General features: G+C 34.6%; 7 protein-coding genes, 2 non-coding genes and 1 pseudogene across 15 annotated transcripts; all 10 read left to right on the top strand.

The window, feature by feature from the left end:
- The first annotated feature begins 5,347 nt into the window (after positions 1 to 5,347).
- On the top strand, positions 5,348 to 9,389 carry LOC127902144 (putative disease resistance protein RGA1). Of its 2 annotated transcripts, none has more exons than XM_052440836.1 (3): positions 5,348 to 8,718; positions 8,826 to 8,875; positions 9,007 to 9,389. In XM_052440836.1, exon 1 carries the CDS (start codon positions 5,776 to 5,778, stop codon positions 8,665 to 8,667), a length of 2,892 nt encoding a protein of 963 aa, XP_052296796.1. In that variant the 5' UTR covers positions 5,348 to 5,775; the 3' UTR covers positions 8,668 to 8,718; positions 8,826 to 8,875; positions 9,007 to 9,389. The 2 variants fall into 2 exon arrangements, with proteins under 2 accessions (XP_052296796.1, XP_052296795.1); XM_052440835.1 differs by having other exon boundaries at positions 5,350 to 8,718; positions 8,809 to 8,875.
- Positions 9,390 to 26,681: 17,292 nt separating this feature from the next.
- Positions 26,682 to 78,683, top strand: LOC127902150 (disease resistance protein RGA2-like). Of its 2 annotated transcripts, none has more exons than XM_052440846.1 (2): positions 26,682 to 29,867; positions 78,542 to 78,683. In XM_052440846.1, exon 1 carries the CDS (start codon positions 26,954 to 26,956, stop codon positions 29,813 to 29,815), a length of 2,862 nt encoding a protein of 953 aa, XP_052296806.1. In that variant the 5' UTR covers positions 26,682 to 26,953; the 3' UTR covers positions 29,816 to 29,867; positions 78,542 to 78,683. The 2 variants fall into 2 exon arrangements, with proteins under 2 accessions (XP_052296806.1, XP_052296805.1); XM_052440845.1 differs by lacking the exon at positions 78,542 to 78,683 and adding an exon at positions 30,126 to 30,515.
- LOC127902152 (putative UDP-glucuronate:xylan alpha-glucuronosyltransferase 4) lies at positions 33,421 to 36,716 on the top strand. The gene is made up of 2 exons (XM_052440859.1): positions 33,421 to 34,265; positions 35,283 to 36,716. The coding sequence occupies exons 1-2, from the start codon at positions 33,422 to 33,424 to the stop codon at positions 36,221 to 36,223; spliced, it is 1,785 nt and encodes a 594-aa protein (XP_052296819.1). The 5' UTR covers position 33,421; the 3' UTR covers positions 36,224 to 36,716.
- On the top strand, positions 50,872 to 54,011 carry LOC127902141 (putative disease resistance protein RGA3). Its single transcript, XM_052440832.1, has 2 exons — positions 50,872 to 53,821; positions 53,911 to 54,011. The coding sequence occupies exon 1, from the start codon at positions 50,872 to 50,874 to the stop codon at positions 53,767 to 53,769; it is 2,898 nt and encodes a 965-aa protein (XP_052296792.1). The 3' UTR covers positions 53,770 to 53,821; positions 53,911 to 54,011.
- LOC127902411 (putative UDP-glucuronate:xylan alpha-glucuronosyltransferase 4) lies at positions 61,373 to 62,022 on the top strand. Its single transcript, XM_052441319.1, has 2 exons — positions 61,373 to 61,504; positions 61,594 to 62,022. Exons 1-2 carry the CDS (start codon positions 61,373 to 61,375, stop codon positions 62,020 to 62,022), a joined length of 561 nt encoding a protein of 186 aa, XP_052297279.1.
- LOC127902410 (putative disease resistance protein RGA3) lies at positions 75,509 to 78,400 on the top strand. The gene has a single exon (XM_052441318.1). It carries the CDS (start codon positions 75,509 to 75,511, stop codon positions 78,398 to 78,400), a length of 2,892 nt encoding a protein of 963 aa, XP_052297278.1.
- Positions 78,684 to 82,047: 3,364 nt separating the features above from the next.
- Positions 82,048 to 85,972, top strand: LOC112496143 (uncharacterized). 5 transcript variants are annotated; one of them, XR_008055158.1, is made up of 3 exons: positions 82,048 to 82,353; positions 82,854 to 82,909; positions 83,517 to 84,342. XR_008055158.1 is itself a non-coding variant. In XM_052442498.1 (3 exons), the coding sequence occupies exon 3, from the start codon at positions 83,333 to 83,335 to the stop codon at positions 84,392 to 84,394; it is 1,062 nt and encodes a 353-aa protein (XP_052298458.1). In that variant the 5' UTR covers positions 82,073 to 82,353; positions 82,857 to 82,909; positions 83,314 to 83,332; the 3' UTR covers positions 84,395 to 85,972. The 5 variants fall into 5 exon arrangements, 4 of the variants coding, with proteins under 4 accessions (XP_052298458.1, XP_052298455.1, XP_052298457.1 ...); XM_052442498.1 differs by having other exon boundaries at positions 82,073 to 82,353; positions 82,857 to 82,909; positions 83,314 to 85,972; XM_052442495.1 differs by having other exon boundaries at positions 82,073 to 82,353; positions 83,314 to 85,972.
- Positions 85,973 to 89,221: 3,249 nt separating this feature from the next.
- LOC127902680 (putative UDP-glucuronate:xylan alpha-glucuronosyltransferase 4) lies at positions 89,222 to 127,343 on the top strand (annotated as a pseudogene).
- Positions 99,330 to 99,436, top strand: LOC127902809 (small nucleolar RNA R71). Its single transcript, XR_008055447.1, has one exon. It is a non-coding gene; the product is annotated as a small nucleolar RNA R71 (small nucleolar RNA).
- LOC127902808 (small nucleolar RNA R71) lies at positions 116,767 to 116,873 on the top strand. The gene has a single exon (XR_008055446.1). It is a non-coding gene; the product is annotated as a small nucleolar RNA R71 (small nucleolar RNA).
- Positions 127,344 to 133,681: the final 6,338 nt, after the last annotated feature.

The raw sequence follows: 133,681 nt of genomic DNA, 5'->3' as shown, positions 1-133,681 counted from the left end.
AATTTAAACATATTTATTTTTTTCTTTTTAACCCAAAAAGAAACGAAAAATTTATGATTCCTTTTCCAGATCAAATATGGAACAAAGTCTATGGCCTATGTTCAGTCATCAACGGAATTATGCTAAGAATAACCAAGGGCATACTAGGCAAACAATTTTTTTTTTTTTTTTTGGAACTACATGAGACTATTGCTGCCTAAATTTTATCCTTTTAAATATTTAAGGGAGGAACATCTATCGAATTACATATATTTGAAAGAGGGATATCTACTTCAGTCACATCTTGAAAAAGAAAAAATTATCTTCACTCAATTATTTTATATAATTAAGAAAGAAATTGATCCCCACAATACTTTTATGGGAGGGTTCGAACTGCTACCCTTACAAGCCTACCAGGCAAACAATTTGAATGACCTGTTTATCTGCTGAAAATAATTAGGAATAAAAATCATAAATTGAAAAACTAAAAGTCTTTTTAACCAAAGCAAGTTAGTGAGAATGGGGAAAAAAAAATCCCGATCTCGTTAATGATCCATCCTATTTCCTTTCTGCTGTCTTCTTCCTTTATAATCAGATTTGCTGCACTTTGACAATTGAATTCAATGACGGGAGAAGATCGGACTCAATTGCTAGAATTGAATAAATTCCACAATCCCAAGAAAATAGTATTTCAATAATGGATTTGAACAGTGGGACACTGAATTGAATTATTGTGTTTGAACAATAAGAAAGAACTGAAATACTACGGTCCCATAAGTTATTTTATTTAAGGCTATTTATGTTATTAATGGAGGTAATAATTTATATTATTTTAGTATTTTAGTGGAATAAATAAAGGAAAGGAGTTTTAAGAGGTTTCTAGAGGGGTGCCCAGAGTATCACTCATTCTCAAAACGTCTGCAATTACCATCAGTCCCAGCCCATTTTTGGATTACTTGATATATACTTGATCAGTTATTTAGATATAATGTTACATACAGATGAAAGTTTCTGATAATACTTACAAATGATACTTACAAATGACTACTTTTGAAAATAAAAAAAACAATAACTACTTTTGAAAATACAAATTATTAATTACTCATAATACTTACAAATGAAAGTTTACCCAATTCCCATTATTCCTTTTTTTTTAGTAGTTATTGTTTTTATCATACAACAATTATAACTTAAAAAACCATATCTGACTACAAAATAGACCCTTAATCTCATGCATCCATAATTAATTGAATCCCATTACAATGTAGTAAGTAGCAGCTGTTCGATTCCTGCCAAATGCTGTCTTATATTTATATAATAGCTCATTATATTAGATCAGCATAAGATAATCAAATAATCACAACCAAATTAAGCTACCATCCAACGTTTGAGAATTTCGGCAGCATTTGCACCTTCTAGATTTAGCCTTCGTTTTGAATTTTATTGCTGGTATTTTTAAGCTACAAAGTTGTGAAATTAAATAGATATAATTATTAAAATAAGAATTGATAACATTCGATGGACATTACTTTTAAGTAATAATTTTAACAAAAATAATAAAATTGTGATAAATTTTTCATTAAACTATTGTAAATGGAATAAATTAAAATCTCCTTAGTAACTTTTAAACCATAATTACAAACTATATCTCCCTAAGCCAACTAAAGGCTACAGCTAGAGCTGGCAAAACAGGTTATCGGGTCATATTCGTGTCGTGTTAAATTTATGTCAACCCAACCCGACACGAAAAAATAATCGGGTTGCTCAATAACCCACTTAAGATCTATATATTAATCAAAATTTATATCAAACATTTACACACTGTCATACATACATAAATACATACAAAATTTATCGATATTATAAAATGTACATATCTACCAAAATATTACACATTTACACTATTAAAATTTTAATTATATATGTAAATAATATCATACAGTAGTTTTCTGGTCAGGGATTTTAGAGTGCGGGAAAGTCCGGGAAAGCTTTAAAACCACACGGCTTTAAAGGCTTACAGTTTTAAGCCTTTAAAACCATGCGGTTTTAAAGGCTTCCCGCACTTTCCCGCACTTTAAAATTCCTGACCGGAACATTTCTCTAATATCATATATCAATATTATAAAATATACTTGTGCACTAATATTTTACACATTTATATTATTGAAGCTCTAAATGTACATAAAATTTTATAAATAAAATATTATGTTTTTATTCATCTTTTCAAAAAATAAAAATAAAAAAGAGAATCATCTTTAATATTTGAGTTTTGATAATAAGAACCTACAAATTATTTTAAAATAGAAAATATAATCGGGTCATTGATCGGTTAAATGGGTCAAAAACTTTAACTCTAACCCGACACGAAAAAAAATCGTGTCGACCCGGACCCAACCCATTTAATAATCGTACTAAATTCGACGACCCATACTCATTTATTCGTGTTGTGTTCTTATCAGATAATTGAGTCGTGTCAAATTTTACCAGCGCTGTGCCTACAGCTTCCAAACCCCTTAACAGCTCATATGTTATATTTTCTACAATGATGGTCATAACGGTGTTCCTTTTTCAAATTTTGCCAGCTCTGTGCCTACAGCTTCCAAACCCCTTAACAGCTCATATGTTATATTTTCTACAATGATGGTCATAAGCGTGTTCCTTTTTCTCTTCATTTCCTGATGTATATCAATTACAAAGTCATCAAACCACTGTGTGATTTTTTTTTTTAATATGTCTAACTGAGGTTACTGATTTGTTAATTGGGCCCGCAACTGGGATTTTTATAACAATAATTAGAAGATATTGGCGGTTCTAAGAAAACTACAAATTAAAGTTGCACTAAATGAAAAAAAGTTTTTGGTGGGTGGGTTTTGTCCAAAAGAAAAGTAATTGAACTGCAGCTAAGGCTACTTCCGGGAATCTTCATGCGATATTGCAGTACCTGTAAGTTATCATTATGCTTTGTCAAAAAGAAATTAAAGTGTTCACATGCTGCAATCGTAAGGCAGTTTCGCAATAAAATGTTCACATGTTTCACCCGACATTCTCATATCATTTGTGGAAGAAAATTCTCTTTGTGGGGTATAAATTCCACTACCTGTGACATATTTGTATGCCGTGAAAAAGAAAAAAGAAAAAAAGGTTTTGTCTTTTTCGAGCATTACAATTTTGACTTTCCATTTTCATTTTTTAATATCTATGACACGTTATTACAAATTGATTTTTTTTAAAAAAAATTCTATTAAATTTTAAAATGATTAAAAATAGAAGAATATGTAAATATCCAGCTCTGAATAGATCAATTTATACATAATAAATAAGAAATAAGTAACAATGATTTGTTGTTTATTATTATTGCAAAACTAATAGTAAAGATTATTTGATTTTTCACAACTTCACAGTCAAATACTGTTTAAGGTATTTGTAATTTCAGTAAGTCATCTGCAAGCGATTAATAACGGGTGAAAAGAATTCTGTTACCGAATTATTTATACAATCATTAAATTTTTACACATCGTGTTCTCTTAATAAATTATTTATCAGGTCATGGGCTATTACACACATAAAACTGTAACATAATAAGGCCCGTATATTATACAACAACTTGTTCAGTAGTATATAACAACATTGTCAAGTTCATATACTGCGTGAATCGCGGATGTAGGACCTGACAATATTTTCCAGTCCACAGGACTCCACACTGGTCAAAAAAATTAAAAAGAAACAAAGAAAGATAATAATAACAATAACTTATTTTGAAATGAAATATTTGTAAATTGGAGCTTTGCTTGCAGCATAAGAATTGGAAGAATGTAGCAGCACTTTCACGACACTATTAGCTCCTTCATTTCTTTCAGAATTAATTACTTCTGCGATAAAAGTAATTAGAAAAAGACAATAGAATAATTGGAAATAAAAGCACACGCGTCAAGATTTACTTGGTGGAGTGGTCGTGTTCATCCCGTAATTGGCCACCGATGTCTGCCACTACATATATGAATAGTGAAAAGACATGGCAATGATAAAGCTTGAACTCTGAATTATGCATAGATTGTGTGATCGATCAGAGGATAACTGGAATGGTGCAAGAGAGACTAGAGAGTTAATAATCAAATTGTTTAGCTTAATTAAGCTTTCTAATTGCTCTCTACTCTTCATTAATTTCCCAATAATGTTTCAATTACAACAAAGTCGTTATAACAAAAGTTACGGTGTTGCTCGATCGTTTTTTTTAATAAATATGTTGGGCATGTTGTTATTGAGATTTTTAAAACAATATTATTTTTTGAACAGGGGAATTACCGAAGGGCAGAGCAGAGCAGAGCTTTTGAATTCGAGTCTAAAACAACTACTTGATAATAAGAATGTCAATTAATTGGTAATAAATACTGACATCTGTTATGTCATCTGCAATGATCGTCATAAAGTGTGTTATTTTTTCTCTTTATTTCCCGATGTTCAATTCCAGAGTCATCAAACAACTGTGTATTTCTCTTTTTTTTTTAAATAAATATGTCGAACTGAGACTACTGATCCGTTAATTGGGCATACAATTATTTAGATTTTTAAAACAATAATTAGAAGATATTAGCAGTTTTAAGTATCATCTAAGAAAATTACAAAGTTACACTAAATGAAAAAGTTTTTGGTGGGTTGTGGGAAAATTATAAATATCTTCTAAGTTTGGAAATTATTGACGGTTTTCGTTCAAATGAAAAATATTTGAACTGCAGGCAACTTCCAGGAATCTTCAAGTTGTTATTGTGCTCCATCAAAAAGAAAATTAAGCGTTGATTGTTAAAACGTTCACATCACTTGACAATGAATTTGAAAATCACATGTTAAACCTTAGCCTTCTACGCGGAATAATTAGAAAAACAGAGGATGCATGGGTCCATGAATTATTATAACTTTGATAGTATTCACGCGTTGCAATTATATGGTAGTTCACAATGACAATCAACCCATCATTCTCATTTTTAGATGGCATGAATAGAACAAACAAAAGGTTTTGTCTTTTTTCAGCATTGCAATTTTTACTTTTTATTTTCGTTTTTTTATATTTATGTCACTTTATTACAAATTGATTTTTTTTTTAAAGTTTATATTAAATTTTGAAATGATTAGAAATAGAAAAAATATGTGAATATCTAACTCTAGATTGATCATTTTATACGTAATGAGAAATAACTGATGATGAATTGTCGTCTATTATTGTTGAAAAACTAGTAGAAAAGATTATTTGATTTTTCACACTTCACAATCAAAGTTAGAGATTAAACTCTAAACTCCCACTATTAGAAATGACAAATCTAAATAAAGCGGTTCGATTTCGATATGAATCTTAGAATATTATGTGGCAGCGTTTTCATAGTTTAATTATATGTTCATTCTTTCCTTTCAACTAATTATGCAAACGAGTCAAATTTCGAAAAAAAAAAAAAAGAAAATCAGAAAGAGATGGTCAGGGTATTTCTAAGCTAATAAAACACGTATAATTCAGATCAAACAATCTAAAAATTATCAAGTTCATGGGTGATTGTAAAGCAAATGCTTCCAAATCTCAATATGACGACACGATCACAAATATTACTATTAAAAAAAAATAGTAATAATAATAACAGTAGCTTCTTTCACAAGGGCTGAAATGAAATATTTCTAAATTGGAATTTTGCTTGCAGTACTATAAGAATTGAAAGAATACGGCTGCATTTTCACCACATTTTTAGCTCCTTCATTTCTTTCAGCATTAATTACTGTTGCTACAACTCTTCTCTCTCTTTTTCCTCTTTCACCATGGTTGATGCGATCATTTCCCCTCTCTTGCAGCAGCTGACTACCATGGCTGCTGAAGAGACAAAGGAACAGGTGAGGCTGGTAACGGGTGTCGGAAAGGAAGTGAAGAAGCTGAGCAGGAATCTCCAAGCCATTCAAGCTGTGCTCCATGATGCAGAGAAAAGGCAAGTAAAGGAGGAAAGTGTCAGACTCTGGCTCGATCAACTCAGAGACGTATCTTACAACATGGAAGATGTGTTGGAGGAGTGGAGCACTGCAAGGCTCAAACTGAAAATCGATGGAGTGGATGATCATGAGAATGCTGCTCTCGATCCTAACAAGAAGGTATGTTCCTTCTTTCTTGCTGCCTCTTGCTTTGGTTGCAAACGACTTTTTCTACGTCGTGACATTGCTCTCAAGCTCAAAGAAATCAATGAAAGTCTTGATGATATTGCCAAACAGAAAGACCAGTTTGGTTTTGCTGTGAATGTTATTAAGAGTAATGAGAGAGCATATGAGCGAATACCAAGTGTCTCCTCAATTGATGAGTCCGAGATATTTGGTAGAAAAGATGAGAAGAACGAACTGGTTGATAGGTTAATATGTGAGAATAGTATAGAACAAAAGGGGCCCCATATCATCTCACTTGTTGGGATGGGGGGCATAGGCAAAACAACTCTTGCTCAATTTGCCTACAACAACGGTGATGTTGAAAAGAATTTTGAAAAAAGAATATGGGTCTGCGTGTCAGATCGTTTTGATGAGTTCAGAATCGCTAGAGCAATCATTGAGGCTCTAACAGGTTGTGCCCCTAATTTTGTTGAGTTTCAATCTCTCATGCAACATATTCAAAAACATGTAGCCGGGAAGAAACTTCTTCTTGTTTTAGACGACGTGTGGAATGAAAATTTCCATAAATGGGAGCAATTCAACAACTGCTTAAAGAATTGTCTCCATGGAAGTAAAATTTTAATTACCACACGTAAAGAGGCAGTTGCCCGTATTATGGGATCAACTGACATCATATCTGTCAATGTGTTGTCTGAAATGGAATGCTGGTCGGTGTTTGAGTCGTTAGCATTTGCTGGTAAGTCCATGGAGGAACGTGAGAATTTAGAAAAAATTGGTCGAGAAATTACAAGAAAGTGCAAGGGCTTACCTTTAGCTACAAAGACAATTGCTAGTCTCTTGCGGTCTAAAAACACTGAAAAAGAATGGCAAAATATCTTAAAGAGTGAGATATGGGAGATAGAACAGGTTGAGAAAAATCTTTTAGCCCCTCTATTGTTGAGTTACAATGAATTACCCTCTAAGGTAAAACAATGTTTCACTTATTGTGCCGTCTTTCCAAAAGACGTTATACTAAAGAAAGATAAGTTAATTGAACTATGGATGGCTCAAGGTTTCCTTAACAATAAAAGAAACAAAGAGATGGAGGAAATTGGTGAAGAGTATTTCAATGTCTTAGCTAGCCGTTCATTCTTTCAGGAATTTGGAAGAGGATATGATGGTGAATTATTTCTATGCAAAATGCATGACATAGTGCACGACTTTGCCGAATACTTATGTAGTAATGAATGTTTAATAGTAGAATTCCATAGTGGTGAAGAGTTAGCTATGAGTTCTTTTGCGGAGAAAAAAATCCTTCATTTGATGTTAGCTATAGGCTGCGGTCCGATGCCCATTTACGACAATGTTGAAGCATTGCGAGGATTGCGTAGCCTCTTACTTGAAAGTACTAAACGTTCTAGCGTAATCCTACCTCAATTATTTGATAAATTAACTTGTTTGAGGGCATTAAAATTAGAGGTGCATAATGAGAGGTCGCCTGAGGATTTCATCAAAGAAGTTCCAACAAATATAGAAAACTTATTACATTTGAAATACCTTAGTTTGGCCAATCAAAGGGAGATAGAAACATTACCCGAGACGTTGTGTGAGTTGTATAATTTAGAACGTTTAGATGTTAGTTGTTGTGTAAAACTTAGAGAATTACCTCAAGGGATTGGGAGGTTAAGAAAGCTGATGTATTTAGACAATGACCGGACTGAATCTTTAAGGTACTTGCCGGTAGGGATTGGGGAATTAATCAGGCTTCGGAGAGTGACAAAGTTTGTTGTGGGTGGAGGATATGGCAGAGCATGTAGCCTTGGGTCTCTTAAAAAGCTTAACCTCCTTCGAGACTGCAGGATACGTGGGCTGGGTTATGTGTCAGATGCGGGGGAGGCTAGAAGGGCTGAACTTGAGAAAAAGAAAAATCTCTTTGATTTGGGACTTACTTTTGATCATTTAAGAGATGGAGATGAAGAACAAGCTGGGAGGAGGGAGAATGAGGAGGATGAAGATGAACGGCTTCTTGAAGCCTTGGGACCACCTCCTAATTTAAAGAATTTAGAGATACATGAATACAGAGGCAGGAGGAATGTTGTTCCCAAAAATTGGGTCATGTCATTAACCAACTTAAGGGATTTATATCTCTACAATTGCAGAAATTGTGAGCATTTGCCTCCTTTGGGAAAATTGCCATCCCTTCAATCTCTTTATATTGCAGGAATGAAAAGCGTGAAAAGAGTAGGTAATGAATTTTTGGGAGTAGAAAGTGATACGGATGGCTCCTCAGTTATTGCCTTTCCCAAATTGAAACAGCTCATATTTCGTAATATGGAAGAACTGGAAGAGTGGGATTTCGGGACAGCAATAAAGGGAGAAATCATAATCATGCCACGTCTTTCTTCCTTGATTATTTGGAGTTGCCGTAAATTAAAAACACTGCCCGATCACCTTCTTCAGAAGACAACGCTCCAGAATTTGGAGATTTGGGGGGAATGTCCTATTTTAGAAGAACGTTGTAGAGAGGAGACAGGAGAGGACTGGCCTAAGATACGCCACATTCCCAACATCGAGATTTACTGAAAGCGCGCGGCTGCAATTACAAAATACAATCACCCACGGCCACCGCCACGGGTAATTTCTTTCTAGATCTCCTGCATGCATTGCGTGTCTCACTCTATTTTAATTAAAATTAATTAGTAGTTATTTTTTAATCCATTTTAGAAACGAATGGTGAACAGAGGAGGGGATTCAGCAGGGATATATATATGTAATGGTGCTAATAACTCTGGTTAGTAATTATAATTTGTATACGCTTTCCTTCTCGTTTGCTCTCTACTCCACTCTTCTTCATTAATTTAACAATGTCCATTAAAATTAGATATATTTGTCTAACTGATTCATTTGTTTTGTTGGGGAAAGCGATATTAATTTTTCAGCCAAAAAGGAATTACGAAATGGCGTCGCAAAGCAGGAATTGGGGACGGGCGGGGCGCGTGCTTTTTTAATCTGCTATGTATGTTTTCAGTAATTTGTTTTTTTTTTTTGCGAGCCTTTGTATTTGTAAAGAGAATGAATGAGGGAAAGCACAACACAGAGAGAGCTCTTGTGAGGCCAAACCGCTGGGGATTGATTGATTTTGATTTTTGAGTGTTGATCTTGGTGTTCTTTTTTTTCTTTTTTGGCTCATCTGAGAGCTTATTATTATTTGTACACTTTTTCATTATATAGTGGCTTATTGGTATCACCACCCGTGGATGTAGGCATATTAATTAATATGTCGAACCACGTAAATTTTTTTGCCTTGTGTTTGTTTATTGTGTTTATTTGATTATCATAATCAATTCCTATAAAAGATGGTAAAATTTAAATTTTGGTTTCACATGGAGTCATAATTTAAAATATAACATGCCTACAATGATCATAACATTAAAAAATGGTGAATCGGTGGGTCTATAAAATTTACATAAAAATGAGTCAAATTCAGTTATTAGCTGTTAGATAGCAAAATTTTTAACCAAAACAAAATATTAAACATACCAGTATATGTAACATTCATTGGATAAAACGAATTTCAAATCACCTTAGCAATACGTTTTTAATATGATGTCATGAAGCTTAGAATATACATGCATCACTGAAGTAAAGCTCTGGTGGCTGATCAAATTATTTCCATTTTTTTTTATAAAATGACTGACACCTGACGGTATAATTCCAAAACTAGCTAGTGTGCATCTTCTATCAAACTTTCCCTCCACAATTCCTTTCTCCATTAAAAACTTTTATTTTTTTTTTCAAAATTGTTTCCAATGCAAAATTTTTATTATTTTGAATAGTAATATGTATTTGTATAAGTAACATTTATAATACGTATTTTTAGGTTAACAAAAAAACACTCAATTATTTTCTCCTGTTTGATTTCTAGTACTTATAACCAAACAATAAATTAGTATTAGTCCTTAAAAAAAAAGAAAGTCAAAAATATCTTGACACTTCTATAAGTGGGGAAATTATGCACATTTTTAGAGAAGTAAAGAACTTGTTTTAACCAGGAATAGAATCAATTATTGACAAAACGAGGAGGAAAGAAACTAAACCGTTATTTGGAACCACTACAAAATTGAGTTTTTTTTTTTTTACAGAATAATTTTTGTCACAGACCATGTTACTGACATAATTTTATTCTATCAAAAAAGTCCTTGTAAGAATATAGTGACAGAAAAGGAAACAATTACATTTGCTCAAATTGAATCTAAGCAGCCATGCTCAATACTAAAATCTCAACAGCTCACATAATCAGCAACAATGCTTGACATATGAGCCATGACTGAGTACAATAATGGCAATTATTTAATTAAATATTATATATAAAATAGAATAAATGATATTATTCTTAATTAGGTGACATTATAATCTTTAATAGACTTCTAAGCATTCCAATTAAAATAAAAAAAAATTGTGGCGTGGCTACATGTTATATCTATTGATGAAGTCACAAAAGATTTGACCAAGACAACAGAGATAATTTGCCCTAATCTGATCTGGTTTCTTTTTTTTTTTTTAATACTGATTAGACATCAGATTACTGCATTACACAGATATTTACAACAACTGCTATTATAGCAGATATATTACACTGATATTTACAATCAGATATACATGATTGGGACTTACATTATTACATTGAATTCTGTGAAGTACATGCCCAGACAAATAAACCCTCACAGAGGAGGAATGTCCATACTCCACTCGCATTTCGCAAGGGAGAAGGATTTTTAAATATTAAGAACATATTTTAATCTGATCTGGTTTCTACTAAGAGAGGTTGCACATATTTTGATGATACCATGAGTTACATTATATTTGTTAGACTGACCAAGTTCATGACCGTGAATAAATTTACAATAAGCAAAGAATTAGGCCTTGAGCGATCTGGACCTTTGCTGAAATTATACAAAAAAAAAACAAAAAAAAAATTGTTTTAACATTATTTCAGAGAAAAGAATCTGGAGAGAAAAATAAATATCCCATTTGAATTTCAGTTGTTTGATTTTTGGAGATGATTGCCCAGGCAAGTGATAAAAGCAAACGGCTTATTTGTGAGGACTGGTGAGGTTAACATTTATGTGTGTGTGAGAGAGAGAGAGAGAGGCAAAGAGGAATGCGAAATGCGAGAAAGAGAAGGCGAGAGGTGTGAGATTCGTTCCAAGTTTTCGATTTCAGAATGTTTTTGTGTTAATTTTATATCAGCGGTTCATAAAATAAAAAGGGAATTGAAGGGAGGAATTTTGAATAATTTTGATTTGGCGCACTTTTTGGCCGCCCATTTTGCCACCATTTGATATTTTAATTGTAAAACCTCATATTTATACTTTAATTTTTTAAAACCTTTTTCATTGTATTCTATAAATTTATAATTTATAAACTTTCTTATTAGATTAGGTATTAAAAGTTCTGTTAAAGAATTAAAACTTTAAATATGTGTTCTGGATACGTTAAACATATATTAAAAAGTGTATTTTAATTAAAAATAAAATATTTATTCTTTTATTTTTTGAGCATTTATTATGTTTTATGCCTGAGCTTAGGCTGAGTCCGACCTGAAACACTCAGGCTCAGACTCGAGCCAAGCTTTTCAAAAGACCCATTGAACTTTTTAGATGGCCAATTCTTATTGGTTGAACACGCCTTTTTAATATGATGAGATGGCGAACTCGACCTACATAAGTTTTTCTTTTTTGAGCATATGAAATGTCATCGTTTTAGTTTATTGATGTGGCAATATAAAATAATTAAAATAGTAAATTTTGTTTCATAGAATTTTGTCATTGACTTATTGAAAATATATTCACATCAGTTAAATCATTGGAATCTTTTAAAACTACGTCATTTTTCAATGCCTACGTGAAATTAAAAATTTAAAAAGAAAGTTCATTGATAGAATTATGTCAAAAAAAATTAAAATATTTAAAACACATTTTTGTAAAATATTAAGATGTGAGATTTTATTTAAACCTTTTGATAGTATTCTGTCAAGAATCACTTAACTTTTACTATTTGTGGCAGAATTTTGTAACTATCCTCTTATAGAATAATCAAAATTTCAAGGCCTCTAAGATTTTGAAACGATTGTGTTTGCCACATCTGCAAAATAATATATCTGTCACAAAACTTTGACACATACATGACCATGTGAAAAGCATTCTGTCAGAGAAATCCTAAGTTCGTGCGCGAGAGTTGAACTCTATGAATTTTAATCCCAACAATTCGATGCATACAAAATATATACGAGTTTATGAGTGACGTATAAGTGCTAAAAGAGTTAAGTAATAAGTAAATAAAGTAAAACAAGTGACATGATATTGATACAATATTATTGTATCAATATTTATGAAAGAAGTTATATTAAAATTAAATTATATGTTGAGTACTGATCTTGTCATCTCATTTTGTTTAGATATCTTAATATTAAATCGATATATGTTGTATCGTTGGTTGATTAAATGTCATATCATTTAAACTTTAAAGTATATCCTTAACTAACTGAATTAATAGCATAAATAATTTATTTCAATAAGTCTTTGACTAGGTAAATGAGATTTGTAGCTTTCAGAAGAAACATAATATTTCAAACGTAAAATAGTAACTATCATATTATCATTCTTGTTTTTTTAAATCTGAATGAATGAGAATGCAATTTTAGAAGTCAACTTTAGTGAGATCGCATACCAATTCCAATATTAATTTAATCAAATCTTTACCGTCCCACAATCAATCAACGGTGCGAAACAATTAGTGGATCCACATATGAGCCATGACTGAGTACAATAATGGCAATTATTTAATTAAATATTATATTAAAATAGAATAAATGATATTATTCTTAATTAGGTGACATTATAATCTTTAATAGACTTCTAAGCATTCCAATTAAAATAAAAAAAAATTGTGGCGTGGCTACATGTTATATCTATTGATGAAGTCACAAAAGATTTGACCAAGACAACAGAGATAATTTGCCCTAATCTGATCTGGTTTCTACTAAGCGAGGTTGCACATATTTTGATGATACCATGAGTTACATTATATTTGTTAGACTGACCAAGTTCATGACAGTGACGCCCGAAGCCATGCGCTAAGTCAACATTAATTTTAGAATACTATCAAAATACTTAGGGTATTCTATTATATCTATTAAAAATCCGCAATTCCAAATCGATTAATTCCATATAGTAAAAAAGAAATTGATTTTGGGTAGAAACATTTCATTTGATAGAGACATTGTACTGGTTGTGGTTACAAAACTGTAAAGACACCATTAGATGATCATATTTTATTGGAACTTTTTAACTATCTATCAGTGTTTAAATTATGGCCTCAATGACTTAGTCAAACAATTTTCAAGTATTTTTATTTAGCTAGTTAATACATTTTGAATTTTAGGGGAGGTAAAGGCTAAAAAAATCTATTTAGATTTGATCCACTCTCTAATCTTTTAAAAAATGAACTTAAAAAAATACCTAGATTGTACGATAAAATACTCCTAAGAGAGAGAGAGAGAGACTAGTATGAGAGAGAAAGAGAGAGAGGAAGAGAGACAGAGACTAGTATATAAAAGGAACTTCTTATGTAGCATTTAGCTTAAATAAATATATTTTATTTACTTGTACTTTTTGTTATTATTCAAAAAATCTCATTCTTATGTAGCGCTTAGCTCACATGGGTAGGAGAAAATTAGGTTGTCATTCAATTATACTGTAATTAACTTTTAAAAAATCTAATTATTGACTTATGTATGATACATAATTTTCTTACCTAGTGGTTAAATGATCACATTATTGGTCACGAATTTCTTTGCTTCACTAAGGAAAGACTATGAGTTCGGATATAATTTTTTTGTCAAACTGAAGACTGATCTCAAAATTCTTACCTTACCATATACAAAGAGTAGGAATTTTTAAGAATTTATAAGATTTAGATTGTTGCGTATAATTTATTTGACTTTGTTAATTTTTACAATTATATTATTTCATTTCAATCAAGTTATGTATAATACAAATAACTTTTCTCTTACGTGCACTAAATGGCATAAATTTTTGTGTAGTGTAAAAGATTTTATTCATAATTTGACTGATTTTGTTACCTTGCATAATAAGGTAAAAGAACCTTAGAATCAAGATGCAATTACTGGATTAGCAATAGATGCTTTACTGCCAACAAGCGTAAACATATATAAGCAAAAACAAAATTACAACCAAATCATAAGGTTTTAACATTTCACAAAGTATCACACTTCAAATAACTTGTTTCTAGTAATTTTAAAATATAAATACAAAAAACAATCCAAAAACTTTTATAAGCAAAGTATCACATACAAGGTTTCATAAAGGCCGTGTCAAAAGAATTTCTTTAACTATTAATTTAATAGTGATGATGATCTAACACTATTAAATTAAATTAACTAAATTTCACGATCAAAAATTCAAAAAACGTATAGAATTGCGGATCAGGTCTAATTAACAATCAAACTTAGCAACCCGCATGCATTTATACCAAAAAAAATGTTCATAAGACTGCACAAAACCACCCAAAACAAAGAGAATAAATCAATCAAGGGCATAAACAGATTGAACAAAAAAGGGCAAGATCAGAGAAGAAACTGACCCACAACACTGGATCCTCCTGAGCCTAGCGTCATCGTTGCGGTTTTGATGATGTGTTAGCTGAGATCTGAGCAAAATTTTGACTGTGAGCTTGCGGGTGAGTGATGGTTGTTGAAGCCAACAAAAATAAATTCCTACTCTAAATAAATTGTGTATAGTGATTGAGCAGGGTCGTGTCCACAGAGATCGGTAATTATTTAAATCCTTTTAAAACGTAAAACATAAAATGGGGGTTTTGTTGACAATAATGAAAATCAAATTAAAATAACAAGAATGCAAATTAAAGTTGTAATTCAAATTAGAGAAAGCTCTGGTTGAATGAATTAACTCAGCTTGATTCGACTACTGATCATTGATTCAAATATAGATTATTATTATTTATGAATAGACCGGTTATAGCTACTGAGACCCTCTAATAGCTAATCTCTCCTTAACTAGTCGATAACCAAGGTACGTGATGGGTGTCGAAGCCAACAAAAATAAATTCCTACTCTAAATAAATTGTGTATAGTGATTGAGCAGGGTCGTGTCCACAGAGATCGGTAATTATTTAAATCCTTTTGAAACGTAAAACGTAAAATGGGGGAATTGTTGACAATAATAAAAATCAAATTAAAAATAACAAGAATGCAAATTAAAGTTGTAATTCAAAGTGGAGAAAGCTCTGGTTGAAGGAATTAACTCAGCTTGATTCGACTACTGATCATTGATTCAAATATAGATTATTATTACTCATGAATAGACCGGTTATAGCTACTGAGACCCTCTAATAGCCAATCTCTCCTTAACTAGTCGATAACCAAGGTACGACCGTTGATTATTTCCCTAATCAATAGACAACCCTAGATACGATCATAGAATTTAATCAATTGACAGCCTGAAAAACCAGAGAGACCCAAATCCTAATCAACACATATGATGATTCATTTAAATTAGATTGTTTATTCTCACAACATAACTCTCTGCTATGTTATTTGTCACAAACATTAAATTCTTCATACGATGAATCCTTTAATTGACAATAGATTAAGTTGATAATTAAATAGTGGCCGATTACCTAATTAACAAACATAATCATGAAAATAATTCAGAGAATAAACAAATACCCAAAAAGTAATAAAACAATTAAAGCACAAGAAAGATCTCACAGTAGTGATGAATCAAAGCTTCATTAACCTTCAACCAGAAAAATGGGTTTAGTTCCTCATAGAGAGAAGAGAAAAATTAGATCTAGGGTTTCTTTTTCTCCAATCCAAAAATCCTCCTTTTTCACAATAGATTCCTCTCTTAAATACTCTCTCTCTCTTCTCTTTTAGAATTCTATTTAAAATAAAATACTAATATATGAAATATTAAATTCGTAATTACAAAAATAACCAAAAATACAAAACACGTTAAACTAAAAACTGCAGGTCCGCAGTTGATAGCACGCGCCCACGCCTTATCAACAAAGTTCTTCTGACGCTCATAATTTCTCCAAGAGAACAATCCTCCTTAAACATCATCTTTTAGTTCAATTTTATCACCAATCAATAGAATTGCACCTACAAAAGTAAAACACAAGTAAAACATTATTATTAAGTGCAAAACATCGATATTAAGGGAAGTAAACAATGCAAAACTAGTGCATAAATTGCACTCTAACAGTACGACCGTTGGTTATTTCCCTAATCAAATAGACAACCCTAGATACGATCATAGGATTTAATCAATTGATAGCCTGAAAAACCAGAGAGACCCAAATCCTAATCAACACATATGATGATTCATTTAAATTAGATTGTTTATTCTCACAACACAACTCTCTGCTATGTTATTTGTCACAAACATTAAAATCTTCATACGATGAATCCTTTAATTGACAATAGATTAAGTTGATAATTAAATAGTGGCCAATTACCTAATTAACAAACATAATCATGAAACTAATTCAGAGAATAAACAAATACTCAAAAAGCAATAAGAAAGATCTCACAGTAGTGATGAATCAAAGCTTCATTATCCTTCAACCAGAAAAATAGGTTTAGTTCTTCATAGAGAGAAGAGAAAAGTTTAGATCTAGGGTTTTTTTCTTTTTCTCCCATCCAAAAATCCCATTTTTCACAATAGATTCCTCTCTTAAATACTCTCTCTCTCTTCTCCTCTAGAATTCTATTTAAAATAAAATACTAATATCTGAAATATTAAATTCGTAATTACAAAAATAACCAAAAATACAAAACACGTTAAACTAAAAACTGCAGGTCCGCAGTTGACAACACGCGCCCACGCCTTATCAACAAAGTTCTTCTGACTCTCTAAATTTCTCCAAGAGAACAATCATCTTTAAACATCATCTTATAACTCAATTTTATCACGAATCAATAGAATTGCACCTACAAAAGTAAAATACAAGTAAATCATTATTATTAAGTGCAAAACATCGATATTAAGGGAAGTAAACAATGCAAAACTAGTGCATAAATTGCACTCTAACAGTGAGTGTGAGGGGAACGAGCTTCGTGGGTAAGAGTGAGAGAGACAGAGCAGGTGAGTCAGAGAGGGGGTGACTGAGAGGAGGGATAAGAATTAGAGAGACAGAGCGGGTGAGTTAGAGAGGGGGTGAGTGAGGGGATGGATAATAATTTAGATTTTTTTATTTCTTTTCATTAGCTTTTATTATTTTTTTAATGGTAAAATTTGTTTTTAATTTTTAAATCTAAAACTTTGAAACGGCAGAGGAAACATACGTTTCTGGCTTCGTTATGTTCTCGTGGTGGCCGAATATCATTTTCCTAAAACAAAATGTCGACTCAAAACAAATCTTTCAACTTTATACAAAGACGTGAAGCAAAACTCGATCAAATGGCTGCAGTTTCATCATCATCCTCACCATTTGCTTCTAACAAAACCACAAATTTCAGTCAAAAGCTCTTCATAATCTCTCTTCTTCTCCTCTCCTTCTCGCTTTTCCTCGTCGTTTTGTCATTCAAACCTAAACAACAACCCCATTTGGCTTACGAGCCAAATAATAAATATAATACTAACCACTTATTACACAGACCCAAATGGCTCGATATTATCCAAAAACACATCAAGGGTCACAAGTTAGATATAAAGCTAAAATAACACAAATTTTCAGGTTCCTAAACTACCAAAACTTGACAAATATAAAGCTAAAATAACACAAGTTAGATAACATCATCTTATATAAGGTTGAACTTCCTCAGTGTTATGTAAAACATACAAGTGTGCTTGATCTAATGAAGTTCGATCAACTTCCACCATTTGTCCACCACTCATAGGCTTGTCAATTTCTAAATTCTGCACATGTCCAGGTGGAACCCTAATTGTGGGCATGTTTTCCAAGTATTCTGCACAAAATTCTAATGCTTCCTCGGCAATATAACTCTCCGCTATGCAACCCTCAGGACAGTTATGATTTCGAACATAGCCTTTTAGAGTTTTCATGTATCGCTCAAAAGGATACATCCACTGAAAATATACGGGGCCACATTGTCTAACTTCACTCACTAAGTGAATAGTAAGATGAACCATTATGTCAAAAAAAGAAGGGGGAAAACATTTTTCAAGCAAGCACAAAGTCTCTACGATGTTTTTCTCCAATTCATCTAGCATTGTCACGTCAATCACAATCACACACAACGAATTAAAGAAGAAACATAACCTAATGATAGCTTTTTTGACATGTTTAGGCAGCACACACCTTACGACAATTAACAAAAGTTGTTGCATAAGAACGTGACATTCATGGGACTTAAGACCCTGGAGTTTAAAGTCTTTTTTTGACACAAGATTCCTAATATTTGAAGAGTATCCAGTAGGAACCTTGATACTTTTCAAAGCTGCACAGAATCTTATTTTTTCCTCCTTAGTTAAGGTGTGGCAAGCAGGAGGAAACCATGTACGATTGTTGTTTCCTTTAACTTGTGGTGCTAATTTGGGCCTAATTTTCATTTCCAAGAGATCCATCCTCGACTTCAGTCTATCTTTGGACTTTCCAGGAATATGCAGCAGTGTACCGTAGATGTTCTCACACACATTCTTTTCAATGTGCATAACATCTAATTGATGCCGCACACAGCAAGTGCTTCTAATACTCCAAATTATAAAATATGGATTTCTTCTTCCACCACACGAGATCATCATTGTTCTCACTTTTACGCTTTTTACTATTGCTTTTCCCCTATCTATTATCAATAGAGTCGACCAGCTGGAAAATTTCCTCCATGTTTAACAGTTTTGGAGGGGTTTAATCACACACACTATTGTCAAAGGCTTTTGCTTGGAACCGAAATTTATGACCATGAGGAAGCCAAAGCCGATGCCCAATGTATACATTTTTTCCACTGTGTTTAAGTCTATATTTTTTTGTTTCTACACCACAATATGGGCAGGCATAATATCCTTTAACAGTACATCCCGCTAAATTTTCGTATGCCGAGAAGTCATTTATTGTCCATAGTAATACAACCCACAAATTAAAGTACTCACTTTTGTAGGCATCATTGCCTCCACCCCAACATCCCATAAAGTTTGCAAATCCTCAATAAGAGGTTGCAAAAACACATCAATGTCTAAATCCGGTTGTTGAGGACCAGAAATCAAGAGGGACAACATCATGAATTTTCGTTTCATGCACAACCATGGTGGAAGATTATAAGTAATAAGAATTATTGGCCAACAGCTATATGTACTACTAAGAGAGCTATGTGGATTGATTCCATCAGCTGATAGAGCTAGGCAAAGGTTTCTAGGATCGGATGCAAAGATCGGCCATTTCTCATCTACTAACTTCCAAGATGGTGAGTCAGCCGGATGTCGGAGTTTACCATCAATCATCCTCTCATTTGCATGCCAAGTCAAGTCCCTAACAGTTTCAGATGACTGAAACATGCGCTTAAACTTAGGTATATGAGGAAAATACCATAAAGTTTTTGCAGGAACCCCTTTCCTATATTAGTCTACAGTACCATCATTTTTCTTCCATCTAGATAACCCACAAGTAGGACATTCAAAAAGACTTTCATACTCTTTTCTGTAGAGTATGCAATCGTTTGGGCAAGCATGAATTTTAACATATTCTAAGCCCAAAGCTGACATTGTCTTTTTGGCCTCATACAAAGAGGTTGGAATTTCATTATTTTCAGGGAAAGCATCTGCTAAAACACTCAACAATGCAGAAACGCTACTGTTAGACCACCCAAATCTACCCTTCACATTGAACAATTTCACTGAAAATGATAACTTAGTAAATTTTGTGCATCCTAGGTACAAGGGTTTCTCAGCTTGTTCTAGCAACTCTTTGAATGCCTTAGGGTCCCCACAACAACCCTTATAAGCATCATTAACCATTTCTAACTCATTCCCATTGTCAAACTCTATATTTTGTTGCTGAAAATGGTTTTCTCTTTGAGGAGAAGGACTCTTACGAATCTCTTCCCCGTGCCAAAACCAATTGTTGTATTTCACATCAAAACCATGCATATATAAATGATCGTTTACAGTTGTAGGTGTTTCAAATGATAAATTCCCACAATCAAGGCATGGACACCTAATGACACTACTGCCTCCAGCATTTTTTATAGCAAAATTTATAAATTTCTGGACACCCTCTTCATATTATGTCGACAGTCGATTACATTGAATCCAAGATTTATCCATTTCTGGCTTAATAATTAATGTTCCTGACATATACATAAAATAAAGAAAGAATGTACATACTCAGAATATTTGTCTAATTTTACAGCACCATGTGAAATAAACAAAGTTAAACCTACGACATCGTAAATCCGCGCTATTAGAACATAAAGATATTTAAAGAATAAATGAAGCATTATAATTGAAGTGGTGGTAGAACATAAAGAATCAATCCGCGCTATTAGAACATAAAAAATTTCACTTCCTCAGGTTTTGTTATAGACATTTCAGGCTAATATTTAAAGAATCAACTATTAGAACATAAAGATATGTAAGTTGCAGATTATCACCATCTTCATACACTAACACTCATTTAACTTAACGAAGCTTCAATATCAGAAATAGCTAGAAAAAAAAAATTCACACACAAACACATGAATATAAATCAGAATTACCTAGAATAAAAAAAAAATTAACAACATTATGCAATGCACGATTACAACTCAAAACAGAACTCAAAATTAACAACATTATATCTTCCTGGAAAATTATTTAGTAAATTGATTACCGAAATATATGCAATATATGCAATACATGCAAATACATTTCATTTTTTTACAAATTATTTACTACTTTACATAAAAGTTGAATAAATAGTCAAAATTAAATACATGCAAATGCAGCAATGACTCACCAGTGGGTGTGAAGCTTCAATTCACCGTCAAGCCTAGGGTTTCAACTTCGGCAACAACGATTTGGGTCTTCTTTCACGGTAAGCGATTGTGTTTCTTTCAGTCAATAAAAGTACCCTGGATGTTGCTCTCATTCCAATTTGGGTTTCGATTAGCACTGACTTCGTCCCAGCAAAGAGAGACGGTTTAGTGACAACTGCAGCAAAGAGAGACGATTCAGTGAAACAACTAGAACGATTTTGAAACGATGGGTGTTTGGCTGTTGTTAGTTTGCTATGGCCGGCCTTTGAGGGTTTGTTGCAAATGTGCTAATCGATTTTGAGATTCCACAATAACGCTTGCAAATTTTCTGAACACTTAGAAAAAAATTTCCCTCTTTTCTCACAAAAATGTTTCCCCCCTTTACAAAACGCAACGTTTTATTAATTGTTTTTTTGTTATTTACGTTTCTGTTTTCCTCAAACACTTGCAAAACATACAACTGAGACGGCATCGTTTCACTTCTTTTTTAGTAATATAATATTTGTAAAAATTAAGTCAAACCCGCGCAATTAAAGTCAACATAAAAAATCAGTCTTTCATTCTTGATAGCCAAATAATTTATCACTAGTCTATCATAGTTTCATGATATATGATATTTATATCACCAATATATCATAATTTCTTGATAAACGATATTTCTATCACGATTCTGTTGTTGTAGGCCTCCAGACAAAAAACTGTCACACAAAGGACTGTCATAGTAGGTACTTTTTCTTGTAGTGAAACTTGCTATGAGTAAGCTATAACTAGAAGGTTACCTTAGTGAGAAAGGACACAAAGAGATAGAGGACATTGATGAAGAGTATTTCAACATTTTAGCTAGCCGTTCATTCTTTCAGGATTTTGACAGAGGTGACGATTGTGAAATCTTTAGGTGCAAAATGCATGATATAGTGCACGATTTTGCCCAATATTTATGTAGAATGTTTATCTGTAGAAATTCATAGTGGTAGTGGTGAAGAGTCAACTATGAGCTCTTTTGGGGAGAAAAAAATCCTTCATTTGATGTTAACTTCACACGGGGGGGGGGGGGGGGCTTTTTTGGTACTCATTCAGGTGGTAGCAGCTGGTGCAGATCCCATTCTATTTACCAGAGGTGGAATTGAGAAGACCACTGAGGCTTTGGTCGCCGATCAAAATTAAGTTGATGTCGGTTGAGGTTAATTAGCATATTCTTCTGCTTTGTTACTTTGGCTTTGAGTGGGGATTGCTTACTATATTCTTTAAACCATTACCCCAATCACAAGTCCTAATTCATTTGGCTTTTAAGCTGTGTGATGACTTTTCAAGGCTCACTTACTAAATCGCATTGATCAATTTTGCCTTGGATTTGGTTTGCAGGGGTGATTCGCGAATGTCCTGTCCTGTTTTAAATGAAAGTTTACAGAAAGGGAACAAGAGCAGACTGTCCTACTGTCTTAATTCATAACTTTCAAGGGATCAGGAGAAGTCTTTTAGGAGGCCTCAAACGGCTGCATATACCATCACCTCCAGGTAATCTGTTCTACTGTTCAGTTTTAGTTCCTTTTTCAACCTTGTCTGATGGATGACCAAAAAGGCATTGTGTTCACAAGGGTGTAAATGGGCCAACTCAGACCGAAAGGCTAGCATAGCATAGGGCTGTTGCCTTTACTGGAAACTGGGCTGGCTTGGTTTCGTTTGCTATAATGCTTTTGGTAATCTCAGAACAAGAACAACTGGAATCTACTTAAGAAGTACAAAATGTTTTATGTCATTGTCAAGAGTTTTAAAAATGTAGATAATTTTTTAACAACTGGAATCTACTTATTTTAAAAATGTAGATAATTTTTTGTCTAAAAAAGTGAAGACGTTGAATGAGAGTGAAAACAAATATCATAATGAAAAAAATTTAACAAACTAAGTTTTTTTAATCATTATATATTTTTTTGCTATTGTAAATTTTTTATTTTACAAACATGAGATAAAATATATATTTTTAGAGAATATCAAAGTTCTTTAAAAATTACTAAAATAATATATTACCATCATAGAAAAAAAACAAACGATTAAATAAATGAAAATTTGTATTATAAAGTAAATAGGTTTTTTATTTTCTTATTGTGCAAGTAGGATTATGGGATTCATTTGAAGAATAAAAATAAAAAAAAAATCAATTTTCTATTTTCCACTTTTCTTCAGTTGGAAAATTAGAACAAATCATTCTCTATTAGAATTAAATACAATTTAAAAACAAGTTATCCAAACAAATTTTAGATTGCTTCATTATTAAAAAATAAAAAACACCAAAACAAAAACAATACCAAACGCACCTTAAAATTCAAATATTATTAGGTAATAAAACATGAAATATTTTTATCTTTACCAACCTTTTTTAAATTTGAGTGAATTTACTTCTTTCCAAAAGAATAATTGAATATTTATATAATATCATAGGTTACGTTATATTTATTAAACTGACCAAGTTTATAACAGTTATGTCCAAACCCACGCGGTAAAGATATCATACTTTGCAAGCTACAAAATTACTAAAAGTTCAACTATATATATTCAAATTGATTAATTTCATTTAGTAAATGAATCGATTATGCATAGAAGGAAACATGACAAGACAGGACTGTGCGATCGATCAGAGGATTAACGGAACGGTGCTAGAGACTTAAGATTTAATAATCAAATTGGTTAGTTTAATTGCGGTTTCTCGTTGCTCTCTAATCTTTATTAAATTTCTAATGATGTTCAATTACAACAAAGTCATTGTACCAAAATTGCTGTGCTGGTCGATCCTTTTTTTTTTTTTTTTTTTTGAAAAGAATATTGCATGTCAAACTGATTTGTTGGGCTTGGGCATGTAGATTAATTGAGATTTTTAAAACAATGTTTTTTAAGCAGGGGAATTATCCAAGGGCAGTGCAGAGCTGCTTAATTCGAGTCCAAAACAATTACTTGATAAGAGTATTAGTTAATTAATTGCCACCAAATACTTACATCTATTATATCATCTGCAATGATCGTCATAAGTGCGTGTGTTCCTTTTTCTCTTCATTTCCTGAATGTATCAATTACAAAGTCATCAAACCACTGTGTCATTTTTTTTAAAATTTTTTTTGTGTTTTAAATATGTCGAACTGAGACTACTGATTAGTTAATTGGGCATGCAACTGAGATTTTTAAAACAATAATTAGAAGATATTCGCAGTTCTAAGTATCTTCTAAGAAAACTACGAAGTTAAAGTAAATGAAAAAAGTTTTTGGTGGGTGGGTTATGGGGGGTAAAAAAACCATGAAGATCCATCTTTTAACGAGTGTCTTCCAGGTTTGAAAATTATTGTTGGTTTTGTCCAAAAGAAAAAAGATTGCTTCCAGGAATCTTCATGCAGTGTTGCAGTACCTTAAGTTATTATTGTGCTTTTGTCAAAAAGAAAATATAGTGTTCACATGTTGCAATTGTGAGGTAGTTTCGCAATAAAGTGTTCATACGTTCAATCCGTCATTCTCGTATTATTTATGGAAGAAGCTTCCCTTTGGGGTTATAAATTCCATTACCTGTAACAACATATTCATATGCCGTGGAAAAAAAAAAAGGTTTTGTCTTTTTTTCTGCATTACAATTTTGACTTTTCATTTTCATTTTTTTTATATTTATGACACTTTAATACAAATTGATTTTTTTTTTTAAAAAAAAGTTTATATGAAATTTTGAAATGATTGGAAATAGAAAAATATGTAAATATCCAGCTCTGGATCGATCAATTTATACAAAATAAAAAATAATTAGTAATGATTTGTTATTTATTATTGTTGCAAAACAAATACTAAAGATTATTTAAATTTTAACACTTCACAGTCAAACACTGTTTAACGTAATTGTAATTTCAGTAAGTCATCTGCAACCGGTTAATAATAACGGGTGAAAAGAATCTAGTTACCAAATTGGATCATTAAATTTTTACACTCTTAATAAATTATTTGTCACGTCATGTGCTGTTAGCCTGTTACAGACACAAACTGTAACATAGCAAGACCCTATAAGCGGACCCATATATACAACTCGATCAATTATCGAATATTGAAAAGAGACAACATATGGTCCTATATCATATTATCATATAACAACTTTGTCAAGTTCATATACCGTGTGAATCGCAGACGGAGGACCTGACAATATTTCCAGTCCACACTGGTTAAAAAAAAAATTAAAAAAAGAAAAGAAAAGAAAGATAATAACAATAGCCATAACTTCTTTTGAAATGAAATATTTGTAAATTGGAATTTTGCGTGCAGTATAAGTATTGGAAGAATATGGCAGCATTTTCACCACGTTATTAGCTCCTTCATTTCCTTCAGCATTAATTGCCATTACAAAAATGTAATTAGAAAAAGCACACGTGTCAAGATTTACTCGGTGGAGTAGTAGTCTTCATCCCTTAATTGGCCACCGCTGTCTGCCACTACATATGAATAGTGAAAATTACAAAGTTACAAAGTTTTTGGTGATAATAAGAAGATATTAGCAGTCTTAAGTATCATCTAAGAAAATTACAAAGTTACACTAAATGAAAAAGTTTTTGGTGGGTTATGGGAAAAAAATAAATATCTTCTAAGTTTGAAAATTGTTGATGGTTTTCGTCTGAAGAAAAATATTTGAACTGCAGGCAACTTCTAGGAATCTTTAAGTTGTTATTGTGCTCCATCAAAAAGAAAATTAAGCGCTAATCGTTAAAACGTTCAAATCACTTGAAAATGAATTTGAGAATCACACGTTAAACTTCAACTTTCTACGCGGAATAATTAGAAATACAGATGTATGGGTCCATGAATTATTATATCTTTGATAATATTCACGCGTTGCAATTATATGGTAGTTCACAATGACAATCAAGTGATCAACCCATCGTTCTCATATTTAGATGCCATCGTTCTCATATTTAGATGCCATGAATAGAACAAACAAAAGGTTTTGTCTTTTTTCTGCATTACAATTTTTACTTTTTATTTTCGTTTTGTAATATTTATGTCACTTTATTACAAATTGATTTTTTTTAAAAAGTTTATATTAAATTTTGAAATGATTAGAAATAGAAAATTATGTGAATATTCAGCTAATGATGAATTGTAATGAGAAATAACAAGTTTATATTAAGTTTATATTCTCATTTTATACGTAATGAGAAATAACTAATGATGAATTGTTATCTATTATTGTTGAAAAACTAGTAGAAAAGATTACTTGATTTTTCACACTTCACAATCAAAGTTAGAGATTAAACTCTAAACTCCCACTATCATAAATCTGCTAAAATGACAAAATCTAAATAAAGTGGTTCGATATGAATCTTAGAATATTATGTGGCAGCGTTTTCATAGTTTAATTGTATGTTCATTCTCTCCTTCCAACTAATTATGCAAAACGAGTCAAATTTTGATGAAAAACAAAAGAAGAAAATAAGAAAGAGATGGTCAAGGTATTTCTAAGCTAATAATACACGTATAATTATCTAACAACTTGTTCAATTATTTAAAAAGAAATCATAGAAAACTTTGTCAAGTTCATATACTGCGTGAATCGCCGATGTAGGACCTAACAATATATTATTTCGTGTCCACAACAGTATGTCATTTTCACTCTTTGCTATTATTAAAAAAAAAAATAGTAATAATAATAACAGCAGCTTCTTTCAAAAGGGCTGAAATGAAATATTTCTAAATCGGAATTTTGCTTGCAGTACTATAAGAATTGAAAGAATACGGCAACATTTTCACCACATTATCAGCTCCTTCATTTCTTTCAGCATTACTTACTTTTGCAACAATTCACCATCAATTTCTTCTCTCTCTTTTTTCTTTTTCACCATGGTTGATGCGATCATTTCCCCTATCTTGGAGCAGCTGACTTCAATGGCTGTTGAAGAGGCGAAGGAACAAGTGAGGCTAGTAACGGGTGTCGGAAAGGAAGTGAAGAAGCTGACCAGCAATCTCCGCGTCATTCAAGCTGTGCTCAATGATGCTGAGAAAAGGCAAATAAAGGAGGAAAGAGTCAGACTCTGGCTCGATCAACTCAGAGACGCATGTTACGACATGGAAGATGTGTTGGGTGAGTGGAACACTCCAAGGCTCAAACTGCAGATCGATGGAGTGGATGATCATGAGAATGATGCTCTCGTTCCTAAGAAGAAGGTATGTTCCTTCTTTCCTGCTGCCTCTTGCTTTGGCTGCAAACCTATTTTTTTACGTCGTCGCATTGCTCTCAAGATGAAAGACATCAATGAAACTCTTGATGATATTGCCAAACAAAAAGCCGAGTTTGGTTTTTCTGTGAATGTTATTAAGAGTAATGAGAGAGCGGATCAACGAGTACCAAGTATCTCCTCAATTGATGAGTCCGAGATATTTGGTAGAGAAACACAGAAGAACGATCTGGTTAATAGGCTGTTATGTGAGAGTAGTGAAGAGCAGAAAGGCCCCCGTGTCATCTCACTTGTTGGGATGGGGGGCATAGGCAAAACTACTCTTACTCAATTAGCCTACAACAACGATGATGTTAAAATACATTTTGAGAAAAGAATATGGGTCTGTGTGTCAGACCCGTTTGATGAGTTCAGAATTGCTAGAGCAATCATTGAGGCTCTGAAGCCAGATTCCGCCAAAGACCTTGTAGAGTTTCAATCTCTCATGCAACATATTCAAGAATGTGTTGTACGCAAGAAATTTCTTCTTGTCTTAGACGACGTGTGGAATAAGGATTACTCCAAATGGGAACCATTCTATAATTGTTTAAAGAATGGTCTCCACGGAAGTAAAATTTTAATTACTACACGTGATGAAACAACTGCCCATATTATGAAATCAACTGACATTATCCCAATTGCTGTTTTGTTTGAAAAGGAATGCTGGTCAATATTTGAGTCAATAGCATTTTTCGGCAAGTCCATGGAGGGATGTGAGAATTTAAAAAAAATTGGTCGAGAAATTGTAGGAAAATGCAAGGGCTTACCTTTAGCTGTAAAGATCATTGGTAGTCTTTTAAGGTCTAAAAACACTGAAGAAGAATGGCAAAATATTTTAAAGAGTGAGATATGGGATCACAAAGTGGTTGAGAGAGGTCTATTGGCCCCTCTGTTGTTGAGTTACAATGAATTGCCCTCTAAGGTAAAACATTGTTTCTCATATTGTGCTGTTTTTCCGAAAGATTTCGAAATAATTAAGTATAAGTTAATTAAACTATGGATGGCTCAAGGTTATCTTAATGAGAAAGAAAACAAAGAGATGCAGGACATAGGTGAAGAGTATTTCAACATTTTAGCTAGTAGTTCATTTTTTCAAGAGTTCAAAACAGATGGTGATGGTAAAGTCTATGGGTGCAAAATGCACGATTTAGTGCACGACGTTGCCCAATTTATATGCAGGAATGAATGTTTAACAGTGAAAATTCCTGGTGGTATGAGTTCCTTTGAGCAGAAAAAAGTTCTTCATTTAATGTTAACTGTAGACGTGGGGACTTCAGTGCCGATAGCCATTTGGAATAATGTTAAGAGAATGAGACGATTGCGTAGCCTCTTGGTTGAAGGTGGTGATTATTCATGGTCTAGCAAAGTTTTACCTCAATTATTTGATAAACTAACTTGTTTAAGGGCATTAACATTAGAGACGCATTGTTGTTTTGATTTCATCCAAAAAATTCCAAAAAATATAGAAAAATTGATACATCTGAAATACCTTAATTTGTGCGGTCAAACGGAGATAGAAAAATTACCCGAGACATTGTGTGAGTTGTATAATTTAGAATGTTTAAATGTTAGTGGTTGTTGGAATCTTAGAGAATTACCTCGAGGGATTGGGAAGTTAAGAAAGCTGATGTATTTATACAATGAAGGCACTTCTTGTTTAAGATACTTGCCGGTAGGGATTGGGGAATTAATCAGTCTTCGGGAAGTGACAAAGTTTGTTGTGGGCGGAGGGTATGACAGAGCATGTAGCCTTGGGTCTCTTAAAAAGCTTAACCTCCTTCGAAAATGTAGTATACGTGGGCTGGGTGGTGTGTCAGATGCGGGGGAGGTTAGAAGGGCTGAACTTGAGAAGCAGAAATATCTCGTTGAGTTGGGACTTTATTTTGATCAAGCTGGGAGGAGGGAGAATGAGGAGGATGAAGATGAACGGCTTCTTGAAGCCTTGGGACCACCTCCTAATTTAAAGAAATTAGAGATTTATGATTACAGAGGGAGGAGGAATGTTGTTCCCATAAATTGGATCATGTCATTAACCAACTTAAGGGATTTATCTCTCAGCAAGTGGAGAAATTGCGAGCATTTGCCTCCTTTGGGAAAATTGCCATCCCTTGAATATCTTGTTATTGAACTAATGAACAGCGTGAAAAGAGTGGGTAATGAATTTCTGGGAGTAGAAAGTGATACGGATGGCTCCTCAGTTATTGCCTTTCCCAAATTGAAACTGCTGGATTTTTATATTATGAAAGAACTGGAAGAGTGGGATTTCGGGACTGCAATAAAGGGAGAAATCATAATCATGCCACGTCTTTCTTCCTTGTCAATTGATGGTTGCCCTAAATTAAAAGCACTGCCCGATCACCTTCTTCAGAAGACAACGCTCCAGAAATTGTGGATTTGGGGATGTCCTATTTTAGAAGAACGTTGCAGAAAGGAGACAGGAGAGGACTGGCCTCTGATACGCCACATTCCCAAAATCTCCATTTACTGAAAGCGCGCGGCTGCAATTAGTCAATTACAATCACCCACGGCCACCGCCACGGGTAATTTCTTTCTAGATCTCCTGAATGCATTGCGTGCTCACTCTATTTTAATTAAAATTAATTAGTAGTTATTTTTTTAATCCATTTAGCAGGGATATATATGTAATGGTGCTAATAACTCTGATTAGTAATTATAATTTGTATACGCTTTCCTTCTCGTTTGCTCTCTCTCTACTCTTCTTCATTAATTTAACAATGTCCATTAAAATTAGATATATTTGTCTAACTAATTCATTTGTTTTTTTTTTTTGGGGAAAGCGATATTAATTTTTCAGCCAAAAAGGAGTTACGAAATGGCGTCGCAAAGCAGGAATTGGGGGACGGGCGCGGCGCTTGCTTTTTTAATCTGTTATGTATGTTTTCAGTAATTCGTTTTGTTTTTTTTTTTTTGCGAGCCTTGTATTTGTAAAGAGAATGAATGAGAGAAAGCACAACACAGAGAGAGCTCTTGTGAGGCCAATCTACTGGGGATTGATTGATTTTGAGTGTTGAGATTGGTGTTTCTTTTTTTCTTTCTTTTTTTTTTTTTTTGCTCATCTGAGAGTTTATTGTTAGTTGTACACTTTTTTATTACTTAGTGGTTTATTGGTATTACCACCCGTGGATGTAGGCATATTAATTAATATGTCGAACCACGTAAATTTTTTTGCCTTGTGTTTATTTATTGTGTTATTTGATTATCATAATCAAATCCTATAAAAGATGGTGAAATTTAAATTTTGATTTCACATAGAGTCATAATTTAAAATATAACATGCCTACAATGATCATAACATAAAAATGGTGAATCGGTGGGTCTATAAAATTTACATAAAAATGAGAAAATTCAGTTATTAGCTGTTAGATAGCAAAAATTTTAACCAAAACAAAATATTAAACATATTAGTAAATGTAACATTCATTGGATAAAACGAATTTCAAATTACCTTAGCAATGCGTTTTTAATATGATGTCATGAAACTTAGAATATACAAGCATCATGATAAGCTTTTTAATATGATGTCATGAAACTTAGAATATACAAGCATCATGATAAGCTTCTGAGGACCGTACGTTGTATTGAGAAAATCACTGAACTAAAGCTATGGTGGCTGATCAAATTATTTTCTTTTTTTTATAAAATGACTGACGCCTGACGGTATAATTCCAAAACTAGCTAGTGTGCATCTTCTATCAAACTTTCCCTCCACAATTCCTTTCTCCATTTAAAACTTTTTTTTTTTTTCAAAATTGTTTCCAATGCAAAATTTTTATTATTTTGAATAGTAATATGTATTTGTATAAGTAACATTTATAAATTTTATTCTACATGTTTAATTTTATGAATGAAGTGAACTTATATTACAAATGGATTTGATTTTACTTTGAATTTTCTGTTAAATATCAAATACAGAAAATACGTATTTCTATGTTGACAAAAAAAAAACACTCAATTATTTTTTCGTGTTTCATTTCCAGTACGTATTTTTAAGTTGAACTCTATGAATTCTATTCTCAATATATACGAGTTTAATGAGTGACGTATGGGTACTAAAAGAGTTAAGTAATAAGTAAATAAAGTAAACCACGTGATATGACATTGATTCAATATTATTGTATCAATATTTATGAAAGAAATTGTATTAAAATTAAATTGTATGTTGAGTATTGATCTTGTCGTCTCATTATGTTTAGATATCTTAATATTAAATCGATATATGTTGTATCGTTGGTTGATTAAATGTCATATCATTTAAAGTATATCCTTAACTAACTGAATTAATAGCATAAATAATTTATTTCAAGAAGTCTTTCTTGTTTTTTAAATCTGAATAATTGAGAATGCAAATTTAGAAGTCAACTTTAATGAGATCGCATACCAATTCCAATATTTAATCAAATCTTGACCGTCCCTCAATCAATCAACGGTGCGAAACAATTAGTGGATCCACATATGAGCCATGACTAAGTACAATAATGGCAATAGTTTAATTAAATATTATATTAAAATAGAATAATTGATATTATTCTTAGTTAGGTTACATTATAATTTTTAATAGACTTCTAAGCATTCCAATTAAAATTAAAAATTGTGGCGTGGCTACATGTTATGTCTATTGATGAAGTCACAAAAGATTGACCAAGACAACAGAGATAATTTCCCTAATCTGATTTGGTTTCTACTGAGCAAGGTTGCACATATTTTGATGATACCATGGGTTACGTTATATTTGTTAGACTGACCAAGTTCATGACAGTGACTCCCGAAGCCACACACTAACTCAACGATAATTTTAGAATATTATCAAAATACTTGGGGTATTTATTATATCTATTAAAAATCCACAATTCCAAATCGATTAATTCCATATAAAAAAGAAATTGATTTTGGATAGAAATATTTCATTTGATAGAACCATTGTACTGGCTGTGATTACGGAACTTTAAGAACGCCATTAGATGATCATTTTTAATTGAAAATTTTTAACTATTTATCAGTGTCTAAATTTTGCCCGCAATCATTTAGTCAAATAATTTTCAAGTACTTTTATTTAACTAGCTAATATATTTTGAATTTTAAGGGAGGTAAAGGCTAAAAAAAATCGATTTAGATTTAATCCACTCTCGAATCTTTTAAAAAATGAACTTAAAAAAAAATACCTAGATTGTAGGGAGGAGAGAGAGAGAGTAGTATATAAAAGGAACTTTTTATGTAGCATTTAGTTTAGATAAGTATATTTTATTACACTTTTTGTTATTATTCAAAAAACCTCATTCTTATGTACCACTTAGCTCACATGGGCAGGAGAAAATTAAGTTACCATTCAATTATACTATAATTAACTTTAAAAAAAATCTCATTATTGACTTATGTATGATACATAATTTTCTTATTGTTGGTCACGAATAATTTGCTTATATGATCATATTGTTGGTACGAATTTCTTTGCTTCACTAAGGAAAGACTTTGAGTTTGGACATAATTTTTTTTCGAACTGAAGATGGATCTCAAATTTCTTACCTTACCATATACAAAGAGAAAGAATTTTTAAGAATTTTTAAGTCTTAGATAGTTGCGTATAATTTATTTTACTTTGTTAATTTTTACAATTATATTATTTCATTTCGATCAAGTTATGTATACCTAATCTTATACAAATAATTTTTCTCTTACGTGCACTAAATAATTTTTTTGTGTAGCGTAAAAGATTTTATTCATAATTTGACGGGTTTTGTTACCTTGCAAAATAAGGTAACAAATATAAGTAAATAACAATTGTTTGATAAAAATCTAATGGCGGCGGAAATATAAGATAAAAATAGTAAAATTTGGGGAGAGTTGGAAATGGGTAACAAGTGTATTATGTTTGTTGCCTAATTTGACAACTTAGAAGTATATTTTAATCTTAATAATAATAAAAAAGGAAATACATTTAGTAAACCTACCCACGCGCATATCAAATGCGTGTGAAAATAAAATACCTACACATAAGAAGACAATTTGACAAAGCTCAACATGCTGCAATGCAATCTTTTCATTCCAATTCGATGCGTTGGATATAACTTAAAACAAAATGTCGACTCAAAACAAATCTTTCAACTTTCTACAAAGACGTGAAGCAAAATTCAATCAAATGGCTGCAGCTTCATCGTCATCTTCACCACCTGCTTCCAACAAACCCACAAATTTCAGTCAAAAGCTCTTCATAATCTCTCTTCTTCTCCTCTCCTTCTCGCTTTCCCTTGTCGTTTTGTCATTCAGACCTAAACAACAACCCCATTTGGCTTACGAGCCAAATAATAAATATAATACTAACCACTTAATACATAGACCCAAATGGCTCGATATTGTCGAAAAACATATCAACGGTCACAAAATTAAAGTTGGTTTAGTAAATATAAACGATGATGATGATGATGATGATTATAATAGCGTACGTGGTGACATGCATGTTGAAACTGTTCACGTACGTTTCGACCATGTGGGTGAGGATAAAAAGTGGGAAGACTTTTTCCCGGAGTGGATTGATGAAGATCACAAGTGGGCCCCACCGGCGTGCCCGGAGATACCCATGCCGGCGCAGGATTACCGGTACCTCGACGTGATAGTGGCTAGGGTTCCCTGCCGAGGAGATGGAGATGCAGGTGGTGGGATGAGGGATGTGTTTAGGTTGCAAGTGAATCTCGTGGTGGCGAATCTAGCGGTGGAGAGTGGGTGGTTGAAACCTGATGTTGATCGGCCGGCGTACGTTGTCTTTGTGGGTTCTTGTGGGGCCATGGTGGAGATGTTCAGGTGTGATGATCTTGTGGAGCATGCAGGGGATTATTGGGTTTATAAGCCTGACTTGAGGAGATTGAAACATAAAGTATTGATGCCTGTTGGGTCATGCCAAATTGCTTCTGCTTATGCTCAAACTGGTGAGTTTTGCTTCTTCTTCTTTTTTTTTTCCCTGGTTTCTCGAAAACATTTTGTTTGTGTTTTAGACAGCGAGTAGTTTGGAAACTGAAGAAAATTTGGTCATCACATGAAGAAGAAAATCCCCTGTACAATTTTCTAACCAAATGCTAACTTACTGTTTGTACTCAGTTCCAAGAATTTTACAATGTTATATGCATTAAAATGTGACTTAAAATTTCGTAAAAATCTTTATGAATTTGTAGTTGTTGTTCTTGTTGCTTGTCATATTTCTTGATTATTTACGAAGTAGTATTTAAGCTCTTATTGTTATTTTTTTTTTCCTACTTTAATGGTCACTTATATAGGCGAATCTACAGTGAGAACGAAAATATTATGATTTTAATCGATATGTTTTGGAGTTTATTCTAGAGGATAGAGTCTTAAATTTCAATGAAAGCTTGTTGCATATAAAAAAATATAAAATGTTCACAAGAAATGGATGCAGGAGATTTTATTTAATTTTTCTTCGGAAATTTGAGGTGTTCCGAAGGAAAAAAAAAAAAAAAGAAGGTTAGTGGGTGATTTATCTGGTCATGGTGGGTCATTAATTTACTGCTTTCTTTAGTTTCAAATTTTAGTAAATTATTCGTTCAGCATTAATAAATGAGACAAATCCAAATTAAATATGCACAACTCGTGCACAGGTGTAATTGGTTTAAATTTGACCGGTTCTTCAATTTTGATATCCTTAAAGAGTTGTAATAATCTACAGACACAGAATGTATACAGCCAGCAGTCATGATTCTGATTGTGTGAAAATTTGGCAAGGCATCAAAATTTGGTAACTCAGCCAACATAAATCAATTTCCTAATTAAGACTTATGTGGCATTAGAGAATTGCACTTTCAATTTCCGTGAAAGTATTACCTAATCCGGACGCCACGACTTCTTCAAAACCTTCATATGTAATTCATTTTTCTTAATTTTTCAAAATTAACCTAAAATTAATATTTGAGTGTTTTTATTTTGATTTACAGGCAAAGAAATATGGAGATATTTTATGTCACAAGCGAGACTAACAAAACTGAACTACACAACGTACCATCAAAGAGAAGCTTATGTAACAGTTCTACATTCATCAGAAGCTTATGTATGTGGTGCAATAGCTTTAGCGCAAAGCATAATCCAAAAAAACTCGAGCAGAGATCTCGTTCTTCTTCATGATAAATCAATAGGTGGCAAGTCTCTCCGCGGCCTGAGAGCTGCCGGATGGAAAACCAAGTGGATTTCGCGCATACGTAGCCCCTTTGCCAAGAAAGATTCATACAATGAGTGGAATTATAGCAAGCTTAGAGTATGGCAACTCATTGAATATGATAAAATTATCTTCATTGATTCTGATCTTTTAGTACTCAAAAACATCGATGAGTTCTTCTTTTACCCTGAATTATCAGCAGCAGGTAATGACAAAGTGTTGTTCAATTCTGGGGTGATGGTGATTGAGCCATCATTGTGCAAGTTTGAAGATTTGATGCTCAAAAGCTTTAAGGTTTCGTCATACAATGGAGGTGACCAGGGATTTCTTAACGAAGTGTTCACATGGTGGCATAGGTTGCCTAAGAGAATAAACCATTTGAAGGTGTTTTCAAAGCAAGACGATAAGGAACATCAAGTGGGCGATGGTCTTTATGCAATTCATTATCTGGGGTTAAAGCCATGGATGTGTTACAAAGACTATGATTGCAATTGGGACATGGTGAGTCGCCATATATTTGCCAGTGATTCAGCTCATAAGAAATGGTGGCAAGTTTATGATGCAATGCCTAAGAAATTGCAACAGTACTGTGCATTAACAAAGCATATGGATAAAAGGATTAAGAAGTGGAGAAGAATTGCTGAGAATGCAAGTCTGGCTAATGGGCACTGGAAGATTAAGCCGAAAGATCCCAGGCATTATCATATTGTTGATAACAAATGAAGGGCGAGTGAAATTCTTTTAATTTTTTTTTTAATATAGCATCATTTATTTATGCTGTTTGTTCTGATCAAGAAAACTGAAAGCAAAGAAATACAACAATACAAGATTGAGTAGCAAAATTTCATAATTGTATGGTTAAGCAACAAATCCTGACACGTCATAACTTGAAAAGTTCATGATGTGGACAACAAAATCAGGCTATCAAATTTCTTGCAAAATGCATTACACAATAATTTGAGGACTAGTTTCGTATTTGTTTCCACTAAAAAATATTTGATTTCCCACTAGTTCTGCAACTGGTTTCTGGGGATTTAATAGATGAACTAAAAAACGCCTTGGATTTCTTCCCTTCGGCTTCAGCAGCTGGCTAGGCCTTGAAAGGCAGGAAAGTCTTTCCACCCATGAAAGGTTGTAAAAATTAGAAGAAGAATAATTCATGAAAGAATTGATTTTGTGTGTATATTTCACTATTTTCAGGTACATGTTTATAGTACAAAAATTATGATAAAAAAAGGAAGAGTACACGAGCTACGCATTTGCTTTGTAATTTTGTCAAACAAGTGATGTGCCAAATTTAAGTGCACAAGTTATGCTTCTAACGGGTAAAAGACACAAGCCTACAATATTGCCAATAATCTTGTCTGATTGCCAATGATCACGGCTGTGAGGGTCGAGTTCAACAAGTGAACGTATTGTAGCCTGCTCATTGCTCTGCAACAGTGCAAAATACAAGTCATGAATTTGATATGTATGTATGTCATAAAACCATTATAATTAGGATATATTCGTCTAACTGATTAATTTGTCGGGATTACGCATTATTGTTTGTACACTTTTTCATCATATGGTGGATTTTCGGTATCACCATCTGTGGATGTAGGCATATTAATTAATATGCCGAACCATATAAATTTTAATTTGTGCCTTGTTTGTATTTATCGTATTAATTAATTATCATAACCAAACCCTATAAAAGACCGTGAAATTGGAATTTTGGTACTTGGGGTCATAATTTAAAGATAACAAACATACAAGGATTATAAAATAAAATTGGTGAATCGGCGGGCCTATAAAATTTATATAAAAAGGAGTCAAATTTAGTTGTTAGTTTGTGAGATGGCAAAATTTTCAACCAAAAGAAAATAAACAATAACCCACAAACTATTAAACATACCAGTAAATGTACCATTCATTGAATAAAACAAATTTCCAGTTACCTTCGCAAAACATTTTGATCATGAGGTTTTTGAGGACCGTACGTCGTTTTGCTCACCAAATAATCTTTCAACGAGGTGATTTTTATTTTTATTTTATTTTTTTTAATAAAATGACTAACAGTATAATTCCACAACTAGTGTGTGCATCTTCCATCAAACTTTCCCTGCTCAATTCCATTCTCCATCAAACAGTTTTATTTTATTTTTTTAACTTTTTGCCATGAAAATTTTTATTATTTTGAATAGTAATATGTTTTTGTATTTGAAACAGTTATAAATTTTATTCTATATGTCAAATTTTAAGAATGAAATGAATTTGATTTTATTTGAATTTTCTGTAGTTATTTTAAGCATCGGACCACAGCAGTTGTTCTAGAGCAAGGTTTGAATGCTAAAGGTGTGAAAATTGGCACAAATATATGTGTCTTCGATTAATCCTAACAGTTCTGTTAAGTTTATGTTGCTTTTTCATTTGGTAGTCATTCGGCTGATCAAATTATGTTTATGTTAGCTGTGGCACATTAGCATCTTCTTCAACTCTATTTACTGGCTATCAGTGGGGATGCATACTAATTTCTTTAAAACCAATTACACCAATCACAAGTCTACATTCATTTGGCTTTTAAGCTGGGTAATGTCTTTTCAGGGCTCACTTACTCAATCGGGAAGACCAATTTTTTGGATTTGGTTAGCAGGTTGAAGACAGTGACCATAATTAATATCCAATTTTGGTATGCAAAATATGACAAGGTAGTTGGCCGTGGGTGTCTTTCTTTCCTTTTCTCAAAACTTTATCTTTTAAAGAAAAGAGTTGAAACCTAGTAACTAGCCTTCTCAATACACATAAAATAGATACATAAAGCCAAAGAAGGTTGAACAACAGAGTAGGGTAAAAGGTGTATAGAAATACATAAAGATCCATGTAAACAGATAGCAGGAGATTTATTGGCCTTCATAGACAGGAGCTTCTAAGGTGGGCTTCAACCCTCCTTTCATACGTTAATTATCTTATTTGGATTTTGTTGATGCAAAATTTTTGCTCAATGTACAGCGATTGATTTGTGTTTCGGGCTTTCTTCTAAATCGAGTTCTGTGGCTTATTTTTTCCTTGAGGTGAGTGTCTCAAATTACATGTCTCCTTGTCGTTAATTGTTCTGCAAAAAGAAACAATTATCAAAGGGTGCCGGGATTACCAGCAATAACCCTCCGACGCTCAAGTCAGCCTTTTAAATTTGATTGTAAAGAGAAAATTTAGAGAGAGAATGACAGCATTTCCTTCCCCTTTTTCCCTTACCTTCAAATGGTGAGTCTTGGTCTTTATATAGGCAATTTGATCCATGAGGTGGAGGTGCCATCATGACCCGTGGCATTGTCTTAGTGACAAGTGTCTGCAAAACTCATGCATAACGACACATGTCATTATGTGTCAAGCTTATTCATGACAAGTAATCTTTGGACATTTGTCATGTTTTTGGGCTGTTAACCTTTAATGGACTTTAACTTAAATTCGGCACTTATATTGGTTCCTTACAAAGATGATTGATTTTGCATCATTTTGCCCGTAAGTGCATTCTGCCCGTAGGCTCATTCCGTAAAATGCATATATTTGCCCATATACGCATTTCGTAGAATGTATATTTACCCATAGGCGCATTCCGTAGAATGTGTATTTGCCCGGAGGCGCATTCCGTAGAATGTGTATTTACCCGTAAGCCCATTCTGTAGAATGTGTATTTGCCCGTAGGCGCATTCCGTAGAATGTGTATTTGCCCGTAGGCCCATTCCGTAGAATGTGTATTTGCCCAGAGGCCCATTCCGTAGAATGTGTATTTGCCCGTAAGCCCATTCCGTAGAATGTGTATTTGCCCGTAGACCCATTTCATATAGCTCGTGTGCTCTTATTTAGAAATATTTTCGAAGAATGTAGGTCATTTTTTGTGATGAATGGACCTAGGTCGTTCTTTAGGAGGAATGGACCTAAGTCGTTCTTTGTTAGGAATGGACCTAGGTCGTTCTTTGTAAAGAATGGACCTAGGTCATTCTTTGTTAAATCATGTCTTTGGCACTTTGTCGAAAACTCGCCCTTTGGGCGTTTTACTTAGAAATATTTTCTGAGTGCCTATGTCGTTTTTTTGTGAGGAATGGACCTAGGTCGTTCTTTGCGAGAAATGGACCTAGGTTGTTCTTCGCGAGAAATGGACCTATGTCGTTCTTTGTAAATAATAGACCTAGGTCATTCTTTGTTAAATCATGTCTTTGACACTTTGTCGAAGACTCGTCCTTTGGGCGTTTTACTTAGAAATATTTTCTAAGTGCCTATGTCGTTTTTTGTGAGGAATGGACCTAGGTCGTTCTTTGTTACATCATGCCTTTGACATTTTGTCGAAGACTCGCCCTTTGAGCGTATTAAGAAATATTTTCTAAGTGCCTAGGTCATTCTTTGCGAGGAATGGACCTAGGTCATTCTTTGTTGAATCACGCTTTTGGTTTTTTTGTCGTGTCTTGCATTTAGACACTTTAATTAGAATTGTTAGTATCTTGGCCGTTCTTATAGAGAACATGCCTGAGTTATTTTATATAAAATAATTTCATTGGGCCTATATTTTTCATGGGTTTGGGCCTTTTATATTTTGGTCTAACAGATTTAAAGTTCTTTGGTTGGTTAATTACTTTTTCCCATTGCCCTGTACTCTTCATATTTTGATGTTCAAATATTACAAATTCATGAAACCACTGATTTGCTGATTTCCTGTGTGGTTGATAATTTTATATGTCTAACTGATTTGCTGGTCATGCATGCATATGCTACCGATATTTTAAGGCAATATTTCTTAGCAGAGGAGTTACGTACATGAGAGCAGAGCCGCAGAGCAGAGCAGGAATTGGCTCATTTTTATTTGCGCTTGTATTCTAGGGGGTTATTGTGAGGAGACAGGTGGTGTTCTTTATATATATACACTTGTTTTCATCACACGTATAGTGGATACCAGCATCACCACCTGTGGATATATCATGTAAATCTTTGTGCCTTGCGTGTGCTTTTTGTGTTGTTGATCCTTTCCTTATTGTTTGATTGATTGTATCAGCGGCTTAATTGGACATTGTTGCTTCTAGCTAGGAGTTATTGGGTTCACTTCAGTTCACCAAATTTTTTATAAAACAATTAGCAGTGGATAAATAGATAGAAGGAATAATATATCAAAGCTTGCATGAAGTGAGGTATTGAGTTATATTATTCATAGATAGTATATGAGTTAAATTTTGTGTCATTTATTTTTCTGTGATTATTTGGTGTGCTTGATTCCGCATTCCGCGCACAACAAACAACACTGCAGGATTCAGATATTAGTTCGTGTTCTGTTTTAGAATAACATCACAGAAAGGAAACATGAGAGGACTGCCCCAAGATATGCCACATTCCCAGCATCCTAATCAATCACCAATATGTCAAATTCGAACCTTGAGGATTTTTAAAACGAGTACTGCAAGTACCATCGCCATTGTTAAGTCCATTATTTATAGAGTTGGCATTTTATGGCAAGTCTAGTTAAATTGGACGTTTATTTATTGCATATCTTGTAATAGGGATTAATTTATTAATTCCCTCATTTAGTGAGATTCCAATTTATTAGGAATATTTGTTTCCTAATTTAATTAAATGTCTATTTTAGCAAGTCAATTAACGGTAGGATTCTATTATTGGCGCATGAGATTTATTTAGAGCAAGAAATTAGTTCAAATAAGAAGTCATTAAATGCTCTAGATATTTCTTAGGAGACGAGTAATGCAAGAAGATCAGATTTATTCCTATTCAGATTCATAGGAATTATAAGAGGAAAGAAACTCTTATTTGGAAAGTATCTAAGTCTTTTCAAACTTGCTATTTTGGTGAAACCCTATGCTTATATAAATAGAGGTATTTCACAATTGAAGACAGGCACAATGCAAAGCATAAAGCAGAGAAGCAAAATTCAGCCTCCTCCCCAGAGAATCCGAATTTGGCACACCATGTTGTGTTGATTTGTTTTATTATCTTCTTTTCACCTCTGTTGAGACTCTATGTGGATCTTGGATCACTAGACGTTGAAGAATTAAAGAATTGAAGAATTGCTATTGATCACTTTGCGAAGTGCCTTGAGGATCGTGGATCAAGAGGGGTAGCAATTATTTAAGAGAAGCAGATTCAGTCTAAGGTTGAGTAAACTGTATGGTGATAAACTATAAGTGAGAGTCTTAAGTTTGGTAAATCCATAGGTTGTAACATCTCAACTTAGTGAATTACTTTTCATCTTGGCGTGGCCTCGTGGATGTAGGATTGATTAATCCGAACCACGTAAAAATCTTTGTGTCATTTATTTTCTACATTTTATTGTGTTTTTGGAAAATTAATATTTTTTATGCGAATGAACAGTAACTGTAAACAGTTGTGGTGAACAAAATCGTAAACAATAACAATGAACAGTACTTCAAAAAAATTAATTAAGTAATTAATTTTTAGTTTTTAATTGCTTACATCTATTTATGATAGATCTAAATTCCTTTCAGCCATCACCTAAGGTAATTTCTTTCTCAATTACTAACCAAATAAAATTCCTACGGGTAATTTTATTTTTGGCAGTAATTTCTCAACTACTACAGGTAATTTCTTTCTCCTCCTCCATTTTACTTTCCTATTATATATTTGTAATCCAATCTTCAAGTCGAAAATATAATTTTTGTTTAACCATTTATGCGGGCTACAAGCACAAGTTTATGGGTTGAATTAAATGTCGGACTTGACTCTTGAGGAGTTTATGTCTCATGTGATACAAAAAATATGAACAAGGTGTATGTTTGTACATTATAGTGTTTTTTTATCCGCATCTTTGAATTATTGCTGATTATTAGGACATAATTTATGTAACAGATTTTCAGGGCGCATGCGTAAAAATTTATTCTCTAGCATATCCAGAGAGGTGCCAGGCGTGCAACTTGCGCTACCGTACGAGTACTTAATCGTGAAGAGGCCTAAGCATTGTAGGAGCCCAAGCTTTCTTGTTATATGCTGAAGCTGTTGAATGAAAAAGGAAAAAAATAAAATAAAAGGATTAGATAGCTAGTCTGATATATCTATGTGATGACGGAGACAGATATTGGTGAGCTTTACTGAGAGAATTCCATTTAATTCTCTATTTCCTAGTAATGGAAATAAAAATTAATCTTAATGTTGGTTATTCTTTTCGATCAATCTCATCAGTTAGAGCTAGAATTGCAAAAGAAAGAGACTTCAACATTTTGTTTAATGTTTGTTTGACCATTTCGGATAACAGAGGATCGAGCTTTTACTTTAATTGACGCGCAGGGGCTCCATATAAGGACCTGGGTTGATTTGGTTATTTCTGCTACAATACTTTTGGTAAGCTAACTCAGAAATTGAGTAAATTGTGGATCAAATTTTTATGTTATGTTAATGTCCAGAGTATGCAACATTTTAATTTGTAATATCTTAAACACTCATTAGACATCTAATTACTTCAGCTTTATATATAAGTGTATGTTAACTAATTTTGTGACAAAATAAGTATCGATGACATCGTCTACTATATACACACACGATGGTCATAAGTGGGTTAATTCCTCTGATTTCTGCACTGCACGAGACTTTCCATTTTCAAGCCAAGAACGGTATGTTTTGGGCTAGGTGAAGTGTCTTGCGATATGGAAGACGGGAAGAGGCCTACAGTACTGAGATGAAACCGATCAGAGGACAGGATTCAGGAATGGTGCAATAAGGAATCGAATTGGTTAGTTATGCTTTTGTAGTTGCTCTCTCCTCTTCAGTTGCTAATTTTCAATTGTAGATAATCATCAGCCCATTGTGTGGTTGATTATTTTTGTAATGCATCAAACTGAGAATGATTTATTGAGCATGTTCAATTACTGAGATTTTCAAAGTAAGATTTTTGAACAGAGTAATTGAGGGGTGACTCATAACTTGGGCAGGGGCAAGGTGGGAGATGTTCTATTTCAGAAGAGCGTTGCAAGAAGGATACAGGGCCTAAGATATCCCACGTTTCCAACATCGAGACCAATGGGAAGTTGATCAAAGGAAGCCCTTGAGGAATTCTCATAACGCCTGCAACAACCATCAACCATCAGCCAATGATTACGTCATCGAATGTCGGTCTTGATAACTCTATAGATTAATGTCGGAGCTAGGTTGGTGAGAAAGGCTGCTTCAGTGATTGTTAAAGAAGCTCATTGTACATAAAGGAAGAAGACGCTCAAGCTGAGGAAAACCAGCAAGTTGGTGACGTCAGATGATTAAGCAGAATAACAGCTCAGTTGCCACCTCAGCATAAGTAGTTAAAAGTTTGTTATGACTTACTCTGTATAGATTGAGCTGTAGTTAAGCATGTGTAGTACGTTCTGAGTTAGTTATAGATTAGTAATGCTAAAGCATCGAATATAAATTGAATGTAATTGTAACATTTTTCATTAAGTGAAATAAAGGCAAGAATTCTGGAAAGTTCTCTGAAAATTTTCTGAGATATTTTCTCAGTAACCAAACAACATTTTTCTTAAATTCTTTCAATGATCAAGTGTTTGAATGCTAAAGGTGCGAATATTGGTAGCATCACGCTACTAACATGTATATGAATATATAATTTTCAAGAGTTATTATATCTTGAATATTCGGATTAGATATCCAATTGCTCTACTTTTTAAAGTAGGAATTATTAATTACTTGATAGGTATGTTAAGTCTGCGACAGAATACTTCTATATGACACCATCTTCTGTGGTGGAAAAAGGTACGTCAATTTCTCTTATTTCTGCACTGGAAGCAACTTTTTATTTTGGGCATACTGATATTTTTTTCTAATGTATAAATTCAATCCAAGATCGTCCTGCGGAATCGAAGACGCACGGGAAGACAGAGTCCTGAGATGAAAGCGATCAGAGGAATCAAATTGGTTAGTTAATTACGTTTTCCCATTGCTTTCTACTCTTCATTTTTTGACAAATTTCAAAATGCGCAGGTATTTTTGGTAATTTCCCTATTTTAAAACTAATATCTTTTATGATGGGCTGTTAGAGATTCAGCTTTCATGGAGGTTCCAAGATGTAAGGTCCTATGATGACGCAGGGCAAGGGAAGCTGACGTGAAAGGGTATCATAAGTGGCATCATAAATTGGCCGGGTACGGCAGCAGATTTAGTTATGCCAGATGTCACGTGGAGCATGTGATTCCAATCAGGCGCTTTCTTGAACAGCAAGAAAGCAGAGTTCTTGAGGGAGCTCGAGAGGCTTGTGCGACTTGAACTAGACCTCGAGAGGAGTAGTGTCAGGGCTCTTGTAACTTCTGGAAAAGAGAGTTTCCTTGTAAATTCCTTGGTCAATTAATAAAGCATGCATGCATGTAGCCAAGTGTCTGTCTTCGTGGACGTGGGCTTAGAGAAACTCAACCATGTAAAATAATAGTGTTAATTATTTCTCCTCTTGTGTGTGCTCTTGACTTGTTTGCTCTGAGTTGAAGATAATAAAGTGTTTGGTTGACAGGAAACTTTCTAAGATAACATAGAGAAAATATTTCAGACTGAATTCATTATTATTAATCTGAAAATAAAATGATGAATTACAAAACGTTATATACACAAGTCTGGAAGATTCTATAGCTCCAGATGCATGTGAATCAGCTTAACAACCTATAACAAATTTTTGGCGGGAAAACATTAACAAACTCTGAAAACTGTTTTGGCTTAAGTAACTAAATGTTGACGTGGTTGCTGACTCAGCTGCTGACATGGATATCAGAATTTATTCTTAACATGCCCCCTTAAGCTCAAGGTCTGGGACAGACATTGAGCTTAGCTCTCATATAAGCAAAATGATCGAAGCTAAGTGGCTTAGTAAGTACATCTGCCAATTGATTTGAGCTTGATACATGTTCAACAGCAAATTCCTTCTTGGCAATGTGTTCTCTTACAAAGTGTAAGTCTAGCTCAATGTGTTTAGTTCGTGAATGGTATTTGGGGTTACTTGCCAGAGCTTCTGCACTTTTATTATCACAGTACACAACAGGTGTCGTGTTGAGCTGCACTTTGAGTTCCTGCAACATATATGAAATCCATAACACTTCTGAAGATGTCAAGGCTAAGGCCCTATACTCTGACTCAGCTGATGATCGAGAAACAACATTTTGTTTCTTAGATGACCAGGACACAAGATTGGACCCAAGAAAAATGCAGTAGCCTCCAACAGATCTTTTGTCATCAGGGTCAGAACCCCAGTCTGCATCTGAGAAGGCTGTGAGAGAAAGAGATCTTGAATTATAAAATTGAAATCCCATAAGCAGCTGTAAACTGAAGATACCTCAGAACCCTTTTGCAAGCCTGCCAGTGAAGCACAGAAGGAGCAGCTAAGAACTGACTTAGTTTGTTTACAGTAAAGACTATATCAGGTCTTGTCAAGGTTACATACTGAAGAGATCCAATGATACTTCTGTAAAGAGAAGGACTCTCAAACAGAGTACCCTTATCTTTATACAATTTATCAGCAACACTCATTGGAGTATTACAACCTTTGCTGTCAAGCATATGAGCCTTCTTTAGGATGTCTCCAATATACTTTGTTTGTGAGAGATGTAACCCAGCACTTGATGGAGTAGTCTCCAATATACATTTTTTTGTTTTCTTAGTTTTTTTCACAATCTTCTCCACTTGCTTCACCAGATCCAGATCTATTAGGAAGAAATCGTTCTGGACAGAGTTTTGATTCATCGATGTAGCTCTCAAGACCATTTCCACGAATTGAAGAGAGTACTTGTTGTTTCCAGATCATGTAATTTGTGCGATCAAGTTTGATTGGTGTGGTAAAGGTAAAGGATGTTCCAGACGAGACATGAGTTGAAGAATTAAAGCTTGAAGAAGCCATCAATTAGCTCTAATACCAAGTTGAAGATAATAAAGTGTTTGGTTGACAGGAAACTTTCTAAGATAACAGAGAGAAAATATTTCAGATTGAATTCATTATTATTAATCTGAAAATAAAATGATGAATTACAAAACGTTATATACACAAGTCTGGAAGATTCTATAGCTCCAGATGCATGTGAATCAGCTTAACAACCTATAACAAATTATTGGCGGGAAAACATTAACAAACTCTGAAAACTGTTTTGGCTTAAGTAACTAAATGCTGACGTGGCTATTGACTCAGCTGCTGACATGGATATCAGAATTTATTCTTAACATGCCTCCTTAAGCTCAAGGTCTGGGACAGACATTGAGCTTAGCTCTCATATAAGCAAAATGATCGAAGCTAAGTGGCTTAGTAAGTACATCTGCCAATTGATTTGAGCTTGATACATGTTCAACAACAAATTCCTTCTTGGCAATGTGTTCTCTCACAAAGTGTAAGTCTAGCTCAATGTGTTTAGTTCGTGAGCTTGATCAATTTTTCATTAAACTATTATACATGGAATAAATTAAAATCGCGTTAGTAACTTTTAAACCATAATTACAAACTATATCTCCCTAAGCCAACTAAAGGCTACAGCTCCCACAAACCCCTTAACGGCTCATGTATTATATTATCTGCAATGATGGGTCATAAGGCTGATCCTTTTTCTCTTCATTTCCTGATGTATGAATTACAAAGTCATCAAACCACTGTTTGATATATATATATTTTAAATATGTCTAACTGAGGTTAATGATTTGTTAATTGGGCACGCAACTGGGATTTTTACAACAATAATTTAAAGATATTGGCGGTTCTAAGAAAACTACAAAGTTGCACTAAATGAAAAAAAAGTTTTTGGTGGGTGGGTTTTGTCCAAAAGAAAAGTATTTGAACTGCAGGCTACTTCCGGGAATCTTCATGCTATATTGCAGTAACTGTAAGTTATCATTATGCTTTGTCAAAAAGAAATTCAAGTATTCACATGCTGCAATTGTAAGGCAGTTTCGCAATAAAATGTTCACATGTTTCACCTGACATTCTCATATCATTTGTGGAAGAAAATTCCCTTTGTGGGGTATAAATTCCATTACCTGTGACAAATTTGTATGCCGTGAAAAAGAAAAAAAAAAAAAAGGTTTTGTCTTTTTTGAGCATTACAATTTTGACTTTCCATTTTCATTCTTTAATATCTATGACACGTTATTACAAATTGATTTTTTTAAAAAAATTCTATTAAATTTCAAAATGATTAGGATATAGAAGAATATATAAATATCCAGCTCTGGATAGATCAATTTATACATAATAAATAAGAAATAAGTAACGATGATTTGTTGTTTATTATTATTGCAAAACTAATAATAAAGATTATTTGATTTTTCACAACTTCACAGTCAAAACGTAACTGTAATTTCAGTAAATCATCTGCAACCGATTAATAATAATGGGTTCTGTTACCGATTTGGATACGAGGAGGCAGTTATCAAATCATTAAAATTTTTACACATGGTGTATTCTTAGTAAATTATTTGTCACGTCATGGGCCGTTACATACTAACCATAGTAAGACCCGTATATTATACAACAACTCGTTCAATTATTGGAAAGAGACAACATATATTATTATACAACAACTTTGTCAAGTTCATATGCTGCGTGAATCGCGGATGTAGGACCTGACAATATTTTCCAGTCCACACTGATAAAAAAAAATGAAGAAGAAAAAAAGAAAGATAATAACAGTAACTTCTTTTTTGAGATGAAATATTTGTAAATTGGAATTTTGCTTGGCAGCATGAGGATTGGAAGAATGTGACAGCATTTGCACGACAGTATTAGCTCCTTCATTTCTTTCAGAATTAATTACTTCTGCGAAAAAGTAAGTAGAAAAAGACAGTAGAATAATTGGAAATAAAAGCACACGCGTCAAGATTTAATTGGTGGAGTAGTTGTGCTCATTCCTTAATTGGCCACCGATGTCTGCCACTACATATATGAATAGTGAAAATACATGGCAATGATAAAAGCTTCAACTCGGATAAGGCCCGGGTTGGCAATGATAAAGACATGGCACAATCATTTTAAAATAGGATTTTGTTAAGTAATTTACAGTTCCACCAAAATTCATGTAGATCCCACCACTTATTATTTCTGTTCACGTAACTTTGAAGGGTTGTAAATTACTTACTTATTTCTTTAATTGATTATTTATGTTAGAATTTTGAGAGAATAGAAAAGTAAAAAAATTAAATAATAAATAATTTTATTTTATATATGTATATCTAAAAGAAAAGCTCGGCCTAGATAAATAAATTTCACTGAATATTATTTCCTACAAAAACTTAGTTTATATTTAGATCAAATTCTTATTTTTAAGAGAATTCATTGTTTTCTCAATTTTTGTAGATTTTAAAGTGTTAGAATGGAGAAAAAGACTAAGAAAACAACGTAGGTTAGCTTAATTAGATAAGTTTTATTTTTAATAAAGTTTAAAATATAAAGGATAAATTTGTAAATACAAAACAAGTGAAATTTCATAAGAGATATAGAGGGGTGCCAGTAGCGTCACTAATAAATAAATATATATTCAAATTGATTAATTAAATGAATAGATTATGCATAGATTGTGTGATCGATTAGAGGATTACTGGAATGGTGCAAGAGAGACAAGAGAGTTAATAATCAAATTGTTTAGCTTAATTAAGCTTTCTCATTGCTCTCTACTCTTCATTAATTTCCCAATAATGTTTCAATTTCAACAAAGTCGTTATAACAAAAATTACGGTGTTGCTCGATCCTTTTTTTTTTTAAAATATGTTGGGCATGTTGTGATTGAGATTTTTCAAACAATATTATTTTTTGAACAGGGGAATTACCGAAGGGCAGAGCAGAGCTTTTGAATTCGAGTCTAAAACAACTACTTGATAATAAGAATGTCAATTAATTGTTAATAAATACTGACATCTGTTATGTCATCCGCAATGATCGTCATTAAGTGTGTTATTTTTTCTCTTTATTTCTTGATGTTCAATTCCAGAGTCATCAAACAACCGTGTATTTTTTTTTTTCAAATAAATATGTCGAACTGAGACTACTGATCCGTTAATTGGGCATGCAATTATTTAGATTTTAAAAACAATAATTAGAAGATATTAGCAGTTTTAAGTATCATCTAAGAAAATTACAAAGTTACACTAAATGAAAAAGTTTTTGGTGGGTTATGGGAAAAAAAATATATCTTCTAAGTTTGAAAATTATTGATGGTTTTTGTTCAAATGAAAAATATTTAAGCGCTGTTCGTTAAAACGTTCAAATAACTTGACAAAGAATTTGAGAATCACACGTTAAACTTTAGCCTTCTATGGGGAATAATTAGAAAAACAGAGGATGCATGGGTCCATGAATTATTATAACTTTGATGGTATTCATGTGTTGCAATTAATATGGTTGTTCACAATGACAATCAACCCATCATTTCTCATATTTAGATGATGACATGAATAGAACAAACAAAAGGTTTTGTCTTTTTTTCGCATTACATTTTTGACTTTTTATTTTCATTTTTTAATATTTATGTCACTTTATTACAATTTGATTTTTTTTCAAAGTTCATATTATATTTTGAAATGATTAGAAATAGAAAAACATGTGAATATCCAGCTCTAGATTGATCATTTTATACATAATGAGAAATAACTGATGATGAATTGTGATCTATTTTTGTTGAAAAACGATTTGAAAAGATTATTTGATTTTTCACACTTCACAATCAAAGTTAGAGATTAAACTCTAAACTCCCACTGTCATAAATCTGCTAAAATGACAAAATCTAAGTAAAGTGGTTCGATATGAATCTTAAAATATTATGTGGCAGCGTTTTCCTAGTTTATTAGTATGTTCATTCTTTCCTTTCAACTAATTATGCAAAACGAGTCAAATTAAAAAAAAAAAAAGAAGAAGAAGAAGAAGAAAATAAGAAAGAGATGGTCAAGGTATTTCTAAGCTAATAATACACATATAATTCAGATCAAACAATCTAAAAATTATCAAGTTCATGGGTGATTGTAAAGCAAATGCTTCCAAATCTCAATATGACGACACGATCAAAAATATTATCTAACAACTTGTTCAATTATTTAAAAAGAGATCATAGAAAACTTTGTCAGTTTCATATACCGCGTGAATCGCCGATGTAGGACTGTACCTAACAATATATTATTTCCTGTCCACAATTGTACGTCATTTTCCCTCTTTGCTGGTATTAAAAAAAAAAAAGTAATAATAATAACAGTAGCTTCTTTCACAAGGGGCCGAAATGAAATAAATATTTCTAAATTAGAATTTTGCTTGCAGTACTAAAAGAATTGAAAGAATACGGCAACATTTTCACCACATTATCAGCTCCTTCATTTCTTTCAGCATTAGCTACTTACTTTTGCAACAATTCACCATCAATTTCTTCTCTCTCTCTTTTTTCTTTTTCACCATGGTTGATGCGATCCTTTCCCCTATCTTGGAGCGGCTGACTTCAATGGCTGTTGAAGAGGCGAAGGAACAAGTGAGGCTAGTAACGGGTGTCGGAAAGGAAGTGAAGAAGCTGACCAGCAGTCTCCGCGTCATTGAAGCTGTGCTCCATGATGCAGAGAAAAGGCAAGTGAAGGAGGAAACTGTCAGACTCTGGCTCGATCAACTCAGAGACGCATGTTACGACATGGAAGACGTGTTGGGTGAGTGGAACACTGCAAGGCTCAAACTGCAAATCGACGGAGTGGATGATCACGAGAATGATGCTCTCGTTCCTAAGAAGAAGGTATGTTCCTTCTTTCCTACTGCATCTTGCTTTGCCTGTAAACCACTTGTCTTACGTCGTGACATTGCTCTGAAGATAAAAGAAATCAACGAAACTCTTGATGATATTGCCAAACAGAAAGACATGTTTGGTTTTGTTGTGAATGTTACTAATGAGAAAGCGGATCAACGAGTACCAAGTATCTCCTCAATTGATGAGTCCGAGATATTTGGTAGAGAAAAAGAGAAGAACGAACTCGTTGATAGGTTGTTATGTGAGGGTAGTAAAGAACAGAAAGGCCCCTCTATCATCTCACTTGTTGGGATGGGGGGAATAGGCAAAACTACTCTTGCTCAATTTGCCTACAACAACCGTGATGTTGAAAGAAATTTTGAGAAAAGAACATGGGTCTATGTGTCAGAGCCATTTGATGAGTTCAGGATCGCCAGAGCAATCATTGAGTCTCTGAAGCGAGGTTCTGCCAAAGACCTTGTAGAGTTTCAATCTCTCATGCAACATATTCAAGAATGTGTTGCCGGGAAGAAATTTCTTCTTGTCTTAGATGACGTGTGGAATGAAGATTACTATAAGTGGGAACCATTCTACAAATGTTTAAAGAATGGTCTCCATGGAAGTAAAATTTTAATTACCACACGTAAAGAAACAGTTGCCTGTATTATGGGATCAACTCATGTTATCTCTGTCAATGTATTGTCTGAAATGGAATGCTGGTCGGTGTTTCAGTCGTTGGCAATTTCTGGTAAGACCACAGGAAAACGTGAAAATTTAGAAAAAATTGGTAGAGAAATTGTAAAAAAGTGCAAGGGCTTACCTTTAGCTGCAAAGACAATTGCTAGTCTCTTGCGGTCTAAAAACACTGAAAAAGAATGGCAAAATATCTTAGAGAGTGAGATATGGGAACTAGAAGCAATTGAGAAAGGCCTTTTAGCCCCTCTATTGTTGAGTTACAAAGAATTACCCTCCAAGGTAAAGCGTTGTTTCTCATATTGTGCCGTCTTTCCAAAAGACTATGAAATACAAAAGCATAAGTTAATTGAACTATGGATGGCACAAGGTTATGTTAGTGAGAAAGGAGCCAAAGAGATGGAGGATATTGGTGAAGAGTATTTCAACATCTTAGCTAGCCGTTCATTCTTTCAGGATTTTGACAAAGGTGATGATGGTGAAATCTCTAATTGCAAAATGCACGATATCGTGCACGACTTTGCCCAATATTTATGTTGTAATGAATGTTTAACAGTAGAAATTCATAGTGGTGAAGAGTTAGCTATTAGCTCTTTCGGGGAGAAAAAAATCCATTTACTGTTAACTTTACGTAGGGGGGCTTCGGTTCCGATCTCCATTTGGGGTAATGTTACAGGATTGCGAGGATTGCGTAGCCTCTTAGTTAAAAGTGATGAATATTCATGGTCTAGTGAAGTTCTACCTCAATTATTTGATAAATTAACTTGTTTAAGGACATTAAAATTAAAGGTATGTGAACCGTGGTTGTGTAAGAATTTCATCAAGGAAATTCCAACAAATATAGAAAAATTGTTACATTTGAAATACCTTAATTTGAAAGGTCAAAAGAAGATAGAAAAATTACCCGAGACGTTGTGTGAGTTATATAATTTAGAACGTTTAAACGTTGATGATTGTGAAAATCTTAGAGAATTACCTCGAGGGATTGGGAAGTTAAGAAAGCTGATGTATTTACACAATGTGGGGACTGATTCTTTAAGATACTTGCCGGCAGGGATTGGGGAATTAATCAGGCTTCGGAGGGTGAGAGAGTTTGTTGTGGGCGGAGGGTATGACAAAGCATGTAGCCTTGGGTCTCTTAAAAAGCTTAACTTCCTTCAACAATGTGGTATACGTGGGCTGGGTGGTGTGTCAGATGCGGGTGAGGCTGCGAGGGCTGAACTTGAGAAAAAGAAATATCTCGTTGAGTTGGGACTTCATTTTGATCATTTAAGAGATGGGGATGAAGATCAAGCTGGGAGGAGGGAGAATGAGGAGGATGAAGATGAACGGCTTCTTGAAGCATTGGGACCACCTCCTAATTTAAAGAAATTAGTGATAGATGAATACAGAGGCAGGAGGAATGTTGTACCCAAAAATTGGATCACGTCATTAACCAATTTAAGGGTCTTATATCTCAGCTGGTGGAGAAATTGTGAGCATTTGCCTCCTTTGGGAAAATTGCCATCCCTTGAATCTCTTCATATTGAAGGAATGAAAAGTGTGAAAAGAGTGGGTAATGAATTTCTGGGAGTAGAAAGTGATACGGATGGCTCCTCAGTTATTGCCTTTCCCAAATTGAAACAGCTCGCATTTAGTCTTATGAAAGAACTGGAAGATTTGGATTGCGGGACTGCAATAAAGGGAGAAATCATAATCATGCCACGTCTTTCTTACTTGGAAATTGTGTCATGCCCTAAATTAAAAGCACTGCCCGATCACCTGCTTCAGAAGACAACACTGCAGGAATTGTTGATTGGGGGATGTCATATTTTAGAAGAACGTTGCAGAGAGGAGACAGGAGAGGACTGGCCTAAGATACGCCACATTCCCTACATCGACATTCTCTGAATGCGCGCGGCTGCAATTAGTCAATTACAATCACCCACGGCCACCGCCACGGGTAATTTCTTTCTAGATCTCCTGCATGCATTGCGTGCTCACTCTATTTTAATTAAAATTAATTAGTAGTTATTTTTTAATCCATTTTAGAAACAAATGGTGAACAGAGGAGGGGATTCAGCAGGGATATATATATGTAATGTTGCTAATAACTCTGGTTAGTAATTATAATTTGTATACGCTTTCCTTCTCGTTTGCTCTCTACTCTTCTTCATTAATTTAACAATGTCCATTAAAATTAGATATATTTGTCTAACTGATTCATTTGTTTTGTTGGGGAAAGCGATATTTTAATTGTAAAACCTCATATTTATACTTTAATTTTTTTAAACCTTTTTCATTGTATTTCATAAATTTATAATTTATAAACTTGCTTATTAGATTAGACCTGAAACACTCAAGCTCAAACTCAAGCCAAACTTTTTTAAAGACCCATTAAACTTTTTAGATGGCAAATTCTTATTGGTTGAGCAGGCATTTTCTTATATGATAAGGTGATGAATTCAGCCTACATAAATTTTTCTTTTTTGAGCGTATGAAATGTCATCATTTTAATTTATTGATGTGGCAACATAAAATAAATAAAATAGTAAATTTTATTTGATAGAATTTTGTCGTTGACTTATTAAAGATAAATTCACATCAGTTAAGTCATTGAAATCTTTTAAAACTATGTCATTTTCAATGCCTAAGTGGAATTAAAAATTAAAAAAAAAAGTTCATCGATAGAATTATGTCAAAAAAATTAAAATCTTTAAAACACATTTTTGTAAAATATTAAAATGTGAGATTTTATATAAATGTTTTGATAGTATTCTATCAAGAATCACTTAACTTACTATTAATGACAGAATTTTGTAACTATTCTCTTATAGAATAATCAAAATTTCAAGGCCTCTAAAGATTTTGAAACGATTGTGTTTCCGACATCAGCAACATAATATATCTGTCACAAAACTTTGACACATACATGATCATGTGAAAAAGCATTCTGTCAAAGAAATTCAGTTTTGTAGTAGTGGGATTGGCTTAATCTTCAGCGTAATACATAATGTTGGAATATTTATCGGTTGCCATTTATTTCTTTCCATATTAATTTTGTTGGATTAGAAAGCAACTAATCAATTGCGGGTGATGTGAAATGCCAACTAGAGTAGTGATTTAATGAAAATAATATGTATCGAAAAAAATGAAAAGAGGTCATAAACTAGAACAAAAATATAATCATATTCAAGTAAACTTAATAGAGAAATCCTAAGTTCATGCACAAGAGTTGAACTCTATGAATTCTATTCTCCATAATTCGATGCATACAAAATATATACAAGTTTAATGAGTGACGTATGGGTACTAAAAGAGTTAAGTAATAAGTAAATAAAGCAAACCAAGTGACATGACATTGATTCAATATTATTGTATCAATATTTATGAAAGAAATTGTATTAAAATTAAATTGTATGTTGAGTATTGATCTTGTCGTCTCATTATGTTTAGATATCTTAATATTAAATCGATATATGTTGTATCGTTGGTTGATTAAATGTCATATCATTTAAAGTATATCCTTAACTAACTGAATTAATAGCATAAATAATTTATTTCAAGAAGTCTTTGACCAGGTAATGTAAATGAGATTTGCAGCTTTGAGAAGAAGCACAATATTTCAAACGCAAAATAGACTAATAGTAACTATCATATTATCATTCTTGTTTTTTAAATCTGAATAATTGAGAATGCAAATTTAGAAGTCAACTTTAATGAGATCGCATACCAATTCCAATATTACGCCACGACTTCTTCAAAACCTTCATATGTAATTCATGTTAAAGTCATGGTCGAGAGGTGCCGCCCAAAGAAAGAAACAAAAGAGAAAGAAGAAAAAGAAGAAAGAAAGAAGAAAAAATGGGTGCCGGGCCGTAAAGGGCAAAGAAAAAAATAATAAAATAATAAAAATAATATATAATTGATGAATAGTGCCAAAACTTTCTCTATAAATAGAAATGAAGAGAATGAGCAAATTCATTCCATTGAGAGAGAAGCATTTCCTTCATTTAGAATTGAGAGTGTTAAGAGTTTCATAAACTCTTGAGTGATTAGTGTCTTGAGAGTTTGGGTGTATTGAGATTTTGGGAAGTGAGCTAAAATACTACAATATTTGTAACTCATTTTCATTATTAAAATATTTCCTTCTGTCTTCGCCTGTGGACGTAGGCTAAAAGCTGAACCACGTAATTTCTGGTGTCCATTTTTTGTGCTTGTTCTTTATTTTCTTCCAATTTCACTTTAGCTGTGTGTCTGCTTCACCCATCAATTTCCTAACAGTGGTATCAGAGCTATTAGTTGTATTTTTAGAGTCGGGTATTGTTCACGTAAGGGGGTACTATTCACGTATACGATATTGTTCACGTATATGATACTGTTCATGTATACGATACTATTCACGTATACGGTACTATTCACGAGAAACAGTGGGAGTGATCCAAGAATTTTGCGGTGCAAAGCAGGGAATAGTGGTGTGAGTAAAGCAACTGTGTGGTTTTGTACATCTAGGAAAGTTCTGTCACAAAGGCGATAAGAGCTTAAGGAGTCTGGGTTTTAAGTGGGACCATTGTGACCCCTCCAGTCTTTCTTGGGAACTTTCCTGGTGTGCATTCTCACACATACTCACAACTATTCAAGGTGGTACACTAGCTTGTGTGTGGTATTTATCAACAAAATAGCGGCAAAGTATGAAATTGAGAAGTTTAACGGAAATAATTTTTCGTTGTGGAAAATGAAGATGAAAGCTGTATTGAGGAAAAATAATTGCTTGGCAGCAATTGGAGAAAGGCCCATGGAGATAACTGATGACAAGTGGAACGAGATAGATGGCAACACCATTTCTGATCTACACTTGGCACTTGCAGATAGAGTATTATCCAGTGTGGCAGAGAAAAATACAGCGAAGAAAATATGGGATACTTTCGTAAAATTGTACGAGGTCAAGTCACTACACAACAAAATCTTCTTAAAGAGGAAACTCTATACTCTTCGAATGGTGGAATCTACAATGGTGACCGACCACATCAATACCTTGAAGACTCTATTTTCACAACTCACAACGTTGGGTCATAATATAGAGGAAAATAAACGTGCAGAACTTCTGTTTCAAAGTCTACCAGATTTGTATGATCAACTCATCATCAACCTGACGAACAAAAATCCAGCAGACAGTCTAGTTTTCGACGATGTTGCAGCCTCCGTATTAAATGAGGAGAGTAGGCGGAAAAATAAGGAAAACAGTCAAGCAAGTTCGCAGCAAGCGGAGGCGCTATCGGTGACGAGAGGGAGATCAACAGAACGTGGACTCAGTGGGAGTCACAATCATGGTAGATTAAAATCCATAAGTAAGAAGAATGTTAAATGCTACAACTATGGCAATAAAGGGCACGTTAAGAAAGAGTGTTGGAATAACCAGAAGAGAAAAGAGGGCAAAGAACCTGAGTCATCGAATGCTAAATGGTGTATAGCAAGTACCTCAGATGATAGCGAAATTCTTTACAGCGAGGCAACAACTGTTTCAGAAGGCAGAAAATGACTATCTGATGTCTGGTTTATAGACTTAGGAGCTACCTGGCACATGACCTCTTGGAGAGAATGGTTCCACACATATGAACCTATCTCAGGAGGATCTGTATATATGGTAATGATCATGCCTTGGAGATCGCTGGTATTGGTACTATCAAAATAAAAATGTTTGATGGTACAATTCGCACAATTGGGGAGGTACGACATGTCAACAGCCTGAAAATCTATTATCTTTGGGACAAAACTCATGTGAAGAATGGAATTATGAAGATCGTTAAAGGCGCTCTTGTATTGATGAAGGCAGAAAAGATCGATGCTAATCTATTCATGCTTAAAGGAGAAACACTACATGAGGCTGATGCGTGTGTCGCGTCAAATGGAGAAGAGTCAACGATGATGTGGCATCTCAAACTTGGCCGCATGTCAGAACAAGGTTTGAAGATTCTCTTTGAGCGAAAATTGCTTCCGGGGCTCAAATCGGTAAGTTTACCATTTTGCGAGCATTGTGTTATAAGTAAGTGGCATAGATTAAAATTCAGTAGATCTATTGCTAGAAATAAATGCATTCTAAACTTGATTCATTCTGATGTTTGGAAATCATCGGATATATCCATGGGAGGTGCAAAGTACATGGTGACTTTCATTGATGATTATTCCAGAAGATGTTGGGTGTTTCCAATTAAGAAAAAGTCAGATGTATTTCCAGTGTTTAAAGAATACAAAGCGCGAGTGGAACTTGAATATGGTAAAAAGATCAAGTGCTTGAGGACGGATAATGGTGGAGAGTATACAGACGGCGAGTTTCTTGCTTTCTGTAAGCAAGAAGGTATTCAGAGGCAGTTCACGGTAGCATATACTCCTCAACAAAACGGAGTGACGGAGCGGATGAACAGAACTCTTATAGAAAGAATAAGAGTTATGTTGAGGACTGCTAGTCTACCCAATTCATTCTGGGCAGAAGCAGCCAAAACTGCTTATTATATAGTAAATCAGTCGCCATCTACAACTATTGGGCTAAAAACAGCGATGGAGATGTGAACTGGAAAGCCAGCTAATTATTCCTACTTACATGCATTTGGATGTCTTGTGTACGTGATGTACAATGCCCAAGAAAGAACAAAGCTGGATCTAAAATCTAGAAGATGTATCGTCTTGGGATATGTTGATGGAGTAAAGGGGTATTGTCTGTGGGACCCCACTGCCCACAAGATCGTCATCAGCAGAGATATTATTTTTGTAGAAGATCAACTGCAAAGGAAAGATGGAGATGATGGAACTGCAAAAGAAACGTCAGAGACTGTTCCGGTATATGCGGAAAATAATCTAGAAGATTCAGATTTTTCGGAAGCAGTACCAGAGCATGAAGAACAAGAACCAGTCGAGTCTGAGGCTCCAGAAGTTCGTCGATCAATTCGTGAGAGACGACCGCCGGTGTGGCACTCGGAGTATGTCACAAAGATCAATATTGTGTACTGTCTTCTAACAGAGGATGGAGAGCTATCAACTTTCCATGAAGCTTTAGAAAGCTCAGATGTTGCTTTGTGGATGACAGCAATGCAGGAAGAAATTGAAGCTCTATACAAGAACAAGACATGGGAACTTGTACCACTACCACACGGAAGAAAAGCCATTAAAAACAAATGGGTCTACAAGATCAAACATGATGGCAATGACCAAGTGGAGCAGTATCGTGCGAGATTGGTGGTGAAAGGATATGCTTAGAAAGAAAGTATTGACTTCAACGAGATATTTTCGCCAGTGGTTCGACTCACAACAGTCAGAATAGTCTTGGCAATGTGTGCTACATTTGACCTACATCTAGAGCAGTTAGATTTGAAAAATGCATTTCTTCATGGAGAACTTGAAGAAGAAATATATATGCTCCAACCAGAAGATTTTGCAGAAACAGAAAAGGAAAACTTGGTTTGCAGGTTGAACAAATCTCTATACGGTTTCAAACAGGCGCCGATGTGTTGGTATAAGAGATTTGATTCATTCATCATGAGCCTTGGATACAACAGACTCAGTTCAGACCATTGTGCATATTACAAAAGGTTTGAAGATAATGATTTCATTATTTTACTGTTGTATGTGGATGACATGCTGGTAGCAGGCCCCAACAAAGATCGAGTCCAAGAATTGAAGGCACAATTGGCTAAGGAGTTTGAAATGAAGGACTTGGGACTAGCAAACAAGATTCTAGGGATGCAAATTCACCGAGACAGAAATAACAGGAATATTTGGCTTTCACAGAAGAACTACTTGAAGAAAATCTTGCAGCGCTTCAACATGCAAGATTGTAAGTCAATTTATACCCCACTTCCTATTAATTTCAAATTATCCTCAAGTATGTGTCATAGCAATGAAGCAGAGAGGAAGGAGAAGTCTCGAGTACTGTATGCATCAACAGTGGGAAGTTTGATATTCGCTATGATATGTACTAGACTGGACATTGCACAAGCAGTTGGAGCAGTCAGTCGATACATGGCGAATCTCAGTGGAGAGCATTGGATAGCTGTGAAGAGGATTCTGAGATACATCAAAGGAACCTCAGATGTTGCATTATGTTATGGAGGATCAGAGTTTACTGTCAGGGGCTATGTGGATTCAGATTTTGCAGGAGATCTTGATAAAAGAAAATCCACTACTGGTTATGTGCTTACACTTGCGGGAGCAGCTGTAAGCTGGGTTTCGAAACTACATACCATTGTGGCTTTATCTACAACAGAAGCAGAGTACATGGCTGCTACACAAGCTTGCAAGGAAGTTATTTGGATACAAAGGTTATTAGAGGAGATCGGGCACAAACAAGAGAAAATTTTTGTGTTTTGTGACAGTCAGAGTGCCTTGCACATTGTAAGGAATCCAGCCTTTCATTCCAGGACAAAGCACATAGGAGTTCAGTATCACTTCGTTCGAGAAGTAGCGGAAGACAGAAATGTGGATTTACAGAAAATCCATACGAAGGAGAACCTAGTTTTGACCAAGCCGATAAATACTGATAAGTTTGTCTAGAGTAGATCCTCTTGTGGCCTAGCAGAAACGTAGGTAACATAATTATGGCGAAGCAGAAAGGATGGTGTGGAGATTGATTGATTCTCAATCAAATCTCCAAGTGGGAGAATGTTATAGTCATGGTTGGGAGGTGCCGCCCAAAGAAAGAAACAAAAGAGAAAGAAGAAAAAGAAGAAAGAAAGAAGAAAAAATAGGTGCCGGGCCGTAAAGGGCAAAGAAAAAAATTAATAAAATAATAAAAATAATATATAATTGATGAATAGTGCCAAAGCTTTCTCTATAAATAGAAACGAAGAGAATGAGCAAATTCATTCCATCGAGAGAGAAGCATTTCCTTCATTTAGAATTGAGAGTATTAAGAGTTTAATAAACTCTTGAGTGATTAGTGTTCTGAGAGTTTAGGTGTATTGGGATTTTGGGAAGTGAGCTAAAATACTACAATACTTGTAACTCATTTTCACTAGTAAAATATTTCCTTCTGTCTTCGCCCGTGGACGTAGGCTAAAAGCCGAACCACGTAATTTCTGGTGTCCATTTTTTGTGCTTATTCTTTATTTTCTTCTAATTTCACTTTAACTGCATGTCTGCTTCACCCATCAATTTACTAACAATTCATTTTTCTTAATTTTCCAAAATTAACCTGAAATTAATATTTGAGTGTTTTTATTTTGATTTACAGGCAAAGAAATATGGAGATATTTTATGTCACAAGCGAGACTAGCAAAATTGAACTACACAACGTACCATCAAAGAGAAGCTTATGTAACAATTCTACATTCATCAGAAGCTTATGTATGTGGAGCAATAGCTTTAGCGGAAAGCATAATCCAAAAAAACTCGAGCAGGGATCTCGTTCTCCTTCATGATAAATCAATAAGTGGCAAGTCTCTCCGCAGCCTGAGAGCTGCCGGATGGAAAACCAAGTGGATTTCGCGCATACGGAGCCCCTTTGCCAAGAAAGATTCATACAATGAGTGGAATTATAGCAAGCTTAGAGTATGGCAACTCACTGAATATGATAAAATTATCTTCATTGATTCTGATCTTTGAGTACTCAAAAACATCGATGAGTTCTTCTTTTACCCTGAATTATCAGCAGCAGGTAATGACAAAGTGTTGTTCAACTCTGGGGTGATGGTGATTGAGCCATCATTGTGCAAGTTTGAAGATTTGATGTTGAAATCCTTTCAGGTTTCGTCGTACAATGGGGGCGACCAGGGATTTCTTAATGAAGTGTTCACATGGTGGCATAGGTTGCCTAAGAGAATAAACCATTTGAAGGTGTTTTCAAAGCAAGACGATAAGGAACATCAAGTGGGTGATGGTCTTTATGCAATTCATTATCTGGGGTTAAAGCCATGGATGTGTTACGAGGACTATGATTGCAATTGGGACATGGTGAGTCGCCATATATTTGCCAGTGATTCAGCTCATAAGAAATGGTGGCAAGTTTATGACGCAATGCCTAAGAAATTGCAACAGTACTGTGCATTAACAAAGCATATGGATAAAAGGATTAAGAAATGGAGAAGAATTGCTGAGAATGCAAGTCTGGCTAATGGGCACTGGAAGATTAAGCCGAAAGATCCTAGGCAATATCATATTGTTGATAACAAATGAAAGGCGATCGAAATTTTTAAATTTTTTTAATATAGCAGCATTTATTTATGCTGTTTGTTCTGATCAAGAAAACTGGAAGCAAAGAAATACAACAATACAAGATTGAGTAGCAAAATTTCATAATTGTCTGGTTTGGTAACTTGAAAAGTTCAGGACGCGGACAACAAAATCAGGCTATCAAATTTCTTGCAAAATGCATTACACATTAATTTGAGGACCAGTTTCGTATTTGTTTCCACTAACAAATATTTGATTTCCCACTAGTTCTGCAATTGGTTTCTCGGGATTTAATAGATGAACTAAACTAAGGTACTGTTTATTTTTTTAATCTGAAATCTAAATTTAATTTTTTTTTCAGACAATTGTTTATTTTAGGTTTTTTTTAACTTATCACTTATTTTCAGACAATTTTATCTGAATTTAAAAAATAGAAAAAGTTCACTTTTATTTGAAGTATTAAGTTTAAATGAAAAATTTTAATTTCAAATCTCAAAAATACCCTTAACAATTCATGTATTTCCAATTTTATGTATAAACCTAATATTTTTGTATTATTTTTGAAGTTTTTTTAATTGCTTTAAATTTTTATTCACATGATGACATTAGATAAACTAAAATCTTGAACAAATCAAATTATGTTCATTGTGATGAATGAGAAATAAAATAACAATGTTGACTTTGTAATAAAATTTGATGTTATAATTACATCTTTTAATAAAAAATTAAATTAAGATCAACAATAATATTTTTTTTTAATGCTACCAAACTAATCAACCTGTGAAAATTATAAATTGTGAAAAACAAATATATACACCACTTAAAAGGATATTTATGTCAAACTACTAGCTTTTAAATTTTTCTCTTCAGATGTTGAAAGAAAAAAAAAAACAAATATATCATTCAGAAATTTTTATTCAGACCTATTTAGACTTCAGCTAAATTAAGATTTATTCAAATCTCCGATTAAAAAAAAAAATGAATCGCAACCTAAGCCTTGGATTTCTTCCCTTTGGCTTCAGGAGCTGGCTTGGCCTTGAAAGGCCTGAAAGTCTTTCCACCCATGAAAGATTGTCCTCCCCTAAGAGTTCTCCCAGGAAATCTCTTCCTCTTGCACTTCGACACCATCTTCCTTCTGGTAGTCTTCGAGGATATAGCAACAAGTGAACGTATTATTTTGTCTGCTCATTGCCCTGCAGCAGTCCAAAATACAGAAGACAAATCATGAGTTTGACACATACATACATATAATTATGTCATCAAACCATTATAATAATTAAATATATTTGTCTAACTGATTAATTTGTTGGGAAAGCAATGTTTTCAGCCAAAAAGGAATTACGTAAATGGCTTAGCAGAGCAGGAATTATGATAGGCACATGCTTTTTTAATCTGTTATCTATATTTTCATTATCTTGTGATTAGGTATTGGGTCATTTTTATTATCATTATTATTATTTTTTGCGAGTCTTGTATTTGTAAAGAGAATGAATGGGGGAAAGCACAAGTTTGAGAGAGCTCTTGTGAGACTAAACTGTTGGGGTTGATTGATTTTGAGGGTTGAGGTAGTGGTTTCATCTCGTTTTGCTTATCACATAAATTTTTCTAATCCTAGCAAATAATCATTCAACGAGGTTTTTATTTTTATTTGAAATCTGAATTTAACTTTTTTTTTTCAGACAATTGTTCATTTTAGGTTTTTTTTTAACTTATCACTTATTTTCAGACAATTTTATCTGAATTTAAAAAAGTAGAAAAAGTTCACTTTTATTTGAAGTATTAAGTTTAAATGAAAAATTTTAATTTCAAATCTCAAAATTACCCTTAACAATTCATTTATTCCAATTTTATGTATAAACCTAATATTTTTGTATTATTTTTGAAGTTATTTTTTAATTGCTTTAAATTTTTATTCACATGATAACATTAGATAAACTGAAACCTTGAACAAATCAAATTATGTTCATTGTGATGAATGAGAAATAAAATAACAATGTTGACTTTGTAATAAAATTTGATGTTATAATTACATCTTTTAATAAAAAATTAAATTAAGACCAACAATAATATTTTTTTTTTAATGCTACCAAACTAATCAACCTGTGAAAATTATAAATTGTGAAGAACAAATATATACACCACTTAAAAGGATATTTATGTCAAACTACCAGCTTTTAAATTTTTCTCTTTAGATGTTGAAAGAAAAAAAAAACAAACATGTCATTCAGAAATTTTTATTCATACCTATTTAGACTTCAGCTAAATTAAGAACTATTCAGATCTCAAATTAAAAAAAAAAAAAAGAATCGCAACCTAAGCCTTGGATTTCTTCCCTTTGGCTTCAGGAGCTGGTTTGGCCTTGAAAGGCCTGAAAGTCTTTCCACCCATGAAAGATTGTCCTCCCCTAAGAGTTCTCCCAGGAAATCTCTTCCTCTTGCACTTCGACACCATCTTCCTTCTGGTAGTCTTCGAGGATATAGCTAATGGTCCTCTCCGTCGCTGTGAGGGTCGAGTTCAACAAGTGAACGTATTGTTTTGTCTGCTCATTGCCCTGCATCAGTGCAAAATACAGAAGACAAATCATGAGTTTGACACATGCTTTTTTAATCTGTTATCTATATTTTCATTATCTTGTGATTAGGTATGGGTCATTTTTATTATCATTATTATTATTTTTTGCGAGTCTTGTATTTGTAAAGAGAATGAATGGGGGAAAGCACAAGTTTGAGAGAGCTCTTGTGAGACTAAACTGTTGGGGGTTGATTGATTTTGAGGGTTGAGATTGTGGTTTCATCTCGTTTTGCTTATCACATAAATTTTTCTAATCCTAGCAAATAATCATTCAACGAGGTTTTTATTTTTATTTTATTTTTTTAATAAAATGACTAACGGTATAATTCCACAACTAGTGTGTGCATCTTCTACCAAACTTTCCCTGCTCAATTCCATTCTCCATTTAACAGTTTTATTTTTTTTTCCAAATTTTTTTTGTAGTAAATTTTTATTATTATTTTGAATAGTAATATGTATTTGTATTTGAAACATCTATAAATTTTATTCTATATGTGAAATTTTATGAATAAAATGAACTTGTATTGCAAATGAATTTGATTTTACTTTGAATTTTCCGTTAAATATCAAATTGATTTTTTTTTCAAGCCAAAGTGTATTTTGTCAAAAAAAAAAAAAGCAAGAAAGAAATCAGTTCCTTTTTAATGTTTGATTTCCAGTTGTAACCAAACAACGGAATCTCATTCCTCTCTTTAGTTATTCCATTTGTTTCTCCTTCTATTTCTCTATTCTTTGATACAGCCCCCAAAGTTCTGCGGGTAAAAGCCCATTTAGTCCCTAAATTTTAAGATTAGTGTCCATTTAGTTCTTATATTTTTAAAAATACCTCGAAACATCCTTGCCGTCAAAGTATTGATACCCCTACCGTTACTTTTTATTTTTTTTGGCTTACTTTTACAATATTAACCTTTTATAATAATTTTTTTGTTTGGACATTAATAAAAAGAAAATAATTAAATTACCAATTTTACCCTAAAAATAAAAAAAAATTATATTATTTTTTTTACAAGCACCATTTTCACACTTGGTAGTTTGCATACAATTTTTGACAATTTAATCTTTGAAAATGAAAAATTAATATAATTTTTTTATTTTTAGGGTTAAATTGGTAATTTAATTATTTTCTTTTTATTAACGTCCAAACAAAAAAATTATTATAAAAGGGTAATATTGTAAAAGTAAGCCAAAAGAAATAAAAAGTAACATTAAGGGTATCAATACTTTAACGACAAGGATGTTTCGAGGTATTTTTAAAAATGCATCGACTCAATGGACACTAATCTTAAAATACAGAGACTAAATGGGCTTTTACCCAAGTTCTGCCATACTTATATAGCTTTTAATATGAGAAGTAAAGTCTCATTTGAAAAGTCTTATAGTGATGCTTTAATAATAATATGTTTTCTGAACCAAACACCATCTGTAGATGTTATTCATGATTATACCTCAACGATAATGGTAGCAAGATACATACATACATACATACATACATGTGTGTGTGTGTGTGTGTGTGTGTGTGTGTGTGTGTGTGTGTGTGTATTGTAAATGGGCATCAACAAAATGAATAATCACTTTTAGTCCCTTAAAAAAAAAGATATGCAAAAATATCTTAACACTCATGAATAGGTATTTGTTCATATTACTATTTATTATGCACATTTTGAGAGAAGCAAAAGAATTTGTTCCGACGAAATGGCCAGATAAGTGTACACTTAACGAATGCACTGCAATCGCATTACGTTACAAGCACAAGTTATGTGATAATTATTCGGATATAATGTTACAGGTTTTCAAGGCATTTCAAAAAAAAATTTTGGAGCTAGGTAGGTGAGTGAGGTTGCTTCAAAGATCAAATTTTTGGCCTGCAGCACCGGACCACAGCAGTTGTCCTTCAGCAAGGTTTGAATGCTAAAGGTGTTAAAGATTGGTAACATCATGTTGCTAACATGTCTACCGATATGTATGGCTTGGATTAAACCCTAACGGTTATGTTAAGTTTATGTTGATTTTTCATTTGGTAGTCATTCGGCTGATCAAATTATGTTTATGTTAGCTGTGGTACATTAGCATCTTCTTCGACTCTATTTACTGGCTTTGAGTGGCGATTCATGCTAGTTTCTTTAAAACCAATTACACCAATCACAAGACTACATTCACTTGGCTTTTAAGCTGGGTGATGAATTTTCAGGGCTCGCTCACTCAATCGGGAAGACCAATTTTGCCTTGGATTTGGTAGTTGGCCGTGGGTGTCTTTCTTTCCATTTCTCAAAACTTTATCTTTTAAAGAGAAGAGTTGACACCTAGTAACTAGCCTTCTCAATACACATAAAATAGATACATAAAACCAACGAAGGTTGAACAACAGAGGAGAGTAAAAGGTGTATGGAAATACATGAAGATCTAAGCAAGCAGATAGCAGGAGATGTATTGGCCTTTATAGACAGAAACTTCTAAGGTGGGCTTCAACCTTGCTTTCACACGTTAATTATATTATTTGGATTTAAAATTCTTTGGTTAGTTAATTAGTTTTTCCTATTGCTCTGTACTCTTCATGTTCTGATGTTCAATTACAAATTCATGAAACCACTGATTTGCTGGTTTCCTGTGTGGTTGATAATTTCACATGTCTAACTGATTGGTGGGCATGCATGCATATGCTACCGAGATTTTAAGGCGATATTTCTTAGCAGAGGAATTACGTACATGAGGGCAGTGCGGAGCAGGAATTGGTTTATTTTCATTTGTGCTTGTATTCTAGAGGGTTATTGTGAGGAGACCGGTGGTGTTCTTTATATATATACACTTGTTGGGGGAAAGCAATATTTTCAGGCGTATCAGAGCAGGAATTGAGATAGCCGCATGCATGCATTGTGAATTTTAATCTGTATTCGTTTTTTGTTTTGTTCTTTTTTCTCTTTCAAATTCTTTTTGAGTCTTTGCAAAAATTGCCATCCCTTGAATATCTCTATATTTACAGACTGGAAAGTGCGAAAAGGGTGGACAATGAATGTTTGGGAACAGAGAGAGTGATGCTGATGATTCCATTGGCTCTTCAGCCTTTCCCAAATTGAAAGAGCTCATATTTGCAATGTACTGGAAGAGTGGGATTACGAGACTGCAGTAAAGGGAGAAATCATGCCACATATTAGTGAAATGTGGACAAGGTATATATCTGTTAAAAGCACTGCCCCCTCACCTTTCTTGAGAAGACAAACACTGGAAATTTTGAATATTAGTGACTTTTCTCTCCTAGAAGAATGTTAAAGAAAGGAGACAGGAGAGAACTGGCCCAAAATATGCCACACTCCCACTCTCCCTGCATCAACACTGTGGTAATTTATTTATCCTGCCCCCTTTTACTTTGTTGTTATATATTTTTAATCCAATTGAGAAATCGAAAAAACTAATATTTGTTGGCAATCCCTATCTTACATGCATGTAAGATACATCCCCCTCACATAAACAGTGCATGTGTGAGACCCACACACTGTTCATGTGAGGGAGATGTATCTTACATGCATGTAACATATTTGTTTGGCCATTTATGCAGGCCACAAGTACAAGTTTATGCATTGAATGTTACTACTGTACAAGTACTAGATCATGATGAGGCCTAAGCATTGTAGGAGCCTAAGCTTTGTTATTGATTGCTGGACGTGTTGAATGAAAAAAGGGTAAAAAAAAAAAGAGGAAAAAAATGTATATATTGCATTGGATAGCTAGTCTGATATATTTATGTGGTGACAGAGACAGACACTGGTGCGCTTTACTGGGAACTCTAGTTAACTCTCTATTTCCTAATGATGGATTTTTAATGTTTAGAGCTAGAATTACAAAAGGAAAAGATTTCAACATTTTGGTTTAATCTTTGTTCGACCATTTTGGTTAACAGAGGATCAAGCTTTTACCTTAATTAACTCCAAAGAGAACCACGCCGAGTGGCTCCATATCAGGACCTGGGTAGGTCTGGTTATTTCTGCTACGGTGCTTTTGGTGAGCTAACTCAGAAATTGAGTAAATTGTGGACCAAATTTTATGTTATGTTAATGTCAGGAGTATGCAACTTTTTAATTTGTAATATCTCGAGTACTGATTAAATATCTAATTCCTGCAGCTTTATACACAAGTACGTTGATTAATTTTGCTACAAGATAGGTATCTACGACATCATCTACTATATATACATGATGGTCATAAGTGGGTTAATTCCTCTGATTTCTGCACTGGATGGAACCTTCCATTTTTGGCAAACTAATTCTCACTTGGAATGTCTAATTTCAAGCCAAGAACAGTATGTTTCTAGCCGGTGAAGTGTCTTGTGATATGGAAGACAGGAAGGGGCATGCAGTACTGAGATGTAATTCTCACTTTCTCATTGCTCGCTCCTAATCTTCAATTATAGATAATCATCAGTCCATTGTGTGGATGATTATTTTTGTAATGCGTCCAACTGAGACTGATTTATTGAGAACATTCAATTACTGAGATTTTTAAAGCGATATCTTTGAGCAGAGGAATTACGTTTCGGTAAGGGCATAGCAGAGCTGTAATTCAATTGAAATTAAGGGGTGACTCAAGACATTGGCAGGGGCAAGATTGGAGATGCCCTATTTTAGAAGAGCATTACAAGAAGGATACAGAGCCTTCAGGAATGCTAATGGGAAATAAACATGAGCAACTGGTAACTTCTTCTGCTGCTCCGTTTTACTCGTTTGTTATTTTGTAATCCAACTAAAGAGTAAAATTTTTTTTACTTAATTAGTTTAACCATTTTGTAGGCACAAGCACATGAGTATACATTGAATGTTGGTCTTGATTACTTTATAGATTAATATGAACAAGCTAAGTGTCTGTGGGTACAAAACATGGATCCATTGAATATAGCGCTGTAGATTTTTTCTTTTTTTCTTTTTCCTAATTCCGGGCCCATTTCTGAATACTTGATAATTATTTGGATATAATGTTACAGATATTCAAGGCATGTCAAGAAATTTATTCGGAGCTAGTTGGTGAGAAAGGCTGCTTCAAAGATCGAATGTTTGAATGCTAAAGGTGTGAAGATTGGTAACATCACGTTACTTACATGTATACAAATAGATAACCCTCTGAAGTTATTAAATCATGAATTTAAAGATTAGATATCTAATTACTTTACCTTTTAAAGTAGAAATTATTAATTACTTGATAAGTATGTTAAGTCTGCCACAGATTACTTATATATGATACCATCTGCTGTGATGGAAATGAGGGTGTTAATTTCTCTTATTTCTGCACTGGAAGCGATTTTTTATTTTGAGCATACTGATAGTTTCTTCTGATGTATAAATTCAAGCCAAGATTGTCTTGCGGAATGAAAAACGTAGGGGAAGAGAAAGAGTCCTGAGATGAAAGCGATCAGAAGAATCGAATTGGTTAGTTAATTACATTTTCCCATTGCTTTCCGCTCTTCATTTTTTGATAAATTTCAAAGTAGTGCAGGTATTTTTGGTAATTTCCATATTTTAAAACTAACATCTTTTATGATTGGCTGTTACAAATTCAGCTTTCTTGGAGGTTCCAAGATATAAGCTTCTGTGATGACACAGGGCAAGGAAGCTGACGTGACAGGGTATCATAAGGGGCATCACAAATTGGCTTTGCCATTTGTCACGTGGAGCATATGATTCCAATCAGGTGCTTTCTTGAACAGCAAGAAAGCAGAGTTCTAAAAGAAGCTTGAAAGGCTTGTGCGACTCGAAGTAGACCTGGATGAGGAATAGTGTGAGAGCTCTCGTAACCCCTAGCAAAGAGAGTTTCCTCGTAAATTCCTAGGTCGATTAATAAAGCATGCACATAGCTAAGGCCTAAAGTGTCTGTCTCCTTGGATGTAGGCACTAGGCTTAGAGAAGCTAAACCATGTGAAATAATAGTGTTAATTATTTCTCCTCTTTTGTGTGTTCTTGACTTGTTAGCTCTGTGCGTTATTCTTCGTTAGTGTTCTTCGGCCATGTTAATAAACTATAACATCTATGCATGAATTAAATTCTTCCACTAAGAAAAAGTTTGACCCATGTTTCTCTATCCTCATAACAAAGAGTGTAAAAACATTAAGTGTCGCACTATCACGAGCAATCTGAGTGGAGGCTTTAAGTCGTTCCATTGTTGTAAGACCACTTATCTTTTTCAATTCTTCACTCAATCCTACTTGTTTTTCATTGATTTCTAGTCCCATAGCTCAACTCATGACATTAGAAGAGTCTTTCATTTGTGCAATAATAAGAGTTGTTAGCTCTTTAAGTTTTCCAAACTCTTTTGAATCTTCATTTCTTCTCCTTCTTCTCGATGGGCTTTCAATATTTTTAGATGCTTCCATGAAGCAAGTGAGAATGACACACAATGATCAACCTCATCTCTCACATTCTCAACATTCAAATTCTGTCCTTGAGCTTCCTGTCCTCTCAAGTTCCTCCGCCACATCTGCAAGAGCTTCTGCATTTTGTCTGGTTGCATGGTCTTTACCATAAATCATACATAGGTCCTCAAAATGTGGGAATGCTTTATTCTTGAAGTTTGTTGCCTCTTTATGACTTTATAACAATAGATAAAACAGTAGAAAACAATAATAATAAACATCAGAACCAGCAAGTATAACAGAGCAACCAATGAGTAAAAAGTAAAAAAGAGCAAGTAAAACAATAATAGCAAAAGCAACCAGTAAGTAAAATAGTAGTGATCAGTAAGTATAATAGCAGTTTAATTATAGACTTGCAATATTAAGCAAGCTTAATTGTATTCAATTAAGTAAAATAGCTGTAAAAACAACAAGAACCACAAGTAAAACAGTAAAAACAATAGTAACTAGCAAGCAAAAGAGCAAGTATAATAGCGGCAAACAGCAAAAATAACAAAAAAGGCAAAAAAAAGTACTAACTAGCAAGTATAACCGTAAAGACATCAAGTAAAACAACAAAAAAGCAAATAAAACAATAACATCTCACATACCAGAATATAAGCATCCCACACAACTTTCTCTGCAGTTATAATTTTCTTTTTTGGATCCCAACCAAAGCCACTGCAATCCAGTCCAGATAACATCTCATGTATAGTTCAAAATTGCATTTTTAAAGTCTTTATACAGATTCAATGTGGTGTTTTGCTTTCGAAGTAATCTTAAGAGCCCTTAAGTAGCGTCTTTTAAAGTTATTGTCTGCATAAAATTTCTCATCATGATACAAGTCTTAAAACGATTCCACGAGCTTAATATCTTCTTCTAAGGTCCAAAATCTTGATTTTGGAGGCTATGATGCCATTTACCTATTAAAACAAAACTAAACAATAAAAATATAGTCAATTAGGTGTAAAACAATAGCAAACAAAATTTTTAATTTACACAACCAGGGCATTAAGTAACCAACTTATTCACATGCATAGACATATAAAACTCAATGCATATACATAAAAAATTGCACCAACATCAGACAAATTATACTCAGATTAAATTACAGGTGGTAATAAAATAAATCCTACACGTCACATTCAAAATAATATTGTCAATATAGTTTCAAAAGTCTCAATAGATACTAAAATACAACAAAATTTCAGAAAAATAAAAATAAGTATTACATCCATTTTCCATGTCATCTATCTTGTTCTCCACTAATTATAAATCTGTTGAGCAAAGTTTGCCTTCCATACATTCCACTCTTCCGAAGTTTCGATACTCGATATTGTTGCTCTCTACACTTTATTAATTGTCTAATAATGTTCAATTACATCAAAGTCATTATACCAAAATTACTGTGCGGGTCGATCCTTTTTTTTTTTTTTAAAGAAAATATGGCGTGTCAAACTGATTTGCTGGGCTTAGGCTTGTAGTTATTGAGATTTTTAAAACAATATTTTTTAAGCGGGGGAATTACCTAAGGGCAGTGCATAGCTTCTTAATTCGAGTCTAAAACAATTACTCCATAAGACTATTAGTTAATTAATTGCCACTAAATACTTACATCTATTATATCATCTACAATTATGGTCATAAGTGTGTTCCTTTTTCTCTTCATTTCCTGATGTATCAATTACAAAGTCATCAAACCAATGTGTATCTTTTAATGAGTATCTTCCAGGTTCGAAAATTATTGTTGGTTGGTTTTGTCCAAAAGAAAAATATTAATTTGAACTGCAGGCCACTCCCAGGAATCTTCATGCAATATTGCAGTACCTATAACTTATTATTGTGCTTTGTCAAAAAGAAAAACAAGTGTTCACATGTTGCAATTGTAAGGTAATTTCGCAATAAAGTGTTCACATGTTCAACCCGTCGTTCACCTATCAACACTTTTATTACAACTTGATTTTTTTAAAAAAATTTATATTAAATTTCGAAATGATTAGAAATAGAAGAATATGTAAATATCCAGCTCTAGATGGATCAATTAATACATAATAAGAAATAATTAATAATAATTTTTTATTTATTATTGTTGCAAAACTAATAGTAAAGATTATTTGATTTTTCACACATCACAGTCAAAAGTTGTTTAATGCAATTGTAATTTCAGTAAGTCATCTGCAACCAGTTAATGACGGTTGAAAAGAATCTTGTTACCAAAGTCGATCCAAGGAGATAGTTATCAAATTTTTACACATGGCATGGCACGCTCCTAATAAAATTATTTGTCACGTCATGAACTGTTACCCGTACATTGTATAACAACTTGTTCAATTGTCGAAAAGAGACAAGTTGTTACCATATATTATTATACAACAACTTGTTCAATTATTGGAAGATAGATTATGGTTACGTTGGAGTTGATTTATAATGGAGTATGAATTTCAACCACACACACGAAGTGATAAATAATAAAAAATTAATTAAATAAATAAAAAATTATCTTATAAAGTAAATAGGTTTTTTATTTTCTAAAAATAAAAAAACATCATTTTTATATTCTCCACTTTTCTTCTGTTGAAAAATTAGAACAAATCATTCTCTATTAGAATTAAATACTATTTAAAAAAAGCTATCCAAACAAATTTTAGATTGCTTCATTATTAAAGAACAAAAAAACCACCAAAACAAAAGCAACACCAAAGGCACGTTAAGATTCTAATATTATTACGTAATAAAATATAAAATATTTTTACATTCACAAACTTTTTTTTTTTAATTTTAGTGAATTTACTTCTCTCCAAGAGAATAGTTGAATATTTAAAATAATATCATAGATTACGTTATATTTGTTTAACTGACCGAGTTTATCGCAGCTATGTCCAAAGCCACGCGCTAAAGATATCTTACTTTGGAAAGCAAATAAAATTGCTAAAAATTCGACACTAACAAATAAATATATTCAAATTGATTAATTAAATAAATCGATTATGCATGGAGAGTTAATGATCAAATTGTTTAGTCTAATTGCGCTTTCCCATTGCTAATAATTTCCGAATAACGTGTTGCTCTATCCTTTTTTTTTAAAAAAAAAATATGTCATGTCAAACTGGTTTGTTGGGCTTTTAGTTATTAAGAATTTTTAAAACAATATTATTTTTTGAACAGGGGAGTTACCCAAGGGCAGAGCAGAGCGTTTGAATTCGAGTCTAAAAGCCCAACAAATCAGTTTCATATACCGCGTGAATGTTATTATCTGCTGACACGATAATATATATTATGTAACAACTTGTTTAAATTGTTGAAAAGAGAGATAATATATTATACCTATACAACAACTTTTGTCAAGTTCATATACCGTATTATATATATATTGTATATGAATTATAAAATACTTATGGGCTGCAATGAGAATGAGGAATGAAAAATTAGAATAAGTTGTTTATTTGAACTGTAAGAATTGTAATGAGAATGAGTTGAAATCCCATTGATGTGTTTATTTTATCTTAGAATCGAGGAATTATAATAAGCTTAATTATTTCAAGTTACTAAAATGCCCTTAGTTAATTATAATAATGACTATTATTATTGTAAAATGATTAATAATAATATTATTATTAAAAGTAATATCATTAATAATTTATCAAAAAAACCCTTTGTTAATTATTGTCATTTGATGATGATAATTAAAATAATTAATGCATAAATAAATAATGGTTATAATTAATAAATTGATAACAATGACAACAACAATAATAATAAAATTATTGTTGGTTTTGTCCAAAAGAAAAATATTAATTTGAACTGCCGGCTACTTCCAGGAATCTTCATGCAATCAAGTGTTCACACGTTGCAATTGTAAGTTATTATTATTGTAATAACTTAATTAAGATAAAAATATCATACTCTGGAAAGCAAACAAAAATTACTAAAAATTTGACATTAATAAATATATATATCCAAATTGATTAATTAAATGAATAGATTATGCATAGATTGTGTGATCGATTAGAGGATAACTGGAATGGTGCAAGAGAGACTAGAGAGTTAATAATCAAATTGTTTAGCTTAATTAAGCTTTCTCATTGCACTCTACTCTAAATTGATCATTTTATACATAATGAGAAATAAATGATGATGAATTGTTATCTATTTTTGTTGAAAAACAAGTTGAAATGAAATATTTGATTTTTCACACTTCACAAGCAAAGTTAGAGATCATAGAAAACTTAGTCAGTTTCATATACCGCGTGAATCGCCGATGTAGGACCTAACAATTTATTATTTCCTGTCCACAACTGTACGTCATTTTCACTCTTTGCTGGTATTAAAAACAAAAAAAAAGTAATAATAATAACAGTAGCTTCTTTCACAAGGGGCTGAAATGAAATATTTCTAAATTAGAATTTTGCTTGCAGTACTATAAGAAGTGAAAGAATACGGCAACATTTTCACCACATTATCGGCTCCTTCATTTCTTTCAGCATTAGCTACTTACTTTTGCAACAATTCACCATCAATTTCTTCTCTCTCTCTTTTTTCTTTTTCACCATGGTTGATGCGATCCTTTCCCCTATCTTGGAGCAGCTGATTTCAATGGCTGTTGAAGAGGCGAAGGAACAAGTGAGGCTGGTAACGGGCGTCGAAAAGGAAGTGGAGAAGCTGACCAGCAATTTCCGATCCATTCGAGCTGTGCTGAATGATGCAGAGAAAAGGGAAGTAAAGGAGGAAACTGTCAGACTCTGGCTCGATCGACTCAGATGCACATGTTACGACATGGAAGATTTGTTAGGTGAGTGGAGCACTGCAAGACTCAAACTGCAAATCGATGGAGTGGATGATCATGAGAATGATGCTCTCGTTCCTAAGAAGAAGGTATGTTCCTTCTTTTCTCCTGCCTCTTGCTTTGGCTGCAAACAACTTGTCTTACGTCGTGACATTGCTCTCAAGATAAAAGACATCAATGAAACTCTTGATGATATTGCCAAACAGAAAGACCAGTTTGGTTTTGCTGTGAATGTTACCAACAGTAATGAGAGAGCGGATCAACGAGTACCAGCTATCTCCTCAATTGATGAGTCAGAGATATTTGGTAGAGCAAAAGAGAAGAAGGAACTCGTTAATAGGTTGTTATGTGAAAGTAGTAAAGAACAGAAAGGCCCCTGCATCATCTCACTTGTTGGGATGGGGGGCATAGGCAAAACAACTCTTGCTCAATTTGCCTACAACAACGATGATGTTAAAAATTATTTTGATAAAAGAATATGGGTCTGTGTGTCAGATCCTTTTGATGAGTTCAGAATCGCTAGAGCAATCATAGAGGCTCTGAAGCCAGGTTCCGCCAAAGACCTTGTAGAGTTTAATTCTCTCATGCAACACATTCAAGAATGTGTTGAAGGGAAGAAATTTTTTCTTGTCTTAGACGACGTGTGGAACGAAGATTACTATAAGTGGGAACCATTCTACAAATGTTTTAAGAATGGTCTCCATGGTAGTAAAATTTTGATTACCACGCGTAAGGAAATAGTTGCCCGTTGTATGAGATCAACTCATGTTATCTCTGTCAATGTATTGTCTGAAATGGAATGCTGGTCGGTGTTTCAGTCGTTGGCATTTTTCGATAGGTCCAAGGAGGAATGTGAAAAAATAGAAATTATTGGTCGACAAATTGTAAGAAAGTGCAAGGGCTTACCTTTAGCTGCAAAGACGATTGCTAATCTCCTGCAATCTAGAAACACTGAAAAAGAATGGCAAAATATCTTAGAGAGTGAGATATGGGAACTAGAAGAGGTTGAGAGAGGCCTTTTGGCCCCTCTATTGTTGAGTTACAATGAATTGCCCTCTAAGGTCAAACAATGTTTCACTTACTGTGCCATCTTTCCAAAAGACTATAAAATTTGGAAAGAAGAGTTAATTGAACTATGGATGGCACAAGGCTATCTTAGTGAGAAAGGAGCCAAAGAGATGGAGGACATTGGTGAAGAGTATTTCAACATCTTAGCTAGCCGTTCATTCTTTCAGGATTTTGACAAAGATGATGATGGTGAAATCTCTACTTGCAAAATGCACGATATCGTGCACGACTTTGCCCAATATTTATGTAGTAATGAATGTTTAACAGTAGAAGTTCATAGTGGTGAAGAGTTAGCTATTAACTCTTTCGGGGAGAAAAAAATCCTTCATTTACTGTTAACTCTACATAGGGGGGCTTCGGTTCCGATCTCCATTTGGGGTAATGTTAAAGGATTGCGAGGATTGCGTAGCCTCTTAGTTGAAAGTGATGACTATTCGTGGTTTAGTGAAGTCCTACCTCAATTATTTGATAAATTAACTTGTTTAAGGGCATTAAAATTAGAGGTGCGTCAACGGTGGTTGTGTAAGAATTTCATCAAGAAAATTCCAACAAATATAGAAAAATTGCTACATTTGAAATACCTTAGTTTGTGCGGTCAAAGGGAGATAGAAAAATTACCCGAGACGTTGTGTGAGTTGTATAATTTAGAACGTTTAAACATTACTTCTTGCAATCATCTTAGAGAATTACCTCAAGGGATTGGGAAGTTAAGAAAACTGATGTATTTAGACAATGATGACACTTGGTTTTTAAGATACTTACCAGTAGGGATTGGGGAATTAATCAATCTTCGGAGAGTGACAAAGTTTGTTGTGGGTGGAGGGTATGACAGAGCACGTAGCCTTGGGTCTCTTAAAAAGCTTAACCTCCTTCGAGAATGTAGTATACGTGGGCTGGGTGGTGTGTCAGATGCGGGGGAGGCTAGAAGGGCTGAACTTGAGAAAAAGAAAAATCTCGTTGAGTTGGGACTTCATTTTGATCGTTTAAGAGATGGAGATGAAGAACAAGCTAGGAGGAGGGAGAGTGAACGGCTTCTTGAAGCATTGGGACCACCTCCTAATTTAAAGGAATTAGTGATAGATGAATACAGAGGCAGGAGGAATGTTGTTCCCAGAAATTGGGTCATGTCTTTAACCAATTTAAGGGCTTTACTTCTCAAAAATTGCAGAAATTGCGAGCATTTGCCTCCTTTGGGAAAATTGCCATCCCTTGAATCTCTTTATATTGAAGGAATGCAAAGCGTGAAAAGAGTGGGTAATGAATTTCTGGGAGTAGAAAGTGATACGGATGGCTCCTCAATTATTGCCTTTCCCAAATTGAAACATCTCAAATTTTATGATATGGAAGAACTGGAAGAGTGGGATTTCGGGACTGCAATAAAGGGAGAAATCATAATCATGCCACGTCTTTCTTTCTTGGAAATTAGTGGTTGCTGTAAATTAAAAGCATTGCCGGATCTCCTTCTTCAGAAGACAACGCTCCAGAAATTGTTGATTGGGCGGTGTCCTATTTTAGAAGAACGTTGCAGAAAGGAGACAGGAGAGGACTGGCCTAACATACGCCACATTCCCGAACTCTACATCGACTGAAAGCGCGCGGCTGCAATTAGTCAATTACAATCATCATTACCCACCGCGACGGGTAATTTCTTTCTAGATCTCCTGCATGCATTGCGTGCTCACTCTATTTTAATTAAAATTAATTAGTAGTTATTTTTTAATCCATTTTAGAAACGAATGGTGAACAGAGGAGGGGATTCAGTAGGGATATATATATGTAATGGTGCTAATAACTCTGGTTAGTAATTATAATTTGTATATGCTTTCCTTCTCGTTTGCTCTCTACTCTTCTTCATTAGTTTAACAATGTCCATTAAAATTAGATATAATTGTGTAACTGATTCATTTGTTTTGTGTAACTAATATGTATTTGTATATGTAACTTTTATAAATTTTATTCTATATGTTTAATTTTATGAATGAAGTGAACTTATATTACAATTGGATTTGATTTTACTTTGAATTTTCTATTAAATATCAAATACAAAAAATACGTATTTTTTTAGTTAACAAAAAAAAAAAAACTCAATTATTTTCTCATGTTTGATTTCTAGTACTTATAACCAAACAATAAATTATTATTAGTCCTTAAAAAAAAAGAAAGGCAAAAATATCTTGACACTTCTATAAGTGGGGAAATTATGCACATTTTTAGAGAAGTAAAGAACTTGTTTTAACCAGGAATAGAATCAATTATTGACAAAACGAGGAGGAAAGAAACTAAACCGTTATTTGGAATCACTACAAAATTGGGCTTTTTTGACAGAAGAATTTTTGTCACAGACCATGTTACTGACATAATTTTATTCTATCAAAAAAGTCCTTGTAAGAATATAGTGACAGAAAAGGAAACAATTACATTTGCTCAAATTGAATCTAAAGCAGCCATGCTCAATACTAAAATCTCAACAGCTCACATAATCAGCAACAATGCTTGAACCTGAAGGCATAACCAAAATCTTAGCAAGTTGAATCCGCAGGCATGACAGAAAATTGCATCAATATTAGCATAATATGAAGTAGCAGAATATGCGCTAATTTGAAAAATTAGCATCGAAACAGTCTCAATCATTTGTTTTATTCTTTATCAAAAACTGCATCTTGGAAAAAAAATTGAAAAATATTATCAGGCTTATACTACTGTTAAAGAAAAAAAAAATCTATTGAAGATAACACATGGCATTATAACAAACACTTGGTGTACAAATTTAAATTGGTACTTAAATTTTAACATTCATCAAATCTTGTAAAAATTGCAATCGAGACTAATTAAACAATCACAATAAGAAATATGTCACAGAGAATCTCGTAAATACAGTCAATATCGAAGAAAATTACGCAAACAAGCCAATATTATTATTATTATTCATATACCATAATTTTTAATAAAAGTAAACAAAGAACAAAGTAAAGTAATGTCACATGAGAAACCAATGACGAAAGGCAATCAAGAGGAAAAAGACAAACCTTGAGATGAAATTAGGCCGTGAGCGATCTGGACCTTTGCTGAAATTATACAAAAAAAAAAAAAAAAATTATTGTTTTAACATTATTTCAGAGAAAAGAATCTGGAGAGAAAAATAAATATCCCATTTGAATCTCAGTTGTTTCATTTTTGGAGATGATTGCCCAGGCAAGTGATAAAAGCAAACGGCTTATTGTGAGGACTGGTGAGGTTAACATTTGTGTGTGTGTGTGTGTGTGAGAGAGAGAGAGAGAGAGAGGCAAAGAGGAATGCGAAATGCGAGAAAGAGAAGGCGAGAGGCGTGAGATTCGTTCCAAGCTTTCGATTTCAGAATGTTTTTGTGTTAATTTTATATCAGCGGTACATAAAATAAAAAGGGAATTGAAGAGAGGAATTTTGAATAATTTTAATTTGGCTCACTTTTTGGCCGCCCATTTTTCCACCATGGTACCTCATATTGTATCATCGATTTTCTTTAATTTATACTTTAATTATCATCGATTTTCTTCCACAAATGATATGAGAATGTCGGGTGAAACATGCGAACATTTTATTGCGAGACCGCCTTACGATTGCAGCATAATGATAACTTACAGGTACTGCAGTTCAAATACTTTTTCTTTTGGACAAAACCCACCCACCAAGAACTTTTTTCATTTAGTGCAACTTTGTAGTTTTCTTAGAACCGCCAATATCTTCTAATTATTGTTATAAAAATCGCAGTTGCGTGCCCAATTAACAAATCAGTGACCTCAGTTAGACATATTAAAAAAAAAATCACACAGTGGTTTGATGACTTTGTAATTGATACATCAGGAAATGAAGAGAAAAAGGAACACCCTTATGACCATCATTGCAGAAAATATAACATATGAGCTGCTAAGGGGTTTGGAAGCTGTAGGCACAGAACTGGCAAAATTTGACATGACTCGATTACCCGATACGAACACAACACGAATAAATGGGTATGAGTCGTCAAATTTAACACGAATATTAAATGGGTTTGGTCCAGGTTGACACGATTTTTTTCCGTGTCGGGTTAGGGTTAAAGTTTTTGACCCATTTAACCGATCAATGACCCGATTATATTTTTTATTTTAAAATAATTTGTAGGTTCTTATTATCAAAACTCAAATATTAAAGATGATTCTCTTTTTTATTTTTATTTTTTGAAAAGATGAATAAAAACACAGTATTTTATTTATAAAATTTTATGTACATTTAGAGCTTCAATAATGTAAATGTGTAAAATATTAGTGCACAAGTATATTTTATAATATCGATATATGATATTATTTACATATATAATTAAAATTTCAATAGTGTAAATGTGTAATATTTTGGTAGATATGTACATTTTATAATATCGATAAATTTTGTATGTATTTATGTATGTATAACAGTGTGTAAATGTTTGATATAAATTTTGATTAATATAGATATTAAGTGGGTTATTGGGTAACCCGATTATTTTTTCGTGTCGGGTTTGGGTTGACCTAAATTTAACACGACACGAACACGACCCGATAACCTGTTTTGCTAGCTCTAGCTATAGCCTTTAGTTGGCTTAGGGAGATATAGTTTGTAATTATGGTTTAAAAGCAATAGTTTAATGAAAAATTTATCACAATTTTATTATTTTTGTTAAAATTATTACTTAAAAGTAATGTCCATCGAATGTTATCAATTCTTATTTTAATAATTATATCTATTTAATTTCACAACTTTGTAGCTTAAAAATACCAACAATAAAATTCAAAACGAAGCCTAAATCTAGAAGGTGCAAATGCTGCTGAAATTCTCAAACTTTGGATGGTAGCTTAATTTGGTTTGATTATCTTATGCTGATCTAATATAATGAGCTATTATATAAATATAAGACAGCATTTGGCAGGAATCGAACAGCTGCTACTTACTACATTGTAATGGGATTCAATTAATTATGGATGCATGAGATTAAGGGTCTATTTTGTAGTCAGATATGGTTTTTAAGTTATTACTCACTACAAGAAAAAACAGAATACTTGACATTTTTTGTTTGATAATTTTTAAGAAATATCAAATATATATGACATTTTGTGAAAAATTGAGTAATTGTGAAATATAAATGACAATTTATTTAAACGTCAAATACTTATGACGTTTTACCAAATAAGTGGCAAATATATTATATATTTATTGAATAATTACCATTTACGTTTTCCTTTTATTGACTTAAGAAAAAAAAAAACGCACATGTTGTGAACCTGTAATTGATACGGTATTAAGTCCAGATGCCCATCTTGCCCGTCTTCCAAGAATTTCAGCTTGCTTTAGCCTAGTGAGCTTGTTTCATTCACATATCACATCTGGACTGCCTTGTTTCTTTTAAGAAAATTCAAACTCGTATTTCTTTTCAATAATCACCTCGCATTTTTTATCAATCACTCAATTTCGAATTTCATCTCCATCCTCTCTCGAAGAAGAACGCACAAAGAATTTCAGCTTGCTTTTGCCTCATTTGCTTCTTGAATTTCAAGTATTGTTTCCTTTAATTTTGATTATTTTTTTCTACTTCTCTCTTTCTGGTTTGATAATTTAGGGTTATAGTTGAATTATTTGTATTTTAAAACAATCTAGGGTTGATTTAATTGATTCCAAGTGTCGTATCTGCTCTGCTATTTGAATGCACATTACTTGTTTGATGAAATGTCTCTTTAAAAGATTATTTTTGTTTTTAACAAGCATCTTATTGAGGTGTTTCTCGTAATATATTAACGTAATGCACTTAGCTTCAATTTGGTCTGTTTAATACATTTTAACAAAGGAAACTTACAGAACTGCAACAATTCTCAAATTGCTTGCAAATTAGAAGTAATGTTATTGATTTTTATTAATTAATGAGATTTTAATTTATTGAGTCTGTAAACTCACCTAAGAAGTGATTATTGCTTCAATTTAGTCTGTTGCATACATTTTCATTCTCATTATAAATGACAGTCATCTCTCATTTTTTCATCGATCACTCAACCTATAAAGAAGAACCCATGAAGAAGTTCAGCTTGCTTCAGCTTCATTCGCTTCTTGAATTTCAGGTATTTTTTCTTTTAATTTTGATTTTTTTAATTTTCTCTTTCCAGTTTGATAATTTTAGTGTTATACTTGAATTAATTGTATTTTTAATTGATACTAAGTCTTATATTTGTTCTCGTTCAACAAACAAAGAACGCACAAATAATTTTCACTTTCATTCTCAATTTTGAAAGAATCAATATATTTTATTTATAACATCTGTTAGATTCTTGACAAACAATCATAGAGATACAGTAGTAGAAACTATATTAGACACACTCTAGTTGCTTAATTAGTAAAATTGTGATCTCATTGCCTTATTTTTTGGGGTTAATTATATAATTTTATCAGTTGTTCTTGTGGTTGCAAACAATATCATTTTTTAATATTAATAAAACTAAATGAATATTATGTGATGCATTTGCAGGAAAATTAGTAGTTTAAATATGGATAAATCTTGGATGTTGATGAATAGAACGTCTATAGAATATGAAAGCGGGGTAAATGAGTTTCTCAAGTTTGCAATACTTCATGCTAGTAATCCTGAACTTTTAAGATGTCCATGCCAAGCATGTGGTAATTTGGTCTTTCATGTACCTACTGAGATAAGAAATCATCTTTATTGGAAAGGTATTGACCAAAGCTATCAGACATGGACTTGGCATGGAGAAGGAGCTTCTAGTAGACGACCATCAAATGTAAAAGCTTCATTTAATGGCAGTCAACAAGATGATGAAGCTGTTGATACAGTAGAAATAGTTAATGATGCATTTGACACTTGTAATGGTGACCCCAAGTCTTTCGAAACTCCACTTAAAGATGCTGAAAAATCTTTGTTTCCTGACTGTGTGAAATTCACTAAGTTATCTGCCTTAATAAGGCTTTACAACATTAAAGGAAGAAATGGATGGTCAGACAAAAGTTTTTCAGATTTACTAAGTTGTTTATCAGATATGCTTCCTGATAAAAATGAAATACCTTTATCCGTATATGAAGCAAAGAAGATTATGGTTGCATTAGGCTTAGAATATGAAAAAATACATGCATGTCCCAACGATTGCATCCTATATAGAAAAGAATATAAGGATTTATCTGCATGTCCCACTTGTGGAATGTCAAGATGGAAGAGTCCCAAGAAAAGTAAGGGAATTCCTGCTAAAATCTTATGGTATTTTCCTCCTATACCAAGGTTTAAAAGGATGTTTCAATCTCCTCGAACCGCAAAAGACTTAATTTGGCATGCCAATGAAAGGGTGATTGATGGCAAACTACGTCACCCAGCTGACTCATCGTCATGGAGGCTAGTGGACAAAAAATGGCCAGATTTCGCTGCAGAAGAAAGAAATCTTCGGCTGGCTATTTCTGCAGATGGGATAAATCCCCATAAAAACTTTCGCAGTTCGTATAGTTGTTGGCCAATTGTTATGATTACTTATAATCTTCCTCCTTGGTTATGCATGAAAAGAAAATTCATGATGTTGACTATGCTAATATCTGGTCCACGATAGCCCGGTAACGATATTGATGTCTATTTGTCACCACTGATTGATGACTTGAAAACTTTGTGGGAAGTTGGTGTCCAAATTTATGATGCATAGAAACAAGAATTATTCACTCTACGAGCTGTCTTGTTGTGGACAATTAGTAATTTTCCTGCTTATGGGAACTTGTCTGGATGCTCAGTTAAAGGATATTTTGCATGTCCTATATGTGGGGAAGATACACAGTCCTGTAGACTTAAGAATGGGAAGAAAAATGTGTACATGCGCCATAGGCGATATCTCCCAGAATCTCACTTGTTTCGAGATTTAACAAAGGCTTTTGATGGTAAACCAGAAAGAGACTTTCCTTCTAAGCCGTTAAGTGGTGAAGAAACATTAAGAAAGGTTGAAGGGATTCAAAACTCATAGGGGAAGAAAACTAGAAAGCGTAAAAAATTAGATTTTGATGAAAAAATTTACTGGAAAAAGAAATCAATATTTTTTTCTCTCGAGTATTGGAAACATTTGCATGTTCGCCATATGTTAGATGTAATGCACATTGAAAAAAATGTGTGTGAAAGTATATATGGTACATTATTGAACATTCCAGGAAAAGCAAAAGATGGACTTAATTCTCGGTTGGACCTTGCTGATTTCAATATTAGGAAAGAATTAGAACCTGTTGTTGAAGGGAATCATACTTATTTACCTGCTGCATGTTATTCCTTGACTAGAGTGGAAAAAGTAATGTTTTGCGAAACATTATTTAATCTGAAGGTTCCTCAAGGATACTGTTCAAACTTTAAAAATCTTGTATCAATGAGTGATTTAAAGCTTATTGGGTTGAAATCTCATGATTGTCATGCTTTGATGCAACAACTCCTACCACTGGCTATTCGAGGAATTTTGCCAGAACCTGTTACATATGCCATCACTAGACTTTGCTTTTTCTTCAATGATCTTTGTAACAATTTAACTTGGTAACACAATTCCTTTGATAATACTTTAAAAAGGTTTCAAGCTAATCTTTTTGCATATTTTGGGTTTACTTAACACAATTCCTTTCACATATTAAAAAAAAGATTTATTAATATAGTTATTGTATGAGTAATGTTAGATATCCCAACAAATAAGTTTTAATTTGAGTCTCAACTAACGTGGCATTCATTTAGTAATTTTACTATTTATAAAATCCACCATTCAATAGACGAATGACACACAATATTGGGACTTAAATTGGGACTCAAACTGTAGGATCCCCATCATTATTAATAGTGAAACTGTAGGATCCCCATCATTATTAATAGTGCTATATATGTGAACAAAGTTAGGATTTTTTTTTTTTGTCACACTGAGTTGGGATCAAATTAATGTAACGATTCATCATAAATTGTAGTGCAAGTTAAATTGTTACCAATTTAATTATCTCACTGTCGTTAATTTCATTGCATAAGGCAACTATTTCATCTAGTTGGATTCATAATAAAAGCTCTCAGTTAATTCAATCAAAATTTGTCAATGCCTTACTGGTAACCATGACTTACTTTTTTAGCCTCTTCCTTAAACAATAACAGTAGTATATGGCAGTAATTTTGGTTTCTTGATGTGTAGGGCTATGTGGGAGTGTAGGTGGTGTTGGTGGGGGTGGCATAATTGTTCCTGTACTTAATTTGATTATTGGATTTGATCCAAAATCATCTGTAGCACTATCAAAATGTACGTGAAACAAACCCCTCTTTTACGGATACAATCTTGGTTGTTCAAGACAATCATATGCTTACTCTCATAGTCGTTTTAACACTCATGCCTGAGCAGGTATGATCACTGGTACTGCGGTTGCTACTGTTGTCTACCATCTAAGGCAAAGGCATCCCACACTTGATATGCCCGTTATCGACTATGACCTTGCACTTTTGTTTCAACCCATGTTGGTTCTGGGGATCAGTATTGGAGTTGCTTTTAATGTGATTTTAAGCATAGGAACACATTTTCCTTTTGTATGTACAACGCTGCTATGAAAAACTTTTGGACCGATGGTGGAATGCTAACTACAGGCTCAATGTATAGTTTTAGAAACAACTTATTTTAGATTTATACTTAAGACATTTGATACATTTATACTTAAGACATTTGATACATTTATACATACAATGGAAGTTCATTTTAATATGAATTCAGGTTTCCTATGCTTTATTATGGTGTTTGAAGTTAGTTGAAAAATTTTGAATTTTATCAAGTTTCAATGTTATAATATATATTATGTGCAGCCCAAGACAAGGAATTATAATATTTGATATTTTTATCAAGTCATTTGCATTTGACCATTTTGAATAATGTCACATGTATATGACTATTATTAAGTGTCGTACACATTTGACAATCTTATATTGTGAAAAATATTTGATTATTATTAATTGACAAAAATAAATGGCAATTTTACTAATGTCAAATAAGCATATTTGACACAGGAATATTTGGCACTTTTTAATTGTCAAATATTCCTTTATTTGATAGTTTTTAAATATCAATTATTCTCTTTTTTCTTATAGTGTTTGACACATGCACGATCATGTGAAAAAGCATTATGTCAAAGAAATTCAGTTTTATAGTAGTGGGAATGGCTTAATCTTCAGCGTAATACATAATGTTGGAATATTTATCGGTGGCCATTTATTTCTTTCCATATTAATTTTGTTGGATTAGAAAGCAACTAATCAATTGCGGGTGATGTGAAATGCCAACTAGAGTTGTGATTTAATGAAAATCATATGTATCGAAAAAAATGAAAAGAGGTCATAAACTAGAACAAAAATATAATTATATTCAAGTAAACTTAATAGAGAAATCCTAAGTTCGTGCACGAGAGTTGAACTCTATGAATTTTAATCTCAATAATTCGATGCATACAAAATATATATACGAGTTTTTAAGTGACGTATGAGTACTAAAAGAGTTAAGTAATAAGTAAATAAAGTAAACCAAGTGACATGACATTGATGCAATATTATTGCATCAATATTTATGAAAGAAATTGTATTAAAAATAAATTATATGTTGAGTATTGATATTGTCGTTTGGTTATGTTTAGATATATTAATATTAAATGGATATATGATATATCGTTGGTCGATTAAATGTCATATCATTTAAAGTATATCCTTAACTAACTGAATTAATAGCATAAATAATTTATTTCAATAAGTCTTTGACTACGTAATGTAAATAAGATTTGTAGCTTTCAGAAGAAACATAATATTTCAAACGTAAAATAGTAACTATCATATTATCATTCTTGCTTTTTAAATCTGAATAATTGAGAATGCAATTTTAGAAGTCAACTTTAGTGAGATAGCATACCAATTCCAATAGTTAATCAAATCTTGACCGTCCCTCAATCAATCAACGGTGTGAAACAATTAGTGGATCCACATATGAGCCATGACTAAGTACAATAATGGCAATAGTTTAATTAAATATTATATTAAAATAGAATAATTGATATTATTCTTAATTAGGTGACATTATAATCTTTAATAGACTTCTAAGCATTCCAATGGAAATTAAAAATTGTGGCGTGGCTACATGTTATATTTATTGATGAAGTCACAAAACACACCATGGGTTATGTTATATTTGCTAGATTGACCAAGTTCATGACAATGACGTCTGAAGCCACGCGCTAACTCAACATTAATTTTAGAATATTATCAAAATACTTAGGGTATTCTTTTATATCTATTAAAAATCTGCAATTCCAAATCGATTAATTCCATACAATAAAAAAGGAATCGATTTTGGATAGAAACATTTCATTTGATAGAACCATTGTACTGGTTGTGATTACAGAACTTTAAGAACACCATTAGATGATTATATTTTATTGAAAATTTTCAACTATCTATTAGTGTCTAAATTATGCACTCAATGACTTAATCAAATAATTTTCCAGTACTTTTATTTAGTTAGCTAATAGATATTGAATTTTAAGGGAGGTAAGGGCTAAAAAAATCGATTTAGATTTAATCCACTCTCCAATCTTTTAAAAAATGAACTTAAAGAAATACCTAGATTGTAAGATAGAGAGAGAGAGTGAGTGAGAGAGAGAGAGAGTAGTATATAAAAGGAACTTCTTTTGTAGCGTTTAGCTTAAATAAGTATATTTTATTTACTTGTACTTTTTGTTATTATTCAAAAAACCTTATTCCTATGTAGTGTAAATTTTTGTGTAGTGTAAAATATTTTATTCATAATTTGACGGGTTTTGTTATCTTGCATAATAAGATAACAAATATAAATAAATAACAATTGCTTAATAAAAATCTAATGGCTGCGGAGAGAGTTGGAAATGGGTGAGAAGTGTATTATGTTTGTTACCTTGTTATATAAGATAACAAGAGCATAATTTGACAAGTTAGAAGTAGAATTTAATCTTAATAAAAAAAAAGGAAGTGCATTTAATAAATCTACCCATGCGCATCAAATGCGCGTGAAAATAAAATACCGACACATAAGAAGACAATTTGACAACGCTCAACGTGCTGCCATGCAATATTTTCATTTCAATTCGATTCGTTGGATAAAACTTAAAACAAAATGTCCACTCAAAACAAATCTTTCAACTTTCAACAAAGACGTGAAGCAAAATTCAATCAAATGGCTTCAGCTTCATCGTCATCTTCACCACCTGCTTCCAACAAACCCACAAATTTCAGTCAAAAGCTCTTCATGATCTCTCTTCTTCTCCTCTCCTTCTCGCTTTTCCTTGTCGTTTTGTCATTCAAACCTAAACAACAACCCCATTTGGCTTACGAGCCAAATAATAAATATAATACTAACCACTTATTACACAGACCCAAAGGGCTCGATATTATCGGAAAACACATCAAGGATCACAAAATTAAAGTTGGTTTAGTAAATATAAACGATGATGATGATGATTATAATAGCTTACGTGGCGACATGCATATTGAAACTGTTCACGTATGTTTCGACCATGTGGGTGAGGATAAAAAGTGGGAAGACTTTTTCCCGGAGTGGATTGATGAAGATCACAAGTGGGGCCCACCGACGTGCCCGGATATACCCATGCCGGCGCAGGATTACCGGTATCTCGACGTGATAGTGGCTAGGGTTCCCTGCCGAGGAGACGGAGATGGAGGTGGAGGGATGAGGGATGTGTTTAGGTTGCAAGTGAATCTCGCGGTGGCGAATCTAGCGGTGGAGAGTGGGTGGTTGAAACCTGATGTTGATCGGCCGGTGTACGTTGTCTTTGAGGGTTCTTGTGGGGCCATGGTGGAGATGTTCAGGTGTGATGATCTTGTGGAGCATGCAGGGGATTATTGGGTTTATAAGCCTGACTTGAGGAGATTGAAACATAAAGTGTTGATGCCTGTTGGGTCATGCCAAATTGCTCCTGCTTATGCCCAAACAGGTGAGTTTTTGCTTCTGTGTTTTTTATTTTTTATTTTTTTGGGTTTTGGGAAAACAATTCGTTTGTGTTTTAGATAGTGAGTAGTTTGAAAACTGAAGTAAAGTTGGTGATCACTTGACCAAGTACAATTTTTTAAACCGAACGTTAACTTACTGTTTGTATTCAGTTGCAACAATTTTACAACGTTATATGCTTTAAAATGTCACTTAAAGTTTCATAGATATCTTTATGAATTTGTAGTCGCTGTTCTTGTTTGCTTAGTATTTTTAGCACAATTTCTATCCTTGTTATGTTTCTTGATTATTTACAAAGTAGTATTTAAACCCCTTTTTTTCCCTACTTCAGTGACTGTTTTACGTGGGCGAATCTATGGTGGGAATGAAAATATTATGATTTTAATCGTGTGAAGATAGCTCATTGTGCAGAAGTGAGGAAGAAGAGTCAGCATGTCAAGTTACCAGCTGTCATTTGTGCCACGTCAGAAGGTCTACGTTAGCAGCAGTTACCAGCCTAACTAACATCACAATGCATACTCTGTATTCTGTTATTTGATTAGCTGAGTGAGCTTGTGATTAATAATTAGTTAGTAAGCAATTAGTTAGTTAGTGAAGCATGTATAAATAGCTGCACGTTTCGTGATTGTTTGTATGTACAAAAAATATCAATTCATTACTGAAATAAAGAATTTTCCTCTGCATTTTCTCAGCTGCCAAACAGCAGCATTTATTCAGTTTTACAATTTCTTCATGGTATCAGAGCATGTAATTAGATCTATCCAATTTGATTGGTGTGATGAAAGAAAAAGTTGTCTGATTCGTAGCTACTGTATTTTGATTGTTTGTAATGGCCATGATTGGCTCTGATACCATGAAGAAATTGTAAAACTGAATAAATGCTGCTGTTTGTCAGATGATGAGTGGCACCACTGTCCAGGTACCAACCTTCATCTGCAGGTCCTTCACAATATGCAGCAGAAGCAGTTCCAACCCAGGGCATACCAGAATTATCAGATGCACAAGGATATCCAGACTGTGACATGTGTAATCCATTATTGTTGACAGGCCATGGATCATCATTTGTTGGATAGTAAGGTATGTATGCAGGTTCATAGTTAGCTATGTAGGCAAACTTTGAACCTTTTCCTCTTTGAAATTGTCTTGGTGACTGAGGTATGTAATTCTCTTCAAATCTATGCCAGCATTCAACAGCTGTATGTCCTACTTTGAAGCAAATCTGACATGTATTCATAGAATCATTACTGTTGGATACTTGTGACTCAAAAGGGGGTAAATTTCCAGTACCATTGAAACCAGTACTGCCAAAAGAGTCTCTTCCAGAAGAACCAAATCTATTGCTTCCCATCATCATTTGATTTCTTCCTTGATTACCAAAATGACCAGTTCCAGCAGGAAAACCCCTTGGATGAGAATTCAAAAACATTCCTCTACCATTAAACATACCATTTCTACCACCTGAGTGACCATTATAATTACCCTGGACACCTCCTGTATATCCTCCTCTCCTAGTATGACCTCTTATTTGAGCATAGTATGCATTCATCATACTATTATTATTCCAGTTAGACATATTAGCATAGTTTGCATTAATCATGTGCTTTTCACTTTGATTTTGTTCAAGCCTAGCCTCATGAGTAAGTAATAGAGCATAAGCATCATCATAATCCAATTTTCTTGCTGTGATAAAGGTAGCTAAATCCAAATAGCCAGCTCCTAGACCATTGAGGATTTGCTGCAACATATCTCTATCTGATACAGGACTACCAGCACATGCTAATTTGTCTGTAATTTGCTTCATTTTTAAGCAATATTCTTCAATACTTAGTGAATCTTTTCTTAAGACACTCATCTCATACTTAAGTTGAAGAACTCTAGCCTCAGATTGTACACCAAACCTTTTCTCTAGTGTTTTCCATATATCGAATGAAGTAGTGCATGAGTGAACTAAACTGAGAATACCTTCAGTTATTGAGCTAAGAAGCCAGCTGAGTAATGTTTGATCTTGAGATCTCCAGATTGTATATTCAGGATTCTCGATCTGTTGAGAAGAGCTAGCAACTGAAGATGCTATGAATTGGTTTGGTGCAATCTTTTCTCCATTAATGTATCCTTCAAGTCGATTTCCTCTAATGGAGGCCAGGACTTGATTTTTCCAGAGCATGTAATTAGATCTATCCAATTTGATTGGTGTGATGAAAGAAAAAGTTGTCTGATTCGTAGCTACTGTATTTTGATTGTTTGTAATGGCCATGATTGGCTCTGATACCATGAAGATTTGGCCACCCAAATTCTCAAAGCTTATTGCATTTACTTAAACTCCATCATGCTGATAAGTTTTCTCTGAATATGGTTAAGCAAGCAACACAACATTTCTGTGAAGCATGTCAGTTGGGTAAGATACACAAGTTGCATTTCCCAGTTACAGAAATCAAAACCAAATCAGCTCTTGAGCTCATACACACTGATCTTTGGGGTCCCTCACCAGTTATTTCAAGAGAAGGTTTTAGATATTATATTAGTTTTATTGATGATTTCACTAGATATACTTGGATCTACCCATTGAAATTGAAATCAGAAGCTTTAGAGGTTTTTAAGCTATACAAGTTACAAGTTGAAAACCAATTCCAAACAACCATTAAGATACTGCAATCTGACTGGGGGGGAGAATACAGATCATTCACTGAATTTTTAAATCAGTGTGGCATTTTATTTAGGCACTCTTATCCTCATACTCATCATCAGAATGACTTAGTTGAGAGAAAACATAGACAAGTGGTAGAATTGGGTCTTACATTGTTAGCTCAAGCCAAACTTCCTTTGCATTTTTGGTGGGATTCTTTCCATGCTTCAGTTTATCATATCAATAGGTTACCAACTTCAGCTCTTAAAATGTTGACACCATATAAAAAACTTTTCAAACATAAAGCTGATTATAAGATGCTGAAATGTTTTGGTTGTGCTTGTTATCCATATTTGAGAGATTACAATAAGCATAAATTTGATTTTCACACAAATAAATGCATATTCATTGGTTATAGCCCTGCTCACAAAGGATATAAATGCTTTCATCATTCTGGTCGTGTATACATAGCAAGGCATGTCATATTTGATGAAAATGCATTTCCTTTTTCTTCAGATCCTGCTTTTAATTCTGAGAACAGAACACAATCAATATCCAGCTCTGCTTTGTCCCATCATCAAGTTTTCCATTTATCCAATCTTTCGGTTGTGTCAAATCCTTATAACAGCAGTTTTGAATCCTACTCTCCAGCATGTTCCAGCAGCATAGAACTATTCTCATCAGCGGATCATCAACAAGCAAATGAAGCTACACAATGTCAAACACCAAATCTCAATCCTGCTCTTGAACCTGTTCATGATCTAGACTCACCAAACACTACAGATCCTACTCAAATTCCATTACCATCTCAGTCCCAAATAACCTCAAACAATATTCAACATGTTCAAAACAATCACCCCATGACCACAAGAGGAAAAGCAGGTATTTTTAAGCCAAAAATGTATACTGCAGTGTTAGTTCACAAAGAGCCAGATTCAGTTGGTGAAGCTTTTTAACATTTTGCTAGTCCTCGAGCAAAAAACTAAAATAAAAACTACGAAAAGAAAATTCTAACTAAACCACTTTCACAGGTGATCGCGATTGCATTTAGCGTATGCAACAAGCCTTTAAACCCCTAGGCGGCCCTAGTGGACGAGTTATAGTCTCGTGAGGGTTTCCAGCGATGATACCCACAAACATCATCAAAAATGCCTCAAAGATTGCATAAAGTATATAGCTCAAAGAAAATTAAAAATATTAGCAAAGTTCTAACTTTAATTCAATGGTCAACCTCATCTCATATTGGATTCCTGTGTTGTGTGTGAATCAATTCAATCAAAACTCATTCTCAAGATCTTCAACATCAACAGCCCTTTGTCTCGAATAATAAACAGAGTAGGTCAAACTAACCTCATCATCTTGATCTCTTTTTTTTTTTTTTTTTTTCTCAGGCATAAATTTGCATTTTTTTTTCTTGAAGCACATGCTTTTTTTTTTTTTTTTTTCATTTCATTTCTTTGTCCATAATCAGGAGCTTTCACTCTACCCCTTAAGGTAGCCTTCTTCTCATGGTAGATTATCCTCTACATACTGGTGGTACATAGGCCCAAATTACTCAAGGATAGCTTCACTCTTAAGGGTTGTAGGTAGCTATTTCTGACTATGGTGCCTGGATAAACTTAAGTAATGTAGAATCGAGGCAAACAGTCATTTACTCAATCTAAAATTCTCAACTTAGGCTGTATCAATCTCAAATCTCAAGTCAAAATCTAAAAGAATTGATATAAGTGCGCAAGATATTTAAAGAATCACAATCAAGACGAAACTAACACAAGAATCAAGTATAAACTAAGATAATATTCATCCCTTTCTAAGAACCATATTTATTGTCAATCATAAACTCATCATAGGCATTAAAATCTTTTTTTTTTTGAATAAAATGAAAAGCAAATATTCCCACCCCCAAACTTAAAATAAACATTGTCCTCAATGTAACGAAAAAGAAAAGGAAAAGAGAAACTCCCCCGATTTTGCACTTGAAGATAGAAAGTTGTAGCTGAGTCGTTGAAAGGCATGTGGAAAGTGGATGTTCATCGACCCCCGAACTCGTGCAAAATCTAGATAAAACAAAATAAAATAAGTAAAAGAAAAGAAAAAGAATACGAAAAAAAAAATTGATAATAATAAAGTTTAGAAAGCTTGGGTTGCCTCCCAAGAAGCGCTTAATTTATAGTCATTAGCTTGACTATCTTTGGTCGTCATTCAAGACTAGACATCTCAATAGCTATCTTGTGCTTATCAAATGCAGCATCCAAATAAGGCTTCAATCGATGACCATTAACCTTGAATGTGCCCTTTGTATCATGTGAAACTTCTACCACGCCAGACGGAAAGACTTGTGTTATTGTAAAAGGACCAGACCAACGGGATCGCAACTTGCCTGGGAAAAGCCGAAGTCGAGAATTATATAATAAAACATTTTGGCCAACTTGAAATTCACGTCTGAGTATATGCTTGTCATGCCAATGTTTAGTGCGGGCTTTATAGATTCGAGCATTCTCATAAGCTGCATTGCGAAATTCATCCATTTCATTAAGTTGCAACAATCTCTTTTCTCCTGCTGCTGGCATATCAAAGTTCAAAATCTTCATCGCCCAATATGCCCTATGCTCAAGTTCAACAGGTAGATGGCATGCTTTTCCGAATACTAGACGATAAGGAGACATTCCAATAGGTGTTTTGAAAGCTGTTCGATACGCCCAGAGTGCATCGTCTAATTTTATCGACCAATCCTTCCGTGAAGCATTTACTGTTTTCTCCAAAATTCTCTTTAATTCTCGATTCGAAACTTCAACTTGGCCGCTAGTTTGTGGATGGTAAGGAGTGGCAACTCTGTGTGTGACTCCATATTTGCTCAAGAGGGCTTCAAATTGTCGATTGCAAAAATGTTTGCCACCATCACTTATAATTGCTCTTGGAGTGCCAAACCGTGTGAAAATATTTTTCTTCAAAAACCTCACAACAACCCGAGCATCATTGGAAGGCAAAGCAACAGCTTCAACCCACTTAGAAACATAATCAACAGCTACCAGAATATATTTATTCTTGAAGGAAGATGGAAACGGACCCATGAAGTCAATTCCCCAGACATCAAACAATTCTACTTCAAGAATATTAGTTAGTGGCATTTCATTCTTCCTTGAAATGTTACCAGTTCTCTGACACCGGTCACAAGCAGCAATAAAAACATAAGCATCTTTAAATAAAGTGGGCCAATAAAAACCTGATTGAAGCACTTTTGCCGCAGTTTTGGTTGCGCCAAAATGTCCACCGACTTCTCGAGAATGACAGTGTTGTAGAATGCTTCTCATCTCTTCTTCCGGGACACATCGTCGAATGATTTGGTCTGAACAATACTTATACAAGAATGGATCTTCCCAAAGATAATACTTAACATCTGAAAAGAATTTCTTCTTCTGTTGATATGATAAATCAGAAGGAACAACGGCGCTTGCCAAATAGTTCACGAAATCTGCATACCATGGTGCGTCGCAAGTTTGCAAGGCCAACAGCTTTTCATCAGGAAATTCTTCGGTGATTGAAACCATTACATTATCCCCTCGCTCTCCCTGCTCTAACCGAGATAAGTGATCTGCCACTAAATTTTCAGATCCCTTCTTATCCCGAATCTCTAAATCAAATTCTTGTAGTAAGAGCACCCAACGGATCAGTCTTGGTTTAGCATTTGCCTTTGTGAACAGATACTTGAGAGCTGAATGATCAGTGTAAACTATTACCTTGGAGCAAATCAGATATGAGCGGAATTTTTCAAGTGCAAACACAACGGCTAGAAACTCTTTCTCAGTGGTAGCATAATTTAATTGTGCGTCTGTCAGAGTTCGACTTGCATAGTAAATAACATGCAACATGTTTTTATACCGCTGCCCCAAAACTGCTCCAATAGCATAATCACTCGCATCACACATAACCTCGAACGGCAGATCCCAATCTGGAGCCATAATAACTGGAGCTGAAATCAGTTTCTCCTTTAAAGTGTTAAAAGCCTGCAAACACTTATCGGTAAAATTGAAAGGCACATCCTTGAGTAAAAGGTTGCATAAGGGTTTCGTTATCTTTGAAAAATCTTTAATAAAACGTCGATAAAACCCGGCATGCCCTAGAAAACTTCTTACTGCTTTCACGGAAGTTGGTGGTGGCAACTTCTCAATGACTTCGATCTTCGCTCTATCTACTTCAATTCCTTTAGCTGAAATACGATGACCTAGCACAATGCCTTCTTGCACCATAAAGTGACATTTTTCCCAATTCAAAACCAAGTTTGTCTCCTCACATCGCTGTAAAACTAGATCTAAATTGTTTAGACAATGATCAAATGAAGATCCAAAAACTGAGAAATCATCCATAAACACCTCAATGAATCTCTCCACCATATCAGAAAATATTGCCATCATGCAACGTTGAAAGGTAGCTGGTGCATTGCATAAGCCGAATGGCATTCTTCTATAAGCAAATGTACCATAAGGACATGTGAAGGTGGTTTTCTCTTGATCTTCTGGTGCTATAGGGATTTGATTATAGCCTGAATATCCATCTAAAAAGCAATAGTAGGCATGACCAGCAAGTCTCTCCAACATTTGATCAATAAAAGGTAGTGGAAAATGGTCTTTTCTAGTAGCAGCATTAAGTTTTCTGTAATCCATGCATACCCGCCAACCTGTGACTGTCCTTGTTGGGATAAGTTCATTGTTGTCATTCTTCACGACCGTCATTCCTCCTTTCTTTGGTACCACTTGCACTGGACTGACCCATTTGCTATCAGAGATTGGATAAATTATCCCAGCATCCAATAATTTAAGCACCTCTGCCCTAACCACTTCTTGCATGTTTGGATTTAGGCGCCTTTGTGGCTGTACTGTCGGCTGATAACTCTCCTCCATTAGAATCTTGTGCATGCAAATTGAAGGGCTTATTCCTTTGATGTCGGCAATAGTCCATCCTAGAGCAGCTTTGTGATCCCTCAAAACTCGAAGTACCTTTTCCTCTTCAAGATCTGTCAAGGCAGAAGAAATAATAACTGGTAGCTTAGAGTTATCATCTAAATAAGCATACCTTAAATGAGAGGGCAATGGCTTAAGCTCATGTTTTGGAGGTTCTTCTATTGAAGGTTTTGGTCTAGAAGGATTTCTACCAAGCTCTTCCAATTCCGGCTTTTTCGAAGGCAAGTAAAATGGTGAAGCTTCCAAATACCGAGCAACTTCCTGAATACTTGTATTCGTAGATTGAGTAGTCCCAGAGTGAACAATACATCCTTCTAGTGTGTCATTCGGCATTGTATCGCGCAAGCTCTCAATTATCTCCTTATCAATGGTGTCTATTTGAAGGCACGTGTCGATCTCTGATGGGTATTTCATTGCTTCGAACACATTGAAAGTGACTTGCTCATTTTGCACCCTAAGGATTAGTTTTCCTTCTTGGACATCAATAAGAGTTCTTCCTGTGGCCAAGAATGGTCGGCCTAAAATGATTGGTATCTCTCGATCTTCAATCATATCCAAAACAATAAAATCTGCAGGAAATATAAACTTGTCGACCTTAACAAGTACGTCTTCAATCATTCCTCTAGGATATTTTATAGACCTATCTGCCAATTGAAGAGAAACAGTTGTTGCCTTTGGTTCACCAAGTCCTAATTTCCTGAAAACAGAGAGAGGCATCAAATTAATACTTGCACCTAAATCACACAAAGCTTTATCAAAATACGTATTTCCAATAGTGCATGGGATAGAAAAACTCCCTGGATCTTTCAACTTCGGTGGCAATTTATTCTGTAGAATTGCAGTTGACTCTTCAGTTAACAACACGGTTTCATGCTCTTCTAATTTCCTCTTGTTGGATAAAATTTCTTTCATGAATTTAGCATAGCTTGGCATTTGTTCTAATGCATCTGCAAAAGGAATGTTAATATGCAACTTTTTAAAGACATCAAGAAATTTAGAGAACTGCTTATCTAATTTGTTTTTCCGAAGGCGCTGAGGAAACGGGATTGGAGGGACATAAGCTTTGACTGGTGCTGATTGTTGTGATTGTGGAATTTCTGTACTTGTTGTCTTATATGTTCTAGTGGTGTCTTTAGTTTGCTCCATGTTATCTTCTTCAACTTCCTTTACTTCTTTAGGCGGATCTTCAAGTTGTCTACCATTCCGAAGCATAATTGCATTCATTTGTTCCTTTGGATTTGTCTCTGTGTTGCTCGGCAGAGAGCCTTGTGGTCTGCTGGATAACAAGTTTGCAATCTGACCCATTTGCACCTCGAGGTTCCGGATTGATGCAGCTTGATTTTGAAAAGTTGTCTCTGTTTTGGTCATGAATTGAGACATATTTGTTGTAAGTTGGGTAAGAGCATCTTCCAAATTTGACTTCTTCTCTTGTGATTGGAACCCTGGAGGTGGTTTCAATGTATTTTGATTGTTGTTCCATGACAAATTCGGGTGGTTTCTCCAACCAGGATTGTAGGTATTAGAATATGGGTTATTTTGTTGCCTCTGAAAGTTTGACACATAATGAGCTTGTTCAGCAGATGATGACGCAAAAGGACTTCCAACTTGGCAGTTGACACTGGTATGGTTCCCTCCGCATAATTCACACACTTGAGTTTGAATAGCACTGACATTTAGGTGCTCCAGTTTATTAGATAAAGCAGTCATCTGTGCAGATAAAACAGTGACAACATCAACATTATGGGCTCCTACAATTTTCCTTGGCATTGATCGCTCTGAAGTCCACTGGTAATTGTTGGATGCCATCTCCTCCAATAATTCATAAGCTGCTTCTGGTGTTTTTCCCATTAACGTTCCTCCTGCTGCAGCATCAATTATTGTTCTGGTATTGGATCCCAAACCATTGTAAAATGTCTGCACCTGAAGCCAAACTGGTAGACCATGATGTGGACATTTTCTTAGTAGGTCTTTGTATCTCTCCCATGCTTCATATAATGATTCCATCTCGAACTGAGCAAAGGTTGTGATGTCATTCCTCAATTTGGCTGTTTTTGCTGGAGGAAAGTACTTTGCTAAAAACTTCTGTGCTAAACCATCCCAAGTAGTGATTGTTCCAGCAGGGAGTGAGTTCAACCACTCTTTTGCTTTATCTCTCAGTGAGAACGGAAAAAGCCTTAGCCTGATAGCATTGTCTGAAACACCATTTTGCTTAAATGTGTCACAAATTTCCAAGAAATTTGCAATATGAGCATTTGGATCATCATTTGGCATCCCAGCAAACTGTACTGACGTTTGAATCATCTGGATTATGGCTGGCTTAATTTCAAAATTATTGGCTTGAACGGCAGGACGTGCAATGCTTGAGCGAGCACCATTAACTGTAGGTGCAGCATAATCTCTTAAGGGTTTTGCTTCCTCATTTCCATGTAACGCTTCGTCAGCCATGATTAGTTGTTGCTCCTGTGAAGCTTCTCTCCTTTCTTTATTAAGCCTTCTACACGTACGTTCAATCTCTGGATCAAAAGGCAATAAATCAAAACTTCTTGAGCGTCTCATAAAATTAAACAAGAAAATAAAAATTCAAATAAAAACAATAAAAATAAAATTCAAATTAAACTAAGGTTAGTTGGTATCGATACTAATCCAAACAATCCCCGGCAACGGCGCCAAAAACTTGTTGCGTAAATTAGCAAGTGTACTAGTCGGCACAAGTAATATAATGAAGAGTAGAGTATCGTCCCACAGAGATTGTATATCCTATTAGTTACCAAAATTATTCTAACTCTAATTTATTTGAACAATCGAATAAGCGAATTTAGATTAAAATAAAATAAAATAAAATAATTAAAAATTAAACAAAGATGCAGACAGTAATAGAAAATTACCAAGAGATTAAAACACTAGGACATCCGATTTCACCATAACCAATCCAATTTAATCCTCCATCTATGCTATTAAAGTTTACTACCCATGTTGACAGTGAATTTCCCTAATTTATTCAATATCCTCTCTCGAGTAATATCAAAAATATCTCCACATATCAACCCACTATATCTCTATGTGAATTTAAATATGCAAAGATTCATTAAGCTCTATGGAAATTCTTAAATAAGACTGCACGAATCACGTTGGCACATCTCTGTCTTTCGTTCAATTCATGGCATCCATTACACAGAGCAAAAATACATAAATCTCCTCTCGGTCTCATTATGTATCCTCAAATCATTCAAATATTGGCCAGATATTTAAAAGCATTAAGCACAATAATGAACACTCAATCATGGAATAATTAATTAAAAAAAATAACATAGATTTATGGAATTAAATCTTCATAGTTAGGCTACATCGTAGCCCTAGTAAAATAAATTAGTTCATGGGAATATAAAGAGAATTCATTAATTTAATTGGAAACATTCAAGCAAGATAATAGAGAAGAGAGAAAGAAAAACTCAAGAATTAATGTGTCTTCCTTCTGCTCTAAATTATTCCCGCTGCTCTCGGCTTTCCTCAAAACTTGCGGCTGCTGCTCTTCTCTTTATTTTCTCTTGGCTGCTATTCTCCTTGTGCGGCTGCCTTTTTCCTTCTCCTGTGCTTCCGCTTGGCTTTGCCCTTTTATAATATTGTGACTTCTTCCAAATCCTTAAATGAAAAGGATTTCCATACAAAACAAATCCAGCCCACCTTTCAAGCCCATCCACGTATTTCATTCCTAATCCAATCATAATTAAAAGCAAAATCCTCTCCACGTGTTGCATGCCATATTCTCTTTGTAAATGAATTCTTCAATGCTTCCTCCACGTGCTGCATGCATGCTTAATGATTAATTAAATTAAATCCTTTGTGATTTGTTTCAATTAATTCTCTTTAATCCCATATTGTACCTAAAATAATAAAATATAAAAATTAAAATAAAATTAACATAATAAAACATAAAATTAAGTTATGAAAGCATTAAAATAATAGATAAATTATGAGCACATCAGCTTTGCAAGACACAAATTGGTTTACAGCTATGAAAAATGAGTATGATGCACTAATTGAAAACAGAACTTGGTCTCTAGTACCAAGAACAGAAAATCAAAAAGTTGTTGGGAATAAGTGGGTGTATAGAATAAAGTATAACACTGATGGCAGTGTAGTTAAGTATAAGGCTCGATTGGTGGCAAAAGGGTTTCAACAGATTGAAGGTGTGAATTACTTTGATACCTTTAGCCCAGTGGTAAAGCCAGCAACAGTGAGAGTAGTTCTTAGTCTTGCAGTGATGAATCAGTGGATAGTTAGACAGGTGGATGTCAACAATGCATTCTTGAATGGTGAGTTATCAGAGGAAGTGTTTATGCAGCAACCTGAAGGCTTTGTTGATAAGAGTAAATCTAACTATGTTTGCAGATTACACAAAGCTTTATATGGTCTTAAGCAAGCTCCTAGAGCCTGGTTTGAAAAACTCAGGGGATGTCTTCTTCAATGGGGTTTCAGAAATTCAAAATCTGATTCTTCCTTATTCTTAAGAAAAACTAAAGTGTCACTCATTATGGTATTGATATATGTTGATGACATATTAGTTACTGGACCTAACAGTGAAGAATTGGACAGCTTCATTCAACAGTTTAATACTGTTTTTGCATTGAAAGATCTAGGAAGATTGTCCTATTTCCTTGGTATAGAAGTTTTGTATGGTCAGGATTGCATTTATTTGTCTCAGAAGAAGTATATCGGAGATTTGCTTGCTAAAGTAGACATGCTTGAGTGTAAAAGAGTGACAACACCAATGTGCAGTGGCAAAGACTCAAAGTTGCAGAAGGTAGTTAAAGGAGAATTGGGTTACTATGTTGAAGATGCAACTCATTATAGAAGCATTGTAGGTGGTCTCCAGTATCTGATATTGACAAGACCAGAAATTGCTTATTCTGTTCACAAGTTGAGCCAATATGTTTCTGCACCAACTATGCAACATCTCATGGCTTGCAAGAGGGTTCTTAAATACCTGAAGGAGACACAGGATTATGGCTTAAAGTTTGTAAAGGATGGTGATTTGAAAATCACTGCATTCACTGATGCAGATTGGGGAAGTGACTTGGATGATAGGAAGTCAATTGGAGCCTACTGTGTGTATCTTGGAAATAATCTGATTTCATGGTCTTCAAAGAAGCAAACAGTAGTCACTAAGTCTTCAGCTGAGAGTGAATATAGAGCACTTGCTTCAGCTGCTTCAGAGATAGCTTGGTTAAAGTCATTGTTTCTGGAGATGGAAGTATACTGTGTAGAGAGACCAACAATATGGTGTGATAATATAAGTGCAACAGAGCTAGCAAAGAATCCTGTGTTCCATTTAAGAACCAAACACATTGAGATTGATGTTCATTTTATTCGAGACAAAGTGTTATCTGGTGATCTCAAAATCTGCTATGTGCCAAGTGAAGATCAGATTGCAGATATCTTAACTAAGCCTTTATCTTCCCCTCAGTTCAATTATTTAAGGGACAAACTCAATGTCTTTTCATGTCCTTTGAGTTTGAGGGGGGCTGTGAAGATAGCTCATTGTGCAGAAGTAAGGAAGAAGAGTCAGCGTGTCAAGTTACCAGCTGTCATTTGTGCCACGTCAGAAGGTCTACGTCAGCAGCAGTTACCAGCCTAACTAACATCACAATGCATACTCTGTATTCTGTTATTTGATTAGCTGAGTGAGCTTGTGATTAATAATTAGTTAGTAAGCAATTAGTTAGTTAGTGAAGCATGTATAAATAGCTGCACGTTTCGTGATTGTTTGTATGTACAAAAAATATCAATTCATTACTGAAATAAAGAATTTTCCTCTGCATTTTCTCAGCTGCCAAACAGCAGCATTTATTCAGTTTTACAATTTCTTCATGGTATCAGAGCATGTAATTAGATCTATCCAATTTGATTGGTGTGATGAAAGAAAAAGTTGTCTGATTCGTAGCTACTGTATTTTGATTGTTTGTAATGGCCATGATTGGCTCTGATACCATGAAGAAATTGTAAAACTGAATAAATGCTGCTGTTTGTCAGATGATGAGTGGCACCACTGTCCAGGTACCAACCTTCATCTGCAGGTCCTTCACAATATGCAGCAGAAGCAGTTCCAACCCAGGGCATACCAGAATTATCAGATGCACAAGGATATCCAGACTGTGACATGTGTAATCCATTATTGTTGACAGGCCATGGATCATCATTTGTTGGATAGTAAGGTATGTATGCAGGTTCATAGTTAGCTATGTAGGCAAACTTTGAACCTTTTCCTCTTTGAAATTGTCTTGGTGACTGAGGTATGTAATTCTCTTCAAATCTATGCCAGCATTCAACAGCTGTATGTCCTACTTTGAAGCAAATCTGACATGTATTTATAGAATCATTACTGTTGGATACTTGTGACTCAAAAGGGGGTAAATTTCCAGTACCATTGAAACCAGTACTGCCAAAAGAGTCTCTTCCAGAAGAACCAAATCTATTGCTTCCCATCATCATTTGATTTCTTCCTTGATTACCAAAATGACCAGTTCCAGCAGGAAAACCCCTTGGATGAGAATTCAAAAACATTCCTCTACCATTAAACATACCATTTCTACCACCTGAGTGACCATTATAATTACCCTGGACACCTCCTGTATATCCTCCTCTCCTAGTATGACCTCTTATTTGAGCATAGTATGCATTCATCATACTATTATTATTCCAGTTAGACATATTAGCATAGTTTGCATTAATCATGTGCTTTTCACTTTGATTTTGTTCAAGCCTAGCCTCATGAGTAAGTAATAGAGCATAAGCATCATCATAATCCAATTTGCTTGCTGTGATAAAGGTAGCTAAATCCAAATAGCCAGCTCCTAGACCATTGAGGATTTGCTGCAACATATCTCTATCTGATACAGGACTACCAGCACATGCTAATTTGTCTGTAATTTGCTTCATTTTTAAGCAATATTCTTCAATACTTAGTGAATCTTTTCTTAAGACACTCATCTCATACTTAAGTTGAAGAACTCTAGCCTCAGATTGTACACCAAACCTTTTCTCTAGTGTTTTCCATATATCGAATGAAGTAGTGCATGAGTGAACTAAACTGAGAATACCTTCAGTTATTGAGCTAAGAAGCCAGCTGAGTAATGTTTGATCTTGAGATCTCCAGATTGTATATTCAGGATTCTCGATCTGTTGAGAAGAGCTAGCAACTGAAGATGCTATGAATTGGTTTGGTGCAATCTTTTCTCCATTAATGTATCCTTCAAGTCGATTTCCTCTAATGGAGGCCAGGACTTGATTTTTCCAGAGCATGTAATTAGATCTATCCAATTTGATTGGTGTGATGAAAGAAAAAGTTGTCTGATTCGTAGCTACTGTATTTTGATTGTTTGTAATGGCCATGATTGGCTCTGATACCATGAAGATTTGGCCACCCAAATTCTCAAAGCTTATTGCATTTACTTAAACTCCATCATGCTGATAAGTTTTCTCTGAATATGGTTAAGCAAGCAACACAACATTTCTGTGAAGCATGTCAGTTGGGTAAGATACACAAGTTGCATTTCCCAGTTACAGAAATCAAAACCAAATCAGCTCTTGAGCTCATACACACTGATCTTTGGGGTCCCTCACCAGTTATTTCAAGAGAAGGTTTTAGATATTATATTAGTTTTATTGATGATTTCACTAGATATACTTGGATCTACCCATTGAAATTGAAATCAGAAGCTTTAGAGGTTTTTAAGCTATACAAGTTACAAGTTGAAAACCAATTCCAAACAACCATTAAGATACTGCAATCTGACTGGGGGGGAGAATACAGATCATTCACTGAATTTTTAAATCAGTGTGGCATTTTATTTAGGCACTCTTATCCTCATACTCATCATCAGAATGACTTAGTTGAGAGAAAACATAGACAAGTGGTAGAATTGGGTCTTACATTGTTAGCTCAAGCCAAACTTCCTTTGCATTTTTGGTGGGATTCTTTCCATGCTTCAGTTTATCATATCAATAGGTTACCAACTTCAGCTCTTAAAATGTTGACACCATATAAAAAACTTTTCAAACATAAAGCTGATTATAAGATGCTGAAATGTTTTGGTTGTGCTTGTTATCCATATTTGAGAGATTACAATAAGCATAAATTTGATTTTCACACAAGTAAATGCATATTCATTGGTTATAGCCCTGCTCACAAAGGATATAAATGCTTTCATCATTCTGGTCGTGTATACATAGCAAGGCATGTCATATTTGATGAAAATGCATTTCCTTTTTCTTCAGATCCTGCTTTTAATTCTGAGAACAGAACACAATCAATATCCAGCTCTGCTTTGTCCCATCATCAAGTTTTCCATTTATCCAATCTTTCGGTTGTGTCAAATCCTTATAACAGCAGTTTTGAATCCTACTCTCCAGCATGTTCCAGCAGCATAGAACTATTCTCATCAGCGGATCATCAACAAGCAAATGAAGCTACACAATGTCAAACACCAAATCTCAATCCTGCTCTTGAACCTGTTCATGATCTAGACTCACCAAACACTACAGATCCTACTCAAATTCCATTACCATCTCAGTCCCAAATAACCTCAAACAATATTCAACATGTTCAAAACAATCACCCCATGACCACAAGAGGAAAAGCAGGTATTTTTAAGCCAAAAATGTATACTGCAGTGTTAGTTCACAAAGAGCCAGATTCAGTTGGTGAAGCTTTGCAAGACACAAATTGGTTTACAGCTATGAAAAATGAGTATGATGCACTAATTGAAAACAGAACTTGGTCTCTAGTACCAAGAACAGAAAATCAAAAAGTTGTTGGGAATAAGTGGGTGTATAGAATAAAGTATAACACTGATGGCAGTGTAGTTAAGTATAAGGCTCGATTGGTGGCAAAAGGGTTTCAACAGATTGAAGGTGTGAATTACTTTGATACCTTTAGCCCAGTGGTAAAGCCAGCAACAGTGAGAGTAGTTCTTAGTCTTGCAGTGATGAATCAGTGGATAGTTAGACAGGTGGATGTCAACAATGCATTCTTGAATGGTGAGTTATCAGAGGAAGTGTTTATGCAGCAACCTGAAGGCTTTGTTGATAAGAGTAAATCTAACTATGTTTGCAGATTACACAAAGCTTTATATGGTCTTAAGCAAGCTCCTAGAGCCTGGTTTGAAAAACTCAGGGGATGTCTTCTTCAATGGGGTTTCAGAAATTCAAAATCTGATTCTTCCTTATTCTTAAGAAAAACTAAAGTGTCACTCATTATGGTATTGATATATGTTGATGACATATTAGTTACTGGACCTAACAGTGAAGAATTGGACAGCTTCATTCAACAGTTTAATACTGTTTTTGCATTGAAAGATCTAGGAAGATTGTCCTATTTCCTTGGTATAGAAGTGTTGTATGGTCAGGATTGCATTTATTTGTCTCAGAAGAAGTATATCGGAGATTTGCTTGCTAAAGTAGACATGCTTGAGTGTAAAAGAGTGACAACACCAATGTGCAGTGGCAAAGACTCAAAGTTGCAGAAGGTAGTTAAAGGAGAATTGGGTTACTATGTTGAAGATGCAACTCATTATAGAAGCATTGTAGGTGGTCTCCAGTATCTGATATTGACAAGACCAGAAATTGCTTATTCTGTTCACAAGTTGAGCCAATATGTTTCTGCACCAACTATGCAACATCTCATGGCTTGCAAGAGGGTTCTTAAATACCTGAAGGAGACACAGGATTATGGCTTAAAGTTTGTAAAGGATGGTGATTTGAAAATCACTGCATTCACTGATGCAGATTGGGGAAGTGACTTGGATGATAGGAAGTCAATTGGAGCCTACTGTGTGTATCTTGGAAATAATCTGATTTCATGGTCTTCAAAGAAGCAAACAGTAGTCACTAAGTCTTCAGCTGAGAGTGAATATAGAGCACTTGCTTCAGCTGCTTCAGAGATAGCTTGGTTAAAGTCATTGTTTCTGGAGATGGAAGTATACTGTGTAGAGAGACCAACAATATGGTGTGATAATATAAGTGCAACAGAGCTAGCAAAGAATCCTGTGTTCCATTTAAGAACCAAACACATTGAGATTGATGTTCATTTTATTCGAGACAAAGTGTTATCTGGTGATCTCAAAATCTGCTATGTGCCAAGTGAAGATCAGATTGCAGATATCTTAACTAAGCCTTTATCTTCCCCTCAGTTCAATTATTTAAGGGACAAACTCAATGTCTTTTCATGTCCTTTGAGTTTGAGGGGGGCTGTGAAGATAGCTCATTGTGCAGAAGTAAGGAAGAAGAGTCAGCGTGTCAAGTTACCAGCTGTCATTTGTGCCACGTCAGAAGGTCTACGTCAGCAGCAGTTACCAGCCTAACTAACATCACAATGCATACTCTGTATTCTGTTATTTGATTAGCTGAGTGAGCTTGTGATTAATAATTAGTTAGTAAGCAATTAGTTAGTTAGTGAAGCATGTATAAATAGCTGCACGTTTCGTGATTGTTTGTATGTACAAAAAATATCAATTCATTACTGAAATAAAGAATTTTCCTCTGCATTTTCTCAGCTGCCAAACAGCAGCATTTATTCAGTTTTACAATTTCTTCATGGTATCAGAGCATGTAATTAGATCTATCCAATTTGATTGGTGTGATGAAAGAAAAAGTTGTCTGATTCGTAGCTACTGTATTTTGATTGTTTGTAATGGCCATGATTGGCTCTGATACCATGAAGAAATTGTAAAACTGAATAAATGCTGCTGTTTGTCAGATGATGAGTGGCACCACTGTCCAGGTACCAACCTTCATCTGCAGGTCCTTCACAATATGCAGCAGAAGCAGTTCCAACCCAGGGCATACCAGAATTATCAGATGCACAAGGATATCCAGACTGTGACATGTGTAATCCATTATTGTTGACAGGCCATGGATCATCATTTGTTGGATAGTAAGGTATGTATGCAGGTTCATAGTTAGCTATGTAGGCAAACTTTGAACCTTTTCCTCTTTGAAATTGTCTTGGTGACTGAGGTATGTAATTCTCTTCAAATCTATGCCAGCATTCAACAGCTGTATGTCCTACTTTGAAGCAAATCTGACATGTATTCATAGAATCATTACTGTTGGATACTTGTGACTCAAAAGGGGGTAAATTTCCAGTACCATTGAAACCAGTACTGCCAAAAGAGTCTCTTCCAGAAGAACCAAATCTATTGCTTCCCATCATCATTTGATTTCTTCCTTGATTACCAAAATGACCAGTTCCAGCAGGAAAACCCCTTGGATGAGAATTCAAAAACATTCCTCTACCATTAAACATACCATTTCTACCACCTGAGTGACCATTATAATTACCCTGGACACCTCCTGTATATCCTCCTCTCCTAGTATGACCTCTTATTTGAGCATAGTATGCATTCATCATACTATTATTATTCCAGTTAGACATATTAGCATAGTTTGCATTAATCATGTGCTTTTCACTTTGATTTTGTTCAAGCCTAGCCTCATGAGTAAGTAATAGAGCATAAGCATCATCATAATCCAATTTGCTTGCTGTGATAAAGGTAGCTAAATCCAAATAGCCAGCTCCTAGACCATTGAGGATTTGCTGCAACATATCTCTATCTGATACAGGACTACCAGCACATGCTAATTTGTCTGTAATTTGCTTCATTTTTAAGCAATATTCTTCAATACTTAGTGAATCTTTTCTTAAGACACTCATCTCATACTTAAGTTGAAGAACTCTAGCCTCAGATTGTACACCAAACCTTTTCTCTAGTGTTTTCCATATATCGAATGAAGTAGTGCATGAGTGAACTAAACTGAGAATACCTTCAGTTATTGAGCTAAGAAGCCAGCTGAGTAATGTTTGATCTTGAGATCTCCAGATTGTATATTCAGGATTCTCGATCTGTTGAGAAGAGCTAGCAACTGAAGATGCTATGAATTGGTTTGGTGCAATCTTTTCTCCATTAATGTATCCTTCAAGTCGATTTCCTCTAATGGAGGCCAGGACTTGATTTTTCCAGAGCATGTAATTAGATCTATCCAATTTGATTGGTGTGATGAAAGAAAAAGTTGTCTGATTCGTAGCTACTGTATTTTGATTGTTTGTAATGGCCATGATTGGCTCTGATACCATGAAGATTTGGCCACCCAAATTCTCAAAGCTTATTGCATTTACTTAAACTCCATCATGCTGATAAGTTTTCTCTGAATATGGTTAAGCAAGCAACACAACATTTCTGTGAAGCATGTCAGTTGGGTAAGATACACAAGTTGCATTTCCCAGTTACAGAAATCAAAACCAAATCAGCTCTTGAGCTCATACACACTGATCTTTGGGGTCCCTCACCAGTTATTTCAAGAGAAGGTTTTAGATATTATATTAGTTTTATTGATGATTTCACTAGATATACTTGGATCTACCCATTGAAATTGAAATCAGAAGCTTTAGAGGTTTTTAAGCTATACAAGTTACAAGTTGAAAACCAATTCCAAACAACCATTAAGATACTGCAATCTGACTGGGGGGGAGAATACAGATCATTCACTGAATTTTTAAATCAGTGTGGCATTTTATTTAGGCACTCTTATCCTCATACTCATCATCAGAATGACTTAGTTGAGAGAAAACATAGACAAGTGGTAGAATTGGGTCTTACATTGTTAGCTCAAGCCAAACTTCCTTTGCATTTTTGGTGGGATTCTTTCCATGCTTCAGTTTATCATATCAATAGGTTACCAACTTCAGCTCTTAAAATGTTGACACCATATAAAAAACTTTTCAAACATAAAGCTGATTATAAGATGCTGAAATGTTTTGGTTGTGCTTGTTATCTATATTTGAGAGATTACAATAAGCATAAATTTGATTTTCACACAAGTAAATGCATATTCATTGGTTATAGCCCTGCTCACAAAGGATATAAATGCTTTCATCATTCTGGTCGTGTATACATAGCAAGGCATGTCATATTTGATGAAAATGCATTTCCTTTTTCTTCAGATCCTGCTTTTAATTCTGAGAACAGAACACAATCAATATCCAGCTCTGCTTTGTCCCATCATCAAGTTTTCCATTTATCCAATCTTTCGGTTGTGTCAAATCCTTATAACAGCAGTTTTGAATCCTACTCTCCAGCATGTTCCAGCAGCATAGAACTATTCTCATCAGCGGATCATCAACAAGCAAATGAAGCTACACAATGTCAAACACCAAATCTCAATCCTGCTCTTGAACCTGTTCATGATCTAGACTCACCAAACACTACAGATCCTACTCAAATTCCATTACCATCTCAGTCCCAAATAACCTCAAACAATATTCAACATGTTCAAAACAATCACCCCATGACCACAAGAGGAAAAGCAGGTATTTTTAAGCCAAAAATGTATACTGCAGTGTTAGTTCACAAAGAGCCAGATTCAGTTGGTGAAGCTTTTTAACATTTTGCTAGTCCTCGAGCAAAAAACTAAAATAAAAACTACGAAAAGAAAATTCTAACTAAACCACTTTCGCAGGTGATCGCGATTGCATTTAGCGTATGCAACAAGCCTTTAAACCCCTAGGCGGCCCTAGTGGACGAGTTATAGTCTCGTGAGGGTTTCCAGCGATGATACCCACAAACATCATCAAAAATGCCTCAAAGATTGCATAAAGTATATAGCTCAAAGAAAATTAAAAATATTAGCAAAGTTCTAACTTTAATTCAATGGTCAACCTCATCTCATATTGGATTCCTGTGTTGTGTGTGAATCAATTCAATCAAAACTCATTCTCAAGATCTTCAACATCAACAGCCCTTTGTCTCGAATAATAAACAGAGTAGGTCAAACTAACCTCATCATCTTGATCTCTTTTTTTTTTTTTTTTCTCAGGCATAAATTTGCATTTTTTTTTCTTGAAGCACATGCTTTTTTTTTTTTTTTTTTTCATTTCATTTCTTTGTCCATAATCAGGAGCTTTCACTCTACCCCTTAAGGTAGCCTTCTTCTCATGGTAGATTATCCTCTACATACTGGTGGTACATAGGCCCAAATTACTCAAGGATAGCTTCACTCTTAAGGGTTGTAGGTAGCTATTTCTGACTATGGTGCCTGGATAAACTTAAGTAATGTAGAATCGAGGCAAACAGTCATTTACTCAATCTAAAATTCTCAACTTAGGCTGTATCAATCTCAAATCTCAAGTCAAAATCTAAAAGAATTGATATAAGTGCGCAAGATATTTAAAGAATCACAATCAAGACGAAACTAACACAAGAATCAAGTATAAACTAAGATAATATTCATCCCTTTCTAAGAACCATATTTATTGTCAATCATAAACTCATCATAGGCATTAAAATCTTTTTTTTTTTGAATAAAATGAAAAGCAAATATTCCCACCCCCAAACTTAAAATAAACATTGTCCTCAATGTAACGAAAAAGAAAAGGAAAAGAGAAACTCCCCCGGTTTTGCACTTGAAGATAGAAAGTTGTAGCTGAGTCGTTGAAAGGCATGTGGAAAGTGGATGTTCATCGACCCCCGAACTCGTGCAAAATCTAGATAAAACAAAATAAAATAAGTAAAAGAAAAGAAAAAGAATACGAAAAAAAAAATTGATAATAATAAAGTTTAGAAAGCTTGGGTTGCCTCCCAAGAAGCGCTTAATTTATAGTCATTAGCTTGACTATCTTTGGTCGTCATTCAAGACTAGACATCTCAATAGCTATCTTGTGCTTATCAAATGCAGCATCCAAATAAGGCTTCAATCGATGACCATTAACCTTGAATGTGCCCTTTGTATCATGTGAAACTTCTACCACGCCAGACGGAAAGACTTGTGTTATTGTAAAAGGACCAGACCAACGGGATCGCAACTTGCCTGGGAAAAGCCGAAGTCGAGAATTATATAATAAAACATTTTGGCCAACTTGAAATTCACGTCTGAGTATATGCTTGTCATGCCAATGTTTAGTGCGGGCTTTATAGATTCGAGCATTCTCATAAGCTGCATTGCGAAATTCATCCATTTCATTAAGTTGCAACAATCTCTTTTCTCCTGCTGCTGGCATATCAAAGTTCAAAATCTTCATCGCCCAATATGCCCTATGCTCAAGTTCAACAGGTAGATGGCATGCTTTTCCGAATACTAGACGATAAGGAGACATTCCAATAGGTGTTTTGAAAGCTGTTCGATACGCCCAGAGTGCATCGTCTAATTTTATCGACCAATCCTTCCGTGAAGCATTTACTGTTTTCTCCAAAATTCTCTTTAATTCTCGATTCGAAACTTCAACTTGGCCGCTAGTTTGTGGATGGTAAGGAGTGGCAACTCTGTGTGTGACTCCATATTTGCTCAAGAGGGCTTCAAATTGTCGATTGCAAAAATGTTTGCCACCATCACTTATAATTGCTCTTGGAGTGCCAAACCGTGTGAAAATATTTTTCTTCAAAAACCTCACAACAACCCGAGCATCATTGGAAGGCAAAGCAACAGCTTCAACCCACTTAGAAACATAATCAACAGCTACCAGAATATATTTATTCTTGAAGGAAGATGGAAACGGACCCATGAAGTCAATTCCCCAGACATCAAACAATTCTACTTCAAGAATATTAGTTAGTGGCATTTCATTCTTCCTTGAAATGTTACCAGTTCTCTGACACCGGTCACAAGCAGCAATAAAAACATAAGCATCTTTAAATAAAGTGGGCCAATAAAAACCTGATTGAAGCACTTTTGCCGCAGTTTTGGTTGCGCCAAAATGTCCACCGACTTCTCGAGAATGACAGTGTTGTAGAATGCTTCTCATCTCTTCTTCCGGGACACATCGTCGAATGATTTGGTCTGAACAATACTTATACAAGAATGGATCTTCCCAAAGATAATACTTAACATCTGAAAAGAATTTCTTCTTCTATTGATATGATAAATCAGAAGGAACAACGGCGCTTGCCAAATAGTTCACGAAATCTGCATACCATGGTGCGTCGCAAGTTTGCAAGGCCAACAGCTTTTCATCAGGAAATTCTTCGGTGATTGAAACCATTACATTATCCCCTCGCTCTCCCTGCTCTAACCGAGATAAGTGATCTGCCACTAAATTTTCAGATCCCTTCTTATCCCGAATCTCTAAATCAAATTCTTGTAGTAAGAGCACCCAACGGATCAGTCTTGGTTTAGCATTTGCCTTTGTGAACAGATACTTGAGAGCTGAATGATCAGTGTAAACTATTACCTTGGAGCAAATCAGATATGAGCGGAATTTTTCAAGTGCAAACACAACGGCTAGAAACTCTTTCTCAGTGGTAGCATAATTTAATTGTGCGTCTGTCAGAGTTCGACTTGCATAGTAAATAACATGCAACATGTTTTTATACCGCTGCCCCAAAACTGCTCCAATAGCATAATCACTCGCATCACACATAACCTCGAACGGCAGATCCCAATCTGGAGCCATAATAACTGGAGCTGAAATCAGTTTCTCCTTTAAAGTGTTAAAAGCCTGCAAACACTTATCGGTAAAATTGAAAGGCACATCCTTGAGTAAAAGGTTGCATAAGGGTTTCGTTATCTTTGAAAAATCTTTAATAAAACGTCGATAAAACCCGGCATGCCCTAGAAAACTTCTTACTGCTTTCACGGAAGTTGGTGGTGGCAACTTCTCAATGACTTCGATCTTCGCTCTATCTACTTCAATTCCTTTAGCTGAAATACGATGACCTAGCACAATGCCTTCTTGCACCATAAAGTGACATTTTTCCCAATTCAAAACCAAGTTTGTCTCCTCACATCGCTGTAAAACTAGATCTAAATTGTTTAGACAATGATCAAATGAAGATCCAAAAACTGAGAAATCATCCATAAACACCTCAATGAATCTCTCCACCATATCAGAAAATATTGCCATCATGCAACGTTGAAAGGTAGCTGGTGCATTGCATAAGCCGAATGGCATTCTTCTATAAGCAAATGTACCATAAGGACATGTGAAGGTGGTTTTCTCTTGATCTTCTGGTGCTATAGGGATTTGATTATAGCCTGAATATCCATCTAAAAAGCAATAGTAGGCATGACCAGCAAGTCTCTCCAACATTTGATCAATAAAAGGTAGTGGAAAATGGTCTTTTCTAGTAGCAGCATTAAGTTTTCTGTAATCCATGCATACCCGCCAACCTGTGACTGTCCTTGTTGGGATAAGTTCATTGTTGTCATTCTTCACGACCGTCATTCCTCCTTTCTTTGGTACCACTTGCACTGGACTGACCCATTTGCTATCAGAGATTGGATAAATTATCCCAGCATCCAATAATTTAAGCACCTCTGCCCTAACCACTTCTTGCATGTTTGGATTTAGGCGCCTTTGTGGCTGTACTGTCGGCTGATAACTCTCCTCCATTAGAATCTTGTGCATGCAAATTGAAGGGCTTATTCCTTTGATGTCGGCAATAGTCCATCCTAGAGCAGCTTTGTGATCCCTCAAAACTCGAAGTACCTTTTCCTCTTCAAGATCTGTCAAGGCAGAAGAAATAATAACTGGTAGCTTAGAGTTATCATCTAAATAAGCATACCTTAAATGAGAGGGCAATGGCTTAAGCTCATGTTTTGGAGGTTCTTCTATTGAAGGTTTTGGTCTAGAAGGATTTCTACCAAGCTCTTCCAATTCCGGCTTTTTCGAAGGCAAGTAAAATGGTGAAGCTTCCAAATACCGAGCAACTTCCTGAATACTTGTATTCGTAGATTGAGTAGTCCCAGAGTGAACAATACATCCTTCTAGTGTGTCATTCGGCATTGTATCGCGCAAGCTCTCAATTATCTCCTTATCAATGGTGTCTATTTGAAGGCACGTGTCGATCTCTGATGGGTATTTCATTGCTTCGAACACATTGAAAGTGACTTGCTCATTTTGCACCCTAAGGATTAGTTTTCCTTCTTGGACATCAATAAGAGTTCTTCCTGTGGCCAAGAATGGTCGGCCTAAAATGATTGGTATCTCTCGATCTTCAATCATATCCAAAACAATAAAATCTGCAGGAAATATAAACTTGTCGACCTTAACAAGTACGTCTTCAATCATTCCTCTAGGATATTTTATAGACCTATCTGCCAATTGAAGAGAAACAGTTGTTGCCTTTGGTTCACCAAGTCCTAATTTCCTGAAAACAGAGAGAGGCATCAAATTAATACTTGCACCTAAATCACACAAAGCTTTATCAAAATACGTATTTCCAATAGTGCATGGGATAGAAAAACTCCCTGGATCTTTCAACTTCGGTGGCAATTTATTCTGTAGAATTGCAGTTGACTCTTCAGTTAACAACACGGTTTCATGCTCTTCTAATTTCCTCTTGTTGGATAAAATTTCTTTCATGAATTTAGCATAGCTTGGCATTTGTTCTAATGCATCTGCAAAAGGAATGTTAATATGCAACTTTTTAAAGACATCAAGAAATTTAGAGAACTGCTTATCTAATTTGTTTTTCCGAAGGCGCTGAGGAAACGGGATTGGAGGGACATAAGCTTTGACTGGTGCTGATTGTTGTGATTGTGGAATTTCTGTACTTGTTGTCTTATATGTTCTAGTGGTGTCTTTAGTTTGCTCCATGTTATCTTCTTCAACTTCCTTTACTTCTTTAGGCGGATCTTCAAGTTGTCTACCATTCCGAAGCATAATTGCATTCATTTGTTCCTTTGGATTTGTCTCTGTGTTGCTCGGCAGAGAGCCTTGTGGTCTGCTGGATAACAAGTTTGCAATCTGACCCATTTGCACCTCGAGGTTCCGGATTGATGCAGCTTGATTTTGAAAAGTTGTCTCTGTTTTGGTCATGAATTGAGACATATTTGTTGTAAGTTGGGTAAGAGCATCTTCCAAATTTGACTTCTTCTCTTGTGATTGGAACCCTGGAGGTGGTTTCAATGTATTTTGATTGTTGTTCCATGACAAATTCGGGTGGTTTCTCCAACCAGGATTGTAGGTATTAGAATATGGGTTATTTTGTTGCCTCTGAAAGTTTGACACATAATGAGCTTGTTCAGCAGATGATGACGCAAAAGGACTTCCAACTTGGCAGTTGACACTGGTATGGTTCCCTCCGCATAATTCACACACTTGAGTTTGAATAGCACTGACATTTAGGTGCTCCAGTTTATTAGATAAAGCAGTCATCTGTGCAGATAAAACAGTGACAACATCAACATTATGGGCTCCTACAATTTTCCTTGGCATTGATCGCTCTGAAGTCCACTGGTAATTGTTGGATGCCATCTCCTCCAATAATTCATAAGCTGCTTCTGGTGTTTTTCCCATTAACGTTCCTCCTGCTGCAGCATCAATTATTGTTCTGGTATTGGATCCCAAACCATTGTAAAATGTCTGCACCTGAAGCCAAACTGGTAGACCATGATGTGGACATTTTCTTAGTAGGTCTTTGTATCTCTCCCATGCTTCATATAATGATTCCATCTCGAACTGAGCAAAGGTTGTGATGTCATTCCTCAATTTGGCTGTTTTTGCTGGAGGAAAGTACTTTGCTAAAAACTTCTGTGCTAAACCATCCCAAGTAGTGATTGTTCCAGCAGGGAGTGAGTTCAACCACTCTTTTGCTTTATCTCTCAGTGAGAACGGAAAAAGCCTTAGCCTGATAGCATTGTCTGAAACACCATTTTGCTTAAATGTGTCACAAATTTCCAAGAAATTTGCAATATGAGCATTTGGATCATCATTTGGCATCCCAGCAAACTGTACTGACGTTTGAATCATCTGGATTATGGCTGGCTTAATTTCAAAATTATTGGCTTGAACGGCAGGACGTGCAATGCTTGAGCGAGCACCATTAACTGTAGGTGCAGCATAATCTCTTAAGGGTTTTGCTTCCTCATTTCCATGTAACGCTTCGTCAGCCATGATTAGTTGTTGCTCCTGTGAAGCTTCTCTCCTTTCTTTATTAAGCCTTCTACACGTACGTTCAATCTCTGGATCAAAAGGCAATAAATCAAAACTTCTTGAGCGTCTCATAAAATTAAACAAGAAAATAAAAATTCAAATAAAAACAATAAAAATAAAATTCAAATTAAACTAAGGTTAGTTGGTATCGATACTAATCCAAACAATCCCCGGCAACGGCGCCAAAAACTTGTTGCGTAAATTAGCAAGTGTACTAGTCGGCACAAGTAATATAATGAAGAGTAGAGTATCGTCCCACAGAGATTGTATATCCTATTAGTTACCAAAATTATTCTAACTCTAATTTATTTGAACAATCGAATAAGCGAATTTAGATTAAAATAAAATAAAATAAAATAATTAAAAATTAAACAAAGATGCAGACAGTAATAGAAAATTACCAAGAGATTAAAACACTAGGACATCCGATTTCACCATAACCAATCCAATTTAATCCTCCATCTATGCTATTAAAGTTTACTACCCATGTTGACAGTGAATTTCCCTAATTTATTCAATATCCTCTCTCGAGTAATATCAAAAATATCTCCACATATCAACCCACTATATCTCTATGTGAATTTAAATATGCAAAGATTCATTAAGCTCTATGGAAATTCTTAAATAAGACTGCACGAATCACGTTGGCACATCTCTGTCTTTCGTTCAATTCATGGCATCCATTACACAGAGCAAAAATACATAAATCTCCTCTCGGTCTCATTATGTATCCTCAAATCATTCAAATATTGGCCAGATATTTAAAAGCATTAAGCACAATAATGAACACTCAATCATGGAATAATTAATTAAAAAAAATAACATAGATTTATGGAATTAAATCTTCATAGTTAGGCTACATCGTAGCCCTAGTAAAATAAATTAGTTCATGGGAATATAAAGAGAATTCATTAATTTAATTGGAAACATTCAAGCAAGATAATAGAGAAGAGAGAAAGAAAAACTCAAGAATTAATGTGTCTTCCTTCTGCTCTAAATTATTCCCGCTGCTCTCGGCTTTCCTCAAAACTTGCGGCTGCTGCTCTTCTCTTTATTTTCTCTTGGCTGCTATTCTCCTTGTGCGGCTGCCTTTTTCCTTCTCCTGTGCTTCCGCTTGGCTTTGCCCTTTTATAATATTGTGACTTCTTCCAAATCCTTAAATGAAAAGGATTTCCATACAAAACAAATCCAGCCCACCTTTCAAGCCCATCCACGTATTTCATTCCTAATCCAATCATAATTAAAAGCAAAATCCTCTCCACGTGTTGCATGCCATATTCTCTTTGTAAATGAATTCTTCAATGCTTCCTCCACGTGCTGCATGCATGCTTAATGATTAATTAAATTAAATCCTTTGTGATTTGTTTCAATTAATTCTCTTTAATCCCATATTGTACCTAAAATAATAAAATATAAAAATTAAAATAAAATTAACATAATAAAACATAAAATTAAGTTATGAAAGCATTAAAATAATAGATAAATTATGAGCACATCAGCTTTGCAAGACACAAATTGGTTTACAGCTATGAAAAATGAGTATGATGCACTAATTGAAAACAGAACTTGGTCTCTAGTACCAAGAACAGAAAATCAAAAAGTTGTTGGGAATAAGTGGGTGTATAGAATAAAGTATAACACTGATGGCAGTGTAGTTAAGTATAAGGCTCGATTGGTGGCAAAAGGGTTTCAACAGATTGAAGGTGTGAATTACTTTGATACCTTTAGCCCAGTGGTAAAGCCAGCAACAGTGAGAGTAGTTCTTAGTCTTGCAGTGATGAATCAGTGGATAGTTAGACAGGTGGATGTCAACAATGCATTCTTGAATGGTGAGTTATCAGAGGAAGTGTTTATGCAGCAACCTGAAGGCTTTGTTGATAAGAGTAAATCTAACTATGTTTGCAGATTACACAAAGCTTTATATGGTCTTAAGCAAGCTCCTAGAGCCTGGTTTGAAAAACTCAGGGGATGTCTTCTTCAATGGGGTTTCAGAAATTCAAAATCTGATTCTTCCTTATTCTTAAGAAAAACTAAAGTGTCACTCATTATGGTATTGATATATGTTGATGACATATTAGTTACTGGACCTAACAGTGAAGAATTGGACAGCTTCATTCAACAGTTTAATACTGTTTTTGCATTGAAAGATCTAGGAAGATTGTCCTATTTCCTTGGTATAGAAGTGTTGTATGGTCAGGATTGCATTTATTTGTCTCAGAAGAAGTATATCGGAGATTTGCTTGCTAAAGTAGACATGCTTGAGTGTAAAAGAGTGACAACACCAATGTGCAGTGGCAAAGACTCAAAGTTGCAGAAGGTAGTTAAAGGAGAATTGGGTTACTATGTTGAAGATGCAACTCATTATAGAAGCATTGTAGGTGGTCTCCAGTATCTGATATTGACAAGACCAGAAATTGCTTATTCTGTTCACAAGTTGAGCCAATATGTTTCTGCACCAACTATGCAACATCTCATGGCTTGCAAGAGGGTTCTTAAATACCTGAAGGAGACACAGGATTATGGCTTAAAGTTTGTAAAGGATGGTGATTTGAAAATCACTGCATTCACTGATGCAGATTGGGGAAGTGACTTGGATGATAGGAAGTCAATTGGAGCCTACTGTGTGTATCTTGGAAATAATCTGATTTCATGGTCTTCAAAGAAGCAAACAGTAGTCACTAAGTCTTCAGCTGAGAGTGAATATAGAGCACTTGCTTCAGCTGCTTCAGAGATAGCTTGGTTAAAGTCATTGTTTCTGGAGATGGAAGTATACTGTGTAGAGAGACCAACAATATGGTGTGATAATATAAGTGCAACAGAGCTAGCAAAGAATCCTGTGTTCCATTTAAGAACCAAACACATTGAGATTGATGTTCATTTTATTCGAGACAAAGTGTTATCTGGTGATCTCAAAATCTGCTATGTGCCAAGTGAAGATCAGATTGCAGATATCTTAACTAAGCCTTTATCTTCCCCTCAGTTCAATTATTTAAGGGACAAACTCAATGTCTTTTCATGTCCTTTGAGTTTGAGGGGGGCTGTGAAGATAGCTCATTGTGCAGAAGTAAGGAAGAAGAGTCAGCGTGTCAAGTTACCAGCTGTCATTTGTGCCACGTCAGAAGGTCTACGTCAGCAGCAGTTACCAGCCTAACTAACATCACAATGCATACTCTGTATTCTGTTATTTGATTAGCTGAGTGAGCTTGTGATTAATAATTAGTTAGTAAGCAATTAGTTAGTTAGTGAAGCATGTATAAATAGCTGCACGTTTCGTGATTGTTTGTATGTACAAAAAATATCAATTCATTACTGAAATAAAGAATTTTCCTCTGCATTTTCTCAGCTGCCAAACAGCAGCATTTATTCAGTTTTACAATTTCTTCATGGTATCAGAGCATGTAATTAGATCTATCCAATTTGATTGGTGTGATGAAAGAAAAAGTTGTCTGATTCGTAGCTACTGTATTTTGATTGTTTGTAATGGCCATGATTGGCTCTGATACCATGAAGAAATTGTAAAACTGAATAAATGCTGCTGTTTGTCAGATGATGAGTGGCACCACTGTCCAGGTACCAACCTTCATCTGCAGGTCCTTCACAATATGCAGCAGAAGCAGTTCCAACCCAGGGCATACCAGAATTATCAGATGCACAAGGATATCCAGACTGTGACATGTGTAATCCATTATTGTTGACAGGCCATGGATCATCATTTGTTGGATAGTAAGGTATGTATGCAGGTTCATAGTTAGCTATGTAGGCAAACTTTGAACCTTTTCCTCTTTGAAATTGTCTTGGTGACTGAGGTATGTAATTCTCTTCAAATCTATGCCAGCATTCAACAGCTGTATGTCCTACTTTGAAGCAAATCTGACATGTATTCATAGAATCATTACTGTTGGATACTTGTGACTCAAAAGGGGGTAAATTTCCAGTACCATTGAAACCAGTACTGCCAAAAGAGTCTCTTCCAGAAGAACCAAATCTATTGCTTCCCATCATCATTTGATTTCTTCCTTGATTACCAAAATGACCAGTTCCAGCAGGAAAACCCCTTGGATGAGAATTCAAAAACATTCCTCTACCATTAAACATACCATTTCTACCACCTGAGTGACCATTATAATTACCCTGGACACCTCCTGTATATCCTCCTCTCCTAGTATGACCTCTTATTTGAGCATAGTATGCATTCATCATACTATTATTATTCCAGTTAGACATATTAGCATAGTTTGCATTAATCATGTGCTTTTCACTTTGATTTTGTTCAAGCCTAGCCTCATGAGTAAGTAATAGAGCATAAGCATCATCATAATCCAATTTGCTTGCTGTGATAAAGGTAGCTAAATCCAAATAGCCAGCTCCTAGACCATTGAGGATTTGCTGCAACATATCTCTATCTGATACAGGACTACCAGCACATGCTAATTTGTCTGTAATTTGCTTCATTTTTAAGCAATATTCTTCAATACTTAGTGAATCTTTTCTTAAGACACTCATCTCATACTTAAGTTGAAGAACTCTAGCCTCAGATTGTACACCAAACCTTTTCTCTAGTGTTTTCCATATATCGAATGAAGTAGTGCATGAGTGAACTAAACTGAGAATACCTTCAGTTATTGAGCTAAGAAGCCAGCTGAGTAATGTTTGATCTTGAGATCTCCAGATTGTATATTCAGGATTCTCGATCTGTTGAGAAGAGCTAGCAACTGAAGATGCTATGAATTGGTTTGGTGCAATCTTTTCTCCATTAATGTATCCTTCAAGTCGATTTCCTCTAATGGAGGCCAGGACTTGATTTTTCCAGAGCATGTAATTAGATCTATCCAATTTGATTGGTGTGATGAAAGAAAAAGTTGTCTGATTCGTAGCTACTGTATTTTGATTGTTTGTAATGGCCATGATTGGCTCTGATACCATGAAGATTTGGCCACCCAAATTCTCAAAGCTTATTGCATTTACTTAAACTCCATCATGCTGATAAGTTTTCTCTGAATATGGTTAAGCAAGCAACACAACATTTCTGTGAAGCATGTCAGTTGGGTAAGATACACAAGTTGCATTTCCCAGTTACAGAAATCAAAACCAAATCAGCTCTTGAGCTCATACACACTGATCTTTGGGGTCCCTCACCAGTTATTTCAAGAGAAGGTTTTAGATATTATATTAGTTTTATTGATGATTTCACTAGATATACTTGGATCTACCCATTGAAATTGAAATCAGAAGCTTTAGAGGTTTTTAAGCTATACAAGTTACAAGTTGAAAACCAATTCCAAACAACCATTAAGATACTGCAATCTGACTGGGGGGGAGAATACAGATCATTCACTGAATTTTTAAATCAGTGTGGCATTTTATTTAGGCACTCTTATCCTCATACTCATCATCAGAATGACTTAGTTGAGAGAAAACATAGACAAGTGGTAGAATTGGGTCTTACATTGTTAGCTCAAGCCAAACTTCCTTTGCATTTTTGGTGGGATTCTTTCCATGCTTCAGTTTATCATATCAATAGGTTACCAACTTCAGCTCTTAAAATGTTGACACCATATAAAAAACTTTTCAAACATAAAGCTGATTATAAGATGCTGAAATGTTTTGGTTGTGCTTGTTATCCATATTTGAGAGATTACAATAAGCATAAATTTGATTTTCACACAAGTAAATGCATATTCATTGGTTATAGCCCTGCTCACAAAGGATATAAATGCTTTCATCATTCTGGTCGTGTATACATAGCAAGGCATGTCATATTTGATGAAAATGCATTTCCTTTTTCTTCAGATCCTGCTTTTAATTCTGAGAACAGAACACAATCAATATCCAGCTCTGCTTTGTCCCATCATCAAGTTTTCCATTTATCCAATCTTTCGGTTGTGTCAAATCCTTATAACAGCAGTTTTGAATCCTACTCTCCAGCATGTTCCAGCAGCATAGAACTATTCTCATCAGCGGATCATCAACAAGCAAATGAAGCTACACAATGTCAAACACCAAATCTCAATCCTGCTCTTGAACCTGTTCATGATCTAGACTCACCAAACACTACAGATCCTACTCAAATTCCATTACCATCTCAGTCCCAAATAACCTCAAACAATATTCAACATGTTCAAAACAATCACCCCATGACCACAAGAGGAAAAGCAGGTATTTTTAAGCCAAAAATGTATACTGCAGTGTTAGTTCACAAAGAGCCAGATTCAGTTGGTGAAGCTTTGCAAGACACAAATTGGTTTACAGCTATGAAAAATGAGTATGATGCACTAATTGAAAACAGAACTTGGTCTCTAGTACCAAGAACAGAAAATCAAAAAGTTGTTGGGAATAAGTGGGTGTATAGAATAAAGTATAACACTGATGGCAGTGTAGTTAAGTATAAGGCTCGATTGGTGGCAAAAGGGTTTCAACAGATTGAAGGTGTGAATTACTTTGATACCTTTAGCCCAGTGGTAAAGCCAGCAACAGTGAGAGTAGTTCTTAGTCTTGCAGTGATGAATCAGTGGATAGTTAGACAGGTGGATGTCAACAATGCATTCTTGAATGGTGAGTTATCAGAGGAAGTGTTTATGCAGCAACCTGAAGGCTTTGTTGATAAGAGTAAATCTAACTATGTTTGCAGATTACACAAAGCTTTATATGGTCTTAAGCAAGCTCCTAGAGCCTGGTTTGAAAAACTCAGGGGATGTCTTCTTCAATGGGGTTTCAGAAATTCAAAATCTGATTCTTCCTTATTCTTAAGAAAAACTAAAGTGTCACTCATTATGGTATTGATATATGTTGATGACATATTAGTTACTGGACCTAACAGTGAAGAATTGGACAGCTTCATTCAACAGTTTAATACTGTTTTTGCATTGAAAGATCTAGGAAGATTGTCCTATTTCCTTGGTATAGAAGTGTTGTATGGTCAGGATTGCATTTATTTGTCTCAGAAGAAGTATATCGGAGATTTGCTTGCTAAAGTAGACATGCTTGAGTGTAAAAGAGTGACAACACCAATGTGCAGTGGCAAAGACTCAAAGTTGCAGAAGGTAGTTAAAGGAGAATTGGGTTACTATGTTGAAGATGCAACTCATTATAGAAGCATTGTAGGTGGTCTCCAGTATCTGATATTGACAAGACCAGAAATTGCTTATTCTGTTCACAAGTTGAGCCAATATGTTTCTGCACCAACTATGCAACATCTCATGGCTTGCAAGAGGGTTCTTAAATACCTGAAGGAGACACAGGATTATGGCTTAAAGTTTGTAAAGGATGGTGATTTGAAAATCACTGCATTCACTGATGCAGATTGGGGAAGTGACTTGGATGATAGGAAGTCAATTGGAGCCTACTGTGTGTATCTTGGAAATAATCTGATTTCATGGTCTTCAAAGAAGCAAACAGTAGTCACTAAGTCTTCAGCTGAGAGTGAATATAGAGCACTTGCTTCAGCTGCTTCAGAGATAGCTTGGTTAAAGTCATTGTTTCTGGAGATGGAAGTATACTGTGTAGAGAGACCAACAATATGGTGTGATAATATAAGTGCAACAGAGCTAGCAAAGAATCCTGTGTTCCATTTAAGAACCAAACACATTGAGATTGATGTTCATTTTATTCGAGACAAAGTGTTATCTGGTGATCTCAAAATCTGCTATGTGCCAAGTGAAGATCAGATTGCAGATATCTTAACTAAGCCTTTATCTTCCCCTCAGTTCAATTATTTAAGGGACAAACTCAATGTCTTTTCATGTCCTTTGAGTTTGAGGGGGGCTGTGAAGATAGCTCATTGTGCAGAAGTAAGGAAGAAGAGTCAGCGTGTCAAGTTACCAGCTGTCATTTGTGCCACGTCAGAAGGTCTACGTCAGCAGCAGTTACCAGCCTAACTAACATCACAATGCATACTCTGTATTCTGTTATTTGATTAGCTGAGTGAGCTTGTGATTAATAATTAGTTAGTAAGCAATTAGTTAGTTAGTGAAGCATGTATAAATAGCTGCACGTTTCGTGATTGTTTGTATGTACAAAAAATATCAATTCATTACTGAAATAAAGAATTTTCCTCTGCATTTTCTCAGCTGCCAAACAGCAGCATTTATTCAGTTTTACAATTTCTTCAAATCGATACCATTTGGAGTTTATTTTAGAGAAGAAAGTATTATATTTTACTAAGAAAATATAAAATCTTGTCACATATAAAATTTGATGTGTTCTAAAAAAAAAAGGTTGGTGGGTGATTTATCTGGCCATGGTGTGTCATTAATTTACTGCTTTCTTTAGTTTCAAGTTTTAGTAAATTATTCGTTCAGCATTGATGAATGAGACAAATCCAAATTAAATATGCACAATATAAATCTAGTAAATTATTCGTTCAGCATTGATGAATGAGACAAATCCAAATTAAATATGCACAATATAAATCTTGTCACATATAAAATTATACAAAATGTTCTAATTTTTCTTCAGAAATTTGAGGTTTTCTTAAAAAAATAAAAAAAAGTTGGTGGGTGATTTATCTGGTGACGGGCGGCCATTAATTAACTGCTTTGTTTAGTTTCGACTTTTAGTAAATTATTCGTTCAGCACTAACAAATGAGACAAATTCAAATTAAATATGCACAACTCGTGCTTTGGTGTAATTGGTTTAAATTTGACCTATTAATACTATAATTCGATTGTAACAACCTGTAGACACAGTATGTACACAGGCAGCATTCATGAATCCGATTGTGTGAAAATTTATTTGGCAAGGCATCAAAATTTGGTAAACCCAGCCAACATGAATCAATTGCCGCATCAAGACTTATTTAGCCCTACAGAATTGCACTTTCAATTTCGAGAAAGTATTACGTAATTCGGACATCACTACTACTTATTAGATATGCTGGCCACTGCATTAATTTTTCATAACTTCAAAATTTTGTTAAACGTGTAGACGTATGATGATTTGCAATTGAATGATAGTATACTGACATGGCGTGGTGTCAACAGCACTCGAGACTTTTTTTAAACCTTCATATGTAATTAATTTTCCTTAATTTTGCAAAATTAACCTAAAAATAATATTTGATTGTTTTTATTTTGATTTACAGGCAAAGAAATATGGAGATATTTCATGTCACAAGAAAGACTATAATTTAGCAGAACAGAACTACACAACGTACCATCAAAGAGAAGCTTATGTAACAGTTCTACATTCATCAGAAGCTTATGTATGCGGTGCAATAGCTTTAGCGCAAAGCATAATCCAGAAAAACTCGAGCAAAGATCGGGTTCTCCTTCATGATAAATCAATAAGTGGCAAATCTCTACGCGGCCTGAGAGCTGCCGCATGGAAAACCAAGTGGATTTCGCGTATATGTAGCCCCTTTGCCAAGAAAGATTCATACAATGAGTGGAATTATAGCAAGCTTAGAGTATGGCAACTCATTGAATATGATAAAATTATCTTCATTGATTCTGATCTTTTAGTACTCAAAAACATCGATGAGTTCTTCTTTTACCCTGAATTATCAGCAGCAGGTAATGACAAAGTGTTGTTCAACTCTGGGGTCATGGTGATTGAGCCATCATTGCGCAAGTTTGAAGATTTGATGTTGAAAAGCTTTAAGGTTTCGTCATACAATGGGGGTGACTAGGGATTTCTTAATGAAGTGTTCACATGGTGGCATAGGTTGCCTAAGAGAATCAACCATTTGAAGGTGTTTTCAAAGCAAGGCGATAAGGAACATCAAGTGGGTGATAATCCTTATGCAATTCATTATCTGGGGTTAAAGCCATGGATGTGTTACAAGGATTATGATTGCAATTGGGACATGGTGAGTCGCCATATATTTGCAAGTGATTCAGCTCATAAGAAATGGTGGCAAGTTTATGATGCGATGCCTAAGAAATTACAACAGTACTGTGCATTAACAAAGCATATGGATAAAAGGATTAAGAAATGGAGAAGAATTGCTGAGAATGCAAGTTTGGCTAATGGGCACTGGAAGATTAAGCCGAAAGATCCCAGGCAATATCATATTGTTGATAACAAATGAAGGGCGAGTGAAATTTTTTTAATTTTTTTTAATATAGTATCATTTATTTATGTTGTTTGTTCTGATCAAGAAAATTCAAAGCAAAGAAATACAACAATACAAGATTGAGTTGCAAAATTTCATAATTGTATGGTTTTGCAACAAATCCTGACACGTCATAACTTGAAAAGTTCAAGACGTGGATAACAAAATCAGGCTATCAAATTTCTTGCAAAATGCATTACACAATGATTTGAGGATCGATTTCGTATTTGTTTCCACTAACGGATATTGGGTTTCGCAAATCTAAAAGCTATATCCCACTAGTTCTACAATTTGGTTTCTGGGGATTTGATAGATGAACTAAACTAAGCCTTGGATTTCTTCCCTTTGGCTTCAGGAGATGGCTTGGCCTTGAAAGGCAGGAAAGTCTTTCCAGCCTTGAAAGGTTGTATTACTTTTAGTACGTCCACACTAACAAGACCCGCCCCGACCTATAAGTTGGATCCGAGGCGAATCATGCGGTCTAGTAACTAAACTCATGGCACAAACTTAATTCATGAATATATATTTATATATGACCTTTACTATAAACACATAATAACCTTCGTACCTCCTTCGAAAATATATGTATTCAAAACTTACACAATTCATGTCTCATTATTCATACTTACATTACAATTATATATACATAAAAAAACATAAGCAACATAAACGTGCTCAAAATGCAAGACATGCAGCAATACGCCTCGTGGCCCAACCTTAATTGACTAGAACTAATCTGCACGAAATCCTATGGAATTTGGGGAAAAAATGGATAAATAGGAAAATAATGAGCTTGCGGCTCAAGAAGTGGATATAATATACTTATATAAAAATAAAGTAACGTATTATGGTATATACATAATTATGTGAAATAACTTTGCACTGAATTTAATGCATCAGCAAACATGGAAATCATACATACATGACAAAACTGCACCAAATAGTACCCTAGGGAAATAACTCTAAATACTTGTCGGGATCATCATCGCATGAGTAGAGTGGGGAATAACCTTTCGATACCCAGCGGAATTTAACTACATCACACCGGTAGAATAACCTAACTCTCAATGCGCATGCGCAAAGCCTATAGGGAAGGATACATATATAGTGATTGGCAATCACATCTCATGACACAATCAAACATATAATATGCGTACATGTAATCATAACATGATATTAAATCATTTTTTTTATACATTGGAGCCTAGTACAAACTAGGATATAACTGATCGAGGAACAGAGGTCCCATACATATCATTTCATCACCAATATCAAATCCCCTCGAGGGGGGTTATCAAAGACATGAAAACCGAGAGGTAAGGATCCTGCGAACTTAGCCATGAAATCAGTAGCAAAATTATCTTCACGATATATATGCTTTATGAAGATTCACCAATCTCTATTCATTAACTCCTTGATGACATTTATAAGTGAAAGGTGGGCATTATGCACCGGTCTTGTGGAAGAGATAACCTGAGAGATACATTGGCTGTCCACCTCTGCCTCTAAGTAACGGACACCATGATCCCAAGCAAGGCGTAAACCTTGAAACAGACCCCATAGTTCAGCTGAAGTCACCGAACAAAAACCAATGTTCATTCCAAAATTGAACTTCCACTTGCCAGAGCAGTCCCTTACCAAGCCTCCAGCACTTGCCAAACCGTATTCAATTTGAAAAATGGTTCAGAGGGAGCTTGCCATCCAATTTCTTTCATGATTTTACTATCACGAACGAAATGGAGGCCTGATTTTGCATTATGGATGTCATGAGCCCGAGATCGAATTTCAGTGACCATTTAAGTGCAGCAAGGTGCATTGTATGAGAAGATAAATTGGTTACGCCAAAATCAAATTTTCCAAATAGCAACGCAAAACAAGCAGGCCCAATCATCCATGTTAGGCTTGACTATTAGCAGCAGCAAGTTCTGGGAATTAAGTTTCCACTTTAGAGGGTGGAGTCCTCCAGAAATAGAAGGGTAAAGAGTAGAGACTAGAGAAATTAGAGAAATAAAAGATTTGTATTTTGGATTCAGGGAACTCCCCTTTTTCTTGTTCATTCATTTCCGTAAATACTCCTCCAAGAGAGCTACAGACAAAACATATTCACAGCACAAACTTTACAGCACAATATTCTCTCTAACAAACTTGACAGCACAATATTCTCTCTAACAAACTTGACAGCACAGCAAAACATAATTGCAATAATAGTAAATAACAAATTCAGCATAATATCTTGAAGAGTATCTAAGTACTAAGCTTGAAGGGAACTTTGGGCTGTCTCTTAGGCCTAGCTTGAGCAATCGGCTGTGCAGTGGTTGTATCATTACCACCCTCATGGAAATGAGCCTTGTCCTTAAGGAGGAAAAGTGGCGTGGAAAGGTTCCCAATTCTCCCAGGTAGCTTCATCAGGTGTCGTGTTAGACCACTGCACTAAGACTTGCTTGACCTTTTGCTTATTTGTCTTGATAGTTCGCTGGTCCAAAATGCATAGAGGTATGGAATAAGGTTCTGCAGTTGGTGGTGGGTGGGCGGGAATGACTTCAGCAGGGTTTGGACATAACTTGAGGATTGAAATGTGGAACACTGGATGGATACGAGATTCAGGTAGTAACAATAAGCGATATGCAACCTTTCCAACTCTTGCCGCTATTTGGTAAGGACTATAATACTTAATGAAGAGTAGGAATCCATATTATACTAAGATTAGTTTCCTTATTAACTAAAGTTTAAGACTTTTAAATTCCTTTCTAATTTAGGATTTTGTTTTACTTCATGAATTAGGATAATTACTACTACTATAAATAGCTCCCTCTTGTAGCCTTTGAAAGCAGAGAATTTTGAGTTTAATAATATTTCAATTTTCAATTCTCTTTGTGAGTATTTGAACAGTTAATTCTCGGTATTCTGCGGAATCAACGAGTCTTAATCCCTAAATTCGCGGTATTCTTTTGAATCAACGTGAATTTAGTTGTTCTTTTATTCCGGTATTCTCTAGAATCAACGGAATATTTTGAACATTAAACTTCCGCTGCATCAGCTTGGTATCAGAGCCAAAACCTGGTATCACCAATCTAACTCCATCTACCACCAAACCTTTCCTTTTTCCCTTTTTGATTTTTTCCATTTAGCTTAAAAAAAAAAAACCACTTTTTCAGACAAACCACCACCATCATCTTACCAACCCAAAATCTTTCAGATCCACCTACCCTTACTCGATTTCCGACCACCATCATCGGCAATCTAAAACTTTTTGCTTAATTACAGTTTCGGCCTAAAATTTTTATTTACTTTCAGTTTAACCCCACTACCTTTTTAAACCCGAATTTGAAAAAATGCCTCCAAGAAAAGCTCGTGATGCTCATACTACAACTTACAATCAAGAAGATGTTTCGAAAGATGAATCCTTGGCTAGTATGACAGCCAGAATTGATATGTTAGCTGCACAAATGGCACGAATAGCAGAGTTACTTGACGAACGCCATCTTACTCCAGAACGTGAAGACAAATCAAGTGTAAGCTTTGCTAACCCATTCTCTGGGCGTCGACCTAGAACTGAGTCTACTGATGACAGAAGATGGGAATCTGGGTTGAGAATTGACATTCCCGAATTTCAAGGAAGTGGTCAACCTGAAGAATTATTAGACTGGATTAACGCCATTGAGGAAGTTTTCGAATACAAAGAAGTTCCTGAAAATAAACTAGTTTCGCTTGCTGCAACTCGATTTCGGGGAAGAGCAGCAGCTTGGTGGCAACAAACTAAGCTCACAAGGATTAGGCAAGGCAAAAAGAAGATTGATTCTTGGGAAAAGTTCAAGAAGCACTTGCGTGGAGCATTCTTGCCTCATAATTACGCCAAACTGTTATACCAACAGCTACAGAATTTAAGGCAAGGTAATCGATCAGTGGATGATTACACTACAGAATTTCATTGGTTGGTGGCCCGCAATGACTTGACAGAGACAGAAGAACAACAGGTTTCCCGCTACATTGGAGGCCTACGATCTCAATTTCAAGACCAATTAAATTTACTTGACCCATACTCTGTTTCAGAGGCACACCAACAAGCCTTGCAGTTGGAGAAGCAATTTAGTCGACGTACTAATGACTCAAGCTTTCGGGGTGCTCGAAGTGTTGTTCGTGATAATTCAAACCCAACTTCCCAATTTCGTAATTTCACTCCTCCAAATCCTCCAAATAAAACTAGTAAACCTAGTGAAATCGGTCAAAGCAGCAAAACTCAATCCTCGGGTTCGGGATTACGCTGTTTTAATTACGGAGAAAATGGGCACCGAATGACAGAATGTAAAAAGGGAGGAAAATATGGTAAAGGCTTATTCGTAGGCACAGAGGAAAGTGAAGACTACCAGGAGGAAGAAACTGAAGAGTTCGCTGTAGAGCCAACTTTTGATAGTAGTGGTAGCGCTCAATCTGTTGAAGAACATGGTGATAGCGGGCCAATGTTGATCGTGAACCGCACATTCTTCACTCCTAAAGGTCAAGACAAAGACAAGTGGCTACGACAGAATATCTTTCAGACTACTTGCACAATCGGGGGTAAAGTATGTCGTATGGTCATAGACTCCGGCAGTTGCGAGAATGTCACTTCGGAAGAAGCCATAACAAAGCTAAATTTAAAGACAGAACCTCATCAAACTCTATACAAGCTCACATGGCTGAAGAAGGGAAATCAAGTGACAGTATCGAAACGTTGCTTAGTTTCCTTATCCATTGGTTCAATTTATAAAGACAAAATTTGGTGTGATGTTGTGGCTATGGATGCTTGTCATCTATTACTGGGTAGACCTTGGCAATATGATCGAAACGTAGTGCATGATGGGAAGAGAAACACCTACAGCTTTATGTTTAACAACACCAAGATCGTTCTCCTACCTAACAAAGAGTTTACTCTCCAGCAAGACTTGGGTAATTATTTGTTAGGAAAGAAGCAATTTATAGATGTTGTAGCAGAGACAAAGAGAGTCTACATTTTATTAGGAAAAGAGAGTAACGGTGATTCGAAGATTCCTGAAGCTGTGACACCTATTCTGGCGGAATTTCAAGATTTGTTCCCTAATGAGCTACCACAGGGTTTACCACCTCTTCGAGATATACAACACCAAATTGATTTGGTACCAGGTTCTACATTACCAAATCGACCTCATTATCGTATGAGTCCTACAGAACATGAGGAATTAAGGCGCCAAGTGGAAGAGTTACTAGAAAAGGGTTTTATCCGTGAAAGTCTTAGTCCCTATGCAGTCCCTGCTTTATTGACTCCAAAAAAAGATGGTTCTTGGAGGATGTGCGTGGACAGTCAAGCTATCAATAAAATTACAGTTCGATATCGTTTTCCAATCCCTCGATTAGACGACTTGTTAGATCAACTCAGTGGAGCAACAATTTTTACCAAACTTGATTTGAAAAGTGGCTACCATCAAATTCGAATACGGCCTGGAGATGAATGGAAAACAGCTTTTAAAATTCGCGAAGGGTTATACGAGTGGTTGGTAATGCCGTTTGGCTTATCCAATGCTCCGAGTACTTTTATGCGAGTCATGAATCAAGTTCTTTGCCCTTTCATTGGAAAGTTTGTGGTTGTTTACTTCGATGATATACTTATATATAGCACCAGTCACGAGTTACATCTACAACATTTGAGAGAAGTGCTTTTAGCCTTAAGAGCAACAAGTTTATACACAGCAGTAAACAAGTGTATTTTCTTAACCGAGAAAGTATTATTTTTGGGATATGTGGTGTCGAAGGATGGTATATCTGTTGACCAATCAAAAGTGGATGCTATTCGAGATTGGCCTCAGCCAACTACTTTATCCGCCACCAGAAGTTTCCATGGATTAGCCTCTTTTTACAGGCGATTCATTCCTCATTTCAGTACTATTATGGCACCAATCACAGATTGCATGAAAGGAGGACAATTCTCTTGGACAGAGGCAGCTACTAAGGCATTCAAGATTATCAAAGAAAAGTTGATTACTGCCCCAGTACTTGCCCTACCAGATTTTTCGCTCACTTTTGAGGTACATTGTGATGCTTCTAAGGTCGGCATTGGAGCTGTTCTTAGCCAACAGGGTAAGCCTATAGCTTATTTCAGTGAGAAGTTGAATGGAGCAAAGGCACACTGCAGCACTTATGACGTGGAATTTTACGCAGTAGTCCAAGCGTTAAAACATTGGCGACATTATCTAATTCATAAAGACTTTGTTTTATACACTGACCATGCCGCGTTAAAGTATCTCAATAGTCAAGACAAGCTCTCTCACAGACATGCCACGTGGACAGCATTCCTTCAACAATTTA

This window comes from Citrus sinensis, chromosome 5 (assembly GCF_022201045.2).
Source record: "Citrus sinensis cultivar Valencia sweet orange chromosome 5, DVS_A1.0, whole genome shotgun sequence".
Lineage (NCBI taxonomy): Eukaryota > Viridiplantae > Streptophyta > Magnoliopsida > Sapindales > Rutaceae > Citrus > Citrus sinensis.
Note: the sequence above shows the minus strand (reverse complement) of the source record. Positions and strands in the feature narration are given on the sequence as shown.

Bases quoted from the DNA above. Each gene is read 5' to 3' on its own strand.
- LOC127902144 (XM_052440836.1), top strand. From the start codon at position 5,776: ATGGTTGATGCGATCATTTCCCCTCTCTTGCAGCAGCTGACTACCATG.
- LOC127902150 (XM_052440846.1), top strand. From the start codon at position 26,954: ATGGTTGATGCGATCATTTCCCCTATCTTGGAGCAGCTGACTTCAATG.
- LOC127902152 (XM_052440859.1), top strand. From the start codon at position 33,422: ATGTCGACTCAAAACAAATCTTTCAACTTTCTACAAAGACGTGAAGCA. The intron at 34,266-35,282 runs GTGAGTTTTGCT...TTTGATTTACAG, and splicing joins TTCTGCTTATGCTCAAACTG to GCAAAGAAATATGGAGATAT.
- LOC127902141 (XM_052440832.1), top strand. From the start codon at position 50,872: ATGGTTGATGCGATCCTTTCCCCTATCTTGGAGCGGCTGACTTCAATG.
- LOC127902411 (XM_052441319.1), top strand. From the start codon at position 61,373: ATGAGTGGAATTATAGCAAGCTTAGAGTATGGCAACTCACTGAATATG. The intron at 61,505-61,593 runs GTAATGACAAAG...AAATCCTTTCAG, and splicing joins CCCTGAATTATCAGCAGCAG to GTTTCGTCGTACAATGGGGG.
- LOC127902410 (XM_052441318.1), top strand. From the start codon at position 75,509: ATGGTTGATGCGATCCTTTCCCCTATCTTGGAGCAGCTGATTTCAATG.
- LOC112496143 (XM_052442498.1), top strand. From the start codon at position 83,333: ATGGATAAATCTTGGATGTTGATGAATAGAACGTCTATAGAATATGAA.